Genomic DNA, 133,905 nt, shown 5'->3' on the forward strand with positions numbered 1-133,905 from the left:
TGCTGCTGTTTGTCTTCCCCTGACCTCAACCCGGTTTGACTAGACTACCTCCAGCCTGTCCTACTCTCTAAAGAATGATGCTCTGCTGCTTCCAATATCCTTTTTGACATTTTCCTAAGCACTATATACCACATCCAGACATTTTCAAAGCACTAGGAGCAAAGACATACATGAAAACTAAGGTTCTCATTTAGAATTTGGGTGGAATGGAGAGGCAGACAGAGCATGACACCATGAAGCGTGAGAAGCAATGAAATAACAAACCAAGCCTCTTCTACCTGTATGGGGCTTTTGGATGACTTCAGAGACTGAAGTGGGTGTGCCCATATTTTTTCTAAAAAATATAACTATTGCAGAATCGCTAATGCTGTCCTTCAAGTGCCACTTGCTGAAAGTGAAGGAAAGGAGCTCCTGTACTGTGAAGCTAAGGGAGAGGCAGACAAAGAAAGAAGAAACAAGCCAAGTCCCAAGGGTTCGTGCTACTTCAACGAAATGCAAATGTATGCAACTGGTTAATAAGCAAACCAATAGGCTACTTCGGAGCCAGTATACAGAAGTCATTTGAGATTTCGTGGTTGCAAAGATTTATTATTTTTGAGCGGTAATGTAGAGGTGTTATTAGCTGAGTCTAGATTTTTTGCATGCACTCCTGGTGAGTTGCTAAATATTTTGTAGGAGACTCAAGAATTGTGTATGTCATGAACGCTGAAGCTGCCCGGGCTAAGACACACAACAGGGAGGGATGCTCAACCTTTTGAATCCAGTGGGCATTTCACACCCGCTTGTACCAATCTGTAGAAGGTGCCTACTCTAAAAACAACCTTTTTACTGCAGCTTAGGTCATTCACGCCTGCAGTCCCATTGCATGTATGAGTGCACCCGGCAAATGCCCAGGGTCATTCAAAACGAATTCTCCTTTTCCTTCTGTGATCCTAGTTTCATTCTCAGTCTCTTGCTTTCGCTCGTTCTGGCCTTTCACTCTTTTACAGACTCCCCCCCCTTCTTTTTTTCTGTTTGTAACGCAAGACTCCCTCTTTCTCTTTCTGTCTGTCTCCTTTTCACTGTCTGACTTTCATTTCTCTCCCCTCAGTGGCTAGTTAATTTATGCGATCATTCCATAAAAGAACACATGAAATGTCTCTGTCTACCTCTCTCTCCTGTCAGTCAGTCAGTCAGTCAGAAACCCTTATTCGATTCCAGATGAATCATAAAAGTTCACAAGGTAGACATACAATCATAAAATAAGACAATATTTACAAAAAAGCATAAATTATATCTTTCGCAGACAATAAAACACCCAATTACGTACTTTTACATTGCATATCGTTTCCTAAGCACAGAGCTACAAATGGATCCATGTACTAGGGAATGTAAATAATTAAAACCCTCTCTATGGGAGTGGAAACAATTTTCGTTTAAAATTGGTTTAAGAAACTGCGCCCTGGGATCTTTATATTATGTGCAAAATAACATAAGGTGCATAGTATTTTGTTGGGCTGTGTTGTTACAAGGACAGGGGGGTTAGCCTCTCACAACACCCCACCTGTTTTGGAAAAGCCACAAGAAAGTGCAGTGTGCCTAAACGAAATCTAGTCATTAAAAAACATTCAATTCCCTGTAAGCTAAAAGACAAATAAAAATGTTGCTGTTTTAAAAAAGGGGGGTCCAGTCTGCCTGTGGACCTAGAAGATATACCAGCTCAGATCCATAAGCTTCTTTTATGGACATTTTCATGTTTGTCGTTATACACTCAGGCTTATCATAAACATCTTCTAGCCCTATTTTATAAAAAGTTTGTTTAACATAGCGTAGCACCATTGCATTGTCTAGATTCATGCAATCTTTTAAGACAAGTCGTAAGAAATTAAGTTCCTCTGAAGACCAGATCTTCCCTCATAAAAACAGGGGTGCCATGTGTATTCTGTCTGTAATGTAATCCATGCCCACCTCCGAGTGACAAAATGAGGTAGGCGAACTAGACGGAATAAATAAGAGTCTCTTCAAAAATGTGTTCTCAATTATTTGGATCTGTGTACTCTTTTGATATCCCCACACTCCTGCATCATAAGTTGCTCCTGACAGACATTTTGATTTGTATAGGGTTATCAGCACTGCAACAGGCTTATTACCAAGTTTGACCGCATATCGAAACAGCCTCTCAATAACTCTTGAAGCTTGTTGCACCCGAGATTCTAAAAATTGATCCCAATTTAGGTTAGAATTATAAACATTTCCCAGATAACTAAAAAATGTTACCTTCTCAATAGCTGTCCCATTCAGTGTGTATTTTAGTGTTTTCGTTAATTTGGGCCCGCATACCATGACAAAGGATTTCTTATAATTCACCTTCAAATCTAGTGACGTCATATATACGGTGAAAGCATGCAAACATCCCTGAAGGCTGTTGGCAGTCAAGGCCATCAGGACTGTATCGTCAGCATACGACAATAGAGGTACTTAGGCACCTGCTATTTTTGGGAAGTCCAAATCTTTGTTTAACCGAAACTGCTCCGGTCCATTTGTATAAACCAAAAATAAAAACGGGGCTAGGATGCAGCCTTGCCAGTCGTCACAATGGGCTTTGTCTTCTCTCCCCTCGAGCCACACCGGATGACTACAGAAGTTGAAGCATGTAGTCTGCGGAGGAGAGAGACAAGTGGTTCCTCGAAGCCCATATCTTCCATCAGTGCCCACAATTTGCTCCTGCACACCGTGTCGAAGGCACTGGACAAGTCCATGAAAGCCAGGTGGATCGACCCTCCCCTGGCCTTCCTGTACTTGCCCATGATCATCGACAAGTTGAGGCACTGTTTGACAGTTCCCATTCCTTTCCTAAACCCATATTGGGTATGTGATATTAGTTCAGCATTATCAGTCCATAACTCCAGGCGTGCCAGAATCACCCTCCCCATCACCTTACATGTGGCACCTATAAGGGAAATCGGCCTGTAACAGGTCGGATAGTTTCTATTTCCCATTTTGAATATTGGCACTACCACAGCTTTCTTCCAAGATTGTGGGGTCTGGCCAGTTATAACGGCTCTAAAGACATTTAATAGTACAGGGCCCCAAAGTGCCGGATTTCTTTGAAAGAGGTCCAAAGGTACCCCGTCTGGGCCTGGGGCTTTAAAGGCAATGCCCATTCTAAGAGCCTCCTCCACTTCGGCTAAAGTTAGGGATGCACTAAATTGCGGGGCGGATTCAGGATTAAAAAATATATCTGGCTGGCTGACCTGAGGACTAATATCATTTGGGTTAAAAATCTTCGTAAAATGGGACTCCCAAGCTAAACCCATTATATTTGTTTCCACGTTCCTGCTTACATCGTGAAGAGTGGACGATTAATCACCTCCCAAAAAGACCTGGAGTCTCTTAGCGTTCCTGCCTTCTCTAAATCTTCCCAGGCCTGGCGTCTCAATTCTTCTTTTCTACGCTCTATTGTGTTTTTGTAAGACTGTCTAACTTCCTTCGTGGTACTACGCTTAATTCTGTTTTTAAAGCTCTATTTGCCGCTGAGCACTCCGAATCAAACCTTTTATGTTTGGGGCGATTCATTTTTTTTACTGGTCTCGGCAGAGTTTTTGCCACCTCTTCACATATAGTTTCAAAACTCCCTATAATGGATTCCGATGGGGGGCTAAATAAGTTAAACAGATCATCACATCAGTTAAGTTAGACTTAATTATATTCTCCTCAAATTTTACATGATCCAAGGTATCCCATTTCAACCTAACCCCTTGATTACAGTTGTATTTTATAGGACAGTCCACAGCCATCCCCTTCGAGGCCTTAATTTTTAGAGAGGCTGTTAGAGGATTGTGGTCACTGGCAGCATTCGGTTCAACCAGGAAATGTTCTAGAAGATCAGAATATCTCCTGGTAACCCACATAAAATCAATCGTACTTGTTCTGCCCCGCCCTGAAATGTCGGAAACTATATCGCCAAGCTGTCCACTAAATTGTTCGCCGGGGATAAGTCATTAACAAGTATGATTGAATTTAATGCATCCCCCTGAGGAGTATGTTTAAAATGGGCAAGTGGTGAATCATCAAGATCAAACAACCCGCACACTTTGTTACTGCTTTGCTTACATAGTGTACAGTTGAAATCTCCAACCCAGATAATACATAAGGGGGTGAATTTTAGTGCTATTTTGTCAATTTCCTCTTGCAATTGATTTATGACCCCGTGCTTTGCTCATCGAAAATGTTATAATACTAATTGATTAATAATAAGCTTACATCTAACAAATTAAAACACATGATCAGTTCGGTGCCAATTTGAATCAATTACCTTTTCGATTACGAGCGCCTCATATCCCATTGAGATCAAGGTTATCAAAACCCCCCTTGCCCTCCCGGAAAATGATGGTTCCGCCAAAACATTTAGAGGCGAATATCCATCTATGTTAACATCCGATCTACTCCATGTTTCCTGGGTGCAAATGATATCAAATGTTTTAATGTACCGAACCCAGACCTCATCTGTTAGCGTTGGGATAATCCCTGCTACATTCCAGGAAAGTAGGTGTAGCTGGTGACAATTGCTTTCAGGATAAGGTACTTGCATGGCTTGTTCATTTGGGCCACTCGGGGTCTGGTCGGATGGAGCAGTAATTAAACCCAAACCTCCTATGCTCTCGCTCATATTATATAACTGGATAGCCAAGTCCTCACTGCCCTGGGTCTCTCCTGTCATATAATACCCAGGAGTACACACCATATCAGTGGCTTTACATCGTGTAATGCAATGACATCAATGTTTCTTCATAGCGTGGGCCAGTCCGCCACAGATGCTCCAGCTCCTGTGCAGTGTGGTCCTGCTGCCAGGCTCCACTGGGGCGGGGCAGGCTAGAGGCACATGCAGCATGTGTTTGGTTGTGTGTGCATGTGCAGTGCCATTGGCACAGTTTCTTTTGACTCTCTTTGGCTTGGCAAAAGCATACCTGCCAACTCACACGGTGCTACCACGTGACACATGATATCGGCTCCCATCACACGGTCTCCCGGTAAAGAGCCAATATCACACATGGCAGCTGAAAACTACTGTAAATAGTGGTTTTCCAGCTCGTTTTCTGAGGCTTTGAACTGTTGACATCCATTAATGGGTTTGAAAACACCCGAGGACATTGGCACCAACCTCAGCAGGATCATTTTTTTCGGGAGGGAAGAAGGGGGTTTGGGTTTCTTGGTGGGGTTCAAAAGTGCCTTGTAGATACTTTTCAGCATGAGGCCCCGCCCCTTCAAGGCACCCCTCCTCACACAGTGACATTTGAGGTACACATTTTCTTTATCATCACTATTGTAGAACAAGAGAACAGAAACACATTAAACGCCCGTACCATGAACTCGTTACTGCGTCTTATTTGCCACTGCATTCCCTAGTCCCTCATATACAGTTCCTCGCTGGCCCCCAAATCAATCACCTACCCAAAGGGCCCACGCAACACCATAGGTGCTGATAAATCCATCGAGGGCACTGGGTCCAAGTCTAGGCCTCGATGACTCAAATGCTGATTGCCATTACATGCCATTAGCGAAAAAGTTAGGGTGAGTGAGTTTAGCTGCATAGCCAGTGGGGACCATACTTTGATGGGAGTAGTGAGGGGGTTGGGAATAGACCAATTAAGATCTTCTTACATTGGGGCAAAATGTGATGGATCGGTGAGAGATTCAAAGTGGAAGTTAAAATCACCCCATACAATCAGCCATATCCCTGGATCCAAGGTGTGAATAAAATGTACCAGATGGGCAATGGTGGCAGATTCTTGGCTATTGTTAACACGTTTATTAGGGCACTTTTCGTCTTTGTTGGGAAGGAGAGCAGGACGCACTGGATGTCATTTGTGGGTGTTGTCGTCTGCTCTGCTCTGCAGCCAAGGTGGGTGCCTACCCAGATGGATAGGCCACCAGAGGGTCTCCCCCTCCCCCCATGATAGCTGGGATATTGTAGAAGGCAAAACCCACCCGTTGAAGATCTTCCCTCGCCCAGGTCTCTTGAAAGATACAGGTGCCGTGTTTGTCGACAAACATCTCCCCATTCAGTGCAGGGCAGTTTATTTTTAAGGCCTGCCACATTCCATGAGAGTATCCTCATCCCGTTGACGTGCCCGCTCTCCCCTCTCATGACCCCTAAGACTACAGCACCTTGTGATGAAGAGTCGCCAGGGTCGACCACACAGCACTCATCTAGTTCCCTCCCCGCTACACTTTCCCTGCTTGCATCTCCCAAAAGGGCAGGGAATTGGACATTGAGGACCTCACTTGATTTGGTTCTACCTCCTTTCTGGATAGTCAAGTGGGGGTGGCTTAAACTACTACCCGCAGTGGTTTGTTTCGAGCCCCACCTTGCTGCACCCTTGAGGTCGTGTCCTGCCATTTGTGAGTGCCCAACCTTAGATGGTTCCTCCCCCAGTCAATCTACCTCCTCCAAAGCATCATATCTATTGTTCACCAGGATATTGAATGGGGGAAGCCTATTGTGGGCACCCCAGCTACCCTCATGTGGGGGCCCTGGGCCAACTACTGAAATTAAGGGGGTGCACAGCTTCTTGAGAATGGCTGTTGTGAGTAAAAAAAAATCAGGGGTCGCAGACTCATGATTGTTGTGGAATTATGGCAGTTAGTGGGGATTTTAAATAAGTTGGTCCCAGTGATTGGGTTTTGAAATTGTATAACTACACACTCACCCGTTTCGCTTTTTCTGCGGTTACCCACCCACCCTACTCTTCGAACCATTATGATCCCTCCTGCTCTGGAATAGTCAAAGTGCTTGTGTCTTGCAAGCCAGAACAGGCATTTATTTCTCAACTCGAGGTGAGTTTCCTTGGTGTTGAGTTCAATGGGCGGGACGCCTGTCGGAATGACTACATATGGGGATCAAGCAGGAGGGAGGTTTATATCTGGAAGATTTGGGCTTAGGCTAGCGTTCCTGTCCTCGCTAGGTCCTTGTACTGTTTGTCCACTCTCTTTTCTATTAGTGACTAGGGCTTGGGGGCTAGGTGCGTCTCAGTGTCTTGGCCGAGGTGACCGTTTTTAACTCTATTTTCGAGGCCAATGCTCCTTACTCTCTGAGGCCTGTGGACACTTTGATCCCCTGTCTCATGACTAGTCGTGGGACCCGTGTGTGCTTACCCCTCCAGCCCAAGCGGGAGTGTTAAACCCATGCTCTCCGCCTGGCAACATGCATCAATCCCTCTTGTAGGCTTGCAGATGGGGTGGTTAGGTGGGTTGGTTAATCTAGCCTCCCCTGTCGCCAGTGTTTTCTCCAAATTATCTAGACGACAAACAAGGTGTGCCAATTCTTCTTTAATAATAGCCCTCAGGTTGTTCTGTAGATCTACCATTAGATTCAGTGCCAACGACAGATATATCTTATCTGTGCTAGCTAGTAGCAGCCTGCCCGCACTGTGTTCTCGCTCTTCATCCCCCTCTAGGTTAAGAATGTTACCCTCACAATGTTTCTTCTATTTAGGTCCAACCTCAGATGTTAATTTGCGCTTTCCGTTCTTGGAGATACTCATAATGTTTCTACTCTTGCATAACACTTTTTTATGGATTACTACCTCAGGAGGTGGCTGAAAGTGGTTATCTAGCTGTGTTTGGGGTGAGTTTGGCTGCGAGATCAGATTAAGTGGGGGAATAAACAAATCGGGGGGTGAGTGATAGCTCTCTTTCTGTTAGCTCGATTTCGGAACCCACCACCCCTATTGCCCTCTGCAACATTTTGTCTATTGATGTTGGGGGGAGTGAGGGAGTACTTGCCGTTTTGGCTCGAGCTGGGCCTGCCCTCCTCCCCATTTTGTTGCCTAGTAGCAGTTTGGTTCCCTATCTCACTCCGCTCTAGATTACAGCGTCACTCGTCTATCGCCTAGCACCTATAGAACTCTAATAACTGGGAGGTAAACCAAGAATTGTAAGCTAGGACAAGGTACTAGCCGCCTCATAAACACCCCCACTGTAACACAACCAGCCCGCTTTGCGAATGGTAAGAGAGTCACTACAGTCTACAAATCCTTGGTGCTCCTCAAATCACGGGGGGCATCTGTGGCACTGGTGTCCCAGAGAAGTGCGCTGGGTGCTGTGATAGTGAAGGGGGGGCAGATAAGATGTTGAGAGACTTACCAACTGGTGCTTCTGGAATATCGGTCAGAACAACCAAAGGGGGTGGCCCTGCCTGCCTCTTCCCGGCGATGACAGACGCAGGATGGTTCCACCCTTGGCCCGGGCTTCCCCCACGGGCAGCCTGGGCCGCAGGGGGAGAGGCAATGCTATAAGCGTGTTCACCAGCGCCTCCCCCTCACACGCAGCACCTGTGGCAGGAGCAGGCGAAGTCTCAACCCTTCTGCAGGCTGGGAACGCAGTGGTAGAGGCTGTTAGCGCTGGTAGCGCTGCGATGAAGGAGCACTGGGACTCCTATCCGACCAGGGCAAAGGCAAAGTTGGAAGTCCGGTAAAACTGTCTCTCCGCACTGCAGGGGGAGAGGCAGCACTATAAGCGCGTTCACTAGCGCCTCCCCCTCACACGCAGCACCTGTGGCGGGAGCAGGGATGCTGGGACTGGTAGTCCCCTTCCACGAAGTCTCACCCCTTCTGCAGGCTGGGAACGCAGTGGTGGAGGCTGTTAGCGATGCGATGAAGGTGCCCTGGGACTCCTGTCCCACAAGGGCAAAGGCAAAGTTGTAAGTGAGGCAAAACTGTTTGGGATCTCTGCAGATGGAAGAAGGTCAGGTGTGTCCTTAGACTCTGACTAAAGAGGGACAATAAATGGTGTTTCAGGGGATCATGGAGCAGAAGGCGTCCTCAGGATAGTGATGGTATGAGAGGCAGTCCCTGCACCTAAGACATGTTGGTCATCCTGCCAAACAATGCTGTGTGCATTATTTTTTGGAGCCAGGAATGTTGTCAGAGGGGCCGCGTTAGTAAAGAGATGTTGATTGATAACACAGCATGAGCACTTGAGGAGAGTTGTAAATAATCTAAAATCCTTTTTCTAAACCACAACATTGCATAAAAGGGCTTATTTTCTGAAATTAAGCTTGTTACCAGGATATGCTAATTTGTAAAAAAGAGGCCTGACAAAATAGATTCCACCCAAAATGCCTTTAGCTTTCCCTAAATGTTAACAGTCATAAAATTGTGCACTCATATAGAGAGGGTGGGGCCTACTACATCTCTTTATATAATATACTTGACTGGAGAGTGATTTGTCTCTTTAGTTTATACATAGCATATTTAAAACATCTATGTTATCTTACGTTTATACAACCAATCCAATAATGGTTACTTAGCTTAATTCGTTAGCATAATGGGATTTCAAATCATTTTAGCAGTAATCTATATATTCCTTCTCATGTGCTTTTAAGAGATACACAGTTGCTGTCTTGAGAATAAGCTTCATAGCTTCATTCTGTTATTTTATTTTAGCCACCTTGTTTTGGTAGATGAACAGCCAACTTTTTACTCACCTCAATGTACCACGCAGACCTGGGGCTTGTGTAAGGCTTATGCCGTCTCTGTAGTCAAGTCGATTCTTGGCCATGATCGTCAGGCGCTTTTCATTTTATGGCAGACTGTCATCTGAATATTGCTCAAGCAGTTCCCTCCTGCTATGCAGTCTTTCGTCAGGACAGGTTGACCAGAGCCGGGGGGTTGGTATTGCACTTATCATTCATGATCATTTTAAATGCAGCACGTCAATGCCAGACTGCCTGCAGGCAGCGGAGAGCTTGGTATTTTATATTTCCCCTTCTCCTTTTGTTTCCATTTCTGGTCTATTTATTGACCCCCTGGAATAGTCTCTGATTATTTGAATTCCTGGTAGAAGGCGGCTTCTGAATTGGCATTAGGATACTCTCTTAGTACAGTCTTGGAGGAATGTAACTTGCATTTGGACATATCAACGGACAAGGAGGGGTGGCTGTCTCTTGAGTCATGGAAGGTTCTTAATCTTAATTACTTGATCTCAACGGCTAGTCATCAAGCTAGACATACTTTTGACCTTATTTTGTCTAACTTTTCTTTGATGGTTAGTCCCCCACTGGAATTAAGTTTGTTGGATCATTATCTGATACCTTTCAGCTGGGATCACGGCTGTGCTGTTCTTGGGGCTGGTGGGATATTGGAACTAAATTACAAGCTTGGAATAAGTCATCCCTTGGGACCATGTGGTGGAACTAACTACAGACCTGCTCTATTTGACAGAAGATATTAATTCAGACTCTGTGGCTGTAGAATCTTGGATTAGAGGGTTGCTAATGATATAGCTTCCATTAAAGTCCACCCTGCCATTGGCAGAGAACCGTCTGCCCCTTGGTTTTCCCAAGAACTTTTGTTCTAATATACAGGGAAGTAAGAAGTTGGAGTGTCTGTATCGAATGACCTATGATGAAAAAAAGAAAGCTAAAGAAGTGTATAAAAAAGCATTTAAACAGTATTAAAAAACTATAAAAATGGCGCAGAAGTTGTATTTTCCAGATTTAGCTATTTCAGCAAATAATTCTGCCTGGAATTTTTTTTAAATCACTAAATCTTCTTCTGAATCTTCAAGCCTGCAACCCTTTCTTCTTTGCCTCGCCTGAATTTTGTAACAAGCTTTCAGCATTTTTTGAGGATAACAATCAGTTCAGTTCATGAAGCTTTATTCGGTTCATAGTAGAAATGACTATAAAAGCACAGCAAACAGGCAACAGAATTTAAAAAGTGCAAACATGATTAAAAACTCATACTTTTTCTAAAAGCCATAGATTTACATATAAAACTGGCAGTATAAAAACATATATCGGGGTGGTCCAAATTATACAACAAACACATAGCATCCTCCACATTTAAAACTCCATATTTAAGAAATATTGGTTTTAAAAAGGAGATCCTAACGTTCTGAAATAGGGAGCAGATGATCATAAAGTGCATTGTGCTTTGCTTAGAATGTCCATCACAGGGACAAGGGCCCACAGGGGGCTTTTTAGGATGTGGGAAGGCCACTAATACATGAGCAATGCCAACTCTTAGTCTAGTCAATACAAACCTATGTGTTGGCCTGGTTACTACGTTCAGGTAGTGCTGAAATCCCTTGACAGCAATATATTTATTGTAAGCTTTAACAGTAGCGAGGAAGTTAGTTATTACTGAACGTTTTTGAGCTTTATGTGACATAAAGGTGTGTTTTAGGTCCTGTTTAGCAAGACCTCTAGGGGACAGTTTTCTAAAAACAAATTAATATCAAGGATACTGTTATAACAATCTACCACATATTTAAGCCACGGTATCTGCATACAATTGTCTAATCCAAGGCAGTCCCTAATTACAAGTTGATTGAACTCAGTCTCTTCCTTAAGCCAAATTGCTCGGTAAAGCAATAGAGGCCTAAGTAATGCGAGCTCGGTCAGGTGAAAAACCCCAGCCTCTCTATGGATCAACTCTGTTGGGGCAGATTTAGGGAGGCACAATAATTTCTTAAGAAAGTTGTTTTCTTCTATCTGTAAACAATCAGTATTACAGTAACCCCAAAGCCCCGCCCCATAAAGGGCAATGGATACACTACGTGCCTTGTAGATTTCCAGCATATCCGTGATTCGCCTATCCCCCAACTTAGACGCAAATTTAAAAATGCCATAACAATCATAAAATACATTTTAATCTGTCTGCACCTCTGGCTGGTACATCTGGCTGCACTGCTTTAGGAGCAGTTACTTGTGCTAAGCACATGCTAACTCAGGCATTTAACGCTACAGCCTGTAATATGACTCACTTCAGGGGTGTTTTCTTGCGGTAATAGGAGCACTGGGAGCTCGTTTGTGACTGACGACTAGGGGTGTCCTTGTGCGTTCGTGTGCACTCCTCGCCGCACCCGCTCAGCTGGTGCCGCTTCGTTGCTCCTGCTCGACCTGGAACACTGACCTGCCTGGCTGGAAACTGTTGGCTGCACCCAGGGGTTATTTTCAACGTCGGCGGAGAACGCGCTGTGACTGCCTGCAGGGACTCAATCACCCAGGAGTCCCTGCTCCATCACCATCCCCTGGTCCTGCGTTCTGCCCCAAGCCCCGCCCACAGGACCCTCTGCAAACTTATCTTCAACCTGGTCTTCCGCTGCGCTGGAGCGCGCGGGAGCGTCCCGGGAGAAGCCCGGGACAAGGGTGGGACAGTCTGTGGCAGTCCTGGGCAGGCCGAGGCTGGGCTGGGCCACAGACTTTGGTCCTGCTACTGAGTACTGTCATCCCCCTCAAGTTAACATTAGTGAGACTTATATTTTTATTTGACTAGGGACATTGACCAGTTTTATTTACCTATACTTGGTCTCAGGTTTGTGTACTGATTCTGGTACTATTATATTTGGACATTCATGATAGTCTTTGTTCTTTTAAACTTATTCATACATCTAAGGGTTTGTCACTCGATTTGATAATGCCTAAACAGAAACCCGATACAACCACACCTGTTTTAGCTACTTTAGATAACTACCTAGTGAAAGTTGTCAATAAAATTAATAATGATCGGAGGGCTTCGCTAGGACGGGGGAGTCCTCCTGCCATACACCAAGCCTCGTCCTCCCCCTCCCCATTGGCTGCACTAGTAAATTATGACAGTATAGAACCGGATAATAGGTTAGTTGTCACGACCGAAGCACAGGTTCACTCTGATTCTCATTTGGATACTCTGATGTATCGATTGAGGCAATTGAGCATTGCCCACCGGCCCCTAGAGCGGTGAGGGAATGCAGGAAGCTGCAAATTAAACGTGGGGGAAATCGTACCAAAAAAAGAGTAGAAACACCCCCAAAAAGCCCTCAGGCTGTTCCTGTACTATCGGAAAGATTAGGTGCAGCCAATATTAATCCTGAGCAACTTGACCTTCTAGTTAGAGTTATTGAAACCAAGATGGAAGAGATCATTAAAGCCCTAGTGTTTAAATTTGATATTATCTCCCTATAAGTGAAAAGATTAGAGGGCCTCCTGGAAACACATCTGGCCGCGGCTGAAAGATCTATGGCTGCTACCTTGGCTACAGCCGTAGAAAGTAAAGTAATGAGTAAAAACAAATCTAACGCACCTAGAGGGAGAATTAGCCCTACCGAAACTGCTATGCCTGACCCAACACCAATTAATTGTCCGAATAAACAGGCTATTGCATCACCAGAGAGTAATTTGGGTTTTAGAGAAGTAAAGAAAAGCTGTTCTATTAATCTCCCCCCTGACTGTGCGCCCTGTTTGGTCGTTTTGACCAATGTTCCGCCTAATGAACCCCATACCACCCAGTCCCACCAGGAATCTCACGAATCGCTTAAAAATAAAACAGTCTCAGGGCTAAATAAGCATTGTGGCTTCCCAATTGCCTATTCTGATCAAATATTATCTACCAGAAGGGTAAAATGGATTGGCCCGTCTAGAAAGATCTGTAGGGGTGACTGCGTTATCATTAATTTTAAACACCCCCAACACGTTGCTACAGCCTTGTTAAGAGCAGCCTCCCTAGTATATGATGCGAATAGTGTATATGTGCGCTCACTTGGCTCTTTTTATAGTCACCTCACTGCGGCATCTCCCGATACCAGCAGAAGCAGACCCTTTTTACCTATAGTCCGCCCTGTCTTTGAACTAACTATGCAGAACAGGTTCCAAGCTTTAAGTTCCTTGGACACAAATGACTGACATCTACAGAGTTGTGGGTCACCTGTAAGGGCAATTATAAATAGTCAGACAACTGAACCAATTGCCCTGCTTACAGACCCAGAGCAACTCTTGACGGGTGGTCTAATGGTGAATAATGACCGTGGGGATGCATCAAATGTCAACCCTAAGGCGGGGGATGGTATATACACTAGTGTTGCATCGGATGCTAAAAGTATTACTCATGTTAATGGTATTTCAATTGTTAGTTGGGATATCGCCGGAATAAAATCTAAGGGGAATGTTCTGGGCTGGAAAGAATTTTTTAATAGTCATGATATTTTATGCTTCCAGGAAACTTGGTGTAGAGAAGATGTAAATTATGAGGGGTTTGTTTCTTATAATCTGGTAGCGCAAGGTTCAACCTCAGAGAGAGCTAAAGGTGGTCTTTTGATTTTGGTCTCTATTAAACGTCAATTGTAGTAAAAAGGTACCTGACCGTGGGCACACACGTACAGCTTCTGTGGCTCATCGCGAATCAAGGGCTCAATATATTACTTGTTAACTACTACAATAATGTGTTTGATAACTCTAGGATTACAGTAGTTAATGATCTAGCGAGTGGAATTGATAATTTTAGCATGGAATCAAATGTTTTATTCAACTTTATCTGGGTGGGCGATTTTTATTTACCGCTGTGTGAACTGTCAACCCAAAAGGTTTGTGGGGTTATCAATAATGTTGGTTCAGATGACTTGCATTTCAAACATAACAGCTATGGTGATTCATTACATAAGATTATGGGCTGCCATGACCTGGTAATCTTAGATTTCGCTAAAGATGATCTGGGCCAGACTATTCCTACCTTTAAGAATAAGCAGAGCAATTCAGTAATTGACCATGTGATTGTCTCATTGAATATTACCCCATACTGTGCCCCCCCAGGATTGAGGTCTCATCTTTAAGTGACCATAACTGTATAACTTTGGAATATACTCTGTGGGGGAAAAGCACTGTGGAAGTGGGTACCACAATTACTAATGTGGAGCCACATAGACCTAATGGTGTAAGAATAAGATGGGTTGGGAGAAGGCTAAAGACTTGTTAAGTTCTATTGTCAAAGAAAGTTTGACTGACATTACCTTTATTCTTGATAATGACACAGATCACGGGCGGGTTTTAACTGCTTTTATCGATATCAATAAATCCATTGATGCTAGGTTCACTAGACCTAAAAAAACACAATGTAGAAATGGACCGGGTTGGTTTGACCATATGTGTACCAGTCTATTAACTAACTAAGTTTAAACGCGCTCCCGGTGAAATCGTCAATTTAAGACTGGAGTACAAGCAAGCACTAAAGAGGAGGACGGGTGAGATGCAGCAGCAGGCATGGGATTCACTTAATGAAGCTGCAGAGTTATCTAATAACACACTGTTTTGGGAAACAGTTAACTCTGCTTTTCTTAAGGAGGAAAACACCCCTGAGCTAACTTCCAACGTATCTAGCGATGACTGGGTCTCGCATTTCTCCCAAATATTTGGTCTGTCTAACTCTGTTGATAACTACTCTAGTAGATGGCCCATTATTGCATTGGACATAAGTGCAAAAGAGGTCGAGCTTGGGATCGGTGCCAGTAAGGGGGGCAAAGCCCAGTGACCTGATGGGGTCCCTATAGATGTTTATAAAGCAGCCCCAGAGTTGTGGAGTCCTCTTTTGGCCATTGTTGTTAATGCTGCTGTATGTACTGTGGCACCAAAAACTTGGGGGGAATCCATCATAATCCTGATTCACAAAAAGGGTAATAGATATGATGTAAGAAATTATCGGCCCATCTCTCTTCTAGACTCCTCAGTTAAGATCATGAGTAGAGTTATGTTGGTTAGACTAGAAGAGTGGGTGGAGCAAGAGGATGTCCTGACTGATAGCCAGTTTGGGTTTAGAAAGGGTCGGGGACACTCGACCAGTGTATTAACCTTGATTTATTGTTAGGCAAACACACTGAAGCTAAAGAGGGCTCATTATATCTCTGCTTTGCAGACCTTAGTAGTGCCTTCGATATGGTCGACCAATTGTGGCCGATCCTGTTACAGCTAGGAGCACCAGAGGGAATAATTTTCTTTCTCGACAGATTATACGAAAAGTTAGAAACCTGTGTGCGCTATGGCACCAAAGGTGAATGCACCCCAAAATTCAGGGTTAAACGAGGGATTAGGCAGGGCTGTGTATTAGCCCCCCTACGTTTTATACTGTTTATTAATTAAATTGACTCCATTTTAAAAGCCGTAAATGCTGATGCCCCTAAAATTAAAGGCGTCTCTGTACCAGTGTTATTGTATGCTGATGACACTGTCCTGCTTTCAAGAACAAGCTGCGGACTACAGCATCTGATCAATAGATTTTCTAACTTTATTAAGGATAGAAAACTGTCTATCAATAAGGGGAAAACACATACTATGACTTATGGGGCTAAAAGAAAAACCTCTAATGCCTTCTTTATTGAGGGTGAAAAGGTGCTAGAAGTAGATAAATTCTGCTATCTTGGGATAACCTTCTCGAAAAACAGAAAATGGACTAATGAATGCAATATTATTAGTAACAAAATGGCGAAAAACGCACATGGTGTTTTTAGATTTGAAGCAAAAGTTGGTGACAGACGCACAAGGCATATGCTCCACATTTATCAAGCCAGATGTGTCACCATTGCAATGTACAGTGCTGGGGTATGGGGACACACGTGTTCCCATAATTTGCAATTGGAGGAGAACTCTTTTTTTAAAAAACTCTTTAGCTTACCTTTCTCCTCCCCGACCGAGTTGATCCATCAGGAATTGGATATCCATTTTTTAGATGATCTACTATCAATGAGGCCATTAATGTTATGGCGGTCGATATGGCTTCAGGAAGAAAAGGCTTTTAATAGATCTATTATTGAGGATTGTTTATCACTGGATAAATCCCGCAATATCCCATGGTTAAAATATGTTGCCGACTGTTATCTAGAAATATTTAATATTAATGTATTGATTGACCCTAGTGCCGCATCTAAGATATCCAAAGTAGAGCTGAAAACTACATTTCTGGCCCATAAAGTAAGGAAACGAGCCTCAGCTTATGGATCTATGTCCACAGTCATGTTTTACTGTAAATACAACATGAATGAAGGTTTTCCAGGCTACTTTGCCATGGTGAGTCGGCCATCCCATAAGTTTGTGCTAACTAGGCTGAGGTTTGGCGTAGCACATCACTTAGTGGCCCTGCCAAACCTCAAGAAACATCCAACTGGGCCTTGTCTGTGTGATGGCGTTACCAAACAAAGCACTTTGCACTTTTTATTGATTTGTAAACTGTACATGAATTTTCGATCAGTCTATCTGAAACCCATGTTTGTCAAATATGGTGTACGTACTGTTAATCAGGCGATGAATTTACTATTTAACATGGAGTCTGCTGATATCTGCTTTTTACTGCCACCTTTTTAAATCGTTCTATTAAGGCACGTAAAAGTATGCTATTTTAGGAACACTGTCTTTATTTTATGATATCTTTTTTTTTATATGTTCTGTATTCTGTAATATTGATATTATATATGTTTTGTGCTTTTATGGTCATTTCTTATGTGCCGAATAAAGCTTCATGAATTGAATTGACTCACTTCAAACCTTTTCCTCTGGAAATAATCTCTCAGGCCATCTCGCTCTGTAAATTAGGTTCAGGATGATCCATGTCTTGCTGTCATCCTTTGGATGGTGGGTGGAGTGATTTCCCCAGTGTTTCTGCAACTTTCCCACAGTTCAGTGTCCTCAACCAGTGTTTCTTGAGGCTGGAAAGGGATGAAAGTAGCTCTTCTGTTTAAAATAAACTGCCAAGCCAGAGGTTCTGGCTACATTCCTCTTGATATCTCTTCTGCCAGCAGCTTCCAAAATCTTGGGAACATTATTTAATATCCAACTGATAGCATATTTGAAGCCAACTCACTTTCAGATTATACGCAGTCTGGCTTTCCCCAAGGCCACAGCACAGAGACTGCTCTTCTTAAGATTACAGAGACTATTCAGCTCACACTGGATAAAGGGCATAGTGGTATTCTCATCATGCTGCATTTGATACGGTCTCTCATGCAACCTTACTATGATGCCTCACAGAGGTTGGTATCTGCTGTAAGGCTTGGGGTTGCTAAATTCTTCCTTGAAGCGAGAGAACAACAAGTATGGTCGGCTCGAGCCAATCAACAACAAGGAAATTATCTTTCGAGTACCACATGGTCTACACTACGTTATATAGTGTTTCCCTAGCTCCCCTTGGCAAGTTAATTGAATCTTTTGGCCTTAGAACTATTTCATATGCCAGTGACATGCAGCTTCTTCTAATAATAATGGCATCCTCCCCTTTCCCAGTGGAGGCTTTGAAATCTGTCCTCAATGACATCTTGCATTGGCTGAGAGAGAACCATTTGGTATGCAGTGCAGATGAAACTGAGATTCTCTTGTTTGGCAACATGAAAAAAGAATGGCAGCTCAACCTCTGGCCCCAGGAACTATTGCCTTCTCTGAAGCCTGCTTCATCAGTAAGGAATTTAGGGGTAAAAATAGATTACAAATTGTACTTTATTCTACAAATTGTTTCTGTTGCTTCCTCTTGTGTCTCTTTCCTGAGGTAGTTGTGGAAATTCCTGGATCTCCAGCTCATGATAACATATAAAACAGTGGCTCATGCATTAATCACTTCAAGATTTAACTAAGCCAATAGGCTTTATCTTGGCCTCCCTGACAGGGTGATTAGCAAATTCCAAGTGGAGCAAAACATGGCTGCCCGGTTGATCTTGGATATTCCATGGAAAGCCCATATTTCGAATAATTAGCAGGAGATATATTGGCTCCCAATCATAAAGTAGATTATTTTGAAATCCCTTTTCATCTCCTATCTGGCTTTGCATCAGAAGGGACTGTAACATCTTATTTCTATATGTAAGCACTATTTATCTGTGAAAGACTTGCGCTCTGCCTTGCTGGTCAGCATTCCCTGATTTCGTACAAAAGAAGTGGAGGGTAATCCTTCACAGTCTTATCCGGTGGTGCATGGATTTACTTTTCTCTGTTGCTTTCAAGTATTCCTCATGAGCTGTCTTTCCATAAGGCTCTTAAAACCCATCTCTTGGTGTGGCTGTTTTCTCCTTATCTTTTAGTTGGTAGTGCCAGGACACTGACTCCTCTGAGTGGCCGTGTGCAAATCTCCATCATTTATGTGACTAAATGTGACTGTCTGCACTACAGTCCTTTCAGGGGCACCTATCTTCCCGTCGTAGCATGCCCAGGTCTTCCCCTCTGCATAGATTTACTCCTCTACTCTCCTGGCCTATCACAGTTTTTGAAAGCTTGGGTCATACATTGGCTCTTAGAGGCAAGCTGGACCCATGACTCTGCTCTTCCCAAACATTCTTTGGCTTGCCCACCACTATACAGTTGCATCTCTTACAGACTCTATTAGCTGTTAATTAGTTGTTCAAACAGTATTGCAAATGCCTTATTTTCTTCATCAGAAAGTTTAATGGGAAGTGTATCTTCTTGTTGTCATTAAAGTTAGAAAATACTTGCATAAAATAGGCTCCTCCCTTTAGGAATGCTGTTACACCACAATTAAGCACACTGAGCCTCGTTATATTTTAACTTCTTTATTTCTCTCGGAGAGCCGGGACAAAGCGCCTCTCGATACCAGGCTCGGCCGCTAACCAAGATGGCCGCCTTCCGGTTCCTGTATACGCCCTTCCGGTTCCGGTCCCAGCCGAGTGGCAGACTAGACCGTTACCACACTCCCTTATCATAAAAACATACAATATTTATTGTGTGGGAAGGGAGGATGAGGAGGATCATAAAGGTTTTATATATGCAGTGACCATCACATGGAGCATACATGCCAGTAAACCTGATTTAGGCGAGAGACACTGTTTCTGCAGCCTAAAAAGGGGGGGGGGCTGCCTGCCCCCCACCCCTGAAATTTCCTCTGCTTCAGTTGAAATCAATGGGGGAAAATACATTCTCCTGATTATTTTAATTTAAATCTCCCACCTTAGGGCAGCCCGTCAAGTTTTCCAGGTCGGTGCGAGATATGCTGCACCAGTCCATGTTTTTTTCTTTGAATTCTGGGACTTGTAGTCTTGTATAATTCATTATAAAACAGGAATACAGGTCCCAGCGCTCAAAGGAAAAAGCCTGGACTGGGGTAGTACATCACGCATGAACCTGGGAAACATGACAGCTACATATATATTCTAAGCATGTATGCACAGAGCTCTTGAGTGAGAGGATTGGAGAGGATGTGGTCTCATGGCTAAACTGCCGATTTTGGAGCTGGGAAACCACGGTTTGAGCCTCAGGGTTGATTCCACAACCTGTGATTCTACGCAAATCGCTTAATCTCCCCGTGCCTACCCAAAAAAAAAATAATAACTGTGTCCTAGTGTAATGTAACTGCTCATTTTAAAGCACTCCAATACCTTCAGTTCAAGTTCGCACTATATAAATCTGCAAAAAAAAGTGTTCTGAGTCCTTCCATGAGATTATCCAGTTCCAGGTTTTACTTTTCAGTCTGTGATTTTTTCCCCCTGGTTTATCAATTAAAATGCAAGATTACAAGTCCCAGAATGAAAAGTAAACTCTATGACGCTTGATAACTCCCTTTTACCTAGTTCGGTTTCTGGCGACTACTAAACTGAGACCCTCTCAAATAGTGAAAGTAAGAATGTGTGATACGAAATTAATATTGTCTGAAAGATCGATTGGAGATCTGGGGAAATGGGCTCTTTACCCACTTCTAACATGGCGGCCGCATTTGAGCTGCATGTTTTTCTTCAGTCGGAAAAGGGTGTGCAGTTCACAGGCACCACAACCAAGATGGCGATGGCTGCGACCCGCAGATGACATCATTATACCTTTCGAATCGGGCTGCGTCTGCAGTCTACGTACAGGAGCGTGAACCTTCGAGACTTGTGAAGGGCCCGCCCCTCCTGATTGCACATCCTCCAGCAATATGGCACCCCTGGAAACGCGCACGCGCTTTAGTCTCCCTCCCCGCGGGCCAGCCGCTGTGCATTCTGGGAGGGGGAAAATCCAGCAGAATCCAAGATGGCGGCCAGCAGGAGGCTGATGAAGGTAAAATACCCCATTCTTACATTCTTGGGAGCAGGTTATACCCGAAGGGGTTCAAAGTGGTGCTGAGGCTGGTGGAGCAGCTTGATGGGTTTCTTTACCCTTCACTGAGCCGCGAAAAGGTGTGGCTCGGCATGCTCAGCGTCCCGGAGGTCCCGCCGGCAGATAGGCCTTCAAAGCCGCGTCCTTCGTTTCCCACGCGCCGTTGTGAGCAGGCCTGTGATGCCACGGGCGCGTGGGAAGGGTCTTCCCGGTTTACTCCGGGGAACAAGTGGGGGTGAAGGTAGCCGAAGAGGCACGTGGAAAGGCCGTGTCCTCGCCCCGTCAGTTGGCCGTTAAATACAATGCAGTGAGCGGAAAGTGAGTGTTTCGTCTTTGACGGTGCGCTCTGCTCTCTTGGTTCATTTTACAATGCCTGCTCCTCGTGATTAGGCGGAAGAGCCGGCGGCACAATCCTGTGTCCCTGTTCACCCGCTTCTGGGATTAACGCTAATCTATCCTATGATCATCGGTCATGCTGCCGAGCCCTGTTTAGTGCGAATACTTCCTTTGTTTACTCGGGCACGCTTATTTCCTACCTGTACATATTGTTCTCTTGAAACACCCCCCCACTACAAAGTAATACAAATGGAAAATAACGATCAACTCGCGTTTCAGACGTTTGCGTGAATCTTACCTTCCGCGTTCTCAACTTGTAAGAAATCTGAGCCTTCTGTTTGTGGGAATACTATCGCATTGTCTTTATAAAAAGTTACCCCGAATCTAGTTCCTTAAGCCCCCTCTATCTGGTCACACAAATTCCCCCCGAGTCTTATGTACATTTCACTTTTATAAACTCGTGGAACATGACGGCAGTTAGTCTAAATGTGTATGAAGTAAATGCAGCCCTCGATTTAGGTGACCTGGCTATTTCACGTGCATTTTTAAAAAACATTTTCTGTGTATTTTGGTGGAAGGTTAACGCTAGCCTGCATTGCGACTTAGTTCTTGGCAACAACCCAAACTGATGGATTGTTGTGGTCCTCTATTAGAAAGGTTTAATAGGCGACTTTACCTTCGAAAGAAGGTAGAGATAATTACAGACAAATACACGTTCGTGTACTGTAAGGAGTACTGTAAAGGTTTATTAGGCGTAAAGCGTTGTGTTGTGAGCCTGGCTTCCTAATTTCAACTAAAGTCTGTGTCGGGAGATACACCTTTTGGAGACCAGAAACTAACCGAGTCGTCGTGTGGCTCACGTACATCTTCATTTAAAAAAAAAAACTTCAATCTTCATTAAATATCCCCTTCGGTCTTTATGGCTTGAGTGCTGTTGAAAGAGCTTAGACGGTAGGCAACCGGCCGAAATGTTGTATCAAGTTCTATTCTTGAATGGGCACTAGCTATACATTAGTTGTTACTTTCTCATTGTTACATTTATAAAATAAATGGATATTTGAATATTGCCACAGCAAGCCTCTCGTGAGCAGATTTACAAGGAACTAGCGCATCTGCATAGATGCGTCAGTTTCCTTGCGCCAGTGCCAAATATCCTTGCACCTCCACTGATGCACTGTATTTAAAATAGTGCTCCGTGGTGCAAGGATTAACAGATGCGTCATAAATACGGACTCATCTGTTGGCGCAAATGTGACTCAGTGCTGGAGTTGCTCATGAAAGTGACGCAACTCCAACAATGTGCCACAACAGATAGGTGAGTCCCATACAAAAAAGCTCTGTCTAATTCCTTACACCTGGTCTGAGCAGGTGTAGGGATTTTGACGCAGTGAAATGTAAATTTCACTGCGTCAGTTCTACGTGGCTTTTTTACGTGGGTTCACCCACCCTGCCTACGTTATACCTGACGCAGGGCTATACAATGTGATGCATCTGCGCCTTGTTGTAAATTGGCTGCATTGTTTGCGCCACCGTTGCGTAAAAAAAGCGACGCAATGGCAGCTCAAGGGGCATATGCAGCTCAAGGGGCTTGTAAATATGACCCTTGGTGTCCTGCCTGTATAGATTCTCTGGGATTGCATTTTCCTATTGCCAAGATGATATTCAAGTTTCCTACATTTCGTGGACAAGTAAATGTAAATTGAGCCCGTTTTTCTGTCGGATTTCAAAATAAACAGTTGTAGGAAAACTGTAAACTAGGCTATTTATAACCTCTGTCTTGGATCACTCTAACACATCTTACCAAGACTTTACATTGCACAAGATTCTTCTGGTCAAGACTAAGTAGCTTTTAATTGGTCAGTCTAGTCAAGGTAGCATATATCAATACTTTAGCAAATTGCACTGGCTTCCTCTTCACAATTGACACTACAAAGGAGCCAATGTGTTTTTTAAAAAATATTATAAAACTCTCTATGGTAGCCTCAGTTTCAATAGTATGTTCCCTGGCACCAGTGATTAATTTGTAAATAAGCAAATGTCGGGGCCAAGTTATTACTCAGGGGGCCATTTCAGGTTACATTACCAACTCGAACTGCCATATGCCAGTATAAATGCTCCCAACTAATGATCACACTCCTGTAAAAGTAACACTTCCGAAAATTACAGGCCACCAAAAGCAGTAAGATTGACCTATACACTCCCTACATTCCACACTTAATATAAAAATGTGCATTTAATTGTGAAACTGATATGCGCCGTACAGAAATTGACATGTGGTGGACTGTCATAAGTGCTGGTGCTGAGCACCAAAGAACACCTGCGCAAAGTAGGCGCTGCTTGGCACCATTTGCACTTCTATTTATTATGTCTTGTAGACCATAAACACGTGAGTTATTAAACTGAGGCAATCCTTTCTTGCGGGTCGCAAGACCACCAAAAACTACCCAATGCTTAAATCGGTGTTTGTTTCTGCTTTTCAGTGCAGTGACACATCTCAGGGTAGCTGTAAAGTGTTAGCTTTCATACATGAGGTCGGGCACAAAAAACGCAGCATTGAGGACTCCAGGGTGTCAAGCTGGGAAATATCCTACGCCTTCATGAAATGTATGGTAATGTATCATAATCTTAACTAGAAGAAGAATCGAAATTTCTGAACACCTGAGGCATACTTCGTACGGTTTTTCTTTTAAGGTGGCAGATGGCTCTTCCTACTTTCTGAAATGGCCAAAATCCACTAAGCTTAATTCTTCAATTTTTTACGGACGCATGGACTATCTCCTCAATATAGCTATTAAGAAATGTCCCCTAAAATGAATTGAGTGTTCCATAGCCAACCTGATAATTGTATATGAAAAGCAGTGCCATGGGGAATAGATTGCATATATTAGGAGAGCCTCAAAAAGTGTGCTCCCCGAGCTCCAAAACGCACCTGGTGGTTGTGAGTGACACTTAATTGGGCTTGATATGAAGTTTAGAGGAGTGCAATGGAAACATGCGTAAAGATTGAAACAGTCCATTTAGTGTCATTACCAGTTTTACAATCTAAGGGAACAACAATATTCCTAGAGGTGTTCCGGACCCCTTATTGGTGGCAATTGTTGCAGATAAGATATTGGGTAAGGGGCAAGCAGTTTACTTTGTATTGGATGGCGTCTAAATATTACACCCCCCCCCCCCCCATGGGGCGTTAGTAATGACTGTCCAAGAGTGGTCACTTCAGAAGGAGACAGTCGCATATTTGATATTCTGTAGCCTAGTAGATACTTGAGATCTAGAAAGATGGATTTCCCATTGATGAAAAAAAGACAAAACAGACGAGTGACGATCTCTCTGGTCATGCAGTTGGATTCAAACGATAGTCTTGAGTCCTAAACTAGTGGAAGAAAATGGATGCACTTGTATTTACATGGGGAAGGTGGTGAGTGTAGCATGAACAAGAATACTGCAGTTCTGAAATATTGCTGACTAAATTAACATTCATACATTCAGTAAATGGGCATTCTTATTAGATTTAGGAATATTGAATTCGGGGTTTATACATTGTGCTGGCTTCTTTATTGCTAACTTCCAAAATTTACCAATACATCACATTTTTTGACCTTGGCGCCACATGCCAACGTTGATAGTTCAGTTATTCTTGATTAAAGCATGGTTCAAAGGATTCTCCTTGGCCTATTTTAGTCTCAAAGTGCATTCTTGATATAAGGCGGTAAACATTACAACTTCGATTTAAACTGCATAGCCACGGTGATGGCTATGTTTGTGATTTTGTCCTCAGTGCGTGAAAGATTAACTGTTTTTATAGATTTTGAGTTGGTAATCTGTGCACTCCCATTCGCTACTTTCAAGTGGTCTTGGCTTCGCACATCATTAAAGCACTTTGGATACAATGCTGGATGAGGGCAAAACTATGGCATTCCTTACTCAGTTCATTTTATAAGAACCTCATCTGAAAAATGATTACAATTATTTATTTTGAGTTGCAGGATCTATCAGTTTGCTTCAGCATGGAAATCCTATAACGTGTTTCCAAAGCAGCTTACACATATGGGTCATTTGATTTTCCACAAGCAAAACATTTGGTTAAATGATTTTGCAGTCTAGTTTCCGGCTTCTCCTGATTGAATTGTCGCCAGTAAACCTCAATCTAGTGACAAATGTGCACACGTTTTATGTTGTTTCCTTAGATAGGATTGGGAGCTTCAGTAAGATTTTTTTTAAATTTGCCCAGTCATGTTTACTGTGCCATCTTGCAGCAGCGCCTCCTCCTGTCTTCACTTTTTTGGCCTTCCAAAGGAAGAAAGGAGCAGTCATTGATTACATGTTTTGATCAGGACTGCTCTCCACAGCAGGCCTAATCAAGACCCAACAAGATGTCAGGCAGATGTTCAGACCGCTTATTGCAAGGGAAAAAACATATTTAGGAAATAAATGGTAAGAGTTTGAGAACACAGTTGTGGTTGTAAAAGTTTTTATTTTTTTGAATAATTGTTCCCATCACACAACTTTGAAATGAACACTGAATCCAGAATACCATGGAACAAACCATCTTCTCAGGGTGTTCTGGTTCCAGTAAAGAGAGGGCTGTCTTTTGGTTTAAAGATAAACCTATATAGACTATCACAGGCACTCCGTGTTGTGAAAAGATGTCCAGAGAAAAAATCCAGCCAAGTTCATTATATTTTTTGGGCCCCAATTTTGTGAAAAGATACCAGTACATGGCGATAAAACAGAACATGAAACTTACTAAAGTAACAGCATAAGAGTATGCCTTGGCAAATAAAAGGTGATGTTAATGACCACCCAGTTGTACAGACCATACGTTTTACCGGTTGAAACCAAATTCTCCGCAGAATTTTACTGGGTTACACATGCACTGAAAGGGAAAGAGCCTTCTCCCCTGTACAAATGGAGTTAAGGATAGGCTCCTTGACCGTGCAGTACCAGATTAGCTTTCAATTCCTTATCCATAAATATGCTACCAGGAAGTTGTGGCTCCTAAAACGTTTTATGGCAGTCATGCGATCTCCTTGAACTCTAAGCAAGAGAGTGGTATACGAAATTGGTCTGCCAAGTAAACAACTAGCCAATTTATTAAAAAGCAAGCTATAATCTTGTCTTCAACGCAAGACATCTCTGAGTTCAGCAAGCGTCCATGTAAGCATAGCTTTAAAAATAAGCACTCTCTGAACGCCCTAAAATACTGCAAGCTGCCGCTTGCACTTAAGCAAAACAAATCTAGTTTGGTTAAGACTTGGCTTAATTCCCCCTAAATGGCTATTGGTACGGGAGGCTGCAGTGTGATCCAATTTGCAGACCAGCTCCAGAATCTTCTATTTGCTCTGTATATATTGAAAAATTGCTCCCACTGTGTACATTCTGGATTCAGCGCATATTTATGAATTTGATTTTACAAACCAGCCGTGGGGTGGTGCCAAAAGCCCTTCATGACACTGGCCCATTGTACCTTAGGAAGAAATTTGAATTGCATATACCAAGGAGAGTTCTTTGATCATCCACACCCAAAACTGTGGAAATTCCCAAGAATAACAAAGCATCCTGGGGTAGGAGATGCTTTGACACTTTCACTTGTAAACTATGGAACAAGCTGCCGTGGCATCTTAAAACGCATGCTAACCTCACCTGTTCCAGGAAACGACCCAAAACCTGGCTTTTCTCATCCACCCTAACCTATTAATTTACTATTTTATTCTTGTAGCCTGTAGCGCCAAGGCGGCTGGGCATTTGCACGCTCTATAAATATCACTGAAAATAAGCAGTACAGCTATAAAACCTTGTATTTCTAGATCAGACTAGTTTCATAATAAATGGGGGTTGTAAGCCGTTTTAAACGGGCAAAAAACAAAAGGCAAGGACATGCACACCTGTGCCATCCACCGCCAATTGAAGGTCTGTGTTTAGACAATTGACTTCATTTTATAGCTTGAACAGTCTCACATGGCAGTGTTACGGAGATATTGTTCTCCGTACAGAGTGCCTAGATGTACAAGGCCTCCTGTATTTAATTTTTTTGGGGGGTGGGCACACTTCTGATGCTCCAATGTGATGGTGTCTTGACTGCGAGCCACTGGAGATGGTGAGCTTGTCTGCACGATTCAGCACACATTGAATTCTTTCGACATAAAACACCTGTTTTTACTGGATTGGCAGTTTGTAATCCTTTGCTAGGCATAATACATTTTTAGGTTTCGAACCTGGCGAGGGGCACGAAGTGCCCCTCCCAGTTTGAAAACTATTGTCTTCAGTATGGATGTCGGCCCCGCCTCTGCCTCTCATTGGCTAGCTCCATAAATGGAGGATAGCCATTGGGAGGCAGAGGCTGTCAATCGCGCTTTCTCTCGAAAACGCGATTCGGGGGCGTTTCTGGTGCTTTTTTTAAGCCCCGCCCCTTTGTCCCGGGCCGCGCTGCGATTGGCTGCCGGCCCGGGACACCCCCGTGACGTCATTCCCGGGCCGCGCTGTGATTGGCTGCCGGCCGGGACACCCCCGTGACGTCAGCCAATCACAGCGCGGCCCGGGACCTGTCCTACATTCTTAGCAACAACTCAGTGTTTATACATGTCCTTGCTTTTTGCGCCTTACATTGTGGTACTCTTTCAGTATCTCGGTGCCATACGTGCTCGACAAAATCCCATGGGTGAATGGGCTGCCTGTCCTGAAGCCTCCGTCCCTCCATTGGTGAATGGACTGCCTGAAGCATCTGTCTCTCCATGATGAATGGGCTGTCTGAAGCCTCCGTCCCTCCATGGGTGAATGGGCTGCCTGAAGCCTCCGTCCCTCCATGGATGAATGGTCTGCCTTTAGTTCCTTGCCCTCCGTGGATCAATGGGGTCTCTCTGGCGTCACTCCCTTAATGAATGAATGGACTCTCTGTCGCCTTTCGCCCCATTGATGACTGGGCGAGATATGGGATTGGTGTATCCCGTAGCCAGCCTGCGGGTGAACCAGCAGCTACATTCCTCGGGTTAGGGTTTCATTCGTCCTGTCTCAGAGGTGTCTGGAAAGGAATGTGCAGCGTCATCAGAAGACACCTGCAGCCTCAGACACACCGGCCGGCCACGCTTAAAGCAGCGCACCTGAGGCAGGTGCAGCCGAGGGATCTGTAAGGAGTATTCACTCACCCTCCTCTCAAGCAGGACCTCGCCGACCACGGATGGCCGAGAGACCCAGAGTAGAACCACAGCCGCCAGCAGCCTGCCACTGGGAACATGGTAGGAAGGGAGCCTGGGAGATGCGGGGGGCAGAGGGAGATAGCGCTAAAAGTCTGAGGTTTCTGCTCAGGCACTTACCGGGGAGCCTGTCACTCTGTCTGTGGGGAGTAGTATTATGTGAAGAGTGAGAGTCAGGAGCCGTTGTTCACCTCGGAGAGGTCATTGTAGAGAGGGGCTGTGTGAGTAGGGAGAGTCAGGGGACGCTTTGTGCACAGGGATTGATTTGGGGAGTCCAGAGAGCTGCGAATGACTGGAGGGAAGGGACTTAAAGTGACATCGACAGAATCACCTGCGCCCCGCCCTCGGGCAGATTCCAGCATAGAACCGTACCCTGTACCCACCTTTCAAGTCAACTTTGTTTTAATTTGCATTTTACTGTCTGCGCTGTTCCTTGGTTGGGCGCGCGGTTCCCTTAAACCTGCAGTGCGCCGGACGTAATGAGGCGTAATGGCGCGCGTGCGTCTCCAGAGGCGCTCTCGCGCTGACTCGGCTGGTGTGTGGAGTGCTCGGCATACCTCAGGCGTGATCCCACAGAGAGTTCTCACCAGACACAGGTGTGATCTGAAGAGGTGCTATCGAGTCGCACAGGTGTGGTTTAGACTTTAGAAGGGCGCTCCTCATTGACTGCTTGGAAAATAGTTTGCTACAGAAACGTCGCATGACGGCTGGGATAAAATGCAGTATCCCGAGTGATCTAGCCCGGGTGTCCGGGATACAGTAACCCCCGTATCCTGGTTCTCGTTTTAGTCACTTTTCACCATGCTGCGCAGGTTACGGATCTCTTGCTCTGTGTAAAGTTAAAGTTACCGTCAGTGCTTTACATGGGCAGGTCCTGTCGGGTACTGAACTCCCACACTTCGTTCATTCGACAGGGGGAGTGCCAGCACTTCTCAGTAGCAAGGCGCTGCTCGGCGATAGTGGGTTAACAGGTGGCTGAGTTGAGGAGACTACCACGACTGATTGAAAAGCAGTGAGACACACTTCCCCGAAAAGTCCTTCAGCTTTTGAAATCGCTGAAGGCACGAGTGCACAAGAACACTAAATAAACCGAAGAGCTTTTTTCTTTAATTTTTTTACATGTGTTGTGTGATGTTTTATTAAGTACCTACCTGCACGTATATAATTTGAAAGGGAGAGTGCCAACTTTCGAAGTAGGGATTCGGTACTTTTACTGTGGAAGCATCCACATGTTTGAGTAGATAATAGGTACTCTGAGCATCTGTGCATTAACACTTCTTAATTTTAAGCACCGACTGTGACTTCCGCACGTGCTATTTTAAAATGTTTATTATTCTGTTTTACTATATACAATGTCATGTGTTCAGGGCTTTACGTGGTATGAAAAAACTGGGGGTGGGGGGGAGTCTTTCAAAGGGGCGTGGCCATTGTACTTAAGGGCGTGGCTTACAAACACCTACGCTAAAAATCTGTGCTTAAAATGGTGTGCCGCCAGACTTGTATTACTGTTTCTGTCATTGCACCCAGATATATGATACAACAAATACCATCATACCTACAACAAGTCTGGGCTATTAGCTTTGTCATTGGTTGCATAAGATAAATTATCTAAATTATCAGCAACTATGGTTTGTATATAATAATAAAAAAGCTTCCAAGCCCGACATCACAACAATGCTGCTGCTCCTGAGTTTTAAAAGGATATTGGAAATCAAGAGAGAAAATGACTCTCTTTAAATGATTTGCCTTCCCCTACAACGCTCACCCGGCATGACGTCATGCCGTATCTTCTCCAGTAGTGAGAACTAAGCAGTGTGATTGGAGTCACTGCAGTCCGGGAAAAAACGGGCCACCTGTGCAAGGGCACAAAACAGAGACCGATTGAGACCCGTTTCGAGGCCCCCTTTAAATAACTGACATGGTGTGCTCGTTTTTAGGTTTCGAACCTGGCGAGGGGCACAGCCCCTCCCAGTTTGAAAACTTTTGTTTTCAGTAGGGACGTCGGCCCCGCCTCTGCCTCTCATTGGTTAGCTCCATAAATGGAGGCTAGCCATTGGGAGACAGAGGCTGTCAATCGCGCTTTCTCTTGAAAACGCGATTCGGGGGCGTTTCTGGTGCTTTTTTTAAGCCCCGCCCCTTTGTCCCGGGCCGCGCTGCGATTGGCTGCCGGCCCGGGACACCCCCGTGACGTCATTCCCGGGCCGCGCTGTGATTGGCTGCCGGCCGGGACACCCCCGTGACGTCAGCCAATCACAGCGCGGCCCGGGACCTGACTTGTTAGGATTTTGTCTTGTAGGAAACCACAGTGGAAAGGACTTGCTAAAAAAAATTCTCTGCACCAGGAAACCCCTTCGCAAGACTAGTTTTAAAGATAACAAAGAAGGAAACTATTTATGAAGGTATTTTTGGGGATAGCTGTACCTGCTTTTCGGGGGAACCCATAGTTTTCAGCGGTTTTCCATTGAAGAATGAAGGTGAGAAGCGGCAGTCCTGGGGTCTCCCGAGGTTCAGCGTGAGCCCAGCAGTCCCTAAGCATGTGGCGTTTCAGCTCGCGCACTGCGCAGGAACTGTGTCAACAGAGGTATGCGTGAGGAGAGTCCCCTCGGGCTACAGCAGCCTCCTGCAAGCACCGGCCAGATAGGGAGAAGACAGGGCGGGAGAAGCGGCAAAGAATAAAAGCAAAAGACTGCTAAAAATACAACGTGAGATCACGCTCCTCTCTAAGACAGACCCTCCCCTTGCTTCCCAAGATCATTTGGTGCAGGGGCCCCGCACCTTCATTTTATAAACTGTGTAGCTGCCGCAACGCCTGGTCTGAACAGCAGAATTCCCTTCATACCTGCTATAAGAAATATTGTGCTGTAACGTTTAGTGGTACTAGCTCGCCTACCAGTGAATGAACGTGACCATGCATGGGGATATTTCACAACTCAATGGTTTTAGTTAATGTTTGATCCCTTGTCAAGAGTGAATAAATCAGCTACCTCTGTTTTTTTTGTGGCCAAATGCTCTTGGCATTCTGGGAATTGTAGTTTCGTGCACAGTGTGACTGGTGTATTTTTGATCCATGTTCAGCTTATTAGTACACAAACAGAACACATGTAATCAGTGCCATTTTGCATGTGGTGAGTTTTGTACCTATGACAGTTACATTTCACCACGTTCTAAACAACTGTAGGCTTTTCAAATTCCATGACACCACTGCTTATTTGGAAGAGGCTCGGTAAGGTAGAGAGTAGCAGAGACTCAGTAAGATAGAGAGTAACAGAGGGTCACTAAGGTCGAGATTAGCAGAGGCTTGCTAAATTAGAGAGTAGCAGAGGCTCAGTAAGGTAGGGAGCAGCAGAGGCTCAGAAAGGTGGAGAGTAGCAGAGGCTTGGTATGGTATAGAGTAGCAGAGGATCAGTAAGGTAGAGAGTAGCAGAGACTTGCTAATGTAGACAGTAGCCGAATTTCGGTACGGCAGAGAGCAGCAGTGGCTCAGTAAGGAAGAGAGTAGAAGAAGCTCAGTAAGGTAGAGAGGCTAAACAAAACTCTTGCTTCGACTTCCTTTTGGATCTCATTGTGACACTTAATGCTACTCCTCGCAGCTTACCTGAGCTGATCGAAAATATCAGGTTCATGAACTGATATCTAATAATAATGATTTCGTTTTTTTTACTCCTTTAACCTCCGCTAAGTCAGCAATTAATCTTAAATCCATGTCTTTATATGCCCGTCTTGCTATCCTTCCTTAGTAAATTAGCAATTTGCATTACTGGTCCAGCTGGTTGGTTAGTACACCATCTTGTTACACAAACACGTTTAAATTTGGTTTGTAACAGAGGTATGTATGTGTGTTAAGATCCAGCTTGTAGCGGTCTGTTGTCAGGACATATTGTGGACAATACCAAAATTTAGATTGGGCTTTAGGTCCGCTCATTGATTAGCATTCAGTGGCGTTCTTGTCTATTTCATTTGCTTGCTTCTTATCCATCAAACTTTAATGCTGCGAAACCTATTGCATTGTAAATGCTTGTTTATTCCTTCCGGCTGAGAGCTCAAAGCGATTCATGATTTTATTTACTTTTACATTAACTGTGGCTCTTAATACCATGGATTTTCATTCTGTTATTGAAGTTAACCTAGTTTTCAGTGGGACCTATCTCTGAATGGAAGGGTAAACCATGGATAAAAGCTTTTTATGGATCTTGTCAGTTTCTAAGCATATGTGCTCTATAGACCATAAGACATATGTGAACATTCAATTGTTCTTGTTCGCTTTGCTTGTTTGAATGCTGTATGTGTGCCCATGCTTAACCAGTAATGGAGTGGTAAGGCCAAAGGCACCTGTAGAATGAATCGGCCATTACTGTCTAAAGTTTGTTTTTGACTACAAGTGTTGATGGGTTCCACCACCAGTAGATATGAAAGTCCCACTCGCACAGACATTTAAAAAAGTCAAGTTCAACCACAAAGTGATACCCTAATAGATGTTAAGTTGTTAACAGTAAAATGCATTTTTTAAAGCTAAATCTTTTTTCCGGTTCATTTAGGCAGGGATAGAGGTGTGTACAAATATTGAAGTTGCAGTGATTGCACAAGGACTGTCTTTCAGTCATAATTTAGTTTGACACATCTTATTGCCTGCGTGAAGCAGACCATACATCTCAACTACTTCCTCAGCCATAGATGAGGCATTTTAAAAAAAACTGCTGCCACCCTAGTTGTGCACAGTTAGTGTCCGCTCTAACCTGTACTCTCCCTTGCATTACTGAGCAAAAGGTGCTCATTTCACAATGCAGATGTTCTGATGGTCCAGAATACAACATGCCATGGTTGCTTAATGTCCACTAAATTAAAACCTAGATTGTTGTGATTTGGGGGGGGGGGGCAGTTTTTCCAACATTGCTAATTCATGAAAAGTTATGAGTCGCAGCTGCCACCCCCAAGGCGTTTCTTACAGATTACTTTATGTACATTTGATGTTTAGTAATTCAAAGGCACTTTAAAATTGCATTACTTTTTGTAAGCGTGAACGAATACAAATATAGATAAAAATAAGTGGCTGAAGTAGGTACGGTAAAAATTAGAAATGAGGGAGCTTGTTTGTATAGAACACATCGCTAAGCAAAGCAACTGCATTGCAACCCTCATATGATCTGCTGCTTGACGCCTAGTTCAGGGGTGGGTGAGTGAATGTGAAATTAGCTTTGCTCTCCTGGATTTCTGCTTGTCCTGATCTGTTGTCCGATCTTATTCTACCTCTCAAAGGAAGGTGTTTTGGGTGCGTTGGGGCACCAGTTTGTTTCTTTAAGGAAGCACTCCCCTAGTTTAGGTTTAAACCGTGTCTGTGTGGCGTCACAGCGCAGCCCACAGCAGCTACCCATATTGCTAATCTCTCTGGGCAGCGATTTAGTACCTTCTGTGTTGTGGTCTCATTGACCACCCAAACAAGTGAAGTACTGTTCTTATCGGGAGACGTGTGGAAAACTCTGATTGGATGGAATCCTTTGGCTCCCTATAGATTCCAGGACTTTCACAAATGTGAGCAGAATGTGTTTCTTACCAAAGTTTGACTTTTGCAAGGGCTTCAAGGTAACATTACTTGGTGAGAGCCGCACAGGTTTGCCGGTGTGCAGACTGAGATCGGTTCCAAAATCCACAGCTACTCACATTGCAAAAAAAGTGCTGTCTGTTGCATTTTTAGTATTTTCCAACTGTAGGCACTAGGGCCACCCACAAAAGCTGTGTTCGGTTTTAATTTGGAGACAGGTGGGAACACGTAGTTAGTTATCTATTTATTAATCCCAACAGATTTCAGAAATTTCCAACACAGAATGAAAATGAGTAATGTTAGCCATGTACGCATGTTTTGTAGGGCATTATGGGAAAGTAAACAGAATCAATGCAAGTTACGCCACGCTGTACACCTCTTGGTGTTTAACGCCTGCAGGGAGAAAACGGGAGTTCTTGGGACCATAGTTACATTTGGCGGACAAAGAAGATAGTCTCCCTGGCAGGGCTTAACATCTGCCATGCTGAGGCTATTTCACCCTCCAAATTTAGAAATAACTGGCAAGCTGGTGGCCAATTCAAAAACATTTATATGTAATGAAGGGTCCTACCTGCCTCAATTTCTTTCACAAAGGAAAAAATCCAAGGTTTGTATGCAATGTCGCATTTGCTGGGGGGAGAAAGTGAAGGTCGGAATTTGTTGGCGGGTCGAAGTCGGCGAGAGTTTGGAAGTGGACACATACAAGAGGAACTACGTACATTTGAATTACATCCTACAGTCATAGGAAAACATTGTGTGAAAAGAGATGACACTCAGGTGAACTATTCATTTTGCCCGATATGAGCAGAATATAGGCAACCATCTCGTTTGCTGAGATAGCATAGTAAAGGATTCGTCTGTCTATTATGTGAAGCTGGCCCCTCAATTGACGTAAATCCTCATCAGTCTTTTTTCTCATGAAACATATGGGTCACTAGCCCACATTCTGATGAAATGGAGGAGAGAATTTCTCATTGTGTCCTACTAATTGTATGTAGATTTAATCACAATACACAATACGGTCCTGAAGAAGGTGGTAACATAACATTAAATACCACCGAAACTTGTGTTGACTGTCAGGGTCTATTCCAGAGCCACTACACAAGGAAGAGAACATCTTGGAGACTCTGCCGATGTATTTAGGACATTTATTGCTTTTCTGGATTGGTGTATGATTGCAGTGTGAGTGGGTGGTTAGAGTGTGCGATATAGGAAGACAAATGGAGTTATGTTTTGAGATAATGTTATAAATCTGTAAAATTAATTTGTACAATGCCAACATTGAAAAATGTATGATACAAAGAAATAAACGTTTGACCTGTAATGAATAACAAATACATTTTTGAAAAAGGATGATACAAAGACCAAAAAATAAAAGTAAAATGCCATATATACACAAATAAGTAAAGTGTGGTCTGGATTTGTTGGGTTTGTTCCTTTGTGAAAGAAATCGAGACGGGTAGGACCCTTCATTGTATTATCCGCCTCTAGTCCATGCCTTGCCCACATGAGGGGGGCCCTTGTGTATTTAACAAGTCAAAAACATTGACATGAGCTGCCGTCACTGCGGTTCGGGTCAATGCCGTTTTACGCAATACTCCCATCAACCTAACAGAACCGTCCAATCCCCCCCCCCCCCCCCCTTCTTCATTTTCAAAAACCAAAATCCCGATGCAGGATTAACTTTTTTTTAAAATGCCCCACTTGCTATGGGTGTTACTTCCCAAGGCAAAAGGGGCATTAGGCAGTTATCACTGCACCATACCACCATGGTTTTCCAGGTAGTGACTGGTGTGAATACTGATCTATATTTCTGCGCACCTAAATTAGGTGGGCAAAACATAGAGGTCAGCCGCACATAGCCCATACTCTGTTAGGACATAGGTGTGCTACCATGCCAGAGATGGAGTACTCTCTCCCACGGTTGCACCTATGGGTGCGTCCGCATATATATCAGGCAGCCAGACCATTATCTTTACTGTAAGGATATTCTGTCGCCATTTGTACCAGATATTAGTCTGGTAATCTTTTTTTGGAAGTTTCACTGGTTGGCTTTAGCACCTCCAGAAATGCTAGCTTCAAAGCACAAATCCTTTATCTGAATATAGAAACCGCGATTACTGAAGGTGAGCCATAAAGCCATATCAAGGCACCAACCACTGTATGGTCTATTCACACGCCATTCTTGCACCACACACAACTTTTACACCGTTGGCATGGGCCCAGTGCAACAGATCAGTGCACCCACATAAACATACCGCCACCATTCAAGGGCCCTTCACATTCATACACCCTAGGACAGAATCACCATTCAAAACAACCTCTCATCTAGTGATCAACCAAATGCCACACAAACTTCTATAAACACATATGTCCAGACATGTTGAAAATTGGTGCATCCCCAACCGCCACAAATAAACAGTTTGACTACATTTTTACCACCTGTCAAGTTACTGCCTCCATTCTGAACATTACCAAAGGTATGCCTAGAGAACCTTTACCAATAGTTCCCATGACAGCCATATGAGGCTCAGGAAGACCTGTCTTACATGCGTCTTTAGAACATTCACTGTTGTAAATCAATCTCCTTCCAACTTGTGGGTGCAAGTTGGAGGTGCCCTAGAATGCCCTTCGAGCCCTACATTGCCTGAACTAAGTGAGCATATCTATCTCTGAAACGAAGGCAGATATGCATAGGAATACTGCCTAAGTTCTCTAGAGAGACAAAGGACATTAGCTTTTGACACACAGGGTAGTCAGTAAGAACGTTTCATATGTCACATCCACTTATGAACACTGCTGTGACTGTAATGCACTTGTTAGACTGTAAACTGGACATATCCCTAGTTCTGAAGGAGGATGAACGTTGTAAGCAGGACAAATAATTTACCCATAAGTGTAGCGTCGGGTGCAGCGTTCTCTGGAATGTTATAATTTTGTTTGTAACGCAACTGAGAGGATATTTTGTTGTTGAAGCAAGAGCTGTCTGGGCTGATCCATGGATTAACCTGATCGAAGAGCCAAGTGTTCAGCTTTGTGCGGAATGCACTAATTTTAGAGATGACACGTGTCTGTGTGTGGAGGCAGGGCATTATGCTCTTCTGGAGCCAATTAGATGTCACTTCTCCTTGTTCTGGTGCTGCCAATGCATTTAATGTGTGTAAGAGTCCGACTGAGCAAAGTTGTCTCTGAAATCTGAGGCAGTATTGAGGTATGCTGGACAAGTGCTATGTAAGGCTTTTAGTGTGTGTTTTCAGGAGATTGAAAAGAGCTGTGGTGGGGAGTCAGTTTAAGATGCACTGTGTATGCCTGTTGGGCTGTTTTGAAGCTATCTGCTTACTTGAGTGAGGAAGTAATTCAGTATTGGGGCAATGGATTTCAATCTGTAGGTGAAGATGAAAAGATAGCATGTGTAGCTGTAATACCTTTACTATTTACCTTCTACTTATGCAATATCCATGTGAAAGCACCCCATACCTGTTTTTCCTACCTGTTCATGTCCTGACTAGTCATGTATACTTACCAAGTGAACCTATACTACCCCTTTTGTCGCTACCTATTTGAAGCTCATGAAAATGTTTTTCATGCTTTTTCAGTGCACTCACTGTGCTAAATCCAACTCCTTCTAGTTTTTGGATGCAAGTTTGGGGTGTCAAGAGAATGCCTCTGAGGCCTCCATTCCTCAAACTCAGTGAGCATATCTACCCTTGAAACTAAGGCAAAAATGCTGGGGAATACTGCCTAAGTTCCCTAAAGCAATAAACCTAACAAGTGTCCGGTGGGACTCATTCAATGACACTTATACTTTTGCTTTGAAAGTGTGAAAGCTCATTTAGTAACTTGTATCATCAGGGTTTTTGAAAAAGGATACAGGACACTATCTTGCATGATGATTTTAACAATTCAAAATTTGCAAACATACGTGACAAGAATTTTCAATTCTATTAAGGACAAGGAGGCGAGGATTATGCTTTTCTCATTTCTTTAATGAAATGCTCAGCAGCCAATAAGATAACTAAAAAAACTACATTTCCCATGAACACTAGGGAATAACCATAGTCTACAGTATAAAAGGTCCCAATGTTAGTCCTTCTTCCTCTTTCTTTGTTGAGGAAACAGTTCAAGTCCAGAATGCAATCCAACGAAGACCAATAAGAACAGAACCAAACACGCCGCAGAAATCCAAAGGAACTGGAAGCAGGCAGTAGAAGAACTCTGGGTCCCCGAACCAGGAAAGGAATGAAACTCAGGCGGATGGAATCGGCAAACTCTACTTCGGGTCTGAACCTGAAAGAGATATATAGCCGTAATATCCAAATAGTGCAATAAAGTAAAATGCAATCGGGGGGGACAAAGAATAGGAGAGATTTGCAACAGCATCAATACAGATTACAGCAAATAACAATGCAAATCAATTACAATGGGTGGGATAATCCTCGCCTCCTTGTCTTTAATAGAATTGAAAATTTTGAATTCTATGTCAGGACAGGAGGCTCTGATTATGCTTGTTCAAAGCTGATCCACCACGACAGAAGCAATGCGATCAATTGGTTTGTAATAAAACGTTTTGAAAACTGAATCAGAAGACCAATCTGCGGCCTTCATAATGTCAAAAAGGGTGACACCCATGGAGAAAGCTTTAGAAGCCATCGCTCCACGTGCAGAATGTGCACCAAGTACAGACACATCAATGCCCGCCTCGGACATGAGCCAATGCACCCAGCGTGCCAGAGTAGCTGGAGTGACAGGGCGAAATGGTTTCTGTAAGGCAATTAACAATTGACCCTGCATATCTGAACGTAAAGAAGCAGTACTTACTTTGTAATCCTTAAGGCACTGCACAACGCAAAGGTTGGGATGAGCGGGAAAAGATGGATAGGTAATCAAAGTAGTATTAGAATTAGTTCGTCTAGAAAGACGAAAAGTAACACCCTCAGGCGTAAAACTGCGACCCGCAAGATCTAATGCGCGGACATCCGACACAAGTTTAAAAGAGACAAGGCACAACAACATGGTCCACTTAGCAGACAACTGTTTACGGGACAACAACGGATTGGAAGGCCAAGCTTCCAAGAACCGCAAGACGATGGAAACATCCCATAAAGAGACATACTTAGGAGTGGGAGGTTTCGAGAGACGAATACCTTTAAGCAATTTGGAAATGAAGGGGTGTTCACCAGCAGTTTTGCCATCAATCTGGATGTGGCCAGCTGAAATAGCGGAACAAAAATTATTGACTGTCCTATAAGCCAGACCTGAAGAGGCTAGGGACGCCAAAAAGTTAATGATCAAAGAGACATCCGCTGAAACGGGACCAACTTCCCGTTGAGCACACCAATTGCACCACTGCTTCCAAGCACCCGTGTATCGTTTGTGAGTATTGGGAGACCATGCCTCACTAATGAATTTGGAAGCGTCGCTAGAAATGCCTGGGATCGTCCAGCGGTCCCCGAGATCCGCCACGCCAGCAGCTGGAGAGAGCCGGACAGAATCAGGGGATGCAGATCTTCGAGAGGATCCAGCAAAAGATTCCACTTCTGGGGAGGAAGGAGAGGAGCCTCGCAACACATTTCCAGGAGAACCGGAAACCACGCTTGAGCCCTCCAGAGCGGAGCAATCGGAATCAGATCCGCTCGAAACCGCTTGGCGTAAGCCAGAACTCTGGGGATCATCATGAATGGGGGAAACGCATAGCACAGAGTCGATGGCCAAGCCTGAAGAAAGGCATCCGTGGCTAGGGCCAGCGGATCCGGTCTCCAACTGTAAAATAGCGGAAGTTGCGTGTTGAGGCGAGAAGCAAACAGGTCTATGTGACACTTGCCCCACCGCCGAAGAATGGAACAGAACACTCGAGGGTGAAGCCTCCAGTCGCTGAAATCCCGAAGATGTCTGGAGTGCCAATCCGCAATTTGATTGTGGCAACCCGGAAGATACTCCGCAATAATGTAATGTAATGTAAAAATTATTTATAAAGCGCGGCATTCACCGGACGGTTTCTTGGCGCTGAATATATATATTCTTGGCGCTGATATATATTGCTGACTGCAATAACAGTGATCTTCTGCTGCAGGCAAAAATGCCAAAAATCCTTGGCTATCTCCGCCAGCACCTTGGACCGAGTCCCGCCCAGCTTGTTGACATAGCGGTCTAAGAATGCAGCAACTGGATTGAAGGGGAGAGAAGCACTTGATCGCAAAAGAACCCGCTAGGAGTTCCAGACAATTTATGTGGAGAGAACTCCTGAGGGGACCAGCGACCCCCGTCGAGACAGGACCGCATCGGGCTCACCAACCCCAGCGACTGGCATTGGATTCTATCACTAGTTCCGGCGACGCAACTTAGAGAGCTCGACCATTCCAGGCCTCCATGTGGTCTAGCCACCATTGCATCTCCCACCTCACTTCCTCCGTCAGAGCAATCTGATCCGAGTACCTGAGGCCTTTCCGGAGATGTTGGATCTTTAGACGCTGCATTGCTCTGTAATGCAGAGGACCCGAAATGATCGCCTGAATGGAAGACGCTAACAGACCTACTACACGTGCCAACGATCTCAATGACACGGTCTGTCTGGAAATAACAGATGTCAATTCCCTCTTGATGTAACAAATCTTTTGGCCGGGTAAGAGGAGCTGGCAAGCAACCGAGTCTTATCTTGAAACCCAGAAAATCTATGGATTGAGTCTGTGTCAAAACCGATTTCGGAATGTTGATCAGAAAACCGAGAGATTGCAAAAGACCGATGGACCACTCCAGATGCGTCAGAAGCCTGTGCGGACAATCCGCCATAAGGAAAATGTCGTCCAAATAAATTATCAGCCGGACACCCCGAGCTCGAAGATGTTCTACAACCGGTCTCAATAGCTTCGTGAAGCACCATAATGCTGACGAAAGACCGAACGGGAGAACCTGATACTCGTACCAAACTCCTTGCCACTGAAACTGGAGAAACCGACGATGTGGCCTGAAGATCGGTATCGACAGATACGCGTCCTTGAGATCCAGACGGACCATCCAGTCCCCTTCGCGCAGGAGATCCCGCAAGAGATGGATGCCCTCCATCTTGAAGTGCTGGTACACCACCCCTCTGTTGAAGTCCTTCAGGTCGAGAACCAGGCGAGACCCGCCTCCTTTCTTCTCGACCAGAAAGACTGAGCTGGCAAACCCCGTCGGATGACGGACGGTTGGAAGAATCGCCCCTTTTCGGAGAAGAACGTCTATTTCCTCGGAGAGGCAAGCTTGATCTTGAAGGGGAAAACTTAAAGAAGGGGGAGGACGGGTCTGATGCAGAGGGTGATAGAACTCTATCTTGAACCCTTGTACGGTTTCTAGCACCCATGCATCGCTGGAGATCATGCGCCAGTTGTCGAGGAAAAACTGTACTCTTCCCCCAAAATCACATCGCAAGCATGAATTAGGCTCACCTGCAGAGTATTGGCCCTGTTGTCCTCCGGAACGACCTTTTCCATATTGTCCTTTTCCCCTTGCGGGAGGGATAGAAGTTAGCTCTGGTGGAGTATCCTGAGTTGTGTCCTCCTCCACGATGAGAGGTGTTACCTCGTTGGGGCTGTTGAGCTGACCAACGGCCGAACGAGCGTCCACGCTTTCGTCCGGCCTTGGCAAAAACCGGACGCATAACCCGGCGCAATGATGCCTGCGTCTTGTCGGTGCCACTGAAGGTGGAAACAAATTTGGTAAGCTCCTTCAAGAAAGGCTGATCAAACAAAAGACCTTGCGCCTCCGTCCCCGACTCAGAGGTCGATAGCTCCGCTAGTTTCGGGTCCAATTTCAAAAGAATTGACCTGCGCCGCTCAGCGGACACAGCACAATTGGCGTTACCCAATTGACAGATCGCCCTCTGTGCCCATTCTATCAATTCATCCGGATCCACAAGAGCCGAGGCCTCCTTCGCCTGGAACCCAAGATCCAGAATTTTGGTCAGAGGACCAAGCATATCGAGCATCTTGTCTTGACAAGACCGGTCAAGGCCCTTTTTAGGGTCCTTAGCTTATTTCTTTAAATAGGTGACCATCATGGGACCGACCTCTGGCGTATCCGCCAAATGATCTGCGAGATCAGGCCTCGGACATTCAGAGCGGAGTCTAGCCCGAACAGATGCATCAAAAGGTTGACGAATGTGAGCCTGAATATAGGCTGCGACTGCAGGTGAAGGCAACCAAGAAGAGGAATTAGGGTGCAGTATATCTGCGGGCTCAAAATTCAACACAGGAGGACGGTCAGGAGCGTCAACAAAATGCTCTTTGCAGACACGCTTTCTGGGCGGGGGAGAATTATGCTCTGAAGAAGCTGAAGAGTGAGCATTGTCAGAATCGTCGGTATCCTGAGGCGCAGAAGACTTGGAATCCTCAGCCGCCAAGTTTTAGCCAGTTTCTGGAAATCAGACTTATGGGGATTGACAGGAGACTTGGTGGATTTCTTAGTCGCAGGCAACCATCCCTGGTGCTGCGCATACATGTTTAAATGACGCTTGAGAGGATTATTGGCACGTACTAGTGCCTTATTGACAGACTGCTGGACTCTTTTGTCCAATTCCTCCACTAAATTATGCTCCAATGAACCTTCATCCTCGTCCCCATAATAAGTCATCATCTGCGTCATAATATTCTGCCATGATACATAAGTGTATAAAATAGAGCCCACAAGAGGACTATAATAAATATGGAGTGTCAAAGACACAATGCAAGGGGGAGTGTGAGAACCCCACAGCAGGCCAAAAGAGCAGGCACAAACCTATCTCCAAATGAAGTAAAACGTGGAGGGAGCTTAGCCAAAACACACTCTAGGCCGAGCCTATGCAACAATGTAACTACCGAAGCCCTCACAGGACTCCAGCGTCGTACGGGGTTAAATTTCAACAGGCTGTGGGCATGGGCGTTGAAGAAACGACCTCTTCACTCAACCGGCGCTGTGAGGGAATGCAGAAGCCGGAAATTAAGCAGTGCGCATGCGCGACACTGCCGCCTGAGAAAAACCCGACTCGAGAGCGCTCGCGCCGGTAACCCCTACTCCCGCTCCCAGGCAACACACAGGCGCCCGGACACAAACTGAGGTGAACACACGCTCCAATACTGACAACGCCGACAGAACGGGCGAAAGAGGCAGAAGCGTAATGAAAAACAGCCGGAGCCGGGCGCTCCAATGAAGCGTGAACACAGCGAGCTACAAAATGCCAAAGCTTAAGCACAAGTAAGCGAAAAATACCAATATTTTAGCAAGTATACAGCAATAAGTAAGCAAATACAGATAAAGGCACTTAACGAGGAAGGACTAACATTGGGACCTTTTATACTGTAGACTCTATGGTTATTCCCTAGTGTTCATGGGAAATGTAGTTTTTTAGTTCTTATTGGCTGCTGAGCATTTCATTAAAGAAATGAGAAAAGCATAATCAGAGCCTCCTGTCCTGACATAGAATTTTACTATTAAGGCAGTATACATTTCAGTGTGTATCAAAATGAGTGCAGATGACACAGTTCTCAGACAGTGATCTAATATACAACAACGTAGAACTAGACGGTGAACAGATTCCAGGTTTGTATATGATTTTATATTAAATGTAAGTGGAGATCTGGTCTGTTCAGATATGGTATCTCTGGCAAACCATAACCCATTTTGAAAGCAACTTATGGGGTCGATGTTCACAATTCGATCTGTAGTTAGTCTTCAGCCGCATCAGGGCAAAATTTGTCTGAGAAAAGTTCCCTAGAAATTGTGAAATCTTGTGAACTTCAATAAGGCATCCTATAAGTAATACATGCACGGATACTTCAGGACAGAGTCTACGATGTGTACTGGGCTACTCGGTTAGTCTGGCAGTTCCTCCAAGGTATAAACAAATTATTCAGTATTTGCATTTTGTAGAGAAACAGTCGCACCTAAACATACAAGAGTATTCCTAGAGAAAGCCAGCAATGGGAAATTGCCTGATTGTTAGACGTCCCATTAGGATAATGGATTTTACTCAGGAAAAGCACACATTTGCGTTGCACGTGATCTGCAGCAAATGTGTTTTTGGTGACACATGGTGGCATCACAGATGGGCTGGAGGAGGTTCGGGGGCTGGCGAGGAAGATATTCCGCGTCAGCCCTTTAAAAAAAAATGTAATTTAAAAAAAGGAATCCTCCCATGCTCACATGTAGCCCATAGTGTCTGCCATTACCAGAAACCCGCACTAGGGAGACAGTAGGCTGATGGCTGCACCAAAAAGGTTAAAGAAACAGGTGCTTTCATTTTAATTTGTAGTGTAGTTGCATGCAAAAAATTACCGGAACAGTCGGCCCTGGTAAAAAAAATTACTTGTAATGCCGGTCGTGTTTTAAAAAAAAAAATTTACCTGAATAATAAATCACTCAAGTTTACATTTCTCCCTGGAATTACGTGATGTGGCATAGTGCTTTAATCTTGGTAATTGTAACTTTAATTATGCAAAATTACACTATTGATAGTTGAATTCTATTGGTCACCCAATACTTGGTTTCTTTTCATTCTCACTCCTTGCTTAGTCAAACCTCGGCAAATTTACTTGCCCAGTTCCTATGGCGAGTCAGATTTTATCAGGGCAAGCTAAGTTTAGGGCCTACTTGCCACTCTGATGAGCTGACAAAGATCAGCTGTTGTGTTCACTCACAAAGGGAAGGCGCGATGAAGATGACCGTAAATCATGCTTTTATCTTGGCACATTTATTCTGTGTTCTGAGACGGATGTCAACAGTCAATTTACATCTGTAATTAGTTTTCAAACTTTTAGGACTTTGTAAACTGTCTGACAAACATGCTGTACAAAAAATTTGAAATGAAAGGCTGTAGGTTTTTGTTTTATTCTAACAGACAGCATTTAAATAGCTAAAAAGTGAACTGTACAAACATTTCATAATGCCTTTCAGTACTTATGAAAGCCCTTCTTTGTAATTCTGTGTTAAAAAAATATTTCAATAGAATGAAAACAAATCAGAACATTTTACTTGGTGATGTGTAAATGATAAATGTTTGCTGAAGCCCAATTTCTACATAGTTTTATAAGTAAAACTTTGTGTTAATTGAAATGTTTTTGGGCATGGGAAATCTGCCGTCTGTAAATGACAGTGCACTACCACATCAGGCTTTAGCAATATATTAAAAGTGAGTTTTTAAAATGAACTGAGAAACCTCCCAGCCTCTTCCCTGATAACAATGCTGTTAGTGAGCTAAGAGGCAAGTCGTGGGTCATTTGAACCCAATATGTGGGCTAGATTATTCTTATGCATGGAGCAAACGTTTAGTCTATTCAATCGAGCAAAATAGTTTTTTTTGTGTAGATCAACAATGCTGAACTCACATATTGAAAGCTTCTCTCATATGTGGTAATGAAGAAAAAGGTGGTTTTGTACTCTATATTTACAGAGGATGACTTGAGACCAGTTTATAGTACAATACTGTTAGGCTAGTAATATCTTTATGATTTTCTGAGGCTTGTTAATACTTACCAGTCGAGAGATTTGTCTCTGACGTGGATCTTTTAAGTCTTCCTGAAGGACATGATCGTTCCAGGCGCTTCCCATCCATCTCAGCAGTGCTCATAGTGCTCATCTATTGGGCCTCCCTTATTAACACACTAACCAAGTGCTGCTAATCTCTGCCCCCTTATCCCATACACAACTATTGCCAGTTTTATCCACCCACCTCTAATATAATTGTGGCCTCTTGTAGTTCAGACTTTGCATTCTCAACTTCATAAATTGTATCTCCACTCCGAATAGCCTTCCAAGAAAGCCTTAAAAAACATTGCTGATTGCAAAATAATTAACAAAGCTGCCCCAAGTTCTCATAAGTAAAAACTTTACTTAGTCCTCCTACCTTTCGTTCTTTCAATTCTTTTTTGGATATGTTGACCAAGCCCATGTTTTTTTATAAAAATGATTCCATATGTATAATATATTTACTTAAGTGGTCTTTCAGCTGACTTCACCGGCTGGCCTGTTGTCATTCATATTTTACTTCTGCCCAGTACATCATGGGGCAGTCGTTCAGCCCACTTTAATCATTGGCATTCTGCCCTTTCACAAGAAACGTATCCACACACAATTAGTTTCTTATGTGACAGGGACTAATGTGGCGCTGCGTTTTTTTTTAGCCCGAAAATATTTTTTATTTTAACCATTTTTTGTCTTCGTTTTTAGTTTGCGTGCTCAGTAGCTTCCTCAGTTACGTTTTGCACACACAAAATAGGACAAAACAAGCATTGACAAAGCCATACGACTGGCAGCCAACAGCTGTCTTCTTTGCTTGGTCAATCTTCTTTTTTATTGTACTCTTGTCTATACTGCAACAAAAAACTTTTTAATATTGTCATTTTTCACTGTTCGACATACAGTGGGTGCGGTTAGTCTCTGAACAAGTTCGTTTGTGCAGCCTGTACTAAATATATCATCTCCTGATCATTGCTAAAGCTACTTTTGACATACCTTTACAGGATGTGTGCAGATACACCCCTTATTTTTCGTAGTGTACAACAAATCTCAAGTGTGCGTGGGTATAGTATGTAATCACACCTGACCTCTAACACGATAACCTGGCAGGGTGTACCTTACCACAAAGCCCTATAAGCTTAATCAGCAAACCTTCTCTTTATGAAACCGGGTAGTTCCCAGCAGAGAATGTCATGTGACCTTTCATTGCCAACATGGTGTGCAACTCCACTGTTCCATTCAGAGGGAACTAAACAACCATATGAATTTGACATAGAACAGCACCACAAAATGGTGTTTCACATTAAGGGTCCTACAACAATATGAACTTTAAAATTGTAATGCTTATTACTGTGCATTGTTATAACAAGCTAATAATTTATGTGTCTACTTTTGGTTTATACCATTCTTTTCCATGCTTTGATTTATAAACTTCCCGTGTATGTATTTTAGCTTCAGGTATATTATTTTGATAGTATTTTTTTATTGGTATTTGATTGCATAGTAGAGCCAGATATTATGCACTGATAGTCAGTTAGTAGAATGGTTCACCATGGTGCCGACCCACCGGCTAACAAAATACAAAACATCATAGTATTGCACTTCAGTATATATTAATCAGAATATGATGTAAACCGTGATCAAGTAACTAGGGTTTGATGCTGTTTTTCCTCTGTTACCAGTATTTCTCAAGTTAACTATTAGCACATGTAACCCATAATATTGGACAGCGAGTCCATTATCTGTTGCTTGTGTCTGTTCTCTTGTCTGTAAAAATGCATTGTTCTGTATATATGTTAGCTAATGGGAGTTGGAAAGCCAAGCTCATCACTGCCATATCGCTTAATAACAAACAAATATGAGAATCGTAAGGAACTTAGAATAAAACAAAAGTAAAACAGACTGGGGGAAAAAAAAAATAAAGGGGAAAAACAGTGAAGAGTAATGTCCTGAGTGTCTGGACACCGGGAAAGCACACAGGGACCCATTACAGCTCTAAGAGCTTCTGCGGTCCCAGGTTACGCATTTCAGCATTGCAAAGGAAGGGGCAGGGAGCCCTGAAGACCACCCGCTTGCCAGAATAATCCTTCAGCGACTCAGAGCTACCAACTTGGACAACACCTCATCGAGTGTGGGGGGGGGGGGGGGGGGCTGGGCTCTCCCCCAACCTACCTCAAGTCTACTCCCCTGCTATTCTAGGGCTTAAGTACTTCTGTCCAAAGGCCCGCCAATGGGCATCTCCGTATCCCCCATGTATCCTCTAATATCTGTTCTCGCATGTGCAGTCTTGCACATCCATAAACATCTGTCTCCCTTGCCGCAACTGTCGGGCCGGTCCTGGCCAACACTGGTGCCAGATCTACGAACTTTGTCTCAGCTTTGTTCTTTCTGGCTCTGCGGAACAGTCCCAGAAGGGATACGTCTGACTCTGCTTCCAACTCCACACACTTGGAGCAGGTCCTTGGTTCTCCTCCATATATGAGCTACATTCTATGGTTTGTCAAAAAAGTCACATGTATGTAATTACATTGTACATACTTGAATCTAGTATTCCTGGAAATATGCTTAGGGCTCGCCACAATCCTATCCCACTCCGGATCCAGCAGGTCTTTACCCAGTAATGTTCCCCACCTCTCACGAGTCCTCCCTAGTGGTGTCGTAGACTTCCCCGTTTGTGCTCGATAAAGCCACTTCACCAGGTTATGGATGCCCAGGGACACCAAGGCTTGGAGGACTGCATAGGTCATGGGCTACTTTCAGGGACCACATATTGCCAACCGCTCGTACTAAAGCATATGTCAAAACTGTCCAGGGGGTAACTCACATTGCAATATCAAGTCCTCCAGGGGAATAAATACTCCCAACTGGTAAGTTACCCGCCACCATCCTATCAGATAATTGTAGTCTTTTAAAGGGAGAGGGAATGTCACCATGAGGTGTTGCATACAGAGGGGTCTGGTCTGTTCTCCGCAGGCATCTCTGCCAGCTCTGTAATACCGCTCTCAAGAACGCGCCTGGTTGTGGAATAACCACTTTTAAGGTCTAAGAGCTTAACTAATGGGATCCTCTGTTTGCTAGCTAACCCAATGGGATCCATTATCTCAAGACCCTCATCATCCAACCATTGGGCTGTCCACTGAAGTTGGGTCACTAAATAATATTATTCAAAATTTAGGGCACGCAGGCTTCCATCTCCTGGGGATCTCTGAAGTATTGCTAGGGAAACCCTGTTGTGTCCACCATCCCAGACCAGTTCTCGGACTACTGTCTCCAGGTGGTTGAGCCAGGAGTGCGTTATTCTGACAGGGAGACTAACAAAAAGGTTTAACAGTCCAGGCAGAGATATTTGCGCCATTACTGGCAATTTCAGGGAGTGATAAAGTTTAACACTGGACTTGCGGGAACAAATTGACAGCCCCAAATTACTCTTTTAGAGCCATCTAGCGTGCAAAACACCTGGTCCTAAATAACAGCAGCACAGTGATAACCAAATGATCCCCAGGGGAAAACCAGATAGCCGCGCCGCCTCCCCCTTCACATAGAATATGTGCGTTTTAGTTCTGTCAATATAGAGAGACCAGCGAGCATTGCAAAGTTACCCAGGAATATCAGTGCGTTCTCAACTCCCCATTGGCCATCCACTATGTACAGTAACAGGTCATCAGAATATAAAGAGATGACATGCGCTCTACCCTCTATGACCACACTCTGGCCTGTGCCCTTCTGACGGAAGAGCTCCACCAGAGTTTGTTGCCATGGTAAACAGAAGAAGAGATAAGGGTCCCCCCTTTCTGGTGCCCCAAAGAATTCTGTACTGGGCAGAGACAACACAGCTAGACTTCACCCTCGCTATGGGATCAGTGTAGAGTAGGCGAACCCAGTTTATCCAGGCATTGCCAAGCCCTAGCTTAACAATAACTGCTTGGAGGAAGTCCCATCTCACAGAATCAACCGCCTTTTCTAGGTCTGCCTACATAAGAGCGTTCGGACAGAGGCCTATATCCTGATGGTACAGTTTAGGACAGAGGTCTTCAAACTGTGGGGCGCGCCCCCCTGGGGGGCGTGGATGTGCTGCCAGGGGGGCGCTAAATGGTCTGCAATTACATGCAAACGAAGATAGCCTTTAAACGCGAAAGACGCCGGTCTAAGCTGTCTTTATTTACATGCAGCAATTAAACGCCACAAAAAAAGTGAAACGATGTATTAGTTAGTGGCACTGGGGAGGCCAGCGAGTGTTATGTTAGGGTCAAAGACCAGGCTAAAAAGAAGGGAAAAATTGCATTCTATTGTTTTCTGTTCACCTTGGAATTACTACATATAGAAACGCACATTAAACTACGAAAGTGTTTAAGCAACTCGGAAAGGTGCGGTGGGTGATATAAACAGAGAGTTTCCCCCCAAACTGCCAGTGGTCATTGAAATTTATCACATAGAAATGTACTTAAGAACTACTTTTTGGGAGGCACAACAAACAAGGGATTTTTCTTTTTTAGTGAAAAATAAACTTTGCACAACTACAACCTCACATAACATACTGCTGCATTTTTGTATTTTGGAGCTGGTGAGAATAAAGTGCTCGCAATGTTTTCGATTTTGTTTTCAAGTGTGGAGATTACATGCAGGAGAGTGGTACATGGATGGCATTCATCACCTAACATTCTCGTCACGTTATAAATACCCGGCAGCATGGCGCTGGCTTTGCTCCCCCACTGCATCACAAAAGTGACGCAAAGGCGGCGGGCGCAAATGTGGCATCCAGGACTTGTAAATCTGCCCCTATGTGTGGATTACGAGCTACAGAAAAGAACACCTGAAATGGTCTCATGATCCCTGCCCCCTGTGACCTTTCCTCCCACTCCCCAAATCCTTGCCATATAGTTTTGGAGGGGGGCCCAACTTTAAAACATTTTGGCAAGGGGGGCTCAGACCAAAATAGTTTGAAGACCTCTGGTTTAGGATATAGTGGACTGAGATTTTTGTAAGTGGATCTGTTTGAAATGAATCAGTTCTGAATGAGACCTGGCGTGTGAGGAAGCAACCTCATTGCCAACACTTTACTGAGGATCTTAAAATCCATGTTCAACATGGACAAGAAGTAAAATTCAGATTTATGCATGCCTATTATCTTTGTCGTGGGAAACGGGACTACCTATGCATCTCTGGTCCAATCAGGCAGGGTGCCCAGGCGGAGTGACTCAATGTATCATGTCTCCAGTCGAGGAGCCAGTGTTGGAAGCAAATGTGGCATTAAGTTCCGCTGTCAACCCATCTGAACCAGAGGTTTTCCCAGTGGCCATATTTCTGATGTCTGAGCGGATCTCCTGCAATGTCACAGGCCCCTCCCCTGTCATCTTGAAAAGCATGGAACATTTATATGTATTGTATGCGACAACTTGTGTAGTAGGGTTTTTTCCCTCTACCAAGAGGAATGGTGCCCATTTCTAGCACTTACTAACATAGTGATATGTTGCACAGAATGCGGATACAATGTGCAGAAGAAAAGATGTATGCATGCGTAAAAGTTTCCCCACAATGTAGCTATTAATCATTTTGGATGGCTTGTAAAAATCCTAGCAGAGGCGAGGAGTATGCAATTTTTTTTGGGAAAATCCTCTCTAGCAGCTTGAAATGGCAAGCAGAAACTAAATGTTTGGCATTCTAAAAGAGAATCACTTTAAACTAAACGATGTGGCACAAAAAGACAAACATTTGTCAAATATGTTGGGCGGTCACACACACAGTACCCTATTTGGGGCTCATTGGTGTGATGCAGTTGACGCACGCATTCCCTCATCTTAAAATGTTTTATAATAATTAAAGCTTAAATCCACACACTGCAGAAATATCCTATTTTTGCTTCCGTGGGTTTGCGCAGTGAATATGTTGCTTTGTCTAAAGTAGCAGATCACAAGTTGTGATTTTGCCAGTTTTGCTTGCAAATTGATCATGTTTATCAACCAAAATGGTTTTCACTTAATGAGATTATTGGCCATTCTATGGTTATATTTTATCCTCGTTTTAGAAATGTGACGTACATTTATTTATGTACTTTAACCATTTTTTTTGGGTACGTTTTCTGGAATTAAGTGTTTGCAAACACGTTGACTCAGTGACAATGCTTAATTAATACTTGATCTAGTTGTTCCGGTATTCTCAAGGCATTCTCTTACGATTGAAAGATAGCCAGAAGTGGACTTTCATCAGCACTTAGCGCAAAGGTTATAAAGATTGTCATCCGCAATCAGTGCTGTCACATCACATAATGCATCTTCAAATCATTGAGCCCTTTGTCACCAGTGATGATGGATCCTCTCGCCAGTTGGGTACCAGGGGTAGAAGGCCCAGTAATCTTGGGATGGGAGTTTGTAAAACAGCGCTGCTGAAGCCTCTTATTTAAAAGCACTTAGATCTTCCGCAGTCCACACAAATTGTGCTGCTGGAGGATTTTTGCTTACACAGCACTAGCCTGCACATAGCTGTACGTTTTTGTGTACTGGAGTTGGCTTGGCTGAAATCAGGAAGGCTTTCTCTTTTGTGATTTAGTAATGAAACACCTGAAGTCTGAGAAATCGATAGTCTACTGTGGATTATTCAGGTCAAGGAATCTTTAGTCCACTCTGATATTTGTGTACAGGCTCTGGTGGTTCCCCATGTCATGCATCCATACAGCATGAAGCTGTTTATAACCGCTTTCGGTGGTGAATAGCTGAAGCAAATCGGTAACATAATTTCCAACCGTATGATTCTAAAATTGTCTTGGAATCAAGACCTTTTGCTTATAACCATTGACTTCATGTTTGTTGAGAGCTCTTGCTGAAAGTGCAGCAAAGCACAGAACTCTTCAGCAACGCTGTTGGGTTAATTTGTAGGATGACAATGCCGTCTAATCATTTACACACTTTCGGTTTGTCCTCACTATAAAACATCAAGGAAAAAATGTTTTTTCCTGCTTATCCACAATTTTCTGGTGCATTTCACATTCCCCTAACACAGACTGGATCCAGCAGGGATAGCGACAGTGCATGGATCCTACCATACACACAACAACACACATGTAAGTTTGGGAGTGCATAACTGCCAACAATACTCCAGTTGAATCCAGCATCACCAGCTAACCCTGGTTAAGTCTAGGTAGAGACCGATTCTGTTCTTACAGAGCGTTTGTAATTACAAGGAGGAATTCAAAAGAATCATTGATAGGCATATGGTTGGCCCCTACATTGATTAGCTTGTGGTTAAGTTAACTTAAGACCCGGTGTGGAATGCAGTAGGATGGGGCCTTGCAATGTACAATCCCTTGACAAAGAAGGAATGACGTTTACATTGTGAACCCTGACACAGGAAGGGGTTTTATGTTGTGGTGTTTGTGATAGATGCCCTAGCCAGGTGCTTTCCATAAACACCGACGGGTCTTCCTTACACTAACACCATCTCCCTGACTAAGCCTATCCTACTACAGTAAGGTGACACTATGATAAAGAGTTTTAGAATTCATATTCAGCAATCTTATGTTTCTCAGGCACCCAAACCCATGAACCAGTTTCCACTTTCCAACTAGAACTTGAATTGAAGTTTGTTTGTGACTGCCGTAATGCCGTAAAAGAAACCAGCACTACTTAGTTCCATTCCCCCCCCTTTGCTGTATCATTACAAATACAAGCCCGGCAGTGTGAATCACCTTGTAAACAAGGAGTGGCAAAGCCTTGATGTCTCACCGTTGGCACAGTTTGATTTGACAAAGCGTTAAGCCAAAGCTGACCACCATTGGCAAACAAGTATTGACAATGTTAATAGGTCTAGTTTTAAAGGAATGTTGTATAGTAATATGGAGGATTACAAGTACGTTGTTTGGGAATTAATATGTACTTGTGTGGAAGCAAAGAACTGTAGAATAACATTATTTAGGTAAAAAAAGTATGGTGACAATTGCACTGTCAAGCCAGACCTGAAAAACCTTGTTGGTTAATGACTGCCCTCCTCCCATCTTTACTTCTGCCAAAGATAGGTAAACGCCATAAATTATCTCGTTCTCAGACACTTTCACAGCATTACAATGCCTTGTGCATGTTCCTGAACGTTAAACGCTAGCCAGCTGGATATATAAAATGATCAATCAATCACAGACATTTATAGAGCGCACTACTTACCCGTAGGGTCTCAAGGCGCTGGGGGGGGGGGGGTGCCGCTACTGCTCGAACAGCCAGGTCTTCAGCTTCTTCCTGAAGGAGAGGTGGTCTTGGGTCAGGCGCAGGTCGGTCGGGAGTTCCAGGTCTTGGCGGCCAGGTAGGAGAAGGACCTTCCTCCTGTTGTCGCTCTTCGGATGCGGGGGACGGCGGCAAGAGCGTGGTTGGCTGATCGGAGGTGACGTTTGGGAGCGTAGAAGTTGATTCGGTTGTTGAGGTAGCTCGGGCCTTGGTCGTGTAGGGCTTTGTGTGCGTGGGTGAGGAGGCGGAAGGTGATTCTTTTGTTCACGGGGAGCCAGTGCAGGTCTCTCAGATGTCCGGAGATGTGGCTGGTTCGTGGGATGTCGAGGATGGTATACACCTGTTACAACGCAACTTTTACAACTACCTACTGTTACAACGCAACTTTTACAACGCATACCATTACAACGCATTGCGCTGGGGGGCGCTCTAGGATAGGGAATAAGTATAATTTACTATCCAACACCTTCCCTAGTGTCCACGGGGACTGGAGTTAGAATAGTAAATTATACTTACCACTATCCAGCACCTCAAAGCGCTATGCGTTGTAATGGTATGCGTTGTAATGGTCGCGTTGTAATAGTAGGTAGTTGTAATGGTATGCGTTGTAACATGGTACATCCGTCGAGGATGAGTCTGGCTGAGGCGTTCTGGATCCGCTGGAGTCTCTTCTGGAGCTTGGCGGTGGTACCGGCGTAGAGGGCGTTGCCGTAGTCCAGTCGGCTGGTGACGAGGGCCTGGGTGACGGTCTTCCTGGTCTCGGTGGGGATCCACCAGAAGATCTTCCGTAGCATGCGTAGGATGTTGAAGCACACCGAGGAGAATGCGTTGACTTGCCTGGTCATGGAGAGGGAGGAGTCCAGGATGAAGCCCAGGTTGCGTGCGTGGTCTGTCGGTTTGGGTGCGGTGCCCAGGGCGGGAGGCCACCAGGAGTCGTCCCAGGCGGAGGGCGACGAGCCCAGGATGAGGACCTCCGTCTTGTCTGAGTTCAGTTTCAGGCGGCTGGTCGTCATCCACTCGGCTACATCTTTCATCCCTTCGTGCAGATTGGCTCTGGCGGCAGCGGGGTCGTTGGTCAGGGAGAGGATCAGCTGGGTGTCGTCGGCGTAGGAGATTATGTTGAGGTTGTGTTGGCGTGCGATGGCCGCGAGGGGGCTCATGTAGACGTTGAAGAGAGTGGGGCTCAGCGAGGATCCTTGAGGGACGCCGCAGATGACTTCGGTGGCCTGACTTGTACGGTGGTAGGCGGACTCTCTGTGTTCTTCCGTTGAGGAAGGAGATGATCCATTCCAGTGCCTTCTCCTGGATTCCGACGTTGCTGAGGCGCTGTACTAGGGTGCGGTGGCAGACAGTGTTGAATGCCGCGGAGAGGTCTAGGAGGATGAGGGCCGCTGTGTCTCCGTTGTCCATCAGGGCTCGTATGTCGTCGGTGGCGGCGATGAGGGCGGTCTCGGTGCTGTGGTTGGCTCGGAAGCCAGACTGTGAGGGGTCGAGGGATCCATTCGTCTCGAGGAAGGCGGCCAGCTGCTTGTTGACGGTCTTCTCGATGACTTTGGCTGGAAACGGGAGGAGCGAGATGGGGCGGTAATTCTTGAGTTCGGTGGGGTCCGCTGTGGGTTTCTTGAGTAGAGCGCTGAGTTCGGCGTGCTTCCAGCTCTCAGGGAAGGTGGCGGTGTCGAAGGAGGTGTTGATAATGTCCCGCAGGTGGGGTGCGATGACAGCGTCGGCCTTGTTGAAGACGTGGTGAGGGCAGGGGTCGGTCGGAGATCCGGAGTGGACGGAGTTCATCGTGCGGACGGTGTCTTCGGTGCTGATCGGCGTCCAGGCGCGGAGGGTGGTGGTGGGGGGTGGTGGTTCGGACTTGGGGTGCGTTGGTTGGGTGCTGAAGCTGTTGTGTATGTCCGCAATCTTGTTGTGGAAGTAGGAGGCGAGGGAGTTGCAGAGGTCTTGCGATGGGGTGATGTTGTTTCCTGCGCTGGGGTTGGATAGCTCTTTCACGATGTTGAAGAGTTCCTTGCAGTTGTGTGCGTTGTTGTCCAGCTGGTCCTTGAATGCAGTTTTCTTGGCGGCGCGGATCAGCTGGTGGTGCTTCCGGGCGGCAAGCTTGAAGGTGGTCATGTTGTCCGGTGTTGGTTCCCTTCTCCAGACTTTCTCGAGTGCTCAGCAGTTCTTCTTGGAGCTCTTGAGTTCGTCGGTGAACCATGGGGCTTTCTTGCTGCCGGGTCTGCTGGGCGGGGTCCTCAGCGGGGCGAGTTCGTCCGCGCAGTTGCTGATCCACTTCGTGAGGTTGTCGGCGGCCTGGCTGGCGTTCGCTGAGCTGGCAGGAGGGTGCTGGCTCAGGGAGGTGGCGAGCTGGTCGGCTGTGATCTTGTTCCAGCTTCTGCGGGCAGCCTGTTGCTGGTGGTGGTGGATCGTCGTTCTTTTGAAGGTGAAGTGGACATATCTGTGGTCCGTCCATTGAAGTTCTGTGGCGTGGCTGAAGGCGATGTCTGTGCTGGATGAGAAGACGGCGTCGAGTGTGTGTCCGGCGAGGTGGGTGGGGGTGGACACCAGCTGCTTGAGTCCAAGATTGGCGAGGTTGTCGAGCAGGGTGCTGGTGTTGTGGTCGTTGTTGTTCTCCAGGTGGAAGTTGAGGTCCCCCAGGAGGATGTAGTCAGCGGAGGGGAGGGCATGCGGGCTGACTAAGTCGGCGATGTCCTCGCTGAATTGAGTGCGTGGTCCCGGAGGTCGGTAGATCAGGGTGCCTCTGAGGGTGGTCTTCGGGTCGGTGTGGATCTGGAAATGCAGGTGTTCGGCGGTGGTAAGGGTGTTGTCCGTGCTGGTTGTGAGACGGATGGTGTTCCTGTGGATGATGGCGATGCCTCCTCTCATCTGGTTGGCGGTGCGGTCCCTCCGGGTGATCTTGTAGCCCTCAGGGATGGCGATGTCGGGTGCTGAAGAGGCGTTCAGCCAGGTCTCCGTGAGGAAGGCAACGTCCAGTGCTGTGGTGTCTAGGAGGTTCCAGAGTTCGATGGCGTGTCTGTGGACGGAGCGGGTGTTGAGGAGGATGCACTTGAGGTGGTTGCTGCTGGTGTTCGGCTTGGCAGGTGCTGGTGGCGGGCAGGTCCGGATGCAGGTGAACTTGCAGGCGTGGCAGCTGAAGGGTCCGTGAGAGCGTCGTGGGGTGGCTTGGTAGCATCCTGGGGTTCGGCCGGTGTTGAGTGCGTTGAGGGTGGCGGCGGTGTACGTCAGGCGGGTCGGTCGGGGTCCTCATGGGCCAGGGGTCCTGGCACTGGGCGCGGTCCAGGCGCAGACGGGCTTACCTTTGGCGCGCCTTCGGCGCAAAAACGGCGCACCCGCTGCGCGTGACCGCTGCGCGTTCGCACGGTCGCCATATATGGCGAAGTGCGCGGGGGGCGGAGCAGCTGGGAGGCGGGGAGGGTACAGAAGTAAAAAGGGGCGGGGTTAGCGGCGGTGGCGGGAAGCGGGGAGGGATGACGAAGGGCGCTACAAAACAGGGAAAACGGCAGAAATAAACAAAATACTGAAAACCATGCAATACAGATACTAAGGCAACAGGGAAAAGGGCAGAAATAAACAAAAAACAGCAACCAGGCAATACAGAGACAAAGCTACAATTGCAACAGGGGCAGGTCGGGCGGCCACGGGCCACGCTGCTCGAAGGCAGGGGGCGTGGTCACTCGGCGGCAGCCGGGGCAGCGAGGCAGTATCGGCAGGGAGGCACTCGCAGCAGCTGGTTGCCGTGCGGCGCGGGGTGTCCTAGAACTAGGTCTAGATCACAGCTGCAGTGGAGGGTGAACCTTTTTTGGTGGAAGCACGCATCTTCTACCCAATCAAAACATGTACTCCTAGCTCCCAACATATGGGCAGAGCCATAGTCCTTTTCTCGTGATGATCACATAATTGTCTGGTGAGAGCTGTGCTTTCAAGCTAGACCATAAAGGGAGCAAGGCAAAGAGATGCGGCCTATGTTGGCGGTTGCCTCTAGAAGGACACAGGTACTTTTATTTACGTGATAGTTCTAAGATGATGAACACCACTTAAATCAGTAAATTAAAAAAAAAAATATGTGAAGTCAATTTTTGTTGTGGAAGAGCACCAAACAGCTGCCGGGCTCTACAAACATGCAACTTATATATGTGTGAGAGATATCGAAGTTGGTGGAGCAATTAGGAGTGGGGGATAGAATAAAAAGAATACTGGGTGGTGGAGGAGAGGGACGATGGAGCGTAGCAGAACATGATAGAAAGCAGCACAAGAGGGAGAGAGCAGCACGTTGTGGGTGGTTATGTGGCAGGGGTGGGGAACACCAAGAAGAGAGCTAAAAAAAATGTATTGGAAGAGAAGTCAGACAATTAAAAGTTTGGTTAAGAGGCTATGCTCCAGGGGAGGAACAAACCGAAAGAAGGAAGGCAAGCCATCTAATAAGCAAGCAAATGAGTGATAAAGGCAACTAGTGGTAAGCAATGAGCAGACTTGACAACCCAATGTAAGTTTTAGATAAGTCTACAACCGTTCTTTTGCAGCCAGAGAGCTTGCACTGGATTGTAAGCAACGCTTAAACGCAAGTAATGTGTGACTTGATGTGAGTCCAGGTGAAGAATCCTCAAACGGTGGGTGAGTGTCTCTGAGCACGAAGAGGTAGGGAGCTTTCACTATTCAGCTAGTTCTTGGCGGTGCCAGTAAACACTACTGGTTATGCACATGTGTGGGTCAGTGAACCATGTAGGAGAGTGGATTGGGGCAAAAGTTTTTTTTTAACACTTCGACAAAAACCCATCAAGCAGTTACACGCAGGTTACCACCTTAAAGACTGTTATATTACACAGTATACAAATATTATTGCAATCATTACATTAAGCAGATCTAGGGGATCCATCGGCTCCAGGCCCAAACTGACCACTAGGCGGGTGGCAGATGTCCCCTCTGTACTGGTTCCAAGCCCCCCATATCTTTGCCCATTTCGGAGGGCATCCCGAGCTATAAAGACTGACTTCTCCCTAGACATGCACCGGTCTAGGTCCTCCTTCCACTTGCACGCCTGGGGCGGTTGTGCAACCCTCCACTTCTGCACGAGGTTTTGTTTCGCAATCATATATGACAAAGTGGCCCATTGTGTGTTGTAGGTATTTAGATCCGTAGGTTCCCAGACGTTTAACACCTTGGCTGCTAGGGGTTTTCCCCTCCTGTGCTGAAATTGCTTGAATACTATAGTTTCATGACCAGGTCAGCTCGTCATAAGCACAGCTCAACCGTGCCTCATGACGAGCTGACCTTGTCATGAGCATGGAAGGGGTTAATATACAACTTCGAGCCTCCGGCTGCAAGTCCAGTGTGCGATGTATTACGGTACAGTGTATGAGTGAATGTTCCCAGTTCCCCCACATCCTCTCCTACATTCCCCACTCTCCGCCCTTCCCATTCGAACCAAACCGGGGCCCGTTCTATATATCCTATGTAGTATTTTGAGCTGTACTAATCTAAGCCTGGCTTGGATTGCCACAACACATGGGGAGGAGACCGCCTCTCGCCAGTCTTCATCGTCCAGTTCTATCTCATCCCCGGCCTGCAACGGGTCTTCCATGTTGTTTATCAACTTTCTATGTATTAGGGATATGTTTTTTTCAGAGGAGAGGCTTCTGGGAGAACCACACCACTAGGGACCTGAGCGAGTATGGCATGTCGGATCTGTAGGTAACGGAAGTGCTCCACGTCTGACAAATTATATTGATCTTTAAGCGACTCAAACGACTTTAATGCTCCGCTCCCCCAAATGTCTTTGATGCGAGACCTATGAGGCTCCACTTATCAAACCCCAGAGGTTACCCAGTTTTTCTGAACTCCACAATGGTGTGGCCAGGGTGAGTCGTCTGAGACGTTAGACTGTGTGCCGGACGTGAATGGAATGTGCTGTAGTGCCGGTAGAGGGTATCGACTGGGTTTAGCATATAGCGCTCGACGTTAGCCTAGTCGGGACCGCACCCAGAAGACACGCTAAACGCTGGATACCTACAGCCCCAGTTATCTGACGTCTCTTTTGTTATGTTTTTTGTTTGTCATCCTTTACTGTTGTTGAATATAGATGACTGGTTATAAAAAATAAGTGTGGCTCAATGATTGGAGCAGCAGACCCTGATGCAGAGGTCTAGCTCGGGACCAGGGTTCAATTCCCCGCCTCGGCGGGACTTGGGCTCAAAATTCCACGGACCTGATAATTCTCGCCTCCATGCCTATTCCAATCATGGAGTCCCACTCTGCAACTCTGGGCAATAGCTTGCTTAATCTCCACAACGGCCCCCACAACGCTAAGGATGCCTGGCCTCCACCTTGGGGGTGCCCAGGAGTGGACGCCTCACAGGGAAAGCCAGGATGGGTTCCACAGCGGTATTCGTACAAGCACCTTGAGACCCTTGCGGGTGAGTAGTGCGCTATACAAGTATCAATTTACAATTTACATTTAATGTACGGACTCTATGTTAACATATGTATTGACCTAACTGCTAGCAAAACATTATGTGAAATACTCTAAGAGTGGAGTCCAAATATAATTAGCCACTGTCTGTATGCATTGATATTTTCAAGACTTATTGTTCACTGTCATGCAGAGAACTAATGGGCACCTTCGCCCTGGCCCTCAGTCGGAGATGACAGAATGTGCGGGCAGTGGAAGCCTGAGGCGTGTTATAAATGCTTGAGCAACCTCACACTACAGGCATGGCCGACACAAACTGTGAGGAAAAAATACTTTGATTTATATGCAGTGTTATAGAACAGGAGATAATGTTACAGAAACATGTCATTGCTTCATGATCAATGTAACAAAAAAAGAGAAAAAGATATTTAAAAAAAAATGATCTGGTATAATCTCCCTCTGGAAGTTGCCATCTATCCATTGCATAGCCGGGGTCACTTGGATGCCCGTAGATCCCGTGATTAATGGCCGCCAGCTGAGATGCCCAATAGTACCTTTTCAAGTCTGGCAGACTGATTCCACCATCGTACCAATTAAGGATCAATTTAGAAATGCTATGCGAGGGCTCCCCTCCCAAAGTAACTGTCTCTGGAGACCTATTTCCTTAAAATATGTCGCCGGGACCGGATCCATCACGTCCTGGAGCGCATATAGAAAGCGCGGCAGGGCCATCATTTTAAAAAAAGCGGCCCTGCCCAGCAGGGAAAGTGGAAGGTCCTTCCAGTGCGCTGCATCCTCCTTGAGTCTCTGTATAGGTGGGTCCAGATTTCGGGCATACCTGAGTTTCGGGTCTAGTGCAACAAAGATTCCCAAATACCGAAACCCGTCAAACTATCTGAATCGGGCAACCCCGCGGTATAATTGGAGGTTCCCCCTTAATGACATAGACCACCGATTTGAGCCAGTTCACTGTGAATCCGGAATACCTGCCAAATATGTCCAACACGTCTAGAAGGCAGCTCAATGAACCTCTGAGGTTGGTAAGGTACAGGAGGATGTCGTCTACGTACAACGATATCTTGTCCTCCCAGTCCAGGGACCACCTCGTCCCACGGATCAACCGGTCCTGTCAAATCTATGTTGCCCAAGGCTCCACGATAAGGGGCTAAAGTTGACATGTGACGTTGCCACTTTACAGGTGTGGCAATCCACACTACTCTCACACTAAGCATATGCAAATTTTTAACAACCATGTGCCCGCTATACACGCAGAAGACTGGTACATCATGGGCAGAAGGTGGCTTAAATTCTTCCCTGACTGGTCAAGCAATACTGGGATAGCTGGTAACCCTTGCTTTGGCGGTTTCATGACCCCTCTTTAATCCTATCGCTCTGGGTCCATAACAGAATGTAACTAATCTCGCAGTGTCTTGAGGTCTGTTCTCTAAATGGCACTATAATGTTTTGGTTATATTTGTTGTGGCTTTCAGTTTGGCGATACCATTTTTTTCTTCATAAAGCTCACCCATCCCCTTCCGAGCACACTCTTAAAGGCTGAACCTTAATTTTCACACACTCAACAGTTCTTTTACCGTTAAAACTATTAGTCATTGTTGGCGAAATAATAATACTGTATCGACTGAATAGTTTACATTAAGCCTCAAAAATGAATCTGTAGTTCTATTCCTTTAATTAAACTCTGCATTCTCGGTGTTATGACCATAGTGTCTGGACTGTAATGGACGAAAGGGAGTTGTGGTCCTTTGAAATTGTGAGTGTACTTAATGAGAACCCATAAGGGGGCTGATGCCAGGCCGAACTTGCGCTTTCTGTTCAAAATTAATGTTTTTAACTACTTTGGAGTTTGGTATAATTTTATGACTTTGTCAACAGGCAGAGTAGACTTGTAACCAGGTCATAAATAGTAAAATGTGAAAGGTGTATACTCAAAACATAATTTTTTAAAAATTTTACTTTAATATGCCTTCGAAATGACAGTATTTAATAAAATTAATGTCAAATCGTATCTGGTATACAGTAATGCATATCACAACAATGTATTGCCTAACGCACTACATAAAGAAACAATTGAGGCTGATTACCCCAACCATATGTTCTCAGCAGATGATTATTTTATTGTACCTGAACCCTCTCCCACATTGTGCGGCATGCTTCGAGTCCCACCCACCCTCAAAATCAAATGCTGCTTGAGTCGGATCAACTGTCTTTGTGTATTCTCCTTCAACAGGAGCTATCCTGAATAAAAGGAATACCATTTTATAGTGAGTCATTAATCTTAAGTGTTTGTTATAGGTGCTCCTTTTAAGTTTCTTTGATGCCTAATGCTGATTGTTATCCCTGCATCTACGAGAAATCGACATGTTTGAACAAACAGTAAAGCACTCACTGGTTAGTGGCCTTCTTTGGAACTTGGATCCCAAGCATCTGTCCACCCTAACTATTGTGTATCTTGTGTCCTTTGAACCAGGTATGATATAGAAATGTAATCACACTAGTTATCGGCTAATTAAATTGTTAAAAATTCATTGTGTTGGATTGTTTGACCCCAATCCACAATGCTTATATTGAAAATACTGCAAAATCACTGCTCGAAACTCATTTGACCACAGGACAATAGACAAAACAGTGTTTGTAACTTAACTTCAGTTAGGGCAGGTTATACACCGTATAACCTGGGAGGAAACAAATTCCTGTTGCACACTGTCAAGATGCCAATGTATTGTCAGGTTGTATCACAAAAAATGCTACTGAGAAACAATCTTATTGGGATCATCGAAATATATCTGAATTTACTTTGAGAAGAAATGCTGTCTTCAAGGGCCAAATATTACCTCTGTACTCTGCATGTTGCCGAGTTCGGCAAAATCAATGATATTAACTGCAAAGTATGCAGGATTAAGCATGCACATATGGCGTAATGTTGGCCTGGGGCCTCTGTGGTCTTCATTTTATGATTGTTGTTGCATGGCTTTGTGTGCAGCATTATCCCAGGGCCCCGAAATGGACACTCATTCAGATGAGCACCTCTGTTTCAAATGACTGTCGACACCTTTACAATTACGGAAACTTGCACATATGATCTATTTATACAAATCCATAGGGGATGAGCTGTGTGTTGTCGACGTAGGATACTATACTGAGTCCATACTGTCTGACGATGGCAGCGAGGGGCGCCAAGTAGACGTTGAAGAGCGCGGGGCTGAGCGATCATCCTTTGGGTACTCTGCAGCTGATGTTCGGAGAGAAATGGGGGGTGGGATCCTGATTCTTTGGGTTCTGCTGGTGAGGAAAGAGCGGACCCCTTTATGCTGGCGTCTTGGAGTCTGGTGGTGGGAGACGGTGTTGAAGGCTGCTGGGCTGCAGAATGTCCGTGGTCGAAGAGCGTGCAGGTGTCTGTGGCAGCGAGTAGGGTGGTCTCTGTGCTGTGGTTGCTGCAGAATCTGGATTGGGATGGGTCAAGGATGGAGTTCTCTTCTATGAATATCGTTAGTTGGACGTTGCCGATCTTTACTGTGTCTTTGGCCGCGAAGGGGAGAGAGATGGGTCGGTATTCTTGAGGCCCGTTGGATCTGCTGAGGGCTTCTTGAGGAGGGGCTTGACTTCTGCATGTTTCCTGTTGTCTGGGAATGTGCAGACTCCGATGGAGGAGTTGAGAATGCGTTGTAGCTCCGGTGAGATGGCGGCAGCAGCTCTGTAGAAGATGCGCGGAGAGCAGGGGTCCGTGGGGGCTCCTGAGTGAATGCCTTCATGGTCGATGCGGTGTCTTCGGTAGTGACTGGAGTCCAGAAGGAGATGGTAGGCTGACTTTCGTTGCTGTGGGGGGGGGGGGGCGGAGTGGGTTTGGTGTCCTGTGTCTTTGTATGTAGAAGTTGTCGTAGAGGGATCCTATTTTCAGGTGGAAGTAAGAGCCAAGTTTGTTGCAGAGGTTCTGGGCGGTGTGATGTCTGTGGCTTTGCTGGATGGCTTAGTTAATTCCTGGATGATGTTGAAGAGTTCCTTGGAGTTGCTGGTGTTGGTGTGGATTTTTTTATGGATGAAGGTCCTCTTTGTGAATCTGAGTTGGTGCTATTCTATCATGGCATTCTTGTAAGGGGAGTGGTCTTCTGAAGTTTTGCTGTTTCTCCAGTTCTCGAGACTTCTGCAGGTGCGCCTGGCTTCTTGGAGGTCGGTGGTGAACCAGAAGGCTTTCCTGGGTCGCTGTCTGTCAGGGTTGCGAAGGGGTAGCAAGTTCGTCTGCGCAGTTGGTGATCCATCTGTAAAGTTCTTTAGCTGCGTAGTTGGCGTCAGTCGTGTTGGGGGGAGCTTTGCTATTGTGGGTGGCGTTGAGGTGCTCCTCTGTGATCTTGCTCCAGTTCCTTTGCGGTGGGTGGGGTACTGGTTTGGGCGCTATGCTTTTTTTGAAGTGGAAGTGAACGCAGTAGTGATCCGTCCAGATGAGTTGCGTGATGTGGCTGAAGTGGATGTTACCTCCTGCGAAGATTGGGTCATGGGTGTGTCCTGCGTTTGGGTAGGGGTGGTGACGAGTTGTTTGTCAGAGGTTTGCACGGTTGTCCAGGAGGGAAGCAGAATTGAGGGTCACTGAGGTCGTCGAGGTGGAAGTTGAGGTCATCTATGAGTATGTAGTCTATGGAGGCAACGGCGTGGGGTGCGATGAGGTTGGCGATGGTAGTGTTGAACACGGTTCGAGGTCTGGAGGCGAGGGTGCCTTGTAAGGTCGTTCTGGGGCTGATCTGGATCTGGAAATGGGAGTGTTCAGTGGTGGACATTGAGTCATTCGTGCTGGAGGTGGTGAGTTGGAGGATCACTTGTGTGCGATGGCGCGTCCTCCTGGCAGGGGCGGTCTGGAGATTAGATCTCCACTGGGGGTCTGTGCAGGGAGCGCACGTTGAGGAGGATGCATCTTAGGGCTTCGGGCTGCTGGCTTCCTGCGGGGGGACGTTGGCCATGGCGGTGCTGAGGGTGGTGAAGGTTTGTCGGCAGGAGGACTGGCCATGGGTGATGGCCGGCACAGACAGCTGGCAGTTGTTCCTTCCAGGGTTGAGTGCGGAGAGGTCAGCAGAGTAGTAGCGGTAGGTGGGTGTAGAACCAGGGTCCCTGGCGCTGGTCGCGGATGGGCGCATGCGGGTTTAGCTTTGGCTGGCCAGTGGGGCAGCAGCCGTCACATAGGGAAGGGGGGATGTGCTGCTGGGAGGCGGGAACTGGCAGATAGAGGGGCCGCGGGGGGCAGTGGCGGGGAAGAGGATGGCGAAAATGGGCACGGAGGAGACCGATAAGAGCACAAACAATAGGCAAAATAAATAGAGGCCCAAAATTACAGGTAACAGAGGGACCAAAGACAGAAAACCGGCACATACACACAGACAACAGAAGAAGAGAAAGGCTCTCCCACTGGACCACCAGGGTTGAAGAGCAGGCAGGAGGAGGGCCTCGAACATCTACCTGCACAGGGCAGTGACACAACAGCGGAGCTACTGTGAGAGAACAGTCTCTGACCAGGAGGTCAGAGGTCTTGCTCAGACACCCAAGCAGCGGCCGCCATTAAATATTATTGTCGTTTGTTGAACCAACACTTCTTTGGCGCCTTTACTGTATCTATGATTCAGAAGAAGGGGGTGGTGATGAACAGAGTGTCTGAATTAAGCAGACCACTCTTACCCAGTCCAAAGATCAGGGCTTGATCCATCACTGTACCATCCCAGCTCAGAACCTGGCTATATGCAAATCAGTCTGTCCCTGGCCCAGTGCGTCATGGGAACAGGGCAGACTAAACTACCAAGCCAATTCTTCACCAGAAAGGAGACAAGCTTCCCGGGACCGGTTTCTGGCATTTCAGCCGTCGTCGGCCCGGCTTGCTTGAAACCTGATGGTGCAGTGAGCAAGGGACTCATGTCTTACTGTTTACTGTATCTAGACTGTCATGGCTGGACTTCTTTGTACATTTCTACATGTTTATTGATATGCAATCTTGAAACCTCTTTTAAAGTATGCACAAACTTCCAGCCCTGGTTTGGTACATAGATTGCTTGGGAAACAATTTTAGTTTTTTTCATTAGCTGCGCCCTCAGAGCAGCAGGTGCTTTTGTATAAGCTGAGGTTAAAAATTACTATTCTAAATCCAGCCGTGAAATATTTTTGAGAATTTTAAATCATTAAAAAAACAAGCCTTTGCAATGCAATAGGGCTTCCGTCTGAACTACCTGGAGAGGTGTGGCTCACTGGTTAGAGGCGGCAGGCCTGTAAGCAGAGAACGGCCGGGACCAGGGTTCAATTCCCGACACTGCAGGGTCCTGGACCAGGGGTCAACGGACTCGATAATTCTCGCCTCAGTGCCTACTCTAACCAGGGAACACACTCGGTAATTCTGGGCATTACGCTTGCCTCATCTCTACAACGGCCCCCCACAGACGCTGGGGATGCCCGGTTTCACCCTGGAGATACCCAGAAAGGGACCATCTCACAGGGAAAACCTGGACGGGTTCCCCAGCGGTCTGCAGCGCCAGGACATTCACTTAGAGTAACAGTTCGCTTTACAAATAGCCCACATTTACATTTAAATGACGATTCCTTTTATTTTTTTCAAACAGATCAATAAAGGTCATTTACAATGGCAACATCTCTAACTTTTTTAAAACGAGTACACAGCGTGCACTACAAAGATTTCCAAAATGTGTTCATGCGTCATGAAACAAATACATACATACATTTAAAAATCAAAAGTTCACTTAAAATCCAATTACGTTTTAAAATCCATTAAAGTGGCAGCCCTCAAAGTCATAGGACCGACGCTGCATTAGTGTATGTGGAAAGAGTGTGTGTGTGGTGGTGGGGGATGAGGAGGGTACCAACATAACTGGGGGTTGGGCAGTGTTGTTGAGGCAGAAGTACATGGTAAGGGGAGGCGCTGATGAAGATTGAAGCCTTCATTCTGAAATAAATCCTCTGAGCTCAGCAGGAGCAGCAGGAACGAGTCCTTGCTGCCACGGGGGTCAGTTACCGCCACGGGGTTGAGTTCCTCTTTCTGGCCACGGCCCCTGCTCTCCTCCTTCCTCGCTGCCTGCAGCAGGACATGCACGCCAGAAGCCTCTATTCCCCTCAGCCAGGGGTGTTTCTGGGTTTCTGTTTTTACTGCGACCTGGCGGCACACAACCGTCCCCGTGCTGTGCTTTATAAACAGATAAATAGAGCGGCACACAGCAAGGGGCGCTGTAAACACTTGGTTCTCTGTGCCAGTGTACATGGAGCAATAAACAGGAAGTGGGAAGCGTCTCATGCACTTAACCTTCCTGTCCGACGAGGCACTTATCTCTCTTTTCTGCCCATGAGCTACATCCGGCATGCAGAAAGCCCCCAGTGCGTTCACTGTAGCCCACCCCTAAAACACAGGTTTTTTTGCCCACGCATACAAAGCTATGCAAGCCAGCATGGGTACTTTATGCATTTACACGAGGCACACTGCAAACGCAATCACCCTTCCACGCCTAAAAGCCAAAATTATTGCCTCAAGAAATAGTTATGGATTCTCGTTAGTCCAGGCCGCACTCTTCTGTGCTAGTGGCTATCGGCCACACGTACCTTCAAATTGACACTCCGGAAAAAAACACAATTTGATATAGATCAGCTTATAGAAGCACTGATTCACAGCACCAGTGCTGGACTTCATGTCTGAGTCAGTGCAGATACGCCTCACTCTAGTAACAAAGTACTCGAACACCAGTGGCTAAACAAATAGACCCCTTCTTTTTGACCTACTGGCTTTGGTAATGCCCCGGTTACTTACCGGTAATCTTCATTACTCCGAGTCCATGTCTTCCTCGCCACAGTAATCTACATATGAGCCTCCGGCTCCACACAGAACTCCAAGTAAAATTAAAAGAGCAACGCTCTAGTCTCCCCTCCCTCCTCCAATATGGCCCCCGAGGCTTCCACCAATCCCATAAAGGGACACATATCCAGCAACTCAGCCTGAAAACCAAGCCGCAGACATGAAGCCACCACCAGGGCCGGGAGGGAAGGGAAACTATACTGTGGCGAGGAAGACATGGACTCGGAGTAATGAAGATTACCGGTAAGTAACCGGGGCATTACCTCCTCGTCCTGTCTTCCTCGCCACAGTAATCTACATATGAGCCGATACCAAAGCAATCAGCTTCATGTAAGGAAAACAGACCACCACATCAGTGCAGTGAAACATATTTTAATATACAGAGGCACAACAACCCAAAAATGGACAACCTCTTAAGGCACCCCAGCAGTCAAAACAGAAGAGGCAAATGAAACAGAACCCCCACCCCCAATCTGGAGGCGGTAATGGGACATGAAGGTATGCGGAGAAGACCACGTAGCAGCCCTGCAAACATCCTCCATAGACACCCCTTTGAAAGAAGCCCAGGATACAGCAACAGCCCTGGTGGAACGACCCTGAACAGGAAGAGACGGAACCACCGACACCGAAGCATAGGCCAAAAGAATGGCCTCCTTAATCCACCGACTGATCGTGGACAGGGAGGGCTTCATACCCTGACGCGACGAACCATAATTTACAAACAAGCAGTCAACCTTACAAAAGGGAGAAGTGCGAGAAACGTAAATCAGTAAGGCACGCCGAACATCTAAGAGGTGCAAAAGGGACTCCTCAGCCGAGGAGGGATCAGGACACAGAACCGGAAGAACCACCTCGGCAGACCGGTGAAAAAAAGAAGCCACTTTAGGAACAAAGGTGGGATGAGGGCGCAAGACCACACGGTCCGCCAAAACCAACAAAAACGGGGCAGAACGAAGGAAAGCACCCAACTCACCCACACGCCTGGCAGAGGCAATCGCCACCAGAAACACCACCTTGAGTCAAAAACTTCAGGTCCACAGACTCCAAAGGCTCGAACGGAGCCAACTGCAAGGAACGCAAAACTAAAGGAAGGTCCCAAGGAGGAGGACGCATGATAGGACGTGGCCGCTGGAAAGAAAGAGACTTAAAAAGTCGAGCAACCAACGGAGAAATGGACACCAAAGGCAGGACATGAAAAGCCCGAATGGCGGCCCACTGAGCCCGAAGGGTCGAGATGGCCAAACCCAACACAAACCCATCGTTCAGAAAGTCCAGAATGCGAGCCGGATCCAAAGAATCCAACGTCAGCCCACGATCAACACACCAAGAAGCAAAATGATCCCAATGCTTGGCGTAAGACTTAAGCGTAGAAGGCCGCCGTGACTGCTGAATGACACCAGCCACAGTCACCGAACAACCGCCACGTATCAGAGACTCCCTCTCAAGAGCCAGGCCCGCAGACCCAGGGAACGGAACACCGGCAGTGGAAGATGAGGACCCATCAGAGGATACGGCACGAACGGCAAGGGCCACCCCGGAGACACCGTCAATTCCCTCAGAAGGGGAAACCAAGGGCGACGCTTCCAACAAGGCGCAATCAGAAGCACCAACGACCCCTCCCTCTTGATTTTCTGTAGCACAGCCGGAAGCAGGGGAACAGGGGGAAAAGCATACAGCAGACCCTCCGGCCAAGGGAACGAAAGGGCGTCCACCCTCCAGGCGTCCCGGCAAGGCATAATCGTGCAAAAACAACGGGTCTGGGCATTGTCCTGGGAGGCAAACAGGTCCACAATCGGACAACCAAACATCATCCGCAATCTCCTGAACATCCACCTCGTGAGAGACAAGGAACCCATGGAAGGAAACACCCGGCTCAGACAATCCGCCACTGTGTTCTCCGCCCCAGGTAGGTAGATGGCAGACAGGGACAACAGATGCACCTCCGCCCAAGAACCAATCCGACGAGCCAGGCAACTGAGGGAGCGAACCCTGCACCCCCCTTGATGGTTCACATACGACATCACAACCTGATTGTCCGTCCGGATCTGCACGTGGTGACCCTGAACAAGAGCTGAGAATTCCAACAGACCCAGAAGGACGGCCTTCAGTTCCTTGAAGTTGGAGGAACATGACAAAACCGACTGAGGCCAAATCCCTTGAGCCGCCGAAACCCCCAGAGTAGCACCCCAACCCAGCAGGCTGGCATCGGTAGTGACCACGCGGGTGGGAACAATCAGAAAAGGGCGGCCTTTGGACAGATGACCCTCGTCCAACCACCAACCCAGGACCACCCGAACCTCCTCCGACATAGGAACCAGAACATCCATATCGAGGGAACAGGGGTCCCAATGCGATAAAATGTGGGACACCACCGGGTACATATGAAGGCGAGCCCATGGCACCGTCAACAAGGAAGCCGACATCAGACCCTGAACTCGCAACCACAGGCTCACAGGATGAGAAACCCCCACCAACAGGGAGCGAACAGCAGACATCAGGGACAAAACACGGGGAGGGGGCAGGAACACCATCCCCAACTGAGTCTTGAACAGAGCCCCAATGAATGTCAATTCTTGTGCAGGAACCAGGGAGGATTTCGGCACATTCACTAGGAACCCATGATGCGTCAGGACCTGGCACACCTTCTGGACATGCAACTCCGCCTTAGGAAGAGAAGAAGCAGAAATTAGAATGTCGTCCAGATAAGGAAAAACACTAACCCCCTCTCCATGTAAATGTCCAATAAGAGGAGCCAGAATCTTAGTAAAGATCCGTGGAGCAGAGCAGAGTCCAAAAGGTAATACCTGGAATTGGTAATGACGCCCCTGCACACAAAACCGGAAAAACTTCTGAAACTCCGGATGAAGAGGAACATGAAGGTAAGCATCCCTCAGGTCGATCGAAGCAAGGAAATCCCCCTGAGAGATCAGAGGAAGGATCAAAGGCAGGGAAACCATCTTGAACCCTCGGTGAGGGACGAAAGTATTCACCCACTTCAGGTCCATCACAGGTCGAAGATCCCCCGTGCGCTTGGACACCAGAAAAAGAATGGAGTACACCCCCTTCCCCACTTGGTCGCAGGGCACAGGAATCACCGCCTTTTTGACCACCATGGAAGCGATGCCGTTCAAAAGCGCCAACCGTTTCACCGGATCTCCGGGACAAGGAGTGGCCTTGAAATAGTCTGGGGGCGTCAGGGCAAATCCAATGCGCAACCCCTCCGAAATCACGCGAAGCACCCATTGGTCTGACACAGTCTCGCGCCAAGAGTCCATGAAGCAAGAAAGTCGACCCCCAACCGGACCGACACCAGGAGCGATCCAGTCAGGATTTGGAAGCAGGAGCGGAGGAGGCAGAAGCGCCGGAGAACCGGGACTTATCAAAGGAGGGAGCACCCCGGCCACGCCCCCGTCCCCGAAAGGGCTGACCAGCCCGGCCCCTCTTCGAGGTACCAAAAGACCGCTGGGAACCAAAAGCACGGAATCTGCCAGGACGGTCAGGAGCAAGCAGTTTACGGTCCTCTGCCGTCTTCTTCACCATGTCGTCAAGAGACGAACCAAAAAGTCTAACCCCAGAGAAAGGGATTTTCATAAGCAAGTTCTTCTGAGCAGCGTCAGCTTTCCAGGAACGGAGCCACAACTGACGCCTCGCAGCCACAGAGGATCCGGCCGCAGAAGCAGCAGCCCCCAGCGAATCAAAGGAGACATCCGACAGCAGACGGACCTGCTGCTCCATCATCGCCAGGGTAGAAGAAACATCCTCCCCTTGGTCCAACAACTCCGACAGAGACTGGAAATCCTTGAGCAAGGACTGGATAGTGTAAGAGGAATAGGCCGCCGCCCGGATAGAAAAATTTGCAGCCGCAAAAGTGCGTTTCACAGCACCATCCACCTTACGGTCAACCGGGTCCGTAGGAGAAGAGTCCTCCGAGACAACGGACCCATGTGAAGACATGCTCGCCAACAAAGAGTCAACCTTCACGGAGGCAGGGTATTTCACCGCAAAATCCTGAAGAGGGTACCTCCTACTCAAGAAACGAGGAAAGGAACCTTTGTCCACATCCTTCCATTCATTCTCCAGGACCTTCAAGACAGAGGAATGGAGAGGCAAAGAATCAGGCTCAGGACGATGATATTGCGAAAACAGATCGTCTTCCAGAGGCACCACAGAAGCAGGAAACACCAAGTTATCGCGAATGTGACCCAGCACCTCCTTCAGGTCGGCACCCTGCACAAAGCGCCCCTTGACATCAACCTCCTCCTCATTCTCAGAATCAGCAGGAGCAGCAGCGCCATCAACCCTCGCCTTCTTCGCAGGAGGGACAGGCACCTGACCGCTTAAAGCAGCAGACACAGCAGAATTGATCATTTGCTGCAACATCTCCATCGAAGGAATTTGCACCCCAGAACCAGAAGCCACAGCCAAAGAATCAGGAGCACGAGCATCAGCTGAAACATCCATGACAGTCAGCCACGTGAAGCAGTGCAAAACAAACACAGGCAAAAGGTAGAACAGCCCGTTAAAATAAGGGCCCGAGGTTGCCAAGCAACCCCACAAACCCCACCTCGACGCATGCTCAAAGAATAAATGCAGCCGGAAACGCCGCGCGCGCACCCACAGCCACAGACCGAGAGCAGAGCCCAGCCCAGCCGAGCCCTGAATGCGCCCCTGAAGGAGCAGAGAGCGAAGAGGCAGCAAACCATGCCGACGCCAACCGGCAGCAGGTAAGACAACGCCCACGGAAGCCTCCGGCCCCCACAGACAATGCCCCCGGCCGCGCAACGTCCGCTCAGCAGGACACGCGGCCGGCAAAAGGCAATTAACCAAACGGCCGACAGGACACAAGGCGTCCCGGCCATACAGCATACCCAGCCGCAATGAACGCCACGTACGTCCGCTAGGCAGGACACGAGGCACATAGGCAGAAGAAGGGGGGGAAAAAAATTAACATACACGCATTCGAATTCGAACGGAAATACACGCAACAGTGAAACGAACACTACTTTCCCCCAACCAGATACCAACGGACTAAGGGAACCGCTAAAGCAGGAACCCAGCCCACTCACCTGACCAGCAGGGAACACAGCACTCGGAGAAGTGCAGAAAAAAAGAACAGGCTGAGTTGCTGGATATGTGTCCCTTTATGGGATTGGTGGAAGCCTCGGGGGCCATATTGGAGGAGGGAGGGGAGACTAGAGCGTTGCTCTTTTAATTTTACTTGGAGTTCTGTGTGGAGCCGGAGGCTCATATGTAGATTACTGTGGCGAGGAAGACAGGACGAGGAGGTAATGTTTTACATGCCATTGCCGGACAGCATCACCAAAAATATATAAAAAAATGCTTATTTTTCATTTTTTTTTTTTTAAATCACACTGACGTGCGCAAGTAAGGAGCCATCATTCAGTTATAGTGGACTAGTTTGAAGATGTACACATCAACGTACATGCATGCACAAATGGCATGACACTGTATATATGACAAAGAAACTCCTTATTCAGATACAAAGCGACTCGCACACCAAGGTTAGTTTCAAGATTCAGTGTATTAGGTCAAATGGCGACGCGTACTTGTGATCGAAATGTGTCGCCATTTGACCTAATACACTAAATCTTGAAACTGACCTTGGTGTGCGAGTCGCTTTGTATCTGAATCGGAATAGAGTTTTTCTCTTCAACGGGTTCTGGCACCCGTACCTCGCACTGACCCAGACTGGTGAAGGTAACCAGCACTGCAGTACCTTGCTTACAAGAAATGGGGTCTGAAATCTCTGCACAAATCTCCAACGTTCCTTGCTGCCAAACTGCTCCATTCACAGAATACCTTGCTTGTATGGTCGACACCAAAGAACCCATTCTATTTTCAGAGAAAAAAAACTGTACGTGCAATGTTCAAGCTCATGAATGTGTTCACCAGACTTCAGACCCGTTCAACACATTTTACTTAATTTTAGTGACAAAGGAGATGCCTTATTAGCAAGCAAATGTCTAGTGCCTTCTCTCACCCATAACAACTACTCTACGGGTTTTTCTCAGCCTTTTCGTGTTCCATGTGTAATTTCCAGTTACTGCTGTTGCCAATAGCGGACATGTAGCTTTACATAAACTATAAAAATGCAAAGAAAAGTACAGCAACAAGATTATAACAAGCGGCAGGCAAATGTAAAAAAAAATGCCCGCGAGTGGTGCGCGAGCCGCTGCGAGGCATATATTTTTAATTATTGCGCCCGTGTCTGGCCACGATAATTGAAAACATGGGCTTTGGTGCGCGTAACAGACACCAATGGGCCATGGGCGGAGCAATGCGCACGACTTTGGCCTATTGCATGTTCTGTTTACGCACACAAAGCCCAATTGCGGAACCCAAAAGGGAGTCCGTTTTGAAACCCCGGATAAAAGGGCTCTCGCCTTCGCGAGCACTGCTGCGCAGTGCAACGCAGGGCGCGAGCCCTAAAAATTTAATGGAGAGGGATAGGGGTTTACAAAAAGTAACTTTGTGTTGCCAGCAGGTGCTGCCCTTGGGTGCTGATGAAAGTAAAACAGAGCACCTCTTGGAAGCCAGTGTCACGCATACCCCCGTATTCACCTGCCCCCCACCCCCCCGGTGCACACCTATTGATATGTAAGTGCGTAAGATTTTTATTAAGCACGCATTTGCCAAGGCGTCTTATCGCTAGCATTCCTGCCAATCTTCTGAAGATAAATGGAAAAGTGCCATGTCTCCAACAGTTTTCTAAAGGAGGGTATATTAGATTGAGATCTTAGCACAAGAAAGATACACACTCCTTCGCTGAGAGTTCCACTTCTGTTTATTGCATGTTACAATGGCAAGGCATAAAAATAAACAGATGACTACTGCGAGGGGTGAATTAACGAGATCATGTGGAATGCCGTTTTAACCAGGAAAATTGTTCTTAGTTAAAAAAAAAAGCTGCTAAAAGTGCATGAGAGTTGGTGTTCTCTGTAAGTGTGGGTTTGGGGTACATTCTCTCCTTAGTGGAATGAAGCCCTTAAAGATCTCGTATGGTCGCTAGTTGTTGTTGATCAAATACCTGCCTTGCTGCATCCAGCAGAAGAGGTCTGTCTGTGCACTGGGGTCGTCTGCCTGGCACACTGTTTTGTCGCCTCGGCAACAAGCAGCATTAGCAGGATCTCTCCATTCTCTAAACATGGACCACCAAGTCAACAACGCTTATGTACTGAGATGCTAAAAGACACGTGGTGGTGTTGGTGTCCATTAAATATTAAGCCTGAATGGCATTGCATTTACAGGATCACTCCATTCTCAAAACATGGACCACCAAGTCAACAATGCTTTCATTCTGAGATGCAGAGACACATGGCGGTTGTGTTAATGAAATATCAAATTAGATGCTTGGATAGCACAACATTGCTGTCTTCCTTTCTAAATATTGCCAGTGTTTCCGGAAATGGAAACATTAAGGGGCAAGCTAGAGACCGATGAAGCAGCCAAACATGAGAAAGGTACCCCATTGCCCAACAAAAGCTAATGAGCAGAGAACTTCATTGATCCAATTGAGTGTTGAAAGGATGAGCATGTGTTCTATATGTGCCTTGTGTTATGCATACTGATCGGATATGGCATGTTACCTGTCACAATTCTCAAATACCTATTGTAGGGATAATGTACATCTCTCCTCTCAGTGCTGCACAGTCCTTCGAGAGGCTGACTTAGATATATCACTGTTTTATAAAGTTAGGGGTCAATATAAAACTGTCGATGGAGATGTTATGTGAAACAACATGTATTTTTCGAGAGTACTCTAGGCCGATTGTGCAAGTAAGTCAAATCCTGAGATTGTGTGAAATAGATTTGAAAGCGTGACCGCAACATCATAACTCAGCGCCTAGGAGTTGTGTATTATTAACTCTGGTGATTGTATTTCATGAGTTTCCTAATTTGGTTGCACTCCTGTATTCTTTCAGTGCCTAAAAGTGCCTGTGGTGCCTTACACAGCTGCCTCCTCGTGGCGCTACGTAAGAACAAAATATTTATATAAATTCAGGGGTAAAGAACTGACAGTTTATCATTGCACAGTGGTAAGCTTAAGGACAGGGGTTCTCGCCTAGCGCAGGGGTATGCTTTAAGGTAGCAGTTCTCTCTGAGAACAAGGGTAAGCTTCAGTTTAAGAGCATTGGAAGGATAAGCTTTTGAGATGGGACTCCAACCAAAAACAGGAGTGAGCTTCAGAGATTGGGGTACTACAAAACCAGGGGTACGTTTCTGAGCCGGGGGCTAGAGGCAGATTGTTCGGCGGCATCCGGGTACCCTTTACAGCAGGGTTACACTCAGAGAATGGGGGTAGTCATTGATTCCTGATGAAGATTTAGTACCAGTCAAGAACAGGAGTTCACTTCAGAGCAGGGTTTCCCAGCAAGAGCAGGGAACGCTTTAGAGCTGAGGTACTCTGAAATTAAGAGTGCGCTTCAGAAAAGAGGGTACTCTACAGTGGCAGACTTAAGTTTCAGAGCAGAGGTACTCCTGAGTATAGGGGTAAGCTTTAGAGCAGGGGCACTGGGTAAAAGGGATTGTCAGGAACTAGCTTTAATGTGTTATCCTCGAGGGCTGGCCCAAGTGAAGTTGATAATTTAACAATCATTTGATTATAAATCCCAATGTATCTGTTGTGTGAGCATTCATAAATACCCATTGTAGAAATAGTCACTGCATTTGGGCCCTGTGGTCCTCCATGGCTATGTACCCATCCTGTAGCTCTGTTGGGAAGCAGGAAGTGGGCAAAATGGATGAGCCTGGTCGTGTATCTGTTCCATCAAAATCTGTTTGTTCTCAGTTGCATCAAAGACCGAATCTACACCTGCTGTTGTTGGAAAGTTTATTGGGGAAGTTGTGCAATTTGGCACATTGTGCCATGGTAAACATGCTCAGGGCCTTTCTGCGACACTCGTCTGTTCCAGCTAAAATGGCAGTTTCAGTGGTCTAATATCGTCAGGCTATTAACTCTCCAACCCAACTGCATTTTGAATTGGTTAGCAATGCCCAGAATTGTACGTAGTAAATTAGAACTGTTATTTTTCAGGCTCGAGTTTACATGAGGATATTACCGGTTTCACCCCTCACTTGGTTGAAAAGGTGTGTTGGAAGGTTTGTGTTTTGCTTCATGATGTGTTTAGGTTGAATGTACTGCAGTGTGTTCAATGGTAACTTAAACTCAAATTGCTTCCCATACGATTTTACAATAGGATGTAGAATAGTTTCACACACTTCCTTCTACAGCGATTAAGCTTACAACCATAAGAAATTTGCTGTAGTCATTGCAGTGTTTCCTCATTTCTGTGCCCTCTTTGTTGTAAATTCCCGTGTTAGCACTGGTTTCCTTCCTCTTGTCGTTATTTGATTTAACATTATTATTATTATTGTTCTCTTTGACTTAAAAAGTGGCCATTTGATGCGGAAATTCGGATATTCGTGTTCGAGCCATTGTTCACTTTTCCTTGGATTGAGAGAGCCTTTTTCATGATCAGTCTCATTTAAGAAGTTGTTTCTCAACATCAGTCTGGTATTTTATGCCTGTAGAAATGTGGATGTTTAGAAATGGTGAACGTTGTCCAGTTTAATTCTGACATTTTCTAATGTTTGTACTGGCATTTGGTTGTTGACTGCTAGGCAATGATTGGTGCAGGCTCTGTGCTTAAAATTGTAAGTGATGCGGCTTCTATCGTTTTCATTGAGACCACTTTTTAATCAGAAGATCTTGATTGAATGTGTTCCCTTGGAAGGGGACTCATTCGAACCCTCTTACCTGTTGCTCAGGAAACAAGCTTTCACATAGATTAAGACCTATTGGCTTTGCCTATGTCTTTTAGCCATGTTGTACAGCAGCGCGGCTGCTGCTGTTCAGTGTAGCTAAAAGTTAGTTGCATGGAGTAGGGTAGGGTGGGGTGGCGTAGAGAAGTACATGTGCGGGTGTCAACTAAAGCGTCCATAGAGAAGGCAGATAGAGTGAAAGCAACATAAATAATAAGCCTATAGTGCATTGCAAAAAGACAGGAAAATACACAAACTTGGTCCATGCTCCAGGGAGGAGCTTCCACAAGAAGGAAGGGAAGCTTGCAGGAGCTAAGTAATCAAAAGCTTGGAATGAGTGACAATGAAAACAACTAATGGAATGCTTTGGGGGGCTGTAAGCCCACTGAATTGTAAACAGTGTCTCGCAGCACCGTGCATGCAATGTGTAGGCAAGACCTAAAAATCAAAGGCTATTGTTTGTGGTGCCTGCTTGCAGTTTCATAGTCTTCCCCCTTAAACGAGTATGTTTGTTTTGTATTTTACCAGTTTTTAAAACTGCACAAATGCAATTCTGCCATTTTAATTTGAAGTCTGTCTAGATAGTTTGCAGAATTGCAAGGTATGGGGTTGATTTAGAGCACAGACCCTCCCCAAACTTATCAGCATTTTTCTCTCTGGAATCATAAATGTGTTTTGTCATTTTAATAGTATGACATTGATTAACCATTTTCTTAATCTTTCAGGAGCTCGAAGAAATCCGCAAATCTGGAATGAAAAACTTCTGTAACATCCAGGTTGATGAAGCAAATTTGTTGACTTGGCAAGGACTCATTGTTCCTGTGAGTATACAGCACATTAAACAGTTCTTTGGCGCGTAAGATGTGTCCGCTTCACTGGGCTAGGAATAGGTTGACAGACCATCCGGGTTGCAATATCTTTGGCATCTGTTAATAAAAATTAAAAAGTAATGCAATATTTGTCATTTATGAGGTCGCTTCAAGCTTAAGAGTTGGGTAAATAGTTTTTGGTCTGAGATCCACCCTGATGCCATGCCCTCTCTGTTGTAAATCTTGTTAGTCCGTGGAAAATGTGTTCTATTTGCAGAAAGTAATAGTTTTATATAGTATTGTTTTTCTGACGATATTTGTCCACTTTCTAAAGGTGAAAATGTATAAAGGGGTATTTGCCCAAATAGCTGATTCATTCTTTACAACCTCATGTTTTGTGGAATAAAAAGGAATTTACACAGGTATCCATGCTGTTGGCACTAAATGCTGTCTGGTCGCCCTTTTAAGGTCGAAGCCTACCAGACTTCACAACTGTCTGGTTTGCTAATGACTTCTTGTGGGCATTCTAATCGCTTCCCTGGAGTAGCATTTTACCCATTGCTTGGTATCGGCTTTGTGGTTTGCAACTCACATGTGCTTGCTTTCTATTTGCTGGCTTTGTTTTAGGCCGTCAAGCTTGAATCTGGCCCTCCAGTAAGCATCCCTTGTTTATTTTATCCTTCCGAATTTTTGCCCTCTGTAAAAGCCCTTTTAAATCTTGTTCTTGTCACGTTCGCTGTGCATTCAAAGGTTATGGTCAAACTTTGGGCTCTATATACTGAGTGCGCTTGGTGTTTTACGTTACTTTTGCTGACTTCAAAAAGAGAGAATTATGTGACAGTTCATCCTGCTGAGTACCCATATGAGTGGGCAAGCTGTAGGATTTATTGTTCTAGCATACAACAAAAATGAACTGTGCTGATATTTTAGAATACATCAGAACTAGGATAGTAAAGTTGAAGCACTTTTTGGGGTTATTCCGAAGTGTGATGGAAACAAATATATCCATACACTAGGTGATGACGTTGCCACACATCATTTGCTGACAGTAAAACTGTATGCAAATGTAATGTTCATTTAAATTAGATATGGGTTGTCTGTAAAGGCACTGTGCTACCACACCATACATACTCCATAGTCCTCCACTCCACATTATACTACTCCACTCTACCCATGCCACTCCACCCCACCACAGTCTACCCCACACCACTTTACTCCAATTTATGCCACTCCAATATAGACCACTCCAATTTATCCCTACCCCAAAACGACCCCAAGCCAATCTACCCTACTCCATTATAATCCACCCACTCCATTCCAATTCCCCCTACTCCATTCCAGTTCCCCCTACTCCTCCCATTCTACTCCACATCCAGTCTATCCCAGTAAATCCTACTCCAATCTACCCTACTCGATTTGAATTGACCCTGCTTATTCCCATCTACCCTACTCATTCCAGTCTACCCTACTCCATTTGAGTCTACCCAACTCTAATCCGCCTCACTCCAATCTACTACAATTCACCCAACTCCACTCTACCCCACTCTAATCTACCACACTCCATTCTAATCTACCCTACCAGGGCGAGAGAAATTCACTCGACCGCTCGCATTTGCGAGTCAGATTAATTCAGGACCAGCTATTTTTAGGTCCTACTTGCCCTTTTTGGTGAGTAGGAATACAAACTGACACTTGACCTCTGCCTCTGAAAGCAGAAGAAATGTGACAAAATAGCAAGATTTAAAGGCATCTTTATTACCCACAAAGCAAATGAGCAATAAAAATGCTTTTAAATCTTGTTAACTTGTCACAATTGCTCAGCTTTCAGAGTCAGATGTCAAGTGCATTTCAGTTAGGTCGAGGCGATTTTGTAGGTAACTAGACCTGCAGGTCTAGTACATTTTCAATGATTTTTTGAGCCCTGCCTTCTCCACCCAATTGACCGTACTCTATTCCAGTCTACCCTACCCATTGCAATCTGCAATACTTTATCTAACTCCCCTCTACCCCAATCTAACAGACTCCAAACTACCACTATCTACCCCAATCCAATCTTTTTTTTTTTTTTTTTTAGAAGTATTTTTATTGTTCACAGGCTGACAAGGAAGAAATACATGAATTCATTAATACATATGTTAGCGGACATGTATATGCAATAAAGAAGGCAGGACATGAGAAAACAAAGGGAAAATACAAAAGAAAGAGAGGATAATAAATTAATTCACTAATACATGTTTAAATGACCGGCCAAAATGTGTTGTCCTGGAGACGCTGGTTATTAATATCATTAAAGCATGATATTTGCCTATACCCAATAAAGGAAGAAAGCGCCATCATTCCACAAAAGTTCCCCAATTTTTTTCATGTTTGCTCAATGAGCGTGTTCCCCTAATATTCGCTAAGGCTAGTTCCATCGAATGAATCTCGGTTACAAGTGCCCACCAGTCCCAGACCGTGGGTGGTTCGGAGCAGGTCCAAGCTCTGGCCAAGGTTAGCTTGGCACAATACATAAGTATAGTAACCAAGGCTGCCTGTGGGAAAGAGACGGGATAGGTGTCTAACAAAACAGAAGCAGCCGTAAATATGGGCAGCTGGATCTGCTTCATTTTCAAAACCTTCTGAATATCACCCCAGAAGGCCTTAAGATTAGGGCAGGAAAACAGCATATGTGCCAGATCGGCTGCATCAATGGAACATTTGGGGCATTTTGTGCGATCGCTGTAGGGATTATTAGAAGACCATTTGGAGATTCTTTCGGGAGTGTAGTATAACATGCACGTTGTTCTAAATTGTTGGAGCCTTAGACTAGATGATCGTACTCGCTTGTTAATATTTATCAGGGAGCACTCTATTTGTTTAGATGTTATATTTGAACCCAGTAATCTACTCCACTTGTCAGCTAATTTAGTACAGTCGTTTGATTTAAGATCGATTAGAAGTCTATAAGCTTCGCTTATTACTGACTTGCTTTTTAAAGAATATAAACAGGTCCATATATCACAGTCAAAAACTTCCAGAACTTGTTTTTTGTTGATCAGTTAGTCGTGCAACTGTAAGTGTTTGTACCTCATGTTTTCAGGTAAGTCATATATCAATTTAAGAGTGTTGAAGTCTAAAAATCCTTGTGTGCCATATAGATCCCCTAAAACGCTAATTCCTGACCTAGACCAACCATGTGCGATGTCATTAAAGATTCCCGGAAGACCCGGGTTGCCCCACAGTAGTAGCTTTGAATGGAAAAAACTTGTTTTACAGAAGGTTGGTATATTGCCCCAAATCTTTGTCCCTTGCGGTCTTGAATTTAACCCTTTTGTAGTAATTAGGGTCGTTTGCTCTTAGCAAAAACATATTTGAATCAAGTTTTAACATAAGAGTGGAAAAACAGTGCCCCTCTGTTAAGTAGAGAACGGAGGCGAATAACAAAGGCAGACCAAAAGTACAGCTTGAAGTCAGGAAAGTTAAGCCCTCCCTCATTCGTATTGTTTTTCATAAGATTCAGCAACCTTCTCGGTTTTTTGTAGTCCCAGATAAAGCTGCTGAGTGCTCCGGCGAGTTTCTTGAAAAACTGATTATTTAATGCCAGTGGGATGGATCGAAATAAGTACACATATTTAGGCAATACCTTCATCTTAATTAGGTTGATTCTGCCGATTAAATTCAGGGGTAGTCTGTGCCACTTTTTTAATAATAGAATAGTGGATTTAGTTAGTTCATTGTAATTTATATTGTTAATTTCCTGTAGTTTAGCCGTTATTTTGACCCCTAGTTATGTAGCAATTTTGCAGATCTCAGGAACCAACACTGCTGGAGTGTAGTTATCTATAACGTGTCTTTTGTAGGTTGAGTTTGTAACCAGACACCTTCCTGAATTTGCCGGCCTCTAGGGCGATTCCCTGTAGTGCCTCAACAATATCTTGTGAGTAGACCGCGATGTCATCGGCATATGCTGTTATTTTTAGCACCTGTGAGCCTGATCTAAAGGGTACAATCTGGGTTTGGGACTGAAGAGCAAACAAAAAAGGTTCCAGTGAGAGGGCAAATAAGAGGTGATAAGGGACATCCCTGACGAGTGCCACGTAAAATTAAAAAATCTGGAGAGGTCAGACCCCCGTAGCTAGTGCAGGCCGTTGGATTATCATACAGCGCCTGTATGCCCCGCAAAAATTGCCCCCCGAAACCCATTTTGGACAATACGCACCAGAGATAGTTCCACCCCACTCGGTGGAAAGCCTTCTCGGCATCTAATAGGATCATGCCGAGTGGGGTGGATTCAGTTTCTGCGACATCGAATGCCGTGATGGCCATATTGACGTATATTGTAGTATCTCCCCGGTTATGAACCCATGTTGCTGTGGGTTAATAATTTGAGGCATGATAGGGGCTAGTCTTAATGCTAGAATTTTTGCAAATATTTTTGCGTCCGTATTTATCAGAGTTAGGGCGGTATGACCCTCTCTCCTCCCTCTGCTTGTCTTTCTTCAAGAAAAATATTATTTTCGCCCTATTCCGTGATTTGGGAGCTTTTCCATTTGACCCTACAGATTGAATAACCTTCAGTAGCAAATAATCTAATTCCTCTAAACACGCTTTATATATCTCCAACGGTATTGTGTCCTCCCCTGCCGCTTTTCCTACGGGTAATAGAACGATGGCCTGATGTAATTCTGCCATGGTTATATCGTCAGACAGTGAGTCCATCTCTAAAATGTTCTGTATGTTTATTGAGTGCTCTTCGACGTATTCCTGTATATCGTCTAGGTTAGGCTCAGTTTCTGGAGTATATAATGTTCTATAAAAATCAGCAAATTGTTCTAGTATATCTAGTGGCTGATTATAAATCTTATTACCGGCCCCCCGAATATTTGTAATCGTGGAGCTTGCTCTGTCCTCAGCAACTTTATAGGCAAAATTTTGCCGATTTTGCCCCCCCCCACCCCCCCCCCCCCCCCCCCCCCCACCCCCCTCGTATTGTGCTATTTTAAATTTATGTATCTTGGTGCTGCTTTTCTGGATAAACTTGGTCTTAGCTTCGCTTTTTAATAAACCAAGTTTGAGGCCGATTTCTGTGATCGTTGACAGATTTAATCGGAGTGCTGAGGCCAGTAGCTCTTCTTGGGTGGTTATTTTTGAGATCAGCATATCGTTGTGTTTTTTACGTTCCAAGTTTTGTCTAATCACATAAGCCTGAGTGAAACCCCTAATACTTGCTTTGCAAGCATCCCATACCATATTGTATGTAGCTGAGTCTATGTTAATATCTATAAATTCTGTAAGATGTGATTTAAGCTGCGTCATGTAGAGTATGTCTGAAACTAAATGTCTGGGAAAGGAAAATGGTCTGGGAGAAGTCCTGGTATGTGTTGTTGTAAATATCAGCATTATTGCATTGTGATCAGAAGAAATTCGGGGGCATAAAAACATGGAACTAACCTTCAATAGGTTATCGCGTGTTAATGCCATATCCAATCTTGAACAAAGTTTGAGGCGCGGAGTAGTGAGTATACCCCAGTGTTTTTGGATATAAATACCGCCAAGCATCTTTAATGTTGTGGATACGGCATAGGTCAAGAATGGACGACCTGGTTTTATGCATCCTTTGATAGCTACCAGACCTAGTTGTGTCTATTCTGTAGTCCATGATACAATTAAAATACCCCATGATAAGTTATCCCTCCCAATCCAAAAGATTAATATTCAGCTGATCAAAAAGGATAGGCTCATCTGTATTGGAGCCGTAGACCACACAAAGAACATATTTGTGGTTCTAACAGCTAATCTGCGCTACTGCCCAACTGCCACCCTTGCCACAAGAGGTTTGTGTTACTTCAGCCCTAAATCGCCTGTCCTTGAGGCTAGCAACCGCTCTTGTGGAGTACCCGAAGGTGGCGCAAACCACAATGTCGTATCCCAATTGATTAAGTAGATTTTTATCCTTTCCTGCAATATGCGTTTCGGATAAGAGAACAAAATGAGGGTTGTGTAGTTTTAGTTCTTCTTTAACCAAACATCTTATTCTTGCTATTTAGCCCCGCTACGTTCCAAGTTAGGCACTTTATTTCATACATTTGTAAATGAAAAAAACCTTAAACCCATCTCCAGGTGTCCAAGCGTCCTGGTGAGTTTCCTATTCCTCATGCCATTAGTAGACAAAATAAAAAAACTAAAATGTCCTCGCAGCATTCTACCCCATCAGCCTGAAAGCAAATTTTACTAATTACCCCCCCTCCCCAGCCCCCCATCCTGCGGAGAAAAACACCCCCCTTCCCCCCTAGCTCTTACCCCGGCCGGGGAAGAGCCACCCTTCTGCAGCTGCTGCCGCTGGAGAGGCAGCATGCGTAGCAAGTCACCTTAAGAGGCCCCCACCCTCCCTCTATCTTGAACAATTTACCAAATAAAGCAAAAAACAAACTAGGCGTTTTTCAAATTCTCAGTGATGCATAAAAATAGAACCCCCCCCCCGTGCAACCAATGTTCCTAAGTACCGAACACTCCAATTGAGATTAGCACTTTGCGCATACAGTTAAAACTAATTCTTTAAATTATTTTTAAGTCTTGCTCTTGCCCGCACTGGTGCTAGCTAGATATGCTTCTGCTTCCTTTGCATCAGTAAAGAAATGAGTGCGTCCGTTTTTAATGACCTTAAGACAGACAGGTTCCTGAAGAAACGCCTGACCCCCGCTAGACTTAATTGGATCTATCAGTTTGCGAAGCATCCACCGTCTGTCCATTGTTTCCTCACTTAAATCAGAGCGAGCAAAAATTGAGAGCTCACCTATAACAATAGGGGTGTTGTGACGAGCTCTCTGCCAAACAGCCTGGCGCAATAAGAAATTACCAAAAAAAATTAGAAAGGGACGTGGAAACTGATTCTCCCTGTTCCTCTGAACCAAAGGCAGACGATGAGCTCGCTGAATTTGTGAGTCCCACTCCGCTAGGTCTGGGAAAGCTTTCTGAAGCAGCCCCACTAGGTAGGCCCTCGGATCAGATCCCTTTGATTCCTTTGATCCCTCCGGTATCCCAAAAAGTCTCAGATAGGATAGTCTGTCGATTTTCCAAATCTTTCGACCTTCAGTTGGAGCACTGATAGCTGAGTCTCATGTTTGTCAACTGCGATCGTCGTATTTGTGCTCGTTTCCTCAATCTCGACCACCCGTTGTTTGAAGTTCAACAATATCCTGTGAAATCCCCCCAAATTTGGTAGTAAGTTCCTGTAGGGAAGATTGTACTTTACTGTTGTCCTCCCTCAGTTGAAGGTAATGTTCCTGCGCTTCAGCCCGTTGATTGCTCAGTATCTGGAGTATTCTGTCTAGTGGAGAGGAGTCAGTCGCTTCTTGCCTTTGTCTTTGTTCCTCTTTAGAAGCACTCAGATGTTTACCCATCTCTGGGTTGGCTAAAGGTGTCATTACAAAAGGAGAGTCCCCGGGGGAGGGGAGAGTGGCGTCTTTCACTGAAGTAGCTGCGATTGCATTAGGTTGTGGAGTTTCATCTTCCAATATTGGTGAGTCAACCACGAATTCTTGCATCGAGAGCTGTGCTTGATCAGTTGACCCATCCAATGACGGGTTAGGTGAGACAGTTGGGGCACTGCTTTCCAAGGCAATAGGACTGGTGGTAGTGCGGTGCACTACTATAATAGGCATAGTTTCTGTAGGACTAGCCCCTGATAGTCTCAGTGTCATATTTTTAACTAAGCCTTTTGCTTCAATCCATTTTCTCAAAGGACTTTTGTCCAGAAGAATCTTCTTTGGAATTTGATTGTTTGCGATGGGTCGGTTTAATATGGCACCAGCCTTACCACCTTTCTTTGCCCTGGGCTTGCTTTTGTGTTTACGTCCTCTTCTTGCTCGAGATTTTGTCGTGTTATCTGTGTGGTCGTCCTTCTCCCCCAGCTCATCTTCGGTCTCTGCGTCATAATCCTCAAAGGAGCCTTGTTCGATAAATTCAATAGACTCCGTGTGCTCCATAAGTTCGATGGGTTCGATAGGCACCACACTTTCTTCTGCTAGCCCGTCTGTCTCGACTGCGAGGTCAGGAATAGCTGGTTCAATGAGAGGTGATAAACCCGTGATAACAGCACTCACTCCTCCTGTCGAGATCTGTGCGTCTGTTCTTATATCAGAACACAAGTTATCCATTATTTCTACCCTTTCGGCAGTGACTGACTCGCCAGTCTGTATCAGTGACTGCTCTATCCCTTCCAAACCCACAGGAGTGTTGCAAATATGTGAGATTAATCGTTTATGCCCCGATGTATCAGATATTTTTTCGGTCACACCCAACTCACTCTAATCTACCCCAGTCCATACACTCCTCCCCAATCTACCCCACTTAAATCCCTTCTCTACCCAACTTCACTCTACCCCAGTCTACCAAACTCCAGCCTAACACAATCCACCCCACTCCAATGTACCCCACTCTATTCCAATCTACCCAGATCTAATCCACCCAGTCTATCCTACTTGGTTTCAATCTTCCTCGCTCCACTCTACCCCACTTCTGCCACACACTATCCCACTACAATCTGCCCCACCACTCTACTCTTCCCTTCTCAACTCTATCACACCCTTCTCAACTCTATTCCACCCTTCTCAACTCCCTTCCAATTTACCCCTCTCAGCTCCATTCCAATCTACCCCCCCTTCCCCACTCTACCCCCTTCCCCACTCTACCCCCTTCCCCACTCTACCCCCTTCCCCACTCTACCCCCTTCCCCACTCGACCCCCTTCCCCACTCGACCCCCTTCCCCACTCGACCCCCTTCCCCACTCGACCCCCTTCCCCACTCGACCCCCTTCCCCACTCCACCCCCTTCCCCACTCCACCCCCTTCCCCACTCCACCCCCTTCCCCACTCCACCCCCTTCCCCACTCCACCCCCTTCCCCACTCGACCCCCTCGACCCTCTTCCCCACTCGACCCCCTTCCCCACTCGACCCCCTTCCCCACTCGACCCCCTTCCCCACTCGACCCCCTTCCCCACTCGACCCCCTTCCCCACTCGACCCCCTTCCCCACTCGACCCCCTTCCCCCCACTCGACCCCCTTCCCCCCACTCGACCCCCTTCCCCACTCGACCCCCTTCCCCACTCGACCCCCTTCCCCCCACTCGACCCCCTTCCCCACTCGACCCCCTTCCCCCCACTCGACCCCCTTCCCCCCACTCGACCCCCTTCCCCCCACTCGACCCCCTTCCCCCCCCTCTGACCCTCTTCCCCCCCCTCTGACCGCCTTCCCCCCCCTCTGACCGCCTTCCCCCCCCTCTGACCGCCTTCCCCCCCCTCTGACCGCCTTCCCCCCCTCTGACCGCCTTCCCCCCCTCTGACCGCCTTCCCCCCCCTCTGACCGCCTTCCCCCCCCTCTGACCGCCTTCCCCCCCCTCTGACCCCCTCGCCCCACTCTGACCCCCTCGCCCCAATCTACCAAACTCCAATATACTACACTCCAGTCTACCCCATTCCTCTCTGCCCAAATCTACTCTACTCTAACCCACATCAGTCTGCCCCCCTCCCCTCCACTCATCTACTCCACCCCAGTCTACCCCACTCATATCTACCCCATTCCATTTTACCCCACTCTACTTCCCCCTTCCCCACCCCACTACAGTCTTCACAACTCCAGTCTATCTCATTTCTCCCTAATCTACTCCATTCCACACTACCCCAATCTGCCCCACTCTAATCTACTCCACCCCCACGCCACTTACTTTTAGCCAGACTGAACAGCAGCCACACTGGTGTGCAACATGGCCAAACACACATTGTCAAAGCCAATAGCACATACATAAACAAGACCTTTTGGCTATGCCAGTGCTCTTTTCATAGGGTCTCGTCAAGTGTTGAAACCTTGATTTCAGTGCTTGATAATTATTGCCATTCATGTTGTGTCCAATTTGCATATAATAACTTTGCTTGTACAGGCAATGTTCTTGCTTTATTAATGACGCACCATAGAAGACCTTTAGACTCTCACAATTTTTTCATTTGTGCTTTTGAGGTTCATCTGGTATTAATAGAGAGCAGCAGAGAAGGTTGCAGATTTCTACCGTCTCTTGGGAGAAACCGTAGAAAGCAAAGTGCATTGGCTAGGTTTGTGGTTCAGTGGCAGCAATGAGAATCAGTCCGTGGCAAAATAAACTAATAGAGCCTGAATCTGCTTCCTGTTAGACCCCTCACATGTTAAAGTTCAATATCAACAACACAAATCCATTACCAATGTTATTGCATCAGGCTGTATGCAGTGAAATGAGTATTTTCCTTTTTTTTCTTTCTATCTTCCAGGTTGGTCGGCTTAATAGATGACGTTTAATAGGTCCCCCCTGACTACAACATTTATCGGTCCTAATCTTGTCCATGTCTGTATTTAAAATAAACTTCCAAATTACAAAAATAACAATTGATGGACCGAATGCTGATCATTCTTAAACATTCTCCCCAGTAAAGAAATCTGTGCCTGAATCAATCGTTTTTTTTTTTGCTCACCAAGCCAATCCAGCCATATGCAAATCAGTTTCGACCCTGCTTCCCATAGGAACAGTCCAGCTGGAACTGAAAGGCCCTCCCTAGACTGGAAACAAGAATTCTGTGACCGGTTTCTGGGTTTCACATGGGATGCAGTGTCAGGACTGATTTGCATAAGACTGGGTCTAGACTCAAATGGCGAGGCATGCAAAAAAAGATACATTTAACCCATATCTGTGATTGAGGATGAATGTTTGATTGGCTCAGCATTCCACCCATCGTCTGTTCTTTTTGCATTTTTCGCCCCTAAGTGGGAAGGGTATGCAAAGATGGGTTTCCCGTGCTCGCTACACCACGAGTTTCAAGCTAGCCAGACTAATGAAGGGTGAAACCCCGAATCTGGTCCCAGGATGCTTGTTTCTGGTCCAGGGAGGGCCTGGCCTGGTAGATTGGGCTTGACTGGCAATGCATACTAGTGTTTCTATTCCTATAGGCACACACTTAACAATTTTTATTTATTTTATTTTGAAAGTTTTATATAGCGCGAACAAGATCTTTGCAGATATCAGAGCGCTTTACAAAGGCAGGGGGTAACAGGAGAGTGCATAACAGGCATTTGGGCATAGCGTAATTGTAGGTAAAAAGTGAGGTACGGTAGATACATGAGGGAGCATAGTCAAACAGGTAAGTCAATAATATAAATAGTGCAAATAAGATGGAGCATAGACAATCGGGTAAGTCGATAATACAAGTAAAACAAATAAGCAAAGGGATCAAACAAGTAGTACAGATCGGTGCAGAGCCAAACAAAAAATAAAAATTAAAAAAAATAGCGCTAGTTAGAGCCAAAGGTGTCGGAGCGCTTTACATAAAAAGAAAGAACATAACCTAGCTTTACGTAGGGTGCATAAAATGAGCAATCAACTAACTTAGCTACCTTGTATGATATTCGACACATAGATTCAAGAGCAGGCCTAAAATGAAGCTGAAGAGTCAGTCAGCAGGAAAGGTGTGATTACAGTATGTGGATTAGTTTAGGACAGCATAGATTTAAGGATTGACTAACATATTCTACAGCTGAAACAGTCAAATAACCAACTGTCACTAACAGTCAAGTCATGGAGAGTGTGAGCTATTAGAGCCTAGGTCAGATGGTGTGCGTAGAAAGGTATTTGTTGACGAGGAGTTTCAGGTCCCTTTTAAAGCATGAGAAGGATAGGTCTCATTCATATCCTGTGTGCATTTCCAGAAATAGAGCGAATGTGGGTGGGTTTCCTTTTCAGTTTTGGAGGAACATAAAGTGAGTTGGAGCTTCTCCGAGTTCTGGTTCTTCCAGCTGTTGTACGTTTGTCTAGATAGTTAGGGAGGGGTGATGCAGGTGGCCCTGTAAATACATCCTCGTTCAGTGGGAAGCCAGTTGGAGGACTTGAGGGCTGGAGTGATGTGTTCAAATCGTTTAACACCAGTTATGAGTCGGACCGCCGTGTTCAGAACTGATCTTGTGTGGGTTGGGGGCCTAGGTGAATTTTCTGGGTCCTGCTGAATATGGTGTTCCCAATGTCAATTTTAGCGAGGACTAGAGATTGTACTACTGACTTTAAATCGACAGGGGGAAATAAAAGGTTTCATTTTCTTGAAGTGTTTTAGTGAGTAAAGTACTCCTTTGGCTGAATTTTTGTTGTGATCCTTAATTGTCAAGTTCTTATCCAGGATGATGCTGAAGGACTTTACTGAGTTGGACAGGATGAGGGAGCAGTTAAGGCCATTCAGGTACTTGAGCCACTCTTGGATTGGTAGGTGGTTACTTTTCGGGGTAAACCGTATTAATTCCATTTTGTTTGGATTCAACTTTAAGTGGTTCGAATTAATCCAAGTTTGTCATTTGGTTAGTGTGGCATTGAGGTGTAGGATGTCACTAGGTGATTTGATTTTGTAGTTGCGTGTCATCAGCATATAGGTGATACTTGACCCCTCCTTGCTTCAGGATAATTTTAAGAGGTTCCACGAAGAGACTGAAGAGGGAATTTGAGAATATAGAGCCTTTAGAACTTTTGTGGGTTTGGAGAAGCAGGAGTTGATTTTAATTTATTGTTAACGGCGTTGAAGGTAAGATGTGAACCATTTAAATACAGTGACATTAATACCAGAGTTTATCTTAACCCCTTCCATGCTCATGACGGAACGGTTCCGTCATGAGCGTCGGTTGGCCTGTGCTCATGACGGAACCGTTCCGTCATGGTTCCGTAGGCCCAATGGAACGTTCAGCACAGTGCAGGAATTTGCGCTGCGCTGAACGGGTTAAGTGTCTCAAGTAGAGCTAAGTGTTTGACAATGTTGAAAGCTGCTGATAAGTCGAGCAGGATGAGTAAACATGCTTCACCTTCATCTAAGGCTCTGTTGATATCAGAGTTGAGAATGGCAGTTTCTGTGCTACAACCCTGTCCGAATCGTGATTGGAAGGTATTAAGGTTGTACTTGTCTATATGTTGGTTACGTTGTTGAAGAACGCACTTGATTTTGGCTAGGAACGGGAGGTTGGAGATAGGTTTGAGGTTGTTGAGATCATTAGGGTCTCCCTTTGGTATTTTTGAGTGTGGGTGTGATTTCTCCTAGTTTGAGGGAGTCTGGTGTGGACCCGGAGGCGAGTATCAGTTGATGATTTTCGTCCAGAACAGGGCAGTGATGTGATTGAGGTTTTGTACTATTGGGGTCGGGAGAAGATCCGTAATGTGGGATGTAGGCTTTAAGTTTGCAATTATATTGAAGACCTCTTTTTCTGTAATGAGTTTGAAGTCTGACCAATTGACATTTTTCAGTTGGGTGAGTTCATGTTTGTCCTTAGTATAATTTTGGTCCTATTGGTCATTAGTAAGCATATTGGGGCATGTTAGGAGGGATGGCGGATAGGTGACTTGGATGAAGGATTGATCAATTTTTGCAACTTTATCGGTGAAGAAGCTGGCAATTTCTTTGCAGCTTTTGTTTGTGGCTGTTATTTCTTCTGGGGTGTGAGGGAGGTTTTTCTTTTGACAATGTTGAAGTGTTTTCTGGGTCTATTCTTGGCGTGGTCAAGTTGGTTGCGAAAAAAAATAGGGTTTTTCTTTAAAAATTTGCTTCTTGTATGACAGCTGTGCAGCTCTAAACAGAGCTAGGTGCATTGTTGAGGGGTTCTGTCTCCAAGCCCTTCCCGCTAGTCTGAGTTGTTGGGTTTCGTTGTTAAGATCAGCGTTGAACCAAGATTGATTTGATAGATCGCGATTGTTTTAGTTTGAGTGAAGCCACTTAATCAAGAACCTCTGTCATCTATATGTTAAAGTGTGCAGTGCGGTAATCGGTGTGATAGGGAAGGACGTTGTAGATGTGCACTAATCCTGGTTTCCAGTTCAGTTAATGGGTCTTGTTTGATGTTCCTGGTCCAGTGCTTTGGTTTATCAGTTAGGGCTGGATAGGGCTAGTTGGGATCAGATGTGTGTGTTGATTTTAAACAATATGAGGTGTTGATCGGACCAGTCAATGGGTGAGATTGATCTAAGTGAGACCTGGTGATTTTTGGTGATAATCGCTTCGAGGGAATCCTTTGTGTGTTGGTTCATTGCAGAGTTATTTAAGATTGTTTATTTCAAGAAAGTCTGTGAGAATCTGGAGTGTGGTTGAAGTCCCAAGAACAGGTCCTTTGCGTCCATTAAGGAGATTTGTATAACTAGGTAGGTTAACTGTTTTGCGTAGAGGGTGCGATCACCAGGAGGGTGGTAGATAGTGTGTAGTTTAATATAAGAGGAGCCCTTGACTTTAAGTTCGACTCAGAGGTACTCAAAAGTGGAATATTCTGCGAGTTTCAATATAGAAAGCTGTATTCATTCTTTGTGAATAGCTAGTCCACCGCCTGTTCTTATAAGTCTGTCATGCCTAATGATGCTGTATCTCGTTGGTATAAGCAGGTCTAGAATGGGGGCAGATTGGCCATTAAGCCAGGCTTCAGTGAGGAAGTGATATTGATTTCATCATTGAGCATAGTTTCGGTGATCTCTGTAACATGTTGATCTGCAGTTGATGAGCATGCATGATGAAGGGCAGGGATTATCATTGCAGAAATGTAATGTTTGAATGTTCGCAATTGAGCAGGTGGTCTGGGTGAGTGGATAGCTCTAGAGATTCTTTTTGTGCCCACTATTACTGGGATTGTGGATGGACGTATGAACCATATTCTGGGGTCGCTAATAAAATCCGCTTCCAGTGCTGATATATGGGAAGAGAGCTCGGTGGGTGTCTGGAACTGAAAACCTAAAGGAGAAGAGGGCCAGGTGGTGCGTTGTAGGGTCATAGGAAAATCTGTGTGGTGCCGATTTGTACCTACCCACGAGAGTGTGAGTGGATTGGCTTGGAGTTTTTGCTCAATTTGTTTCAGGAATTGTGTGAGTGAATCATTGTTGCTACCAGCCTGGAAAGTCAAAGGGAACGTTGCAGGTCCTGGGTCTTAGGAAGGAGAGTACATTCTGCTAAAGCGGTAGTCTGTGTCATTAAGCCTAGAAGCGAAGATGGTTTGACCGTGAAGACTAGGGTCTGCATTGAAAGTGGAGGCTGTTTGAATGAGCGGAGTTGGGGCTTTATTGATCTGGAGGGGAGTGTCTTAAGAAAGTTCAGTAATAGACTATCAGTAGTTTGGGCTCGCTCTGTCTGGCTTATCTGTCAGCCTACCAGCCCTTGGATCTTGCCCCTCAAGTGCGGTTTGAATGTATATTTTGATCTCTCTCCCATGTCTGCTTCCTTCACTCTCCGCTGCTAATCCCCAAATATATTTCAAAACTTTGTATTGCGTATTGTGCTTAACTGTCAGAGTGTAAGTCTATACTTTATGGATGCCTTAATAAAAATAAGAAAGTATAATTTTGCAGCGTGAATCTTTTTGGATTCACTATGCTGTGCATTGTTCCGCGGTCTAATGGTTGGGTCCGGAATCATAGTACTTCTTTTTTTTTTTTTTTTTTGTAGCCTAGGTGGGCGTTGACGTCCCACCTTTTGGTGTACTTCCTGTGATGTCGGCACGCTTCCTACGGAAGCTCCAACCTTTGGGCGCCATCTTCAGATTCCTTTTTCCGCCGTTGGGTCTGGATCGTCACCGAGAGGCTCCAGAGTTTTTGGAGGAAAGAAAAGGAAAAAGACAAATTTTAGACAGAAAAGATTGAAGAAGATACCGAGGAAGGAGATCACCAAGCCGGGACGACAAAGGAGGAGGAGAACTTCGAGATCTTCAACGTCCAACGGAGAATGCACACACAGGGGGCCCCCTGAGTGCAGGAATGGACAAAACACCTTTTTAAATTCTACCGTAACTGCCACCACAAATACGCGCAAAAGGACCAGCACTCTGTCTGCAACCTCTGCTTGCCGGTCGATCACGAGAGTAAGGATTGCAACTCCTGCTCCGCCTTCACCCCGAAGACACTCCGGGTTAGAGAGAGACAGAGGAGAGCCAACTACACCATGCAAGGCAAAGGCCAACCTCCGTCATTTCGGGACCTGGGCCTCTCCGGCGACCAAGAGGACAACATCGCCGAAGGACTAGATGACTACACGGTCATAGAGACCGATAAGAAGGCATCTAAAGAGGTAGGAGAGACATCGACCCCATAACCCCCGACACTCGAAAAACAGAGTCTAAGTCCTCGAAGGGAGCACTGGCGCCGAAAATCTCGACTGCCGCAGCTGCATCCAAGGACAAACAGCCCAGCGGATACTTCGAAAAGGACTCCCAGGCGTCGAAGACCGGCGAAAATCCAAAGTCGTCGAAGCAAGTCTCTGAAAAGGACCGCTCGACTTCGAAGGGTAAGGCCCGAAGGTCGCTTCGACGACTAGGTCGAAAAGGTCGGCCAAAACGCTAGACGCCGAGCATGCCACCGAGTTGGAGAGGTGAAAGATAGGGCTCGATGCCGAAATGGATAACATCCTGCACAGGAAGAGAGAGTTAGATAAAATGAAAAGGTTCACAATTCCGTCAAAACCGCTGCCGCCGACGATCGTCTAAATGGAAGAGGAAGAGGAGTTTGACACCGAAGGGCTGCCGAAAACTCCCAAGCCCCAGGAACACCTAGAGGAAGAGGGCCTATACTACGAGGAGGAAGGCGACGATGACCAGTGAGCAGGTTTCGGCTCAGCATCCTCGACAGCACAGGACCTGGAATGGCAGGACCTCGACTCCGAAAACCCGGAAGATCCTGTGGAGACTTATCCTTCGAAGCCTTCGCCACCAGATGACATTATGGCTTATGGAGTCAAACTGGAGGAGGAAAAACCAAAGGCATGTTTCCTCTTAGAGACCCTGCTCCCCACTGAAACAGTCAGTTCCTCCCCATGCTCCCGAGTGTCATGGACCGAGGGAGGAGTTCAAAAATCCAGCGACCTGCAGGTCTGTCACACCTAGGACGGAGAAAAAATACAAACACTCCTCTCAGGATCCTCCCTTCATCCAGAGATCCGTCACGGCAGACTCCATTATTGCGGCAACAGCCAGGAAGAGGGTGAACGTCCCAACATCAGGCCCACCACCAGACAAAGTAGGATCATAGACTTAACTGGGAGGAAAAATAGAGCGAAATGCAGCGGTGCAATGGTGCATGGCGAACTCCAATGCCCTACTGAACAGACACCAGTACCAGCATTGGGACGAGATGGGACAACTGCTCAAGCGCCTCCCCGATGAATACCAGCAAAGGGCATCACACCTGGTGGAGGAAGGAAAAAATATAACAAATGCTTGCCTGAAAACAGCCTTGGATGGAGCTAACACATCAAGCAGACTTATGATGATAGGAATCAGAGAGAAGGCATGAATGGCTCAGTATCTCCGGCTTAAGCCGGAAGTACAGAACAACATTCTGAGCACTCCTTTCAATGGAGAAACACTGTTCGGGGCACCGGTAGATGAGAAAATCACCCAGCTCAAGAAAGAAAAAAAACTGCAAGGTCCATGGGAGCCTTACAATTCAGAGGGATGAGAAGGGGTACCCTGACACGGAGACCAAACGGAAGGGAAGGAAACCAGCCGGGAATGTCACACCAGACATTCCAGCAGACACACTAAAGCGACGACCGCAACAGGGACAGCAAAAGCAAACCCGGCAGTACCAGCCTCGGGCCAGTCCTATCGCGGGAGGGTGAATGGACGAGGGCAAACATGAAGAGGGGGCCAACAACCCACCTCAAAGTGACTGTCACGCAAAGAGTGCCCACCCACACAACCCCTCAGAGGGTGAAGCACAACAAGGTCAACAAGAGGGGGTTACACAGACCAAACTTCGACGAACATGTAACACCAGTAGGAGGCAGGCTAAGACACTTCTTCCAGGAGTGGAAGAAGATAACTACAGACAAATGGATACTCAACATCATACAGTTCGGATACTGCATAGAACTGGAAAAGAAACTACCAAACAGAAAACCAAAAAGGAAGGCGCATTCAGGAAAAGAAATGGCTCTACTCCTAGAGGAATCACAAGAACTCCTCCGAAAGGAGGCCATCGAGCCAGCTCCATTCAGAGAAAGGAACAAGGGAGTGTACTCAAACTATTTCTTAGTACCAAAAGCGGACGAAACGCTAAGACCCATCCTGGATCTAAGGTTCCTAAACAAATACATAAAGACACAAACGTTCAAAATGACATCCCTACAAGAGGTCATTCCTCAGATAAGGGACGGAGACTTCATGCCCACCATAGACCTCAAAGATGCCTACCTGCACATTCCCATGAACAGTCAGCACAAAAATCTACTAAGATTTACCGTCACCAAAGAACACTACCAGTTCACAGCCTTAGCCTTCGGACTAAAGTCCGCACCATGTATGTTCACAAAATGTCTCTCAGCCGTGGCACCGTACCTGCGCCTGGAAGGGATTCATGTATACCCTTAACTTGACGACTGGCTAATAAAAGCAAGTTCACATAGGACATGCAAGGAACACGCATGGCGAGTCACAGAAACACTGACAGACCTGGGATTCTCCATGCACTGTGGGAAATCCTCAATGGAACCAGAGAAAGTGAAGGTCTTCCTGGGTGCACAGATCAACACCATACAGCGCAAGGTGTTCCCCAGCGACAAGAGAACACTGGCCCTGCTGAAGGAGACACACCACTACCAGAAGGGGCGAGCTCTGATAGTGAGGACAGCGAGGAAGATCATGGGGATTGATGGCCTCCTCCATACACCTGGTATCCAATCTACGGCTCCACATGAGACCATTCCAGGAATGGCTGCAACAACAGTGGTCACAAGCTACAGGAAGTTGGGAAGATCTAGTGGTTGTAACGCACGCAGAGCAGGAGGAGATTACGTGGTGGAACAGGGACAACATAACAAAAGGGGGAAGCCTTTAACACCACCAAACCCAACGGTGACCATCACCACAGACTCATCCCAGATGGGATGGGGAGCACACATGAACAAACTCAAAGTGAGGGGTCTGTGGACTCCAGCAGATGCAGTCAGACACATCAACTACCAGGAACTGAAGACCGTGTTCCTCGCCCTGAAGGCATTCCAGAAACAACTGTACAACCAGAGTATTGATACAAACAGAAAACACAACAACGATGTTCTACATCAACAAACAGGGAGGAACACAATCGGTCGCACTATCCAACCTAGCACAGGAAATATGGAGATGGGTCATCCTACTCAAAATAGACCTGCTAGCCATACACCTACCAGGGAAGGACAATGTGGAAGCAGACTGGCTCAGCAGACAGACTTCAGCATCCCACGAGTAGGAACTCAGTGCACAGGAAGCGCAAAGGCTATTCAGGAGGTGGGGAACACCGACGATAGACCTATTTGCAACACACCAGAATTCAAAATGCCGATACTTCACATCCAGGCAACCAGGGGAACGATCCCAGGGGAATGCCCTATGGATAAGCTGGTCGAAAACATTTGCCTACGCTTTTCCCCCGATACCACTGATACACAGGGTGCTCAACAAGTGCAGAACCAGCAACATGACACTGATCCTGGTGGCACCGCAGTGGGCAAGACAGACCTGGTACTCACAAATAATGGAAATGGCGCAGGGACCACCCCACAAGTTCAGGAAAAGAAAAGACTTCCACTCCATGCAAAACGGAGAAGTACTACACACAGAACCAGGGAGCCTCAGCCTAGCGGCATGGCTCCTGAAGACATAGTTTGCACTTCCAAAAAATCAATTGGGGAAGTGTAGAGGAGATGATAGAATCACCCTCCTGAGCTAGACTTGTAAACAATGGGATTCTATCATTGTGAGTGGTGACTAATTTTATATGATTTTGTATATTTCTCTAAACTTGTGAATACACAGCAATGTGAAAATTAGGCCTCTCTCCGGGTGGCAGAATGAGGGCACTGTGTGTTTAGGGACCTATTTATGTGAATGGTAGTGTAAAAAAGGGGTAAAAATTCGACAAAGTAGACCACACTTGTAATTCTACTTACTAACCCCCTTTTAATGTTCCCAGCTTGCGAAACCATTAAAGTTAATTTTTTCGACTAGCCAGGGAATTTTTTACCCCTTTTTTACACTACCATTCACGTAAATAGATCCCTACACTCCCTAACACATATCACTATCCTCATCACATCACATAGCCTATTGTCAAAAATATAAGTGCCCCCGCGTCACTCGTAGGTCGAAGCACGCCCCGCCCCGTAGAGGGACGGGAAGACCCCAATGATGGGAGAATGACACTATCTGATTCATAGTGTGTGAGGGGTATTATAAAAAACACAGTGCCCTCATTCTGCCATCCGCAGAGAGGCCTAATTTTCACATTGCAGTGTATTCACGAGTTTAGAGAAATATACAAAATCATATAAAATTAGTCACCACTCACATTGATGGAAGCCCATTGTTTACAAGACATAGTTTGCACACCTAAGGTTACCTGAGAGCACCCTGCTGGTGCTACGAGAGGCAAGGAGACCTCCCACACAGAGGTGCTATGTGGCAAAATGAAAGAGGTTCACGCAATGGTGCAGCAAGAAGATGACCAGGGAATCAGCGGTGCTAAGCTATCTCACGCACCTGCTGAAAGCAAAACTAAGTTCATCCTCGCTAGGAGTACACCTAGCAGCGATAGTAGCCTACACAAGAGAGACAGGAAAGAGCTTCTTTACATCACAAGTAGTAAAGTGATTCCTGGAAGGGGCAAAAAGGATTGCACCACCAAAGGATAGAATAATCAGTACAACATAAAATGCAGCATTGATAATAATAATGCATATAGGACAAATGTGATGTAAGGAATTCGCAAAAAAAAGGGGGAAAAGCAAATCAAATAGCCGATGCGACACGGATAAACATCAGGAATAAGCATCCAATGGTAGCAGTAACATAAAACAGCACATAAAGAGAGAAACATATCTTCAATGAATGAAACATTGTAAATGGCATCATAATAATTGCACCAGAAGGCAGAAGGAGGTTCATTAATGCAGTCATACATTACAAAACAGGTGATCAACCAATCCCCTCGGGGACAATACCACTTGACAATTGCGACTCTTGGGCAGTTTGCTGTTTAGCAATATAGTCCCTGTACGGGCCCCAGATGTCAACTGGTCGTGACGGACTAGGGATTAGAGTGGAATACTCTTCGCAGTTGACATTGCAGAATGCTAAGCTCCGGAGCCAAGCCTGAAGAGAGGGAAAACTCTACTGCCCTACAATAAAGCAATCTCTCGTTTAGTTAATAGAAATCCCAGAGCTGCAAGTTTTCTAACTTTCAGGGGGAAATTGACCACATACCCGAGCAGCGCAATGTCAGGGGGGTGAGTCAAGTGCATGGACAGTATGTCACCAAGTGTAGAGTGGACCAGGGACCAGTATTGGTGTATCCTGGGACATGTTCAGGCTAGGTGGGCAAAGTCCGCAAACGGTGCAAAGCACTTCCGGCAGTGATGGGGTCTGCACCGGCATGAAACCTTAATTTAGTCCTAACAGAGCTTATGAAAGCGCCCTTTCAACCCGCCATAAGGCCTCCCTACAAATGCGGACGATGAAGATAGCCTTTCTGGTGGCAATCACCTCAGTGCGCAGGGTAAGCGAGCTGCAAGCGCTAACACTGCAAGAACCCTACATTTGAATTCACAATGATAGGGTGGTAATGAGAACTGACCCACACTTTATGCCAAAGTGGTGTCTAGGTTCCACATGAACCAGACAGTACAAATACCAAGCTTCTTTCAGAAACCATCCACAAGCGCAGAGAGGGCACTGCACACTCTGGACGCTAGAAGAACAGTAATGCATTACATAGAAAGAACTAAGGAGCACAGGAAAACAAAGCAGTTCTTTGTGTCCTTCGCAAGCAGTTTCCTGGGTAGACCAGTAACAAAGGGAACCATTGCACGATGGATCGCACAAACTATACAGTGCTGCCACAAACGGGCAGGCCAAGAACTAGCAGAGGGGGCACAAGCCCACTCTACCAGGAAGAAGGGAGCAACAAGGTGGCTAACACACCCATTCAAGATATATGCCTGGCGGCAACATGGGCTTCAATGCACACGTTCACTAAGCACTACTGTGTGGATATACAAATGAACAAGGAAGCACAAGTAGGATAGAAGATGCTTCAACATTTACTCAATAACCAACGCTCGTCTTCCACCCAGCTGCCACAAACTTAACAAACCGCTACAAAGTCTATGCACAGCATAGTGAATCCAAAAAGATTCACGCCGCAAAACTAATAGTTTCTTACTTGGTGTAGTTTTGCAGCTTGAAGATCTTTCTGGATTCACTAGCGAACCCACCCACCTCCGCCAGAAAGATGAGGCAGGAGAAGGAGGTGGAAATAAAAAGGACAATATACAAACAGACGCCTTAAAAGACAAAGCGGTAAAATCATTTACTTGGAGGGAAAACTAAAGAACATTGCCAAAGGATTCACAAACAGAACACAAAAAACAAGAAAAAAGAATCCGAAGGTGGCGCCCAAAGGTGGGAGCTTCCGCAGGAAGGGTGCCGACGTTACAGGACGTCGACGCCCACCTGGGCTACAAAAAGAAAAGTCTACGATTCCGGACCCAACCAGTAGTCCGCGGAATAATGCACAGCATAGTGAATCCAGAAAGATCTTCAAGCTGGAAAACTACACCGACAGGTAAACTATTCGTTCTGTCACTCTGATCATCTGTAAAGTATGTTTTGGTGCTAGATACAAACGGAAAATGTCTGCAGTGGTAAGTGCAAAAACAGTAGTAAGTTCTTCCTGGATGGGAAGCATAGTTGTGGTAGAAAGAAAGTTGTCGTTCACACTAAATTGACTTACGTGTGTAAATATGAAAATGGAAAGGGAAGTCCAGTGAATTTCGGATACAAAACAGTAGCATCTGTGGGTTTATTAAGCTGAGATGTTTGGTACTAAACCTACCAGTTTTCAGTAAAGCCATCATGGAGCTGTAGAGTTTGTAATGACAAACGCCCAGCCCATGTACTCAAAGTTGCTTCACTGCACTTACCATGTTTGTGAATAGCACACACTGTAGTGACATATTGCTCATGCAGCTATGCCCTCACCTGTGATATGGCGCACTCTGCCTTAAGCTGTAAGGCCTGCTAAAGAGGTGACTGGCCCATTCCACAGGCAGTGTTGTGTACCATGTCGACTCTTTAGTTTGGTCTGCACCAAAGCATGCAGCCTGCAATGGCAGTTTGTGGGTGTTAAGGTAAGGGTTCTCTGAGGGTGGCATAATACATGATGCAGCCCTCAGAGGCCCTCTCTGGTCACAATGCCCTTGGTACCATGGATACCTTTCACAAAGAACGTACATTTGGCCCAGAGGTATGGAAAGAAAGGAATAGTTTGGGAAAGAACACAGGTGCTAGGGCCTGGTTAGCAAGGTCCCAGCGCACAGTCCAGTTGGTATCGGGCAAAACGTTAAGGGGTAACCATGCAAAAAGGAACACTTTCCTACACCATTACTGCATTATTAATAACTATATTGCACTTGGTTATAAATCAGAATTTGAGGCCCTCCTGGTGTGTAATTATGCTACCTGCTTTTTCTCCCTTGCAGGACAACCCTCCATATGACAAAGGAGCCTTCAGGATTGAAATCAACTTTCCAGCAGAGTACCCATTCAAACCACCTAAGATCAATTTTAAGACAAAAATCTACCACCCAAATATCGATGAAAAAGGCCAGGTTTGCCTACCAGTAATTAGTGCAGAAAACTGGAAGCCAGCTACCAAAACTGATCAAGGTAAGCCATAGAATGCTAGTCTACTTTGGAACCTATCTTTCTTGGTTTGTATTAAAGATGGTGATTTCTCTGTTCTTATTCCTCAGTCTTCAGTAAAATACACATTTTAACACATTGATGTTTCTGTAGGAGAGATGGAATATTTTACGGTGGTATTTTACATTGTTGATTTGGAGCTAGACCTGTACCTTTATTCGTGCATTTAGAGTTAGAGAATAATTTTAAGAATTGATCCATATCCCTTTCCAGTTATGTCTTTATTGCCTGGAGAATAAATTAAATGGGTTGTCTTCTAGAGCATTTTCCTTTGACGGGAACTAGAATGGCATTGGTGGACTTAAAGCAAACTTCTGCCAAATAATGGGGGTTATATAATGTATACCAAATGCTAGGCACAACTGTTAATTTTCAGGCCTCAATGGAATTTTCTAAAGTTTGGAATGCAGTTCCCATCACTCTTTGAGACAAGGGGTGGACCCTGATAAATGCCTGTATTTCCTCCTGAATCCATTAGTCTTTTGCCTGGCAGATCAAGAAACCGGTCTTGGTTGTCTTGTTAGAAAATATAGTGACATCCATTTTGTAAAGTGGTTGTGCATCTCCTTATGTGGTGTGGGTAGTCTTTTTCAGTTGCTTAACGAAACTTGAGGGGGCCCCCCTGCAAACTACATGGAGGGGGCCCCCCTCCCATCCTCCGTACCAGTCTAGAGCTCAGGCCAGCGACCCGCCATACTGCAGGGATGCGGGGCAATTGTTACGCCACTGTCCCCAATCCAGCCATAATAAGTAACGCTGGATGGTGGAGTTAAAGGTTGGGCGTAGTCTGCCAGCAGGCTATCATAGGTGGTGGTCCGTTCATTACAGGGTCCATGCCATCAGTACGCCAGGGAAGTTTGCCCAATTTTAGGTGGGTTTCCTGATGCAGACTCCTGCCATGATATACAAAATCGGGCCCACTCATCGTTCAGTTTTGACAAAAGTGCATCCACTGCTCCTTCTCGTTTCCGTTTTAAAACATTAGACAAAGCGACAATGCAGTATTTCAAAAGCAGATGTAACTACAAAGAGCACATTTTGATAATACATTATTATTAGTAGACAATAGCAATCTTAAGAGGCATTGCATAGCTTCATACACACTTTGACCCAAATTCCATCAGTCTCTCTCTCTCTGTCTGTCAGTCAGTCTCTCTATCTCTTTCAGTCAGTCAGTCTCTCTCTGTCAGTCAGTCTCTCTCTGTAAGTCTCTCTCTGTTTTTTAGTCTCTCTCTCTCTCTCTGTCAGTCTCTGTCAGTCAGTCTCTCTCTGTCAGTCTGTCTTTCTGTCAGCCAGTCTCTCCCTTTCTGTCAGTCAGTCTCTCAGACAATTTCTCTCTGCCAGTCTCTGTCAGTCAGTCTCTCTCTCTCTCTCTCTCTCTCTCTCTCTCTGTATCTCTCTCTGTCAGCCAGTCTCTCTCTCGCAGTCTGTCTCTCTCTCTCTGTCATTCTCTCTCTCTGTCAGTCAGTCTCCCTACCTCTGTCAGTCTCTCTCTCTGTCAGTCTCTGTCAGTCTCTCTGTCAGTATCTCTCTACCTCACTCAGTCAGTCCCTGTCAGTAAGTCAGTCTCTCTCTGTCAGTCTCTCTCTTCTCTCTCTGTTTCTCTCTGCCTCTCTGTCAGTCTTCCAGACAGTCTCTCTCCTCTGTCAGTCTCTCAGTAAGTCATTCTCTCTCAGTGAGTCTCTCTCTGTCAGTGACTCTGTCAGCCAGTCTCTCTCTCCCTCTCTCTCTCCCTCTCTCTCTCCCTCTCTCTCTCCCTCTCTCTCTCTCTCTCTCTCTCTCTCTCTCTCTCTCTCCCTCTCTCTCTCTCCCTCTCTCTCTCTGTGTCGGTCAGTCTCTCTTTCTCTGTCAATCTCAGTCTCTCTGCCAGTCAGTCTCTCTCTCTGTCAGCCAGTCTCTCAGTCTCTCTCTCTACTAGTCTCTCTGAGTCGGTCAGTCTTTCTCAGTCAATCATTCCCTCTCTCTGTCAGTCTTCCAGACAGTCTCTCTCTCCCTCTGTCAGTCTCTCTGTCATTCTCTCTCTCTCTCGCAGTCAGCCAGTCTCTCTCAGTGAGTCTCTCTCTCTCTGTCAGTCTCTCTCTCTGTCAGTCTCTCTCTCTGTCAGTCTCTCTCTCTGTCAGTCTCTCTCTCTGTCAGTCTCTCTCTCTGTCAGTCTCTCTCTCTGTCAGTCTCTCTCTCTGTCAGTCTCTCTCTCTCTCTGTCAGTCTCTCTCTCTGTCAGTCAGTCTCTCTCTCTGTCAGTCAGTCTCTCTCTCTGTCAGTCAGTCTCTCTCTCTGTCAGTCAGTCTCTCTCTGTCAGTCAGTCTCTCACTCTCAGCCAGTCTCTCTCTGTTGATCAGTCTCTCTTTCTCTGCCAGTCTCTCTCTCTCTGTCAGTCAGTCAGCCACTCTGTCAGTCGGTCTCTCTCTCTCGCTCTCTCTGTCTCTCTCACAGTCAGTCTCTCTATATCAGTCAGCCTCTGCCTCTCTGTCAGTCTCTCTCTCTGTCAGTCTCTCTCTGTCAGTCAGTCAGTCTCTCTCTGTAAGTCTCTCTCTGTTTTTTAGTCTCTCTCTCTCTCTGTCAGTCTCTCTGTCAGTCAGTCTCTCTCAGTCAGTCTGTCTTTCTGTCAGCCAGTCTCTCCCTTTCTGTCAGTCAGTCTCTCAGACAATTTCTCTCTGCCAGTCTCTCTGTCAGTCAGTCTCTCTGTATCTCTCTCTGTCAGCCAGTCTCTCTCTCGCAGTCTGTCTCTCTCTCTCTCTGTCATTCTCTCTCTCTGTCAGTCAGTCTCCCTCCCTCAGTCTCTCTCTCTGTCAGTCAGTCTCTGTCAGTATCTCTCTACCTCACTCAGTCAGTCCCTGTCAGTAAGTCAGTCTCTCTCTCTCTGTCACTCTCTCTTCTCTCTCTGTTTCTCTCTGTCTCTGTCAGTCTTCCAGACAGTCTCTCTCTCCTCTGTCAGTCTCTCAGTAAGTCATTCTCTCTCTGTCATCCAGTCTCTCTCAGTGAGTCTCTCTGTCAGCCAGTCTCTCTCTCTCTCTCTCTCTCTCTCTCTCTCTCTCTGTCGGTCAGTCTCTCTTTCTCTGTCAATCTCCCAGTCTCTCTGCCAGTCAGTCTCTCTGTCAGTCAGTCTCTCAGTCTCTCTCTCTACTAGTCTCTCTCTCTACTAGACTCTCTCTGAGTCAGTCAGTCTTTCTCAGTCAATCATTCCCTCTCTCTGTCAGTCTTCCAGACAGTCTCTCTCTCCCTCTGTCAGTCTCTGTCATTCTCTCTCTCTCGCAGTCAGCCAGTCTCTCTCAGTGAGTCTCTCTCTCTCTGTCAGTCTATCTCTCTGTCAGTCTATCTCTCTGTCAGTCTATCTCTCTGTCAGTCTATCTCTCTGTCAGTCTATCTCTCTGTCAGTCTATCTCTCTGTCAGTCTATCTCTCTGTCAGTCTCTCTCTCTGTCAGTCTCTCTCTCGGTCAGTCTCTCTCTCGGTCAGTCTCTCTCTCGGTCAGTCAGTCTCTCTCGGTCAGTCAGTCTCTCTCTGTTGATCAGTCTCTCTTTCTCTACCAGTCTCTCTATCTCTGTCAGTCAGTCAGCCACTCTGTCAGTCGGTCTCTCTCTCTCTCGCTCTCTGTCAGTCTCTCTGTCAGTCTCTCTCACAGTCAGTCTCTCTATATCAGTCAGTCAGCCTCTGCCTCTCTCTGTCAGTCTCTCTGTCTGTCAGTCTCTTTCTCTGTCAGTCTCTCTCTGTCAGTCTCTCTCTGTCAGTCTCTCTCTCTGTCAGTCTCTCTCTCTGTCAGTCTCTCTCTCTGTCAGTCTCTCTCTCTGTCAGTCTCTCTCTCTGTCAGTCTCTCTCTCTGTCAGTCTCTCTCTCTGTCAGTCTCTCTCTCTCGCTGTCAGTCTCTCTCTCTCGCTGTCAGTCTCTCTCGCTGTCAGTCTCTCTCGCTGTCAGTCTCTCTCGCTGTCAGTCTCTCTCGCTGTCAGTCTCTCTCTCGCTGTCAGTCTCTCTCTCGCTGTCAGTCTCTCTCGCTGTCAGTCTCTCTCGCTGTCAGTCTCTCTGTCAGTCTCTCTCTCTGTCAGTATCTCTCTCTGTCAGTCTTTCTCTGTCAGTCTCTCTCTGTCAGTCTCTCTCTGTCAGTCTCTCTCTCTGTCAGTATCTCTCTCTGTCAGCCAGTCTCTCTCTCCCTCTCTCTCTCTCCACTCTTTCCACTCTCTCTCCACTGTCTCCCTCCACTCTCTCGCCACTGTCTCTCTTTCCACTCTCTCCCCAACTTCTCCACTCTCTCTCCACTGTCTCTCTCTCGTTCCACTCTCTCCACTCTCGCCCTCTACTCTCTCTCTCCACTCGCTCTCCACTCTCTCGCTCTCCACTGTCTCTTTCCAATCTCTCTACTGTCTCCCTCCATTCTCTCTCTCCATTCTCTCTCTCCACTCTCCACTCTGTCGCCACTCTCTCCAATCTCTCCAATCTCTCCAATCTCTCCACTCTCTCCCTCCACTCTCTCCCTCCACTCTCTCCCTCCACTCTCTCCCTCCACTCTCTCCCTCCACTCTCTCTCTACTCTCTCTCTACTCTCTCTCTACTCTCTCTCTACTCTCTCTCCACTCTCTCTCCACTCTCCCTCCACTCTCCCTCCACTCTCGGCTCTCGCTCTCTCTCCGCTCTCGGCTCTCGCTCTCTCTCCGCTCTCGCTCTCTCTCCACTCTTGCTCTCTCTCCGCTCTCGCTCTCTCTCCACTCTCGCTCTCCTCACTCTCGCCTTTCTCTCCACTCTCGCCTCTCTCTCCACTCTCTCCACTCTCTCTCTCCATTCTCTCTCTCCACTCTCTCTCTCCACTCTCCACTCTCTCTCTCCACTCTCTCTCTCCACTCTCTCTCTCCACTCTCTCTCTCTCCACTCTCTCTCTCTCCACTCTCTCTCTCTCCACTCTCTCTCTCTCCACTCTCTCTCTCTCCACTCTCTCTCTCTCCACTCTCTCTCTCTCCACTCTCTCTCTCTCTCCACTCTCTCCACTCTCTCTCTCTCCACTCTCTCTCTCTCCACTCTCTCTCTCTCCACTCTCTCTCTCTCCACTCTCTCTCTCTCCACTCTCTCTCTCTCCACTCTCTCTCTCTCCACTCTCTCTCTCTCCACTCTCTCTCTCCACTCTCTCTCTCCACTCTCTCCACTCTCTTGCCTCTCTCTCCACTCTCTTGCCTCTCTCTCTACTCTCTCGCCTCTCTCTCTACTCTCTTGCCTCTCTCTCTACTCTCTTGCCTCTCTCTCTACTCTTTCCAATCTCTCCACTCTTTCAACTCTCTTGCCTCTCTCTACTCTCTCTTTCCAACTTCTCCACTCTTTCAACTCTCTCTCTCCAATTTCTTCACTCTCTCCACTCTCTCTCCAATTTCTTCACTCTCTGTCTCCACTCTCTCTCTCTCTCTCTTTCCATTCCCTTTCTCCACTCTCTCTCTCCAAGCTGTCCACTCTCTCGCTCTCCACTGTCTGTTGGGACAGCAAACAAGGTGTATTGCTCTACCGTGGCACATTACTTTAAATAAGTCCAAATAAGACTATCAAGACCCAAGACGTCTTCAACAAATATAGCGATTTTTGCCATAAGACTCACTCAACCCTCTTTGCAGCGCAGCACCCTTTCCTTGTTATCGGTCCTTGTTGAGAGTTACTTGTGTCAACGAATATATAAGAAGGTGGGAACAAGCGCCCGACCCCAGGCATCCAGGACAGTCACCCACCTTCACACTATAATGTCCCCGCCTCTCATCTGCAACCAGAGCAACACAAACACAACTTGGCACACTGAGCTCAATTACTAAGCACGCCTGACTGAGGGCAGACGCAAAGTAGTGTGCCTTCTAACAAGTGTGCTCTTACCTGAGGGCACCATATTGCTGCCTTGTCCCTTCTCACATTGGCATTGCCCTGGAGAATGCTATCTCTGCCCCTGCCCCCCTCCCCCACACCCCACCCCTATCCTCTTTCCAGCTCGTGGCTCTGACTCTGACTGTAGAGGAACAATGTAAGTTGAAACATTGTGTTGGAGGCATATGGGCTGCAGATGGTACATTTATGAACAGATCGCCATCTGGTGTTGGGCTCGGATGATTGCCTTTGTTTTTCTCTTGGAGAAGTGTTTTGTCGTCACGAGACTGGTGACTCCTCCTTTGGGTGCTAGTGCGCATGGGCACCTGCTCCTTCCTTAGATTGTTTTTTTCCGCCATCGGGTTCGGATGAGGATTGAAGCGCTCCGGATCGACTTCGAGGAAAAAGTGATATTTCGGAGCGTATTCCCTTTCCAATTCGACGGTATTGTTATCTAACGCGATTTACTTTCCATTCCGACGCGTTTGACTCCAACAATAAACATTTTCTTCTACGTCGACGATACCGGGAGGCCTTTCTCGACGTAGTCCAGCCCGGAGTCCATGGAAAGGACTCCATTTAAGAGATGTCCAACGTGTGGTGCTAAGTTCCCACACAAGGACCTACACGAGGTGTGCAACATCTGCCTATCGCCTGAACACAAATCCAGGGACTGCGAAGCCTGCGCAGCATTCTCCTCCAAGTCGACGATTAGAAACCGTCGAGCCCGAAGACATGAGGTTTCGAGAATGCAGTTGGAGGCAATCCCGGATCTGTTCGAGGCCCAGCACCTCGAAGAAGAAGAGGAACATGAAGACGAGTCGGGGTCGGAAGTGGACGAGTCTGATGTCGAAGAAATCGACGCTCAACAAACCGTGAGTGACGACATCCCCTTACCAAAAAACCGACCCCGTGTGGTACCGACCCTGCCTTCGAGCCCGGTCAGACTACCGAAGAAAGTTTCCGAAGCCCCGCCTTTGGGCCCGGCAACGAAACAGAAACCGAAACTCTAGGCCTCCCACCATGTCGGATCCGAGAAACTGTCGACATCGAAGCTCCATACAAAGGAAAGCTCGGCATCGAAACATTCCATGTCGAAACCGAAACCTGCTTCGACGTCGAAGACTTACTCGACACTGAAAAAATCTGAATCGAGCAAATTCTCGGTGCCGAAAACACAGAACATTGACGGTCAGAAGCAAAGGCACCTTTCGGAACCAAGAACTTCGGTACCGACACAGGAGCAGCAGACAGATCCAAAACAAAAGACTTTGTTTATCGATCCACAAACTGGCAAAGTGGTGACAAAATCACTGAAAAAGAGGAAGAATGAACAGTTAGATGACAAAACTCTTTCTCCTAAGAAGAGAACAATGGGGACAAATACAACTCCTCCCCTTTCTCCTCGACCTAGAGACACACCCTCTTCTCATATTCCTCACACTATGCCAGCTATTCCTCCACCTTCTACACCAAGACCATCTACACCTCAAACAGATGTAGACAGTGATTCAGGGGAGGGAGAAACACAGGGGGATGACACCACTATCCCAGATGAAGAAGACCCATGGGAGAATTATGATGCAGGGTCAGATGATAACGACCCAGAATTATACCCCTCAAAACCTTCACCACCTGATGATAATACAGGTTTTGTACAGCTGATTAATAGGGCAGCAAAATACCATAAGGTAGATTTACATACAGAACCTCAAATAGAGGATTTCCTTTTAGAAACGCTACCTGCTGCACAAAGAACATCAGGAACACTACCTATGCTAAAGGGTCTTCTCAATCACACAGCAGACCTATTCAAAGACCCTGTGAGGGCTAGGGTATTAAACCCAAGAATTGATAAAAAATATAAGGCAGCCCCAAAGGACCCCATATTTATCAAGGAACAGGTACCTCTGGACTCGCTTGTAGACACAAACGCTCGTAAAAGAGCAAACTCATTATCTACAGGAGAAGCTCCTCCTCCTGATAAGGAGTCCAAGCTAATAGATGCATCAACAAAAGAGTAGCATCCCAAGCAGCAAACAGCTGGCGCATAGCTAATACACAAGCGCTACTTGCACGCTATGATAGAGCGCATTATGACGAGTTAGAAAAACTCATCACACATCTCCTTAAGGAACATCAAAAAAAGGAAGACCAGCTTATACAGGAAGGGAAGATAATAACCAACACTTCCATTAAGTGCGCCTTAGACGCGGCAGACACTGCAGCAAGATCCATCAACACCAGTATCATGTTAAGAAGACATGCATGGCTTAGGGTCTCAGGGTTCAAACAAGAAGTACAAACATCTTTATTGAACTTACCTTTTGATCAAAAAACACTTTTCGGCTCAGGTACAGATGAGACTTTAGAAAAGATGAAAAAAGACACAAACGGCTAAATCAATGGGAGCATTACAACAGCCAACTCAAAGGGGTTCCTTTCGTAGGTCCACCTATAGAGGGGGGTCAAAGAATACAGGCACAAGCCAGCAATCTACCTCTTTTACACCAACATCACCCAGAGGTAATTCAAGAGGCAGTTACAGAGGTAACAACAACAAGGGTAGAGGTCGCGGAAATAACAACCGCAGCTCCCCAACCCCAAAACAGTGACTTAATACAACTCCCCCAGACCATATAACACCGGTCGGGGGGCGCTTATCACAGTTCCTACCTGTCTGGGAAAACATCACGTCAGACAGGTGGGTGAGACAAATTATCCAAAATGGTTATTGCCTAGAACTCACAGCTACCCCACCAAACATCCCCCCAGACAGCGTCCAACGAGTCAAGATCATCTGACATTGTTAAAACAGGAAGTACTATCACTGCTACAAAAGCATGCTATAGAGAAGGTTCCAGAACATCAGCAAGGGACAGGAGTATACTCTCTATACTTCCTAATTCCCAAAAAAGACGGGTCTCTAAGACCAATTTTAGACCTCAGACCTCTCAATGCATACATAAACTCGGAACATTTCCACATGGTCACGCTCCAACAAGTACTTCCTTTACTGAAGAAAGGGGACTTTCTTTCTACACTGGATCTAAAAGACGCTTACTTTCACATCCCAATTCACAAAGCCCACAGAAAATACCTCGGGTTTGTAGTGGAAGGACAACATTATCAGTTCAAAGTCCTTCCGTTTATGGTCACAACAGCACCAAGGGTGTTCACAAAATGCCTAGCAGTAGTTGCAGCACACCTAAAACACCTAAGAAGACAACAAATACATGTCTTCCCTTACTTGGACGATTGGCTAATAAAAGCCAAGTCACAGGAAGAATGTCTTCAAAACACACAGAAGACCATTCAATTGCTGCACCAGCTAGGGTTTACGGTGAACTACACAAAATCCCACCTACAACCAAACAAGGTTCAACAATATCTAGGGGCTACTATAGACACAGAAAAAGACAAAGTATACCCCAATCCAATCAGGATCCAAACAATGATCACGTTGATCCAACAATTTCAACCACAACACTCACTAACAGCTGGAGTGTTTATGCAGCTGTTAGGGATGATGTCCTCCTGCATACTGTTAATACCATATGCCAGACTACAAATGCGTCCACTGCAAGAGTGTCTAGTGACACAGTGGAATCGGGCTCAAGGTCAGATTACAGATCTGGTGTTGGTAGACGACCGCACACATCGCTCTCTGAAGTGGTGGAACACAACAAACATTTCCAAGGAGCGGTCATTCCTAGAACCGATTCCACAAGTGATACTAACAGCGGATGCATTGCTCACCGGATGGGGAGCGCATATGGAGAAATATACAGTGCAGGGAAAATTGAATGTACAGCAAAAAAGACTGCACATCAATTATCTGGAACTACAAGCATTGTTTCTAGCATTAAAAGCTTTTCAAATGCAAATCCTCAACAATGCAGTCCTGTTCAGAACAGACAACATGACTGCAATGTATTATATTCAAAAACAGGGGGGGGGGGGATATTCTCTCCAACTATCCAGACTAGCACAGGACATCTGGAGATGGGCCATTCCTCAAAAGATCTATCTGTTAGCCGAACACCTACCAGGAGTTCAAAATCAGATAGCAGACATCCTAAGCAGAGAGTCAGAACAAATACATGAATGGGAACTGCACAACCAAATACTGCAGCCATTCTTCCAAAGATGGGGACAACCAGAGATAGATCTCTTTGCCACTCATCAGAACGCAAAATGCCAAAACTTCACATCCAGGTACCCACACCACCTGTCCCAGGGCAATGCGCTATGGATAAATTGGTCCAACAAATTTGCTTACGCTTTTCCCCCTCTCCCACTAATTCCATTAGTGGTTCGGAAACTGCAACAACATTCAATGACAATGATACTAGTAGCACCCACGTGGGCAAGACAGCCGTGGTTCACCACGCTACTGCAACTCTCACAGGTGCCACATCAAAAGTTAAGATTATTACCCATGCACCTTATACAGAACCATGGAGAAATAATGCACCCAAATCCCAAACAATTGAACCTAGCGATCTGGCTCCTGAGGTCATAGAATTTGGATACTTAGATTTACCTCCAAACTGTATGGAAATCATTAAGCAAGCAAGACGTCCTACCACCAGAGCATGCTATGCAGCAAAGTGGAAAAGGTTTGCTGTATACTGTAAAAGTAACAACATCAACCCTCTGGACGCATCCACTAAAGATATTATTTGCTATTTACTACACTTGCAGCAATGTAACCCTGCTTACACCTCTTTAAGAGTACATCTTGCAGCTGTAGCAGCATACCTGCAAAACAGACATCTTTCCCTGTTTAAAGTACCAGCTATAAAAAATTTAATGGAAGGTGGTCCAGGCTTTAATCACCTCTAGACTGGACTACAGGAACATCCTTCTCCTGGGAGCCTGCAAAGAGGTGATTCGTAAATTACAGACAGTCCAGAATATGGCAGCGCGACTGCTCTGTAAATTACCCAATACATCTCCTACCTCCAATTCCCTACGCACTCTGCACTGGCTTCGCATTGAAAGCCGCACAAAATTTAAGGCCCTCTGCATTATGCACAGAATAAATACTGGCCTGGCCCCACCTTATCTTAACTCCTTGGTACAGCACTACTGTCCCCTCCGCGATCATCTAATCAGAACTTATTCTCGGTTCCCAAAATCAAAAAATCCAGAATGGGTGGCCGCTCTTTCGCCTGGCTGGCCCCCTCACTCTGGAATTCCCTTCCTCTACAGTTACGAACTGAACCCTGCTACCTTAGGTTTTGCAGACAGGTAAAAACATGGTTATTCAACATGTAACAGCCTTCCTTCTGACTCTCCCCTCTCATTTGGTTTTAGCGCCGGGAAACCTACGGGTAGCTGAGCGCTTTATAAACTTAAATATAATAATAATAATAATAAAGGCCTCAAATGAGTCATTCCACCAAGACTACCGCCTTCCCCAGTCTGGAATCTCAACATAGTACTTACCAGACTAATGGGACCACCTTTCGAACCCATGCATAGGTGTGAAATACAATTCCTCACATGGAAGGTGGCTTTTCTTATAGCTATTTCTTCACTCAGAAGAGTAAGTGAATTGCAAGCATTTACAATACAAGAACCATTTCTGCAGTTACACCAAAATAAAGTGGTTCTTAGAACAAACCCAAAATTCTTGCCTAAAGTAATTTCAGCATTCCACATCAATCAACCAGTGGAACTACCAGTCTTCTTTCCAAAACCACAGACGGTAGCAGAAAGGGCCCTACATACATTAGATGTCAGAAGGGCGAATTTGTACTACATAGAAAGAACACAAACTTTCAGAAAGACAAAACCACTATTTGTAGCGTTTTCTCCTACACATAAGGGCAATCCTATCTCTAAAGCAGGCATTGCCAGGTGGATTGTAAAATGTATACAAATATGCTACTTAAAAGCAAAGAGGACATTAACTGTTCCTCCTAGATCTCACTCTACACGTAAACTAGGAGCATCTATGGCATTCTTAGGATGACATATGCAAAGCAGCTACCTGGGTTACACCGCATACCTTCACAAAACACTACTGTGTAGATGTGCAGGCAACACAACAGGCTAGAGTGGGACAAGCTGTACTAAAAACTTTATTTCAGACTGTTGCAACAGACACTGGTGACCACCGCTAGGGAGATAACTGCTGTATAGTCTATTCATAAATGTACCATCTGCAGCCCATATGCCTCGAACGGAATATGCTACTTACCAGTATGCATCTGTTCTTGGCATAGAGGGCTGCAGAGTAGTACATGCCCTCCGTGCCTCCCCGGAAACCTGTGTCTGTTCCAACACTATCTTATTTAGATACACTTACATGGGCATTTCTATCTGTATTCTATCATACTACTTCATCTAACCCTACTATGGCAAAAAATTCTAAGGATGGAGCCGATGCCCATGCGCACTAGCACCCAAAGGAGGAGTCACCAGTCTCGTGACGACAAAAGACTTCTCCAAGAGAAAAACAAGTGCAATCATCCGAGCCCAACACCAGATGGTGATCTATTCATAAATGTACCACTCTGCAGCCCTCTATGCCAAGAACAGATGCATACTGGTAAGTAGCATATTCCTTCTCTTCAGTCCTGGGTCAGAGCAGGGGCTGGAGCAGGCTGCAGACAGCCTGCACCTGCTTCAGAGCCTCTCACTCAGATCTGATCTCCACCGAGGAGCTGAGGGGCCCCCCTTCACCTACTCAGGGCTGAGGGGCCCCCCTTCACCTACTCAGGGCTGAGGGGCCCCCCTTCACCTACTCAGGGCTGAGGGGCCCCCCTTCACCTACTCAGGGCTGAGGGGCCCCCCTTCACCTACTCAGGGCTGAGGGGCCCCCCTTCACCTACTCAGGGCTGAGGGGCCCCCCTTCACCTACTCAGGGCTGAGGGGCCCCCCTTCACCTACTCAGGGCTGAGGGGCCCCCTTCACCTACTCAGGGCTGAGGGGCCACCCGCACTGCGGGGGTGTTTGTTACGCCCCTGGTCTTTTTATCCAACACATCAACCAAGCTTCAAAACATGGATTCATACCCAGCATTGAATGGTGGGATAGTATTAACCACAGAATTTACACTATGATACATACTATGGCGTTGTAGAAAGTTTGATAAATTTTTGCAAAGGATGGGAATGTTTTAGATATCTGTTAAGCTCTCCCGACTAGGGATGACTTTGTTCCTTAGAGATTACGATCTACTGTTGAAGGATACAGAGATCATGTATTCATTAATAGCATTGATCTGCTGAGGCCAGACATGGAGAAGCAGAGACCATATTCTACAGGGAAATAGTAAAGCAGTTTTGGGCATTGAGGTGCAACAACTGATCCATTATTCATATTGAGATATGTTCTGCATTTAGTAGTTGAAGCCCAAAAAGGTGGTGGTCCTGATTGTTTAAAATTGTATATTCTGAACTCAAATTAGTTTTGGTCAGCAGAAGGAACCATTGAAGCGTTTAAAGACCTGATAGTAAAGTATCAAAATAACAGGCAACTGGAGTTTATTCTGGTCTGTGGGAACAAAAAGGATAACACCATGAACCCAGCTGATTGTGACCAATTACTTGGTTGGATAATTATGATACATTGTTTGGCACATGGTGGTTAAACCTGTGGTTGAGCAGGGAGCGCGGAGTCCAAAATTAGTACATAAATGTGATCTGTTTGTGGTGGACTTAGATTCACAATCTCTCCTAGTTGACAGCTTTTGAGAAATTTTTCTAGGAATACTGGGATTAATGCAGTTGCTCATGCCTGTACATATTCGTTAAAGTTCCTCATATTAAAAGTACTTGAGGTATGTCTTAGATTAAGGCCAGACTTTGACACTTTTTCCCCGCTCTTATCTTTTCTACAGTTATCCAGTCCCTTATAGCGCTGGTAAACGACCCCCAACCTGAGCACCCTCTGCGGGCTGACCTAGCTGAAGAATACTCAAAAGACCGTAAAAAATTCTGTAAGAACGCTGAAGAGTTTACAAAGAAATATGGCGAAAAGCGACCAGTGAACTAAGTTCTGACGCAGTGGCGTTAATAAAAATTGACAAAAAGGCAAAAAAAAAGAAGAAAAAATGTGACTGAAGACCGGGAGCAGTGTACTATGGATGTCCACCCTATGCCAAGCAGGATCCTGGAGCATGGACGAGTGCCACCATTTTGTGTTATCTTGTGGCCATTACTAACATTCTACAGTTTTCTTAACCGAAAATGTGGTATAGATAACCTGTAGAGAAAGGATTAAAATTGAAAGATGTTCTAGTTCTGCTCTTTGTTTAAAAATCACTGCTTGAATTTACTTTAAAAGGATGTTGCTTCTTTTCTTGTCGAAATTTATCAGAAACCTTACTCATTCTGCCCATAAGGTAAAAAAAAAGTTGTGGCTGTTATTTCATTTGCCTCTCACCTCCTCACAGTTCCAACACTTGCTATAATTTGATTTTTATCCTCTTGCCCGTCCCTGAATCCGTCTAAGAGAGAGATCAGTCGTAAAGGGGAAAAATGGTTCAGTGTTCACGGACCCGGTTTCCTTTCATCTCTCTTTCAATGTTGCACTGTGCTTCGTGGGACTTGGTTGCAAGTTCTCCTTAACTTCAGTTTGTAACATAATAAAAAACATAAAAAAAGTAATAAATAAGCCAGTTTTTCTGTTTATCCTAGGTAATGTTAAACAAGAAAGCCATGTCTGTTGGTATTAGATTTCAAACTTTGTGTTGCCCACAGTCTGCTATATTATTTATACTGAGTGTGGTAGCTACTTTGAGGGAGATGCTCATTGTAGAAGACTCATGTCAAGCACCTCAAAGAGAATGTTTAGTTATCTCTGCCATTTACTTGCTGCCACGAAGGATACAAGGCAATTCTTTCTTGCCAGTGCTTCCGGTATGCTAGAACCTCATTTACTTGTAGCTTATTTGAAGGTAAACCAAGACGTCATGTTTTAAAGCAGTTCATTCTAATACTACAGTACCTGATAAAGCCTGAAACAAGGGGGCATTCAGTGTGGCAAGGACAATTTTAGTATGTTTAATTGAGTGTCAGTGCTCTTTGCCATTGTGCAGAACAGACTTTGCCAGTTTTTGCACCAGTGAGTTTGTTTTTGTCCGATCACTGCAACAGATAATTTTGCTATTCCCAGCTGTGTAGAACCCTGAGCAGTCTTCTCAAAATAATTGGAGGGAATACCTCCACGGAGATAACTTTTCACGGTTCTTGTTGAAGACCGGAAGGTGTTAAAAATGGTAGGAGTCAGAAACTATATTTTTTGTGACTTACGAGCAGAGGGAGAACTTCGGATTAATGTGGTGTTTGGAGACACGAACATGGGTAGAGTAGGCATGCCAGTAAATTTGTAGGAATGTATTTTCATTTGTACACACTCCTTTTTGTGGATAAATAACTTATTTTTGGCTCATAAAGAACACCCTCCAGTCTCATCTCACGGCTCACAGCTGCCAAAATATTCTTTGTCCGGTATTTGCACGTCTATATCTGTTCCTTTCATCTAACCTCTGTATTATTCTGCCATCCGGCTTTCTTTCCTTCTCACCTGATTGTGAACACCTGCAGCTTCTGGGAAAACCTCTCAATGAAGCTATCTTTAAACATTTTATGAGTAAACCTATCACTATTGGCCTTCTGCATGCCAAGGTACCCCCTTCCCCCAATCGTTATTAGTAACTTCTGCTTTTTCCACATATCAACAGGAATGCTGGTATCAATGTATCTTATGTGCTTCTACTGTTGTAGGCATTACGTTTTCAAAATGGCGGGTTCCTTTTCTGAAGTGCTCTTTCATTGTTGAACTGACTTGATAGGATTAAAATGTAAACCGCGCAGTTGGCATTTTGGCCTCCTCGTGGTGGAAAAGGTAATAACCTTATGCATTTTCCCTGGACCTCTACATTAGGACTGCAATGGAAAGTAGCATTTCACTTGGCTAGTTAATGGGTTTCATGTATTTATGTAAGCAGGCTCTTCTTTGCAATGTAATCGGCGTTTGAGGGTTTCTACAGCTTTGGGGCAACTAGGAAGGGGTGTTATCAAGGTTTCCTTTTTAAGTAACACTTTAACGTCTTAAATAACAAATCATGCACTTTATTGCCCTTATGTCTATTATGTACCTGGCATACTATGTTAAATCTGTATATTCAGCTATCACAATGTGAATAAATACTTTTATCAATCGAAACCGGAGGAAACGGCAACTTGTGTCCCTTTCCGTTAAAAGTAACAACATTAATCTTGAAAACTGTGATTGAGCGGCGGTGCACGGGTAGGTAATCCTGAAGGGAGTCCGTGACATATCTTGCCTAGCTGGACATGTGGCTGCCCCCTAGTCATCTCTCCTGCCTTTTAGAGAAACTACCTATTGTGAACGTTTAAATTTCCTTATAGGGCTACCCACCACTGTGGTCTTATGTGCTGTGCAAAATTAGTTTAGATGTGGATTATCAATGCAACCTGATTTTGTGGTCCACAATCCAACTGAAAGCACTGTTGGCAGCATTGTCTAGCACTACTCAACACGCATGAAGTGGTATCCGCATTCCAGGTTATTCACATGGGATGGATGTATAAACACTATCTTAATAGGTATCATTCATATTAGTGGGTATCCTGTTATCTGCAATGATCTGATGCTCTGTGTTCCCTTTAATTACTTCTAAGAGGAATAAACTGATCCATAAAAGCAATCGTTTAGTGTCACAGGAACCCAGGAGATCTTTGAGCTGCGCGAGATTCAAACAAGACCGATGCACCCAACATTTCCTAGTCTATAAGCTATTCATTCTTAACGCTGTGTTTTTTAATGTTTGCCGAAAAATGGTACTCATGACTTTTCTTGGTATTACAAGTAGTGAGTGGAAGGGTGGAGGTGTGAAAAAAGTGAGTGCATGCCAGATTTGTGTGGGTCCACGACAGGTGTGTGTGTATATAGCAGTTGCGATTTAGGAGGGAGGAGCAATTAACCAATGAGTTACTCTAATTCAACAAAACATTACTGCAAACAAATTTAAAAACATTGTGCTTTAATGTTTTGTGATATATAATATGACGTGACTTTTATGTTCACCTTTCTACAATTGGCAACTCCTAAACCTTTGGCTTGGCACCCTCAATTTTCAGTTTTGACTTCTATTCAACTTACACCACTCCTAGCAACTAGATTATATTCTATACCTTAAGTGCTTTGAATTTGCCTCTTTTGGCCATTGACTACTTTTGCTCCAGAATCTTCAGCCATTGGCTTGAGACTTTGTCAATCGCATGTTGCATCAGCCCTCGAATGTGTTGCTCTCACTGACATTTTAGGTGTGTCCTTATGCCTCAATTTGAGTACTCGAAGGTAATGTTTTAGAGCTCACATCAGTTGATGATCCACCTGGCAGCACTTGTGAGCACGCACTGACAAAGGTCCCTGAAAAATGGATGCTACGTGAAGTGTTGATTTTTCTTCTGCAGCATGTTTTACAGATGTTTTATCATTGCTCGCTCCCTAGTGCCTCCACCTCCTCTCCAGCTGATTATAAAAAAATAATGGCCATCGTGGAACAGGATTCCATTTACTCTTATTGTTTTATCCTCATTTATCTTCCCACCCGCTAGTGTCCCGGCTGCACATGGGAGTGAACACTGAAAACAGTTGTCAAAAACGGATACCACTGAAAATAAAGCATCCATTTTCAAATGCTTTTGCCAGTATTTTATTGTGATAGGATTGACATTTGTATGGTATGTGCACTGCATACTCTAGGAACCTGTGACCTTTCGGCTTGCCAGTGTTTCTAAAGCCATTTGGAAAATGTTACTTTGGAATCCAGAACCCTGTTTGGTGGAACTGTGCAGGAACAATCAAATCCACCACTGACTGTACCAAGATGGTGTCAACTAGATATTTATGGGTTTCTATTTTTAATACAAAATTTCAATACCCAGTTCTGTACCAAAGCATACTTAGTGTAGCTCGATACCTTTACATAACTAAAAAAATACAAAGGTCCTTTGCCCCGGGTAAAGATATAATATTCTATGTTCGGCTAGAAACTATCAATTTGTGTGATTTAAAGAAGGACCAAGATAGCCAATACAAGGTGAGAGGATTATCATAATCATTTATTTCCAGTTGATTTAAGGATCGCTCGCTGTACCCTCCACCCCCTGAAAGTAATCATTTAGGTTATGTTGGGCCTTGTGTTGAACCTACGTCTGTATTATTGTGCTCTTTTTATTTGTCTTGGTAGCTCACCATATGGGTTTATTTTCCTGTCAGAACTCAACATTTGTAAAATAATAAGTGTGTTTTATTGCTCATCATCAGATCGCAAGAATCTGCTAGACTGAGGGTACACATGCAGAGTAGCCAGTATGTACTTGTTAGGCTGAGGACTGTTGAGATTGTGGTGGTTGGAGTTGGCCTTTTAACCTTTACCTAGGATTCTGACCACCCTGTTGGAGTAAACTCCATTCAGTGTTCAATAGCCTAATTGACATCTCCTGAGGCGCAAGCCGGGAGGAACGCTCGTTTTTAAAAAGAAGCATAACTTTGGAAAGTAACTGTTGTTTTTACCTGCACTGCACTTGCTCCTGGGCACTCCCCCCTTCAAAAACTCGTCAAGCACACCCCGCTCAGCCGATCGTAACGCTGCCGCGGGTCAAATACTCATTTGCCGCCATCAGCAGGGAAGCCGGGCCACGCCCACCGCCCTAAGGCCACGCCCCCTGGCTGCTACATAAGTCGCGCTAGAATCGGAACGCGCATTAGCCTAATTGACATCTCCTGAGGCGGAAGCCGGGAGGAACGATGCTCGTTTTAAAAAAAAAAGCATAACTTTGGAAAGTAACTGTTGTTTTTACCTGCACTGCACTTGTTCCTGGGCACTCCCCCCTTCAAAAACTCGTCAAGCACACCCCGCGCAGCCGATCTTAATGCTGCTGCGGGTCAGATACTCATTTGCCGCCATCAGCAGGGAAGCCGGTCTTCGACCCCCGCCCTGAGGCCACGCCCCCTCCCTTCCCCCCAAAAGGATGTGCCTTGGCCAGGCGCGCAGCGGACACGCAGCCAGCGCGCCAAAGGTAAGCCCGTCTGCGCCCGTCCCCGCCAGGACGGGCCAGGGGCCAAGTCCCTCTGCACCTTCCAGCTCGTCACCCCTCACTTACTCTGCAGATACCCTCCGTCTCCTCAGGACTAGTACCCCCTACCCCTGCCTCCATTCAATCACTCCTGAAGAGCGTAAGAACAAATGCAACCACTGCACGTACAAACTCACTCCTCACTCCCCGCCCAAAATCAGCACAATTGAAAGGGCCCTACTCAACTGCAGATCCCTCCCCAAACACAGCACTGAAATTAATCTTTTAATACTGAATAACGATATTGAGGTGCTGTTTCTAACAGAAACCTGGATCAACTCTGCATCAGATCCAGACATGGTCCACGCCTTACCCCCGGGCTACCTAATCAAACACCTAGACAGGCCCTCAGGGTCAGGAGGTGGCATAGCGATCATCACCAAGGCCCACCTTTCCTGCCAACTCAAGGACATCCCAATCCTCGACTGCTAAAATATTAATTTCTCCATTCACCTTTCCCTGGAGAAAACTTTGATGGGACTTCTGATCTACCGACCCCGGGGCCCACTCGGACAATTCCCCAACTCACTAGTGGACACAGCCACTTCCCTAGCCTGTCTTTCCTCCAACTTCACAGTGCTAGGAGACCTCAACATTCACTTTGATGACCCAGGGCACAAATTAGCGGGAGACCTCAAAGAAGACCTCGCCGCACTCCGCCTCCTTTTGAAAAATCCTCACCCCACCCATAATAAGGGCCATCTTCTGGACCCTAGTTTTTCAAACATCCCGGAACTCACCTCATCCTTACCCCTCCCCATCCCCTGGACAGATCTCCACATGATCCTTCTCAAACTTCCAATCACCACCGAACCCACCCACAGCCCTCCACCCCAAGCACCCTCTCGCCCTTGGCACAACCTAGACACGGACCCTTGGACCAGCCAGCTGATAGCCTTCATCCCCACCTTAAATCCGCACACCTCTCTAGCAGACACCCAAATTCGCTGTTTGATAGAAAAATCCTTAGATTAGGTCCTCCCTTGCAAACACCTCCCCAGTAAGAGGGGATCATTGAAATCACCCTGGTTCACTCCGGAACTGCGTGAGCTACGAAAAAAATGTAAAAAATGTTAACGTCTCTGGAGGAAAGATTGGGCCTCAAACAGCTAAGAAACGTATAAATCAGCGATGAAACAGTATAAAATCCTCATAAAAAATACGCAAACCGCCTATTTTGAAGGGAAAATTCTAGCTGCAGCCAACTCCTCCAAGGAGACTTACCGCACAGTACGGTCACTTATGAAAGTCCCCGAACCGCAGCCTGTCGCAGATCCCACCGGCGCCAGATGCTCCCAACTCGCCGAGTTCTTCTCAGCTAAAATTCTCAAGATCCTAAAGTCCTTCCCCCAGCTCGACCCTCCAGCTCGGCCCATGAAGCAAGATGCCCCGGCCCTGGATACCTTCCCTCCCATTTCCATCGAGAGGTTGGAGGCCACCCTCAATCAGGTGAAAAGCGGGTCCCCGGAAGATCCAGCGCCCATGAGCAAGCTAAAATTAGATGCTCCCACTATTTCCTCCCTCCTAACCAGGCTCATAAATTCCTCCCTCTCCCAAGGGTCAGTCCCCTCCAACTGGAAAAGTGCGACAGTACGCGCTCTCCTTAAAAAATCTCACCTGGACCCCACAGATCCCTCAAGCATTCGACCTATCTCCCTCCTGCCAGGCTTCAGCAAAGTGGAAGAAAAAATCGTGAACAAACAGCTCTAATCATTTTTAGAGACCAACAACCTCCTCCGCCACTCCCAGACAGGGTTCAGACCAGGACAAGGGACTGACACCGCCCTCCTAGCCGTGATAGAGGAGACTAGATCCATCTTGGACACAGTGGGATCAGTGGCAGTGATCCTCCTGGACCTGAGCGCCGCCTTCGACACGGTGGACCACACCATCCTCCACCGTTTCCACAACACTGGAGTCACTGGGACCGCCCTGGACTGGCTAAAATCGTTCCTGGAGCATAGGACCTTCCAAGTGGCCGACAATCACGGTCACTCCAAAACTCTTCCCCTTCAATGTGGGGTTCCTCAGGGTTCGTCCCTGAGCCTCACACTTTTTAACGTTTACATGGCCCCCTTAGACGACATAGTCTCACCATTTGGTGTAAAGGTGGTCATGTACGCCGACGACGCCCAACTAGTCTTCTCCATCAACCAGGCCGATCAATCCATGGAGAATCTAGCTACCTGCCTGCATAACATATCCAAATGGATGGGCGACTCCCGATTAAAACTCAACGGTGAGAAATCGGAGATCATGCTCCTAGGTAACCCACACAAACTCCCTAAATCCCTCTCCTGGCCACCCAGCATGGGCACCTCCCCCACTCCAAAAAATGAAATCAAGAGCCTGGGAGTCTGGCTCGACCAGGACCTCTTCTTTAGATCCCAAGCAAAAAAGACAGCCGGCACTTGCTTTGGCCTCATGCGGGCCGCCCGGAAGATCCTCCCCCCTCATCCCCCCCCCAGTCTAGAAAAATTCTCATCCAGGGCCTTGTCATCTCTAGACTGGATTATGGAAACGCCTTATACCTAGGCGCCCCAGTAGCTGTCATCAAAAAACTTCAGCACGTTCAGAATGCCGCAGCAAGACTCCTCAGGGGAACGAAGTCAAGATGCTCGGCTAAACCCTCTCTCAAAGCTCTTCACTGGCTCTCCATCCAGGAGCGTATCGCTTTTAAGACCTTATGCATTTCCCATAAAATTTTACAGGGCAAAGGCCCACCTATACTAAAACCACTCATCAAACCTCATAAATCCACCAGACAGCTCAGGTCGGACTCCCTTTTTCTAGCCAGCATCCCCAGAATAAGAAAAGCGCGCACGGGCGGTCGCCGCTTCGCTTACAACGCTCCTAAGCTCTGGAACAGCCTGCCTCTTAACATCCGTAGAGAAACCAACCTGCTGTCATTCCGCAGGCTACTGAAGACATGGCTTTTCCCCCAATAATTTCACCTCAGGAGCACTTTTAAGCTGATACTATAGCGGTGGGACGCCCTTGAGTAGCTACGCGCTTTATAAATCCAAATACCTGTGGCCCTTCTTTCCCCCCAAAAGCATGTTTGTTTTAAAAATTGCTATCTTGGAGAGAGTGGTTGGTTTGAATAGCCTACATGAGCTAAATTACATGCTGCTTAAGATGGTAGTTCTTAGTACATCTTGAGGCCTTTGCCTGTAGCAGAAGAACCCCTTTTGGATTACCCATATCAGTTTAACCCCCCCCCCCCCATATACTGTGCCCAGACACTTGCTTCAGTATGGTACCTAAAACTGGTTCTGCTGCTTGTCCTATGTGCCCAGAGTCCAGCTTACCTGCACACAGTCCACATCTTGCAGCTTCTTCACCTTGTGTTTTGACATAGAATATATGGAATTTCCAGAGACCCCACTCAGGGAATCTGCACTGCCTTTGTGGTTAAATGTTTTATTGACCACTTGAATGGCACCCTATCTGATAGAGACATCTACTGCAGATTACTCACCTTTGAACTATCCCAAGGCGCTAGACTATATAAGTATACTTTATTGCAGCATTACCTCTGCATGTCGGTAGAGGGCGTCGAGTGACTGTCTGCGTATCATCCATTAGACAACATCGCTAAGGAGTCCACATAAGCCCTTTCCTGATGCGTTGTCAGTTTCTTCCCTTCTGCTCTTGCAACGTGGATACAGAGAGCGGCGTGGTGTGGCTTTTCTATGATAAAGTAGTGTGCTTTTTCGGGATGCTCTCAGGGTTCAAACTCTGTTGGTCCTCTGGATGACAGATTTCAGCCACAGACCTGCATCGTATTTGTATGTGGTGTATTTGCGAACATCAAGGCTCCAAGGGGAGCAACTTCTGTCGCCAACTTTGGCTGACGCTGTTTCCGGACCATCGCTTGAAGCTCTTGGCGGCACGTTGTCGCAGGCTTCATATCGTTTGCAGTCGCCTTCTCGTTCCAAAGAATGCTCATGGGCCCGCTCCAGAAGACCCTCCTGTGAGTGTCCTATAACTTCAATGTCAGTTGCGACGGAAGCGATTGAAGTCACACCATTCCCCGACTTTGCCATGCACTCTCAGCGTCTGACTCCTCTCTGCCTGAGGTGTCTGGTTAGAGTCTACCCTGCACCTTCCAGTATTTCCTGGAGCCGGGCCTACTCTAGACCAGATGAGGGAATTGTATTACATTCTTCATGCTATCTTTGGTTCTCCGCCTCCCTCTGATGCACGTCTTGGCTCTGAGGCCATAGGAGCCTTCATTGTATCCATATCGGTGGAGTCTCCCTCTGTGTCCGTGATGGACCAGACTAGGGAACCCGAGGGCTTGTCTGCTCCGGTGCACAGCCCTTTGCTGTTCCCACCTGCGAAGCTATTGTCTGATCAGCTGGATCTGACGGCGCTGATTGGCACTATGACATATCTGCTCTTTAACACTGAAGCTTCGACGCCGGGCGGTGTCTGGGCTGTCGATAGAGCAGTTCCCCTCAGGCTACTTTCCTCCTCCTCCTCCTCCTCCTCTTCCTCCTTTGGAGGAGCCCCCTACTGATCTTACTTCAGGAGAACAGGTTTTGGGGTTGGTGGAGAAGTGTCTTGCTATCGCATATCAGAAGATAATACAGCTCCCTCACGATGGCTCAACACTCGGCAAAGTAAAATCCTTTAACACAAAACAAACACCTTTAGAAAAGGGTTTTATTTTACAAAATTCAAGGACTCTCTTTTAGAATAAGGCTTGGGGTTTTATTTTACACAATGCTCTCTAACAGAAAGGCATTCCCAGATGCCAAATGCAGAACATTCAAATATACGTAGCGATATATATGTTTATATGCAAGCAATAATACTAAATGCATGCATAATACTGATTAATCAACAAGCAGCTAATAATATGATAAGACTCAAGCAAATATACTGGGACGTCCTGCAAGAGATCAGAAAGTTATATTTACATCAAATGATTACTTTGGATGTGCACCTTAACTCACTCACACATCACAAAGAAAACACTTCAAATGACCACAGCCACTGGAACCACGCATCACAATGGCACTAGTCAAAACTCAATACTTCACCTGGTGCAAAAACTGCATCTCAGCCCACTCCTGACTGGGGAAGTTAAACAGCCGTGGTTGAGCGCCTCAGCAACCAGGGTTCCACTCTTCGAAGTAGACGCGTCCTTCCCCGTTCAGATTTCAAACTCCCCGTTTCTAAGTCAACAACCCTCAGCTTTATAATCTCAAAACACACTAGAAGGTTCAGGAGAGACCTCCCCCCGAGCCAGAGGAATCTTACCAGAACTTAAAATATCCCTTGGTAGCACACAAAACTCTGTGGCAGGAAGGGGGAAGGAATTCTTTTTTAATACCACCGATCCACATGATGCGCAACACTGCCCAGAAATGGGACAAGACAGACCAGAAGGACCTGAGGCGAGACAAGTGAATGTCAACAAGACAAGAAATTTATTTTTCCGACTCATCTTTTTCCTCTAAACCTCGATCTATTGGTTCAAACACTCATACAGAGTGTGGCAAGGAGATGTGATGTGTGTTTTTATTTTATAAATGCATTTATGAAAATGACCAGTAATAGATCATGGAGAAACAGACTGATATCATGGAGCTCAAACACTCCATTCATTTTACCTTCCTGGGACAATCAAGTTTGAAGCACAGCTCATACCGTGATTAAAATAAATAACACAATGAGTGGGGTCAGAACAGAGAAGCACATGGTGAGAGAGTAATGTGGATGGGGAAGAAAAGCACACAAGGGAGACAGCTGAAAACATGCACTCTGATAGAGTGCTTAAACTATAAGAAAAAATACTTCTCAAAAATTGAGCAGAGACTGCATAGAAACCAGCCAGTCAAAGAGATGATAAAGTGGAAATGCTCCTGGGGAGGAATCAACACAAGATTGATAATAAAAGACATCAGACAAGGAGTAGTTGATGAGTGATGAGAAAGCCAGCCAATGGTAAGCAAGGGGTGGGCTCCAAGCCCACCCCTTGGTAAGCCCTCACTATGTCTTTTGCAACCAGACTAGGACTGTCTGGTAGGTGCGACTTAAAAACTGATTCCAAGGATGAAAAGATATCGGCAAGGAACAAGTGAACTAAGTAAAACTGCTTTATTTAACCCGTTTTAAAAGTAATGCAACTAAGGTCCTGGGTATATTCATCCTCTTCCAGCACCCACTTTCTCGGTTCTCTACACCAAAGTTATGACCAACACACTTGTGTACCAGATAACTGTTCCTTATTCTACCATGTACCATCAACCAACTTTACAGCTCTGGTACCGACTACCACAGCTTTCTCGGAACCCATAAATTAACTATTACCATTTGTGTGAACAAAAGGCAACGTTATTTTTACCCAATCACCCGCTATCACTTGCCCCTAGGGTTATAAATCCTCATGCTGACGCGACCGTGCAGCTCTACCACCTGAGTCGAAGCTGTGTTCTAACACTCGCCAGGCTGGTGAATTTATACTATTTGCACTACTCTTATTAAAAATCGTTTTATTTGGTGATTTTAATGTTTTGTAGCTGTGAAAGTGTTACTTGACCTCCTTTCTATTTTGCACTGAAAGCGCACTGGGCACTTTGTTTTCGGTGCCATGCGCTGACTGCACGCTGTTTGCTGCTTGAGTGGGGACCTTACAGGCAGGACACTGCCATCTTGGGGGGTTAGCACTCTAGCTTTCTTTCCCTGGGGGTATAAATCCTCATGCTGACGTGACCGCGCGCCAAAGGCAAGCCAGTCTGCTCTCGTCCGTGCTCGGGGCCTGTTCCCCTGGTCTTTTTACATCAGACATCCAAGCCTACTGGGAGCAGCTTGTGGGTTGGGATCCTGAGGGGGGCAAAGCCTTTTGCCCAAAGATTATTCCCAAATCAACTATGGAGGCACAGGTTGAGCGATGTCCCAAGTGCTCTTTTGCTCTGCCTTGCATTGTTGAGAATTTCAGCAATCCGCGGGGTAATACATACCGCTAAGGACCAACCAAACTACTCAGGTGCCAATTAAATGCTTTCTGCTCAATGCTAGGTCTTTAATTAAGCATAGTGTGGAATGTTCCATGTTTATGGAAGACCACAACATCAAACTAGCTTTTATAACAGAATGATGAAGCCTCGGTCCTGATCTTGTTAAAGCTACTCCACCAGGTTTCTTTTGCTATACCCCTGGATAGACCTATCAAGAGAAGCGGTGGGCTGGCAGTCATTTATCATGACTCTTTGAAACCCTCTTTTGTCAAAGCTTCCAATCAGACATGTGAGGCAATGTCAATATTCAAACATCGGATCATAATATACTTAACGCTATCCTCCTCTACCGATCTCCTGGGCCTAGGGGTGCGTTTTTAGACTCCATTGGAACTTTTTTAGAGGAAGGATTGTGCAATACGTTCTTGACTGTCATGGGTGATTTTAACTTCTATCTTGAAAATCTGAATGACACCGGCAAATTTTTAGTGGAGGTGACCTTAAGCCGCTGGTGTCAGATCCCTCATTCTGCAGGCCATACGCTAGATGGTATCTTTTCCAATAACCCCAATCTTGTTTACACTAATACAGTACCACTTACCTGAACTGATCATGCAGCGATTCTATTTGAATTTAAACAAGTCATGCACTATCATCACAAAACTCTTGTCAAGGCAGTCACAATTACAAGGGCCTGGAAAAATATTGACAATCTTGCACTAGGAAATCTTTTAAAAGTCTCATTACCCGCACCATCGACTCACGGTCTGGGTGGATTCTGCCTGTATGAAATTAGTGCCGGGCAAACGGTATATTCTCAAGCGGGCATCGCCCACTGCCCCGTGATCTACAGAAAGTTTAAAAACTCATAAATTAGACTGGAGGACAGAGTATAATAACTCTGATAGAGAGGCCTACAAAGTAAGCCTTTATAACTACAAAAAATTGCTTTCTGAAACCAAAAAGATTTACTTTGGGGAACAAATCAGAATAGCTGGATCATCATCCAGAGTTCTGTTAAAAACTATTTACATGCTCACTACCTCCTCTAGCCCCAAGACCGAACGCAACTCTGAACTATGTGAGACCCTGGCTGACTTTTTTCTACAAAAGGTTGAAAACATATTTTCCTCCTTTACTTTTATATCCACTGTCACAAATGAGGCAGCGCTAACGGGGTTCTCGGAGTACAACAGACCCTCTCCCAGACTTGACCATTTTACATCTCTGGATCGACATTGAGTTACCAAACTTCTGTTAGAGATCCGATCAGGCTCCCCTCTGGACCCTTGTCCAGTCTCGGCACTGAAACTGGTTCCAGAAATTATTGGGGAGGCTCTTACGCCACTGTTTGGCTCCATTTTTAATACTGGTCATTTCCCGGGTCTCTGGAAAACAGCCATCTATTCTTCCCCTGCTCAAGAAACCTAATCTGGATCCAAAGGACCCGAGTAATTACAGACCCATTTCTCGTCTCCCTTTCCCAGGAAAGATGATTGAGAAGGCTATGAATGGCCAACTCAGCTTGTTCCTTCAGACCAACTCTTTGTTAGACACCATGCGGTTTGGTTTTCGTGCGGAACATAGTCCTGAGTTGGCACTAATAAAATCTACAGACAAGATCAGAGAGGCCCTAGATCAGGGTGGTGCCGCCATACTTATCATGCTGGACCTTTCAGCTGCATTTGATACGGTCCATCATGAAGTTCTAATGGACCGTTTATCAGCGGTCGGAGTTCAAGGCAAAGCTTGGGTCCTCCTGAAATCGTTTCTGACCAGTAGAACACAAACTGTGGACCATGGCAGAGATAGATCTAAGCCCTTCTCTATCCCTTGCGGAGTGCCGCAAGTGTCTTAGCTCAGCCCGACATTATTTAATAGATATATGTTGATCCGCTGGCAGTTTTGATTAGATCTTTTGGATTCCAGTTATCCTCTTATGCTGACACGCAAATTGTGTTGTCTATTCAAAAAGGGTCAGAGGCTGAGACTGGTTCAAAATGTCATAACTGTATGCAGGCGATTTCAGCCTGGATGGCATCAAACTGCCTTAAACTTAATGCAGGAAAAACCAAGGTAATTGTATTCGGGAACACTGCCAACCTCTGGACACCGGATTGGTGGCCAAATACAATGGGCATGCCTCCTCTCCCGGTGGAAAGAGCGAAAAATCTGGGAGTGATCCTTGACTTGAAACTTACCTTCGGTGAACAAATTAGCAGGGTCGTTTCATCCTGCTTTTTTTATTCTTAGAATTCTGCAGAAAATGTAATTTCTCCTCCCAGAAAAAAGCCTGAAAACAGCAGTCACATCGCTCATTCTGTCACAGCTGAATTACTGCAACAGTCTCTATATCGACATCCAGAAGAGACATTTGGTCAGACTCGAGATGGTGCAGAATGCAGCAGCCAGGATGCTTACATGTACACCCAGGTTTTTCTCGGTGAGGGCGGGACTCAAAACGCTCCATTGGCTCCCTGTCGAATTACAAATTCAGTTTAAGATCTTGTGCATAGTTTTTAAGGCCCTTAATGGCATTGGCCCGGACTTCCTGAAACACTCAATACAGTGGTATGTTCGGGAAGAGCTCTGCATTCCATGCAAGCCAAACAAGCTATACTCCCCGCTATAACAAGACTAGCTGGGGTGGTAGGAGCTTTCGCCACTGTGCCACCAAGGCCTGGAATAGCCTCCCCTTTCTTCTCAGAAACTCAACAGAGCTCCCTTTTAGGAAAGGATTAAAAACATGGCTATTTATTAAATGGTCATCTTAGCTAAGAGTCACAGATGCTCTATTGGTTGGTAGCGTACAATGCCAGGACACCTCAGGGTAACAGAGTGCTTTAAAAATCCCAGTAAAATACCAATGGGTTTTGCTCGAGTTAATATCGTAGCCCGAGACTTGCCCAAATTCCTTTGCTCGCTGTATGACTACCGGGAATGTTGTTACTGGGTCAAATGTGAAAATCAAGATGTCGTCAGCGTATAATGCTACCCGCCTCTCCCACTCCCCAAAATTGAATGATGGAATATTGGCCTCTGCCTGCAAAACCTCTGCAAATGGCTCGATGTATAGGTTGAAGAGGAGTGGGGAGAGCGGGCAGCCCTGCCTTGTGCCTCTGGTGATATAGAAGGCTTCCGTCAAAACACCATTGACCAGTAGCCTTGCAGAGGGGGCACTGTAAAGTTGGAATATCGCTCTACATAGTCTACTTCCAAAATTAAATTTTTTAAGGACGTCATTGGGATTTCTCTCCCACCTTTAAATAATTCGAGTTCTGGTACAGGAAAGAGGGCACGAAAACCACTTTGGCTTCAAAGTGAAGGACTCGCTAGGTGGTTGGTATCTCCTATTCTGAGGGCATGGCAAATGAGGACAAAAAAAATAACAATGGGTGCGTCCGTAACGCCTACATCAATTTCTTAAGCTCTAGTGACCAATATATTAGCCAAAGGCAACTGCTATTATCCTAAATGACTTCATCCTTTCCGCAATCCGTTCTTGCGAGGATGGTATAATGTGGTGGTTACATATCTAAATTCAAATTCACAGAGAAAATTCTTAAATTCATGAAACACAAATTGTGGATGATTATCTTGCAGTTCCTCATCAGGGATACCCTCTTTTGCAAATAGAGACTCCAAAAACTTCAGCACGTGATACAAACTTACATTCCAACCAATGTGTAAAGTAGTCCACTACAACCATGTTGAATCTGCAAGATGCCTTCACAAAGCTAAAGGTACCAATAATATCCAAACATAACTTGGACTGTGGCAATTTTGGTACAGTTTGATATAGGGCTGGGTACTTTTACTTGAGATAAATCACTCACAACACATGAAATACATTGCTGGGGCGTATTCAATGTAATGTAAGACCTCACAATATGAATTAAGACATGTTTTTGATACTAGCAGACCGGACCTAAAATGATTCCAAGTCCTGTTTCTATGTCACTGATACTATATTAACAATCGAAACTGTCAGTAAACTAATGTGATCAAGGCTGTCCGCAGCCGAAACATGTTGTTAGTTTAATAAACACCCTTGAAGCAGCAGCGGAGTCGTGAGTGATTTTGCGGGCCGAGAGCACCATCATTGGGAACTTTGTAATATATATATATATATATATATATATATATATACATACATACATATATATAGCACTCAGTACTGCCATTTTACTATGCAACAGCTTGTTTTACCAATGGTTTGATTAACACACAGTAAATTCAGTTTCCCAAAAGTAATTGCGGAAGTAGTTTATACTCCTTAAACATGCTAATGCTTCTTGTTTAATCACAAAGGGACATATTTTCAATGAAACGGAGCAGCGCGGCAAGCAATTTTGCTGCAACAAACATTTAAAACCTGCAGGGATGTCCATTATTTACAAGAATATGGTGCAAATCGCTCAATGCCACTGGACTAAGTCATCTGACCCAAAATTTCAATTGGTATGTCCCAACAAGGTCTCTGCGCTTTTCAGAAGCCAAACTAATCTGTGTACCGTTGGCAAAAAAAGCCAATTGGGGTTGTAGGAGCTTTTTGGTGGGCGCCGCCAAAGCATGGAATTCCCTCCCACTTTCCCTCAGAGGCATAACAGAATTGATTGTTTTTAGGAAGGCTCTGAAAACTTGGTGGTTCAATGCCTAATGCCCATAGTAATTCCCCCGTGACCAGGTCTTAGGTGGACATCTAACATAGCGCCAGGACACCCTTGGGTAGCAGCGCGCTTTATATATGTCAGTAACATTAACACCCCTGTGCTCTCGCCAGTACACAAACAGCAGCCGTGTGCCGGCATTGCACGGATGGTTGTTATTGTGCAGGTAGGACACCTTCCTGCACAAAAACAATTAATGGCGGTTTGCTCATTCTGTATGTGCTACGATCTGCAGCAAACGGAGCAAATTTTTGGCACTGCCTCAGATTAACGATTCCTTGTAAATCTAGGGCAGTTTCAACAAGCGTTGGCATAGCCAATAGGTCTCGCCTTTGGGACCTTATAAGTATTTAGCCGTGCAGCACATTATCCTGGATGTCGCAACTATGAACGGTTAACTAGCTGGCTTAAAACCATCCCTGCACACTCAATCTATAGAACCATGCACATTTGCTAGCAGTATAGCAAAGCTCGCAATTTATATGTAGCATACTAATGCATGTTCCATTGTGACTGCCGCTGCAAGATGATATGCTGAAGAGAATTTCTGCCACTTCCATTTTTGGAAAACCATAAGATATCAGGCTTTTCTTGCATGTGTTTTTAGGTCTGGCTTTACTACACAGATGTCTGAAAGACCAATTAATGCCAATTCTTTAAATTATACATAAAGTTGATTTGCCTCAGCAGAATGTCATTCTCACCGTATGCTATTGGCTGTATTGTTTATAATTTTGCTCTTACAGAGCGGGTGCACTAATGGACTATTTTACATCTCAAAAGAGCAATGACTAATCCGACATTAAATTATGCGTTTGGCGGTGTAGGGAGGTTGGTAGAGAACTTTCTTGGTAGTTCTTTATCAGTCTGTCTTATTGAACAGGATATGCTCATATCGTTTTACCATTACTTGTTGCCCAATTTCTGGTAAGGTACAAATCTTACGATAGTGTATATAAAAACACATATAAAAGACATTAAATTATGTCATACATGTATGGTTTAGAAGACAACAATCCTTTGCTGTTTGTAGGGTTTTTATTTTGCACTGTATCAGTCTTTTGTTCAAATATTTGTGTTAGGACTTGCAGAATGACTGCAGGAGTGTTCAACAGACACTAATAAATGAGCCCAGCAATGCTAATAGGTCTGGCTTTAATATGCTATCTTAGGCATCAAATGCTGAATGTTATATATAGAAATGCTCGACACTGCCTT

At 45.6% G+C, this 133,905-nt stretch overlaps 1 protein-coding gene across 1 annotated transcript; it reads left to right on the plus strand.

The window, feature by feature from the left end:
- The first annotated feature begins 20,613 nt into the window (after nt 1–20,613).
- UBE2L3 (ubiquitin conjugating enzyme E2 L3) lies at nt 20,614–118,104 on the plus strand. The gene is made up of 4 exons (XM_086942721.1): nt 20,614–20,752; nt 78,284–78,379; nt 101,876–102,062; nt 115,775–118,104. The coding sequence occupies exons 1-4, from the start codon at nt 20,726–20,728 to the stop codon at nt 115,927–115,929; spliced, it is 465 nt and encodes a 154-aa protein (XP_086798847.1). The 5' UTR covers nt 20,614–20,725; the 3' UTR covers nt 115,930–118,104.
- The last annotated feature ends 15,801 nt before the right edge of the window (nt 118,105–133,905 follow it).

The sequence above is a fragment of the Lissotriton vulgaris genome, chromosome 11 (assembly GCF_964263255.1).
Source record: "Lissotriton vulgaris chromosome 11, aLisVul1.2, whole genome shotgun sequence".
Taxonomy (NCBI): Eukaryota; Metazoa; Chordata; class Amphibia; order Caudata; family Salamandridae; genus Lissotriton; species Lissotriton vulgaris.

Coding starts and splice junctions, on each gene's coding strand:
- UBE2L3 (XM_086942721.1), top strand. CDS start 20,726: ATGGCGGCCAGCAGGAGGCTGATGAAG. Junction 78,380..101,875: donor GGCAAGGACTCATTGTTCCT/GTGAGTATACAG, acceptor TCTCCCTTGCAG/GACAACCCTCCATATGACAA. Junction 102,063..115,774: donor AGCTACCAAAACTGATCAAG/GTAAGCCATAGA, acceptor TCTTTTCTACAG/TTATCCAGTCCCTTATAGCG.